The 142247-nt window shown below is 42.5% G+C and overlaps 10 protein-coding genes and 1 non-coding gene across 15 annotated transcripts; 7 read left to right on the plus strand and 4 right to left on the minus strand.

The window, feature by feature from the left end:
* Positions 1 to 1449: 1449 nt before the first annotated feature.
* pgap2 (post-GPI attachment to proteins 2) lies at positions 1450 to 14010 on the minus strand. Of its 2 annotated transcripts, none has more exons than XM_038709211.1 (6): positions 13691 to 14010; positions 12812 to 12980; positions 12060 to 12309; positions 10732 to 10838; positions 2032 to 2140; positions 1450 to 1923 (listed from the first exon to the last, which is right to left on the minus strand). In XM_038709211.1, exons 2-6 carry the CDS (start codon positions 12977 to 12979, stop codon positions 1793 to 1795), a joined length of 765 nt encoding a protein of 254 aa, XP_038565139.1. In that variant the 5' UTR covers position 12980; positions 13691 to 14010; the 3' UTR covers positions 1450 to 1792. The 2 variants fall into 2 exon arrangements, with proteins under 2 accessions (XP_038565139.1, XP_038565140.1); XM_038709212.1 differs by lacking the exon at positions 13691 to 14010 and adding an exon at positions 13147 to 13294.
* Positions 14011 to 18234: 4224 nt separating this feature from the next.
* LOC119895191 lies at positions 18235 to 23106 on the plus strand. 4 transcript variants are annotated; one of them, XM_038708121.1, is made up of 6 exons: positions 18901 to 19039; positions 19590 to 19679; positions 19759 to 20203; positions 21989 to 22194; positions 22317 to 22431; positions 22725 to 23106. In XM_038708121.1, the coding sequence occupies exons 3-6, from the start codon at positions 19865 to 19867 to the stop codon at positions 22878 to 22880; spliced, it is 816 nt and encodes a 271-aa protein (XP_038564049.1). In that variant the 5' UTR covers positions 18901 to 19039; positions 19590 to 19679; positions 19759 to 19864; the 3' UTR covers positions 22881 to 23106. The 4 variants fall into 4 exon arrangements, with proteins under 4 accessions (XP_038564045.1, XP_038564049.1, XP_038564048.1 ...); XM_038708117.1 differs by having other exon boundaries at positions 18235 to 19039; positions 19595 to 20203; XM_038708120.1 differs by having other exon boundaries at positions 19590 to 20203.
* A 3544-nt stretch (positions 23107 to 26650) lies between these two features.
* LOC119895193 lies at positions 26651 to 33189 on the plus strand. Its single transcript, XM_038708124.1, has 5 exons — positions 26651 to 26725; positions 27989 to 28564; positions 31242 to 31447; positions 32558 to 32672; positions 32944 to 33189. Exons 2-5 carry the CDS (start codon positions 28097 to 28099, stop codon positions 33103 to 33105), a joined length of 951 nt encoding a protein of 316 aa, XP_038564052.1. The 5' UTR covers positions 26651 to 26725; positions 27989 to 28096; the 3' UTR covers positions 33106 to 33189.
* Positions 33190 to 50059: 16870 nt separating this feature from the next.
* LOC119895192 lies at positions 50060 to 55248 on the plus strand. The gene is made up of 4 exons (XM_038708123.1): positions 50060 to 50636; positions 51347 to 51552; positions 51660 to 51774; positions 54509 to 55248. Exons 1-4 carry the CDS (start codon positions 50169 to 50171, stop codon positions 54704 to 54706), a joined length of 987 nt encoding a protein of 328 aa, XP_038564051.1. The 5' UTR covers positions 50060 to 50168; the 3' UTR covers positions 54707 to 55248.
* An 8172-nt stretch (positions 55249 to 63420) lies between these two features.
* LOC119895194 lies at positions 63421 to 78387 on the plus strand. The gene is made up of 4 exons (XM_038708125.1): positions 63421 to 64353; positions 68818 to 69023; positions 69117 to 69231; positions 77630 to 78387. Exons 1-4 carry the CDS (start codon positions 63886 to 63888, stop codon positions 77798 to 77800), a joined length of 960 nt encoding a protein of 319 aa, XP_038564053.1. The 5' UTR covers positions 63421 to 63885; the 3' UTR covers positions 77801 to 78387.
* Positions 78388 to 80729: 2342 nt separating this feature from the next.
* Positions 80730 to 90604, plus strand: timd4 (T cell immunoglobulin and mucin domain containing 4). Its single transcript, XM_038709619.1, has 8 exons — positions 80730 to 80862; positions 82453 to 82631; positions 83418 to 83580; positions 86859 to 86939; positions 87083 to 87162; positions 88135 to 88246; positions 88410 to 88443; positions 90153 to 90604. The coding sequence occupies exons 1-8, from the start codon at positions 80793 to 80795 to the stop codon at positions 90235 to 90237; spliced, it is 804 nt and encodes a 267-aa protein (XP_038565547.1). The 5' UTR covers positions 80730 to 80792; the 3' UTR covers positions 90238 to 90604.
* Positions 90605 to 118879: 28275 nt separating this feature from the next.
* On the minus strand, positions 118880 to 118951 carry trnad-guc. The gene has a single exon. It is a non-coding gene; the product is annotated as a tRNA-Asp (tRNA).
* Positions 118952 to 121338: 2387 nt separating this feature from the next.
* LOC119896208 (histone H2A-like) lies at positions 121339 to 121787 on the plus strand. The gene has a single exon (XM_038709715.1). It carries the CDS (start codon positions 121355 to 121357, stop codon positions 121736 to 121738), a length of 384 nt encoding a protein of 127 aa, XP_038565643.1. The 5' UTR covers positions 121339 to 121354; the 3' UTR covers positions 121739 to 121787.
* A 2343-nt stretch (positions 121788 to 124130) lies between these two features.
* On the minus strand, positions 124131 to 131081 carry LOC119895524. Its single transcript, XM_038708696.1, has 3 exons — positions 130745 to 131081; positions 128465 to 128838; positions 124131 to 124887 (listed from the first exon to the last, which is right to left on the minus strand). The coding sequence occupies exons 1-3, from the start codon at positions 131051 to 131053 to the stop codon at positions 124296 to 124298; spliced, it is 1275 nt and encodes a 424-aa protein (XP_038564624.1). The 5' UTR covers positions 131054 to 131081; the 3' UTR covers positions 124131 to 124295.
* Positions 128222 to 128848, minus strand: LOC119894953 (histone H2B 1/2-like). Its single transcript, XM_038707674.1, has one exon. The coding sequence runs from the start codon at positions 128830 to 128832 to the stop codon at positions 128461 to 128463; it is 372 nt and encodes a 123-aa protein (XP_038563602.1). The 5' UTR covers positions 128833 to 128848; the 3' UTR covers positions 128222 to 128460.
* Positions 131082 to 136650: 5569 nt separating the features above from the next.
* On the plus strand, positions 136651 to 137814 carry LOC119894943 (histone H1-like). The gene has a single exon (XM_038707665.1). The coding sequence runs from the start codon at positions 137116 to 137118 to the stop codon at positions 137719 to 137721; it is 606 nt and encodes a 201-aa protein (XP_038563593.1). The 5' UTR covers positions 136651 to 137115; the 3' UTR covers positions 137722 to 137814.
* Positions 137815 to 142247: the final 4433 nt, after the last annotated feature.

Consider the following 142247-nt stretch of genomic DNA (forward strand, 5'->3'; position numbering starts at 1 on the left):
CAGCCAGCGACCTCACTGCTCAGAGGGAGGCCCCTTCCTGCAGATCGGTTATAAAGGGGCGGAGCTCCGGGCCCCTTTCCTCCGGTGCACAAGCGTTGGTGAAAGTGTGTTTTTTACCCACCAAACAGCTTCAGCTTCACCAAAAGGAACGTCAGAGTCGACTGAGTTAGATTCAGAGTCTGCCTCCTTTTCTTCCTGCAGTCAGGACGGATTAATATTTATTATATTAATTAATATTAATATTATTATTTACAGGCAGCTGGGGGCGTTTGGAGGGCCGGACATGGCGCTCCCTCACAGGGGCCACATTTCAAGTTGATTGTGATTTATAAAGGGAACTTGCTTACAGGTGTGGGTACGCACGGTTTTATAAGTCTGAATATTTTTTGCCGTACGCCATTTTTGGCTTTTGGGCTCTTTTAGTGAGGTTTCTACGCACAGTTTTATAAATGAGACCCCAGATACCTGTGGCTTTACAAAGACGGCTGCCGAGTGGCAGGACTTGCCTAAAGAAGGACTTCAGGGAGGACGATGGCAGAAACAAAGAAAAGTCCTGTATGATCCATTATTCCTGCAGAATCTTATCTCCATGTTCTCTCAGCAGTAACGGGAGTTTCAGACGGAAGTTTTATTAATGAATGAAACAGAAACATACGTTGGGTTCTGCTGTTCAGAGCGGGGTTCAGTTTGTCAGACGTCAGCCAGCTGCTTTATTCTCTACAGTGGAACTAGATATATTTAACACGGTAAGATCAGAGCTGCTGTCAGTTCGTGAGGAAATATCGGCCTCTTGGCTGCCGATATCAGTCGATCATCTCAAAATGCCAGATAGGGGCCGATTAATCGGTTTATGACTAATGCTGCGACTCGACGAGCAGCAGCTGAATGATGTTGTCCCAAAACAATGTCAGCGCTCACGGAAGCACACGCTGTGAATGGGAAACCATAAACTAAAAGGCAACAAAAAGTATATTTGCATGTATTTAAATTAAAATAACACATGTATTAAAACCTGTTCTGCATGTAAATTGATGTAGAAATATGTTATTAGGTAACGTTAGCTGGTTACAGTAAAGAATCTCATAAAGTCATCTGCATAAAAGTTATTGCTAAAAATGCTAAAACATTAGGAAGCGTCACCTGCAACTCCTGAGGGTCACCAGCTGATACTTATGTCAGTTGTTTGCATTTAAACTGCCATCCTTTTAATTTAACACCTACTACTTTAACAATGGACTTCCTGGTTAAATAAAAGGTTAAATAAAGTATATAAGGCTCTACATGCTGTGGTCTGTGCAGTAAAATAAACAGTAAATTAACTAAACGAGTAATAAAGCCGAGCTGGGGATCAGACCTCAGTACATTTTGTCCTCATTTCTTATTTTCTGATCCATAATTCATTATTTGGGGACATTTCCACAGCTGTTACAGTCAGACAACACCAAACAATGACGTTTTTAAAAAGGTACTTTCTTTATTTTATGTTGACAAATATGTTCTCAGTGAGTTTGGGTAGAAACTGTTGTGCCGTCGCTGCTGAAGCGGCGTTTAAAAACCATTAGTGAATCGGTCCCAAGACGGTGAAGCTGCTTCCTGAGCAGGTAGAAGAACACAGGTGTTGTTGGAATGACAGGAAGTTAAATCTCACCTGCTGACAAAAGGCATCAGTGTCGCATAATGTTCATGAGGCCGCACGGCGTGTTCACACATCACACAAAGTTCAGACCGGCTTCCTGGTGCGTCATTGGTGGATTCCTTTAAAACAAAAAGTCCAAACGGGCGAGGCCGCTGCTCAGTATCGCTTGTCCTCCGGCGGCGTGGCCACGATCACCTCTTTGCTCCCGAAGTCCCAGAAGGCCGTCATGTGGAAGGCCATGTTGGAGAGGACCACCAGGTACTCGAAGAGGGCGAACAGCGTGTAGACTGGAGGGGACAGAGAGAGACAGGAAGTGAGGACAGAGAGACAGGAAGTGAATACCTGTGGAGGATCACCCTGCAACCCATCACAGCGGGGCTCTGACGCTCGCTCACCTCCGGTTTCACAGAACTTGTTGTGGCGCCTGAAGAAGTACGCGGCGGCCAGACAACAGCTGACGTTAAACAGGAAGAGACGCACCTTCCATCGATATGATGTCATTTCCTGTGAAAGAGAGAATTTTGATTTATAGATAGAAGCTCAGACGCACGAGTCACCGAGCTGCAACTAAATGATTCTCTTAAATAACTTGAGTCAGTCACAATTTCACAGACACCCAAAGACATTCAGCTTTAAATAATCAATAAATCTATCGGAACACCTTAAACGCTGCCAAACTGTTTTGGTGACGTAAACGTTGCTCGAGTTGTTCATCCACCTAAACTCGCTGAGAACATATTAGTCAACAAAAAAACAAAGAAAATTCCTCTTAACGGCGTCGTCGTTTGGGGTTTTCTGACTAACAGCTGTGGAAAATTCCAAAATAATGAAGTAAGGTAAAAAAAAATAAGAAATGAGAAACTAACAGCTCTCAGAGACAAAATGTACTGAGATCTGATCCCCAGCTCGGCTTTATTACTCTTTTAGTTCATTTATTGTTTATGTTACAGCACAGACCACAGCATGTAGAGCTTTATATTGTTTTAACCTTTTATTTACCCAGGAAGTCTGAAATGAGACTGAAATCTCTGGCCGGGACGGCACACCAGTTAGAACTTGGACAGAAATAAAAACACAGCCGGGTGAAAACAAAGGACTAAATCCGGCTCACATGAAGCTAGAAGTCATTACACACCTTTCATCACTTAGCGTGACTTTGTGATTAATCACAAATAAAGTTCAGCTGTTCTAGGAGGATTTTCCTGATATTTTCTTAGTCGCATCTCCGAGCAAAAGCCACGGTCCGCAGAGAGCTTTCAAAGCATCAGAGAGATCTCATTGTTGAAAGACATAAGTCAGGAGACGGGTACAGAAGAGTTTCCAAAGCATTAGATATACCATGGAACACATGGAAGAGGCCTACAGCAACATTAAAGGAACTGCAGGGATTTATGGCAGGTACTGGCTGTGTGGTACATGTGACAACTATCTCCTTATTCTTCATATGAATGGGGTAGGGTGGCAAGACGGAAGCCTTTTCTTACAAAGAAAAACATCCAAGCACGGCTGAAGTTTGCAAAAGTCCCCCAAAAGCATGTGGGAAAATGTGTTATGGTCTGATGAAACCAAGGTAGAACTTTTTGGCCATAATTCCAAAAGGTATGTTTGGTGCAAAAACAACACTGCACATCACCCAAGGAACTCAAACCCACAGTGAAGCATGGTGGTGGCAGCATCACGCTTTGGGGCAGTTTTGCTTCAGCTGGAACCGGGGCCTTAGTCGGGGTGGAGGGAATTATGAACGGTTCCAAATACCAGGCAGTTTTAGCACAAAACCTTCAGGCTTCAGTTAGAAAGCTGAAGATGAAGTTCACCTTTCAGCACAACAACTGCCCGAAGCACACATCCAAATCCACAAAAGCACGGTTTCACCAGAAGAAGATTAATGTTTTGGAACAGCCCAGCCAGAGCCCAGACCTGAATCCAACTGAACATCTGTGGGGTGATCTGAAGAGGCCTGTGCACAGGCGACATCCTCGCAATCTGACAGATTTGGAGCGCTTTTGCAAAGAAGAGTGGGCAAATATTGCCATGTCAAGATGTGCCATGCTGAAAGACTCCTACCCAAAAAGACTGACTGCTGTAATAATATCAAAAGGTGCTTCAGCAAAGTATTAGTCTAAGGGTGTGCACACTTATGCAACCAGGTTATTGTTGGGTTTTTATTTTTCCCCCTCAAAGATTTCAGTTTGTTTTTCTATCGAATTGTTCACATTAAAAGGTGGAAAAAGTTCTACTTTGTTTTATTATTTTCCACCACAAGAAGCTGGCAGTTTAACAGGGGTGTGTCGACTTTTTCTATCCACTGTACTTAGATTTACAGAACTACAAACATGGAGGAGCTCTAAAACTGATTTTTTTTCCCCTGCATTATCTGCTGCTAATAAACAAAAAGATGAAGGAAGTAAAAACAGCAGTTTGTCATAAATCTGTTGTTTTCTATATAGAACGTAGAGAAGCATTAATAATCGTTTCATGATCGCAGCTCTGATTCAAGCGGTTGTCTGTCTGTACATCCATGCTAACCGCTAACCGCTGATGGCTGAAAACCGAGCACTCAGGACGCAGGACAACATCGTCCCAGCTCACAGAGCAGGAGTGACCGTCTCCATGAACACCTCGCCATCCTCCCTCCTTTCACAGACTTATTCTGAGAGTAAACCCGCGACACGGCGAGTCAGTGAAGAAGCTTCTCCGGGACGCGTGACAAACCTGAGAAGATTAAAAATATTAAAAGCAGGAGGCGGCGCCCTGCGAGTCAGTTTATGCAGCTTTCCTGGAAGCTCAGCGGGTCACATGACGCAAGCGACCACGGGTACTGGAGCTCTGGTGAAACTGGTGCGTGACACGTTTACAGAAACAGGGAAGCACCTAAATAACATTCAGACAGAAGTTAAATTTGGAACCTATTCGTGTATTTCCTGCTCGACGGGGAGGCCGAGCTGAAGTTCAGCGTCTGAAACCCCCCCCCCCCCAACAGACACCAACACGCAGACGCCAGGTTCCTGCTGGACACCACCTGGACTCAGTCTGTGGCTGCATGTGGGACCCCAAAAACCTCCTCAAAGACCTCTTCCTTTAGCACTCCTTCCCCCGTTCAAGTATCACAAAACACTCTTTAAACGCTACAAGCACCTTTGGGATTATTAAGGACCCTTGGAATGTCCTCAAGCACTCCTTGAACCCCTTCAAGGTCCCCTGGAATCTCCTAAACCCTCTTGGAGTCTCCCTGTTTCACTGACTGGCTGAATAAAGCTGGGTTTCAAAGACCTGCTCTGTGCCCAGGAGGTGGGTTTGTGGCTCTGCAGCGCCCCCCGCAGGAGGACACTGAACACTGACAGCTGGCACATCAGGTCATTTCAGCTCAGGTGTTTCTGGCTGCTCGCTGCGTCACCTCTGAATAAAACAAGAGAGTCTTTACAAACCAAACGATAAATGGACTCATGGAGGAAATAATCAGCAGATGGATCCAGAATGAAAAGAATCATCAGCTGCAGTCTGAAACTGAAAATTTCAGAACGAGCTGCAGCAGCAACATCCGTATAATGTATAATGTCTCCACCAAGGTACAACTTAAATATATAAGTATAACTAAAGCCCATCAGCTCGACTCGCCTTTGATTGGGTTTCCACTGTAGAAATGTTGCACCTGCACCTGCTTCCAGGTACTTTTTTTCCATATCACCTCACCTCCGTCAAGCGAGCTGAGGGATACTAAAATGTAACGTGAAAACACAACAGACTGCTGATTGATCAGAGAGAATCGTCACTATTCACTGCACCAGACAGAGGCCAGCAACAGGAAGTTTTATATTTTACAGTTTTCATCACTAAATCCACTTCTGAGAAGTTTTGAGGTGAGAAATCAGCTGTGTAGATTTCCAATATTGACAGTTTTACATAAAGTGATGGCGGAACAAGAATGTGCTTGAATATTTTCAGAGTTGAGGAGCTCTGCAGGTGGCGGCGGGGGAAGCCTGCTGTGATCCACGGGAGGAGCGTGTGAGGCCGGCCAGCCGCCCGCTCACAGAGCCCTCTGCTCCCGCCGTCACACAGACCGCTGCAGCAACAACGGCAGAGGAAAACACAGCTGGAAGGTTTTCATACCGCTTGTCTGTCTTTACATTCTGAGGAAGGTTCAAACGCTTTAACTTAAAAAAGAGAAAGCTGTGTGCGGCGTCGCATTGAACATTAAGTTGCGGCAGCTATGTATGGCGTCTATGGCGTCGCTATGACGACCAGCTACATTGAGGGGTCCTATCTGCAATGGAAAACGGAGGACGGTCAAACCGAGTGGAGGCGAGCGGGTACTGGTAAAACGGCATAAATCAAGTTTTCCAGGCAGAGAAAACTGAGAGCTCAGTAGGATGATGGTCCTCCAGTTTCATCTTTCTCCAGTCGTTGATGTGAAAGTGTTATAAATGTGATTTCAGGAGCCGTTAGGTTGCTGCAGGACAGCTGCTGCCTCCCTGTGCCTGCAGCCGGACAGCAAAGAGAAACATATTGTGGATTTTGGAAATGGTCTCTTTTATATTGATTTTGACTCTTGGGACTTTCTGGAAACCAGAAATGTTTGGATCACACGAGTCAAACAATCCTACGCTGGAATCTAATCCTACAAATGAGTGAAGCCTGATTTTATTCGTGTTTCACCTTTAATACTGCTGAAAAACTAAAGTGTCTGAACTCGATCCATAAAGGCTCAGTCTACGTCACAAGAGACGGTTTAAACTACATGATGTTGCTTGTTGTTACGCGTCTTCTCTTCTTTATCTTTTTTTAGTTTTCATTAAAAGGTCGAGCCTAATATTTTGTACAAATACTGTTTCTTTGGTTTTGAAAATGATATTAAAAAGGCAAGAGAAGCTTCCACATATGGTACTTAAATACAGTACTAAAGTGAGTTCACCCCTCACATGTCTGTAAATATCTGATTCTGATCTTTTCATGTGACACTGAAGAAATGACACTCTGCTCCAGTGTAAAGTAGTGAGCGTGCAGCTTGTATAACAGTGTAAAGTAGCGAGCGTGCAGCTTGTATAACAGTGTAAAGTAGTGAGCGTGCAGCTTGTAGAACAGTGTAAAGTAGTGAGCGTGCAGCTTGTAGAACAGTGTAAAGTAGCGAGCGTGCAGCTTGTAGAACAGTGTAAAGTAGTGAGCGTGCAGCTTGTAGAACAGTGTAAAGTAGTGAGCGTGCAGCTTGTATAACAGTGTAAAGTAGCGAGAGTGCAGCTTGTAGAACAGTGTAAAGTAGTGAGCGTGTAGTGAGCGTGCAGCTTGTAGAACAGTGTAAAGTAGCGAGAGTGCAGCTTTTAGAACAGTGTAAAGTAGTGAGCGTGCAGCTTGTAGAACAGTGTAAAGTAGTGAGCGTGCAGCTTGTAGAACAGTGTAAAGTAGCGAGCGTGCAGCTTGTAGAACAGTGTAAAGTAGCGAGAGTGCAGCTTGTAGAACAGTGTAAAGTAGTGAGCGTGTAGTGAGCGTGCAGCTTGTAGAACAGTGTAAAGTAGTGAGCGTGTAGTGAGCGTGCAGCTTGTAGAACAGTGTAAAGTAGTGAGCGTGTAGTGAGCGTGCAGCTTGTAGAACAGTGTAAAGTAGCGAGAGTGCAGCTTGTAGAACAGTGTAAAGTAGTGAGCGTGTAGTGAGCGTGCAGCTTGTAGAACAGTGTAAAGTAGCGAGCGTGCAGCTTGTAGAACAGTGTAAAGTAGCGAGCGTGCAGCTTGTAGAACAGTGTAAAGTAGCGAGCGTGCAGCTTGTAGAACAGTGTAAAGTAGCGAGCGTGCAGCTTGTAGAACAGTGTAAAGTAGTGAGCGTGCAGCTTGTAGAACAGTGTAAAGTAGTGAGCGTGCAGCTTGTATAACAGTGTAAAGTAGCGAGCGTGCAGCTTGTAGAACAGTGTAAAGTAGTGAGCGTGTAGTGAGCGTGCAGCTTGTAGAACAGTGTAAAGTAGTGAGCGTGCAGCTTGTATAACAGTGTAAAGTAGCGAGAGTGCAGCTTGTAGAACAGTGTAAAGTAGTGAGCGTGTAGTGAGCGTGCAGCTTGTAGAACAGTGTAAAGTAGTGAGCGTGCAGCTTGTAGAACAGTGTAAAGTAGCGAGCGTGCAGCTTGTAGAACAGTGTAAAGTAGTGAGCGTGTAGTGAGCGTGCAGAACAGTGTAAAGTAGCGAGAGTGCAGCTTGTAGAACAGTGTAAAGTAGTGAGCGTGTAGTGAGCGTGCAGCTTGTAGAACAGTGTAAAGTAGCGAGCGTGCAGCTTGTAGAACAGTGTAAAGTAGCGAGCGTGCAGCTTGTAGAACAGTGTAAAGTAGCGAGCGTGCAGCTTGTAGAACAGTGTAAAGTAGCGAGCGTGCAGCTTGTAGAACAGTGTAAAGTAGCGAGCGTGCAGCTTGTATAACAGTGTAAAGTAGTGAGCGTGCAGCTTGTATAACAGCGTAAAGTAGTGAGCGTGCAGCTTGTATAACAGCGTAAAGTAGTGAGCGTGCAGCTTGTATAACAGTGTAAAGTAGTGAGCGTGCAGCTTGTATAACAGTGTAAAGTAGTGAGCGTGCAGCTTGTATAACAGTGTAAAGTAGTGAGCGTGCAGCTTGTAGAACAGTGTAAAGTAGTGAGCGTGCAGCTTGTAGAACAGTGTAAAGTAGTGAGCGTGCAGCTTGTAGAACAGTGTAAAGTAGTGAGCGTGCAGCTTGTATAACAGTGTAAAGTAGCGAGAGTGCAGCTTGTAGAACAGTGTAAAGTAGTGAGCGTGTAGTGAGCGTGCAGCTTGTAGAACAGTGTAAAGTAGTGAGCGTGCAGCTTGTAGAACAGTGTAAAGTAGTGAGCGTGCAGCTTGTATAACAGTGTAAAGTAGCGAGTGTGCAGCTTGTAGAACAGTGTAAAGTAGTGAGCGTGTAGTGAGCGTGCAGCTTGTAGAACAGTGTAAAGTAGTGAGCGTGCAGCTTGTAGAACAGTGTAAAGTAGCGAGCGTGCAGCTTGTAGAACTGTGTAAAGTAGCGAGTGTGCAGCTTGTAGAACAGTGTAAAGTAGCGAGCGTGTAGTGAGCGTGCAGCTTGTAGAACAGTGTAAAGTAGCGAGAGTGCAGCTTGTAGAACAGTGTAAAGTAGTGAGCGTGTAGTGAGCGTGCAGCTTGTAGAACAGTGTAAAGTAGCGAGCGTGCAGCTTGTAGAACAGTGTAAAGTAGCGAGCGTGCAGCTTGTAGAACAGTGTAAAGTAGTGAGCGTGCAGCTTGTAGAACAGTGTAAAGTAGTGAGCGTGCAGCTTGTATAACAGTGTAAAGTAGTGAGCGTGCAGCTTGTAGAACAGTGTAAAGTAGCGAGAGTGCAGCTTGTAGAACAGTGTAAAGTAGTGAGCGTGTAGTGAGCGTGCAGCTTGTAGAACAGTGTAAAGTAGTGAGCGTGCAGCTTGTAGAACAGTGTAAAGTAGCGAGCGTGCAGCTTGTAGAACAGTGTAAAGTAGTGAGCGTGTAGTGAGCGTGCAGCTTGTAGAACAGTGTAAAGTAGTGAGCGCACAGCTTGTATAACAGTGTAAAGTAGTGAGCGTGTAGTGAGCGTGCAGCTTGTAGAACAGCGTAAAGTAGCGAGCGTGCAGCTTGTATAACAGCGTAAAGTAGCGAGCGTGCAGCTTGTAGAACAGTGTAAAGTAGTGACCGTACAGCTTGTATAACAGTGTAAAGTAGTGAGCGTGTAGTGAGCGTGCAGCTTGTAGAACAGTGTAAAGTAGTGAGCGTACAGCTTGTAGAACAGTGTAAAGTAGTGAGCGTACAGCTTGTAGAACAGTGTAAAGTAGTGAGCGTACAGCTTGTATAACAGTGTAAAGTAGTGAGCGTGCAGCTTGTGTCACAGTGTAAAGTAGTGAGCGTGCAGCTTGTGTCACAGTGTAAAGTAGTGAGCGTGTAGTGAGCGTACAGCTTGTGTCACAGTGTAAAGTAGTGAGCGTGCAGCTTGTGTCACAGTGTAAAGTAGTGAGCGTACAGCTTGTGTCACAGTGTCAAGTAGTGAGCGTGTAGTGAGCGTACAGATGTATAACAATGTAAAGTAGTGAGCGTGCAGCTTGTGTCACAGTGTAAAGTAGCGAGCGTGCAGCTTGTGTCACAGTGTAAAGTAGCGAGCGTGCAGCTTGTGTCACAGTGTAAAGTAGCGAGCGTGCAGCTTGTGTCACAGTGTCAAGTAGCGAGCGTGCAGCTTGTGTCACAGTGTCAAGTAGCGAGCGTGCAGCTTGTGTCACAGTGTCAAGTAGCGAGCGTGTAGCGAGCGTGCAGCTTGTATAACAGCGTAAAGTAGCGAGCGTGCAGCTTGTATAACAGCGTAAAGTAGCGAGCGTGTAGCGAGCGTGCAGCTTGTATAACAGCGTAAAGTAGCGAGCGTGCAGCTTGTATAACAGCGTAAAGTAGCGAGCGTGCAGCTTGTAGAACAGCGTAAAGTAGCGAGCGTGCAGCTTGTAGAACAGCGTAAAGTAGCGAGCGTGCAGCTTGTAGAACAGCGTAAAGTAGTGAGCGTGCAGCTTGTAGAACAGCGTAAAGTAGTGAGCGTGCAGCTTGTAGAACAGCGTAAAGTAGTGAGCGTGCAGCTTGTAGAACAGTGTAAAGTAGTGAGCGTGCAGCTTGTAGAACAGTGTAAAGTAGTGAGCGTGCAGCTTGTAGAACAGTGTAAAGTAGTGAGCGTGCAGCTTGTAGAACAGTGTAACAGTGTAATGACTTAACTTCAAGTAGCAGTGGAAGGAAATTAACCACATTTCTACAGTAAACACCTTGGAGCAGCCTGTTAATACACCTCAGAAGCTTTATTTGGACTCATTATATATATTTTTGATATAATATTTATGAAGGAAGACAGAGCGGCTGGTTATCAGTTGATCCTACAGTGAAATAATGAACAAACCCCTTCATTTAATTGTTAATTTTAGATCTGAAAATGTCTGTTTTTGTGACATTTTAACTACTTTTGTACCATTTCAGGTTTTTCACTGGACTACTGAGATTTAAATACAAACAACAAACATGGAGGCTGTTATAAAAGTTCTGACCACTAGTGTAAATGATGATGATTAGTTGGTTAATTATAGGAATAACAGATTCCACTACAGACAGACAGACAGGTGTGTTTACCTCTGGGCTCCCGTAGTTTCTCTTGATCACGTACCAAAGTCTGCATGTAATGAGCATGTGCAGCAGCGAGCTTCCTATGAACACGATGAAACCGTTTTTATGAACACCTGCAGACACAAACAAGACGGTTGTCGCCTCTCAGTTCAGATCAACACTTCAGCAGCAGTAACAGTGAATACATTAGCAGCAGGCTCGTGGAGCTCTGATGAGTGCGTGACAGCGAGCGCTTCAACAACACGTGCAGCTGCTTTACAACATGGAATATAACTGAACCCTTTTAAACTACAGCAACATGTAGGGAACCCTCTTCCTCTCTGGGACTCAGATGTCCAGACTGACGCCTCTCTCATGTCTGTACAGTAAATATGAAGCTACAGCAGCAGCTGGTTGGCTTAGCTTAGCATAAAGTGTTTGGTTAAACTGTAAAAATCAAGCAGCAAACGAGACAGAACGAGGTCTGAAAAGTTAAGAGCCTTAAACCTGCGTCTTCTCCAGCAGCCAGCAGGGGGCGACTCCAGCGCCTGCAGAAAGAAGTGTGATTGTATAGAAGTCTCTGAGAAAATGTTTCTGCTTCTCAGCTGATTTATTCCCTCAGTAAACAGTAGTAGTAGTTTCAAGTCTTCTTCAACACAGCGTGATGTTCATTTAGTAAATTATGGTCCCATTTAGAGGAACAGAGACCAGGAAGCAGGGAAGGTTTTAAGTAAAAGAAAAAAAGAAGAAATAATAATTTTCTGATTATGGAGTAACAGCTGATTGTGACCCCTGACAATGAGGCAGCGACGGACGAGACGCCACACGGACCCGACTCTAAACGGGGATTTTCTCTGTCAAAACGTTTTAATTTTACTCGTGATCCATTTAAGAGCAACAAAATCCACCAGTGAGGGAGACGACAGAGCGAGGGGGTTAATAAACGCCTGCTGAACCCGTTCAGCGCCGGCCAGTTTGACACGGACAGACGGAGCTCGTTATGCTGACAGTAACTGAAGGTAACAGCTGAGCCTGATTAGCTTTGTGGTCCAAGGCTTTATGTAAAGATTCATTAGTTCAGGAGCATGTAAAGTTATTTATGATAATCTGGTGATTAATTACTTTATCCCAAACGTGTATTCTTTAATCTAACATGGAGTCAATCTAAAAATATTTATTTACCGTCCTCTTCACCAACAGATCATCATCAGCACTGAAACTCCACATCAGCGTTTCTCTAGTAAAAATGACAACACGTCGTTTTAAGCGGAGTTACGTGTCGGTGGTACTCACTGTAGCGGAGTTACGTGTCGGTGGTACTCACTGTAGCGGAGTTACGTGTCGGTGGTACTCACTGTAGGTTTCAGTGGACGCCACGTATGTGAGCAGCAGCAGGCCGGTGTTTTCGGAGAGGCTGCAGAGGAGCGCCAGCCCGCTCAGCAGCAGCTCCGGCAGCCGCTGGGGGAAGCGGGCGCGGTAGAAGCTGAAGTAGGCGACGGCCACCATGTAGCGCGGCGCCGAATGCAGGCCGATGCAGCAGCGCCAGATGTAGCGCTCCGGCACGCGGCTGATGGCGGCGCTGATGGATGGGAGGTAGTTTGATACCTGGATGGACAGAAAGAATAAAACTCACAAAGATGTCCTCAGAGAGATGACGAGTCCGATTAGTTGTCAACTATTTAATTAATCACCAGCTTTTTAAAGAAATAAAAATCTAAATTCTGAATATTTTCCTTACTCTTCTACAACAAAAAACAGAATATATTTGGGTTTTGGACGAAACAAGACGAAGACGTCATCTTGAGCTTTGGATCCACATTTTTACATTTTCAGGATCTAACCTGATCGCCTGATCGAGAGAATAATCGTTCGTTTCAGCCGTCGTGATAACTGAATGTTTATTGTTGTAGAGTCTCACAGTGACTCATGCTGCTCCTCCAACAAACCTGTAAAATCCTCCAAATGTGTTATAAGTCTATAAAAACACACTGAATCTAGTGTATAATTCCTCTCATATTAAAGCTTCTAAATTAACATTCTGCTTCCAAACAAACATTTGTCCAACATTAAACATTATTTTGTTAGAGCAGCGTGATACCGTACGTACACGACAGTGTGTGAACGTTGCGTCTTCAAAGTGGTACATGATTGAAAGGAAGAGGCAGGCGATGAGGCCGGTCAGAGGCAGCAGGACCGTCCCCACGGCGAAGCTGGTGAAGGGGAGCCGGATGAGGGGCCGGTCCCGGTCCAGGCTGCCATATGGCCCCTGGAGCATCCTGGACAAACATGACAGAAGACAAAACAGATCACACATTTGACCTCTACAACAGCTGAGTGTCCAAAGCTTGATGAGTAAAGCTAATGATTATATAATAAGTATAGTAATATATATATATATATATTAGCCAAATGAAGAAGATAATCTGTGATCAATAAACATACCGAGTGACATTATACAGCTGGAAAATTATCCTGTCAGCGCTCCCTGGTGGACAACCTCTGTCATGAGACTTTAAAGGACCTGGTTGGTATTTCTGCACTTCAAAGGTTTAGCTATTTATTGATCCACACGTTGACACAGATATATCTGCAACAAGCTAATATATTGCCTAAAACGACACGGAAATCCATTAAAGTCCTTCTTCTCAATGGGACAGCAGGCTGTAAAGTCCTAATCCATCCGTTTACACGACGTGTTCAGTGATCAATATAATCTGCTACTTTACATCTACAGATTATAAATCTATGCCGAACTGTAGGGCAGCTCACCAGACTCAATAATCATCTAAAAACCAGCATTAGTTTCTGCTGCAACGCGAGTAAACTTTAAAATTTTAAAAAATATGAATGGAGTTCGGCGCGCTGTTCTCTCCCGGATGTACAGAACGCGTTGCTAAACGAACAGCGAGTGTTTAACCTTTCCAGGCAAAGCAGTCAGCAGCTATTTTTTTTTAACCAAGGGGCTGTTATAACCTGAAACACTCACCTTTACAGCTCCACGGAGCGGCTCGACCAGGTGCTCATTTCACCACCTTTAGCCCAAAGAGCTAATCCTGTTAGCTACTCAGGGATCATAACAAAGCTAATTAGCCAACGTTAGCTTCGAACTCCAGTCGGCTCTAAGGTTAAATAAGGTTAGACTTAGATGTGTTTAAAGTATCTTAGCCACATGTGTAACTTCTCCACAGCTGCCGCAGACACCTCAGCGTCACTGACAGGCTTTATAATCGTGATTTTTCTGTTAGTTTTATGATTTTTTGTCGGACTGGGCGGCGAACTTTGACCGGAATCAAGCTAGCTACAACTTCCGCTACAACCTTCAGAATAAAGGTCTTCTTCTTCTTCTTTTCGTTAACCATGACTTTTAAAGGTGCATACCGCCACCTACTGTACCGGAGTATGTAGCACGAATTATGTTGGATGGAGCAACTTTACATCATATTAATAATTAAAACACATCCCTATACATATATTCTTTAGATATTGCACAACAGCTTTCTGTGTGTCCTTTACCCCCCCCCCCTCCTCTTGTTGTTCTTAATAAACCTTCAAGGTTCCATTTACTTATCTTTTGATTCAACCTTTTCCTCTCATCCCTATATTTCCTACAAAGTGACAGTATATATTTTACATTTTCCGTGGATTTACATTCCAAACATTCATCTCACTGACTTTTAACTAATAAAATCTGTGTTTTATTTAACTCTTTTCCTTCTAGTCACACATACTTCTGCACACCAATAATATTTCCTTGCACTATTTATTCATGTCCCACCTGTGCCGTCATTTCTTCATCATTTCTATTGTAACATCGTTTGTCTGGGTTAAAGACGAGACAACAGGTTTTTATGTCAACTTTACTTAAAATCACAATGAAACTTTACTAAATGTAAACATGATAGAACTTTTGATGTTTTTTCTTTTATATGCAAAATTAGCTATTTCCTCATTAAATATGCGCTGATTTGCATATCACACAAATGTATTTTCCAGCACATTGATAAGAGTCAGATGGATTATTGTATTTTTTTGTGATAATATACCAACCGATCAGACAATTACTGAACGGTTTATCAATTTAATGGATACCACTCATATGTGTGACGGACCATTTTCCCCCCACATATTTATAGATGAAACACCACATAAAATGAGAATGATTACAGATCTGTAAATGTCTCACTATAAGACCTCAGAGACAGTATGTAAAGTTATGATGATCTAACGGTGTTGACGGGCAAGGAAAACGACTTGGCGTACAGGAAACAAGTCATCTGTTAGTTTCAGTGGTGGAAGAAGTATTCAATTTTCATACTCTGGTAAAAGTGCAGATACCACATGAAAAAATTTAGAGTCACCAATCAACCAATCAGCATGTCTTTGGATGGTGGGAGGAAGCACCCAAGCAGACACGGGGAGAACATGCAAACTCCACACAGAAAGGCCGGGACAACCGTGCCGCCCCAAGTAAAACACATATTTTTAAATTAAAATTATTGGTAATTTAGCATCCTGATTGGTTTTAAATAATTTAGCATCCTTATTACATTCTTACAAACATCATGTTCAACACTTGTTAACATATTTCACATGTTTTAATGAAGCTGATTTCATCATAAGCAAAGCCTCATTTGCTATCTGCATGTAAGCATCCTATCATTCTCAGTACTTTCTTTAAATGTAATTTTTACTACTTTCAACACAACTTAGTATTTCAATACATTTTCGAAACAGCATCTTCTTATATATTTGGTAACACAGAAAACAATATGGGGAAGTGCTGCTGCTGTCTATAATGTTTTCACCTCAGACGCAATATCGAGCAATTCGTCTTGCACTTTGCGCTTCTCGTTTCCCAACTACTCAGCTCTTTACAACAGATCTATTGTCTTGGTTTTTCTGGCTGACCCAGAAATAGACCAGATAGATAAATGCCTTTATTCATCCCCACAGGGAAATTCAAATGTCCATCAGCATACAATGTGTGCTGTCTACCAACAGGCATTCTCACCACAGTACACTCATAAAAACAGTTCATGATAAAAAATAAATAAATAAAAGTCCTACAAGCTCCTATCATTAATAGTATATAAATGGTGCACTTCAAACAGATCCATTATGCAGTCGGCACAAATGACCTCCTGAACCTCTCAGTCCTGCAGCTCATAGAGAGGAATCGGTCACTGCGGCTGCTTTGCTGATAAACCACAGTGTCGTGCAGTGGGTGGCAAAGGTACAGCATCTCATTACATACTTGGAAGGATTTTAGCTTCCTAAGAAAAAACGAGTCTGCTCTGACCTTTCCTATAAGCTGCATTTACATGTATTGACCAGTCCAGTTTATGGTCCAGGTGGACTCCCAGATATTTGTGCGTCTGGCACACCTCAGTGACCTCCCCCTCAATTACCACAGGCAGATGATTTAACTTACGCCTCCCAAAGTCCACTATCATCTCCTTGGTTTTGGAAGTGTTGAGGATGAGACCATTGCACCTGCTCCAGACCACAAACTCCGAGATGACCCTCCTGGATTCCTCCTCGTCTCCTCCCCTCACACAAGCCGCCACCACAGCGTCATTAGAATATTTTTGTATATGGCATGACGATGTCCTGTAAGAAAGCACAGCAAGACATCATCAAAAACACCAGCAAAAGTTAAAATATAGAAGCAGAATTAGTGAAGATGTGTTACAAAACATACATAATCATAGTCCATCACAGTAGGGATGTCCTGTCTTCAGCACACAGCACAAAAGACACCAGCTTATTCCACAAAGTCGTGTTTTTGGTGAAAGTAGCATGATCAGCAGAGGGCAGGTCATCATGTTTGATCATTTTAGTATCCTTAATTAGTAGTAATCATTAATCACTCTTAATTCATCATTTTTAATCAATAATTTTATTATCTTTAATCAATATTAATAAGTAATCATTCTTAGTTCATCATTTATAATCATTAGTAGTTAGTTTATTAATTATCCTTACTTACTTCTTAATCTTTGAACATTATCGAGATGATTCTTATTTTCTACTTAGAAGTGCTGTGCTGTGATCATGAATGCAGTAACAAAGTTGAGATCCCTGAGTGGGAGCATTGGCTGCAGACACTGAGACTATGCACGCCTTGTTCAACTGTTATCTACTGTAGATTTATTACAGCAGGGGAGGCTGCAGGCGTTCAAAATCTACTGTGACAAGTGCATGCTTTGGTCTGCTGTTATCTACTGTTGTTATGATAACATGATGAACTGCCGAGGTGTCAGTCTGCTGATATTAAGACTACATCCTTAATTACTGATTAAAGGGGTTGATTGTCAACTTCCAACATCTAATGCATAGTGTGAACTTCGAGTGAACTTGCCCACGGGCTTTTGGTGATTGCTGACGAAGCATTTGCTGACTCTGCTCTGCAGAGTGGGTGAGATTCAAAGGTAGAAAGTCGATGGGTAGATGAAGACAAGAAAAAGTAGTAAAAAGTCAGTATAACAACAAGATTACTGTAAGAAACCAAGCATCAATGCCCAGAAGGGGTCTGCAGACCATAGGAGGGACTTCATCCCCCGACCTGCTGGGATGTACGGGTTTTTTTGCACCGACTCTTGACCGTCTCCAGAGAAGTTTTTGAATGCAGAGTTATTGAGTATAATAGAAAGTTAATGGAGTATTTTTTTGACAAAGTTTATAAAGCTGGTGAAGGTGGGGACCAGGCTTAACTGGCCCAGCCTGGTCGCACATCTGACCCAACAGACAACTCTGCATTTCTCATGGTAGTCAGGTGCAGTGTTTGTCTATCTGAAGAAATTTCTCTTTCTTCACATCATCAGTACATTTAAACATTAAGGTTTCAAATCATGTGAATATTACATTTTCCAAAGAACTAACTTCGTATGGTGCCAGAGACTGAACAAACATCCCTAAATGAGCTGAGCCCCCCGGAGTCAGGCCTTCACTTGTTCTTATTTTGATTAATGAATATCCCAGTTAGAGCTGTTTAAACATCACGATTAAGCAACATTAGTATAATGTAATTAAACAATGTGATTAAGCAACTGCACAGCAACCTGTTTATAAGATGACTTTCGCAATGTTTTCAACAATTATGCTTCATCATAATGATAAGATGATTTTTCTTGTGTCAGAGTGAAACACATTTAAACATATTTCCCTTCCAATTCTATCAGCCTGCAGTACATCTTTGCATGCCAACGTTTTGACACATACTCATCTTTGCAGTATATTAAAACATCAGGATACTGAATTAAAGTTAATTTGTTTTTTAACCATTTCTTATTCGTGGATAAACAACAAGACATATTCAGTCAATTCCATTCAATTCAAACTAGCTTTATTGGCATAAATGTAAAACAACAATATTGCCAAAGCTGCAAATACATTACAAAAGAACAATTCATTATATACAGTTCATTAATCACTATAAAAAAATAAAAAAATAAATTTAAAATAAAGTAAATAAAGCAGTAAAAGAATGTGTTTATTAAAATAAAATAAAAAAAATCAATAAAACAGTAAACATGTGTGAGTGTGTGTATATTAATAGACAAAAAATCTGTATCAAATGTGAAATAAAAACAATAGTAGGGGTATGACGGGACACACAAGATGAGACAAGGTGAGATTTTTTATACTTTTTCAAAGAAAAGACAATATTCAGGTGACAGGTGACAATTCAAACTCTGCCAGAGTCAAAGTCAGTGCAGCTCTCAGATCTGTTTCTCCTGTAGATCAATTTTTTTATCTCTTTAAAGTCTTTGTTTGGGGAAGTAACCTCTTTAAATATGACTGTGGCTTCTTTTCACCTCACTAATAAATTATTTAATTCAGTTTTAAACTCCTGGACTTTAATAGCTCCTGTGTTTCAGCATCTCTCCCACAGATCTGTGTTCTCTGACATGTCCAGGAGAAAAGTCAAAATATCAACAGACTGACATCATTTACTGAGAAGCGTGACCTTTACTCTCCTGTGTGTTATCTTATTGATCCACTGGTAGCAACGTCTGCCCCTTCAGACCGTTTGACCGACGCAGTTTGGTTTCTGCAGGCTGCATGTTAAACTGAAACTAACTGAAACACTTGTGATCAGGCAAAAATCTCACCACAAATCTACACATTAACTTTAGCAGCTCAAAGTGCAGCTCACAGTCCCAAACAGAGGAAAGCTGCGCCTCAGTTTGAGATGTTCATGTTGCAAAACTCAACCAGCTACGTTACCACTCGTCACAGCTGTCTGGACTCACAGCATGAGCAGTGCGGTTCAGTTCTTTACTATCCAGGCGCACGCCGATGTTGCATCAGCTGGGGAGAGTTGATTAGCTCCGTGAGTCTATCTTATCAATTATACATTTGTATTTCACTGCGTGAGAAAATGAATGTGTGGCTTGACTGCATGTGAAAAATGTCAATTGCGTGAGTCTCGCGAAACAGCTTTTTACCTGATGAGAAATCCTGTATCTGTCCTTATCTTCTTTTACTGACCACAACAGCATCTATGCACCGTTATCTGATCAGCTGCTGTAAATTAACTTGGTAATGAGGAATATAAACTGCTGCTTTACCGCTAACAGGTCTAACACTGTGCTTGAACACGTGAGACAAGCTGTAAAGTCAAAGTACAGCTGAGGCTAATGGCTGAACAGTTACCTGGTTTGTGCTTGTTTTGCGTAATCCAGCTTAGAAAACAAAGTTCATAATTCAGCTGATATAAAACACGCCCTTGGTGCCAGGGACAGCACCAGTTTATGACTCCTACACAAAGCAAACAAGAAACAAAAAGTAAATACGTGTTGTAATTTATATTGTATCTTTAGGATTCCTTCCTCACATGATGACTCACACAATGTATTCATGACAATCTCATATCTCTTTAGAACAGGAGCTGGGTGTGGTTTATATACATCAGTCTGCTGGAGTTGGAGATCAGATCAGAGATCACACGTCTCCAGAGCAGAGCAGACTAAGTAAAGACATTGGAAAATTTGTCTTTGTCTTTTTATTTGACATAATTCCTCATCTGACCATGTACACCCGATACAACAGGAGAGGATATCCTGAACGTGTTGTTGAAAGTCAGCACCTGAAGCTGGACGATTTGAGACAAGAAGCTTGGAGAATAAGGTTAAAAAACAATTACCTGTACATAGACATGCCAGCTTCCCCCCGACCAGAGTTTCAAGTGTCTCATCTGAAACACGACACAAACCAAACTGGACTAAGAGGCATCAAGACTGATGAAGGCTTCAGGAACCCAGGCAGAGGCTCTCTGCTGTGGTGGAGTCTGGCTGTGGGACCTGATGAGATAGCGTCAGCTGAGAGGAGGCTCCTGGAGACGACCTTCCCGGACCGGACGGAGGAGCAGGTCCAGATGCAGCAGAGCTTCCTGGAGAAGTTTACCACCTCCCCGGCCTTCGAGCAGACCTCCAGGCTGGGCTCGTACCGCTTCACCTTCCCCCTGGAGGAGGTGCTGGAGGCCTACAGCGAGCAGGTACTGAGGGTCGGGTTATCTTGACTTTTCCACAAACTTTGAATGAAGGGAGCCCTTAAAGCACAGGAGGAAATGATCCCGGACTTATTAAAACCTGTCAGTATTAATCCAGACTGTGGTTTGGTGACACCCTGTGGTAAAAGTGTTTCATCAGGCCTACAGAGAGCAGGTACTGAGGGTCGGGTTATTCTCTATCACAGCTGGTCTGTGATAAATATAATAAAATAATGTGAAGTAAAAATGAAAAATAAATCAGTGGTGAGTGGGGGGAGATGTGATGTTGTTTAAACGTGGAGATGACATTTCTTTTTTTTTGCATTTAAGATTTTATTAATTTTCTTCAGTCAGTCTACAATGACTTATAAATGTCTGTTATCAATATTATCCTTTATATACACACCCGAAAAGGGTGGGAAAACTAACAAAGGAACAAACAAAGGAAACCGTCGACTGTACTTTTATTAACACATCATGTTTCAGCCATGATCATATCAAGCCTTTGACTTTCCCACAGTGAACTTGTGTCACAGTGCTGCTGTGACCACACAATATGAGAAAAAAGGTCGAAAAAGCCTGCAAGGAACTGACAAGCCTACATGCAGCCTCCACACACAAAGAACAACAGGCTCTGACCGCTAGTTCAAACCTAGGTTTGACTTTTCCAGCTGAACCCAAACATGGGTTGCCTTTGGCTAAACTGGGTCCAGGAAATCCTGGGAGCACGGCCAACACATGTACAATCTGTGTACATGTGTTGGCCGTGCTGAAAGCCACGAGACATCTGACCTGGGTCCCACAGGTAGCCCAGCCCCATTTGTGCTCAACGCCATTTTGGGGTTTCAAACCGATCCGCCATAGTCTTTTTTCAGTCACTTTTTCACGTGTAGAGCAACTGGGAATGAGTTCTCATGTATCCTTCTGGGTGAGCTACCTCATGAGCTCACCGCCAGATTTAATAGAAAATCTGGCTGTTTTTGTTTATAACTGTTACATGTCCAAACTCCTTCAGTTTCCTAATTAAAAACAGTCTCTGACTGCTTTTTTATGGAATCAGTATTTTCAGTAAAACTCAATTTGTGCCCCGTATGTCTAACTAAATACTTAAAACAGTTTACAATTTCCACTGATTGACCACAGAGAGGTTTTGTTGTGCCACCCCAGGATTTCCAGTGGCCCCATCATTTCCACCCCTATGAAATATATCTGGGGCTCCACTGGACGGAGTATACTGGCAGCTTTGCTCCGTCTATCTTCACTGTGTCTGTAGTGACGGGGAAACAAAGCTTCTGAAGCACTGAATCAGTGTGAAGCAACTGTGTTTGATTCAGTCAAAATGCCGCCACCCACTGGGCAGCTCCTGGTGTTGCATTTATCTAGAACAGTCAGTGTTCTCATTGTTTTCTTTATTGTTATTTTGTTTGTTTGTTGTTTATTATATTTTTATTATAACTGCTCACTTTTAATCACAGTCTACAGCTCTGTTTTTAAATACTATGGTGAGCAGTTGAAACCAGCAGGACGCCTCTCTGATACGTAACAAGGCCGAGTGGTGAGATGGCACGCAAGGCATTGAAACATCTCCCTGTAATCTTTCTGCTTTGAAAGGTCGGGTTGTGTCGACTGTCTCCTGAACCTGCAGCTGCACAGCGTGTTAAAGAGACGGCAGTTTACGTTAAAAATGCCTCATCAAGAATTTATCAGCCCACAGAGAGAAAACTGCCGTCTTTGTCCTCAGGACGTTTACAGGACTGAGTTTTCCATTAAAACCTCTTTTATTGTCTCCAGTTTTGCAGCGGCGCTCAGCCCGTCATGCGGGTGTACGAGACCGTCCTGTACAAACAGGAAGTGATGTACGTTGTGCTGGTCCACAGCCCAGCCAATCAGGAGCAGTTCTCTAAATATCCTTTGCTGACTGACGACCCAAACTCTGTCTGCACCTACAGAGACGGCTGCTTCATCTGGAGGCCTGAGGCCATGAGTGGGACACACAGGTAAGAACCAGAAACTCTGTGACACCTGAAGCAACCAGTGATGCTTGATCGTCCCGCCATTATTACAGATACCTGATCTAACTGTAGACCCTTGTCTGTTTCTGCTGTTCTGTTTTGGTCAGGTATAAGTTGGTCCTGAGACGTGATGAAATGCAGATGGACGCGGTGCCGGTGACGTCTTGCCCTCAGTTTTATGTTTGGGATCATGTTGCAGTCGCCTTGCATGTGGATGAACAGGTACGTTCGCGACTCGTTCTTCTTTTCACCCCTTTTAAGTCTCAGTACAGAACTGAAAATGACACTGGATCGTTCTGTCCATGTTCTACATATAAATGGTAGGGAAGTCCCAAATGGTCTGCAGGTTCTGGTTCAGACTCAGTCACATTTCAGAGCTCAGGTTGCTTTCGTCTCTAAGTGTTGTTGTGAGATGGAAACTTATTAGCTGCACGTTTTTGAGTCAGTATTATGATACATGACAACTCTGCAGTGGGCTGCATTGCCAGCTTGTTACTGTTCTTTTACTTTTTCAGGTGCTGAACTTTGACGCTGACCGACTGAGAGAGAACCTCATGTGGTGCGATGAAGGAATCGCTGCAATCAGTCACGGTTTTAATAATTTCCCAGAAGCTGAAAAGTTTGTTAGAGAATTATGGTCCGACAATCCCTCACCACTGCAGAAAGCTTGACAGCTAAATTAAGGGAGTCTGTTGTTGTTATGTTGTTCAATAATTGGGGTAAATTTCATGTACATTGATGATACTGATATTTTCTTCTAAAAGATCATATTTTAGTGAAGGGAAAGCATATTATAGAATCAGGGCCTTGGCCTAAATCATTGAAGTTAGCATTATAATTAGGAAACTGAAGGAATTTGGACACTATTATTAAATTTATTTATTGTTTTGTTTTATATGTCTTTGTTTCTGTCAGCAATGTTGTTCTCGCCACCTGTTTCTTATACCTGGTAACCTTTTAATTTGTGAGCTATTGTTAAAAGTTATTCATCTCGACATCAGGAGCCCTGTTTCAAAATTTGATCTTCTCAGAACATGGGCTGCTTTTCATAAACCTAATTTAATCACCATTTCCGAATCGTGGCTTCAAAACGAAATCACTAATGATGAGGTGGGAATTGATCACTATGTTTTATACAGAGCTGATAGGACATCAAGAGCAGGAGGTGTGGCCACTTATGGTGATACAAAACTCAACTAACTAATGTTGTGCCAACTAATTTTGAATGTCTCATCAATATCATCTTTAATTAAAACAAACAGCTTATTATTGGGAATATTTATAGACCGCCCTCTGCTCCCACTGATGCCATAAACGCTATTTTGGCTTTTGATAGACATAATGAACTGATCATATTTGGAGACTTTAACAGTAACTGGTTGGATCGGTCTTTGTCAGGTGATAGAAGTCTTTCAGGTAGTGTAAGCCTCACTCAGACAATTAAAGAAGCTCCTATTTTAAATACATCAAAATAAGGCAATGTGCAAATATTAATGTTGATTATTATATACATGATCTTTTAGCAATTAGATGGGACAGGCTTCAATTAATTCCACCTGTTGATGAGACCTGGAAATGATTTTATACCAAAGTTAGAACTGTAATTGATAAACATGCTCCTGTGAGAATGATTAAAGTCAAAGGTAGACACTTACCATGGATAAACTCTAATCTACTTCAACTATTCAAACAAAGGGATAAAGCTTGGGTTAAATAACGCTCCTCAGAAGACGCCTCTGATAGGACAATCTATAGACAGATAAGGAATAAATGCAAAATCAAAACGAGGAATGCTAAATCTTCTTCTAGAATAATTTAAATTACATTCTCATTAAAAAAAAACATACATTTTACAAGATCCTTTGCTTATAACTCACGCTTTTAATCATCATTTCTCGTGTGTGTAGATAAAAATGTATCATCTCCAATGATTTGGCTGGGTCCTTTAATTACTCATACCCATTGGTGCGTTTTCATAAAAACAAATCTCGCCTACTGAGGTCTATTATGCATTATGTGACCTAAAAGTGAATTGCAGTGCAGGGTCAGATGATCTGGAAGTTTATCAAGCTTACGTCTCAAATACTGATGTTTCCACTCGCAGATCTCTTTAATCTGTCTTTATCCACCTGTACTGTGCCACAGATTTGTCAATCTGACGGAATTACTCCTCTTTTCAAAGGTGGGGACCAACCAGATGTGAATAATTATCACCCGATTTCTATCATTTGTGAGGTTGCAAATATTTCAAATAATTATTATTTTAATATAAATTACCTGATCACAATATTTTATCCCCACATCAATCTGGCTTCAGACCCAATTTTTTCTTTTACTATAACTGCTCTTTTAAAAATTGCTAATGATGTGTTCTCTGGTTTTGATCACGGTCATTTCACTGGTGCTGCTTTTATTGATCTCTCAAAGGCCTTTGACATGGTTAACCCTCAGAAGTCTAAACCATTTTTACCAATTTCAGGTCCGCCTGGTCTCCTTGTGTAATAGTGCTTGTATAATAACAACAATGAATAACAAAGTTATCAGAATTTGTATACTACAGTGACATCACATGAATGTATTAATAGTTATATGACCATAAAGACAAAAAATAAATAAAAACGGAAATTAAATCTCACAGACTTACATTTTACCTGAAGGAGGATAACAACAGATTACAAAAGTGAGTGAACATCAGCCCTCTCATTGTTACAGAAGAAGAGGGAAGCAAGCATGATTTGCTGGCAAAAAAGATATTGCATGTTGATATTGCAGCTGTACTAGAGGAGCACGACCTAAAATATGTTGCTAATCCCTTTGCAACAGAGACTTACCATAGACCATCCCAAGTATACATTTAAGCTAATACAAAAACTTTTCATGGACACTAGCAATGTTCAGCCAAAGTTCATGGACTCTGAATCAAGATGCTTCAAGGAAAGCACAGAAAGGGCTGGAACCGAATATTTGAATATTCAATTGTTGGGTTCACATTCGATTTTCAACTTTGAGATCCGAACATTGAGGTTTTCTCCTCACGCCTCACCTCCTCTCACAGCAGCGAACGTGACGCTCCAGTTCACATCCAAAGGAAAACCAAAAGAAGCCCTCAACTGTGTGAGAGCACTGAGCGATGAGAATGGCATAATTTTACAATTGCTGTATTTCATTACAGATCAAAACAGTCAAATAGCCTGCATTTTACAGTTAATCTGCATAATGAACACATTTAAATTATTATTACAGAAGAACATTTAGTTGCTATAAAAGTGAACTTTGCATAAAAACATGTTGTTTTAGTTCCGCTACCGGAACTAGTTCTCATCCCATCTGCTGTCCCTGGACCCCCGGACTCTGTTCTGGACCTGCTCGGCTCTCAGTCTGGACTCTCAGCTAACGTTCTGCTCTCCACCAACCCGGTTCTGCAGCATCTAGTCTTCCACTCTACCTCGGCTCAGTATCCGATCCCTTCAGCGCTACAATAAATATTCCTCTTTTATTAAACTCCTCCCTCTCTCGGTCCTGCTACTAGCTTAGCCTTACTTAAGCTAATAACAAAGTTTTGGTAATAATAACTTGCTGTTTCAGTTGGCCTACGCTATGAGAATAAAGCAACCGAGCGTCTCTCTCTTTTACTCTCTCTCTCACACAATATTTGCCTATTGGCTGTTAATTACTGTCGAGGCTTCGGTGCTCAAAAAATGACATTGGGGCAACTCTAGTGGCAACTTCACCAAATAAATGGGAGCAATCACTTGAATTATTGAAATGTTTGTACACTAAAACTACATCACACTCATGAACCAAACACACCGTCATGTCCACATGCACATCACATGGTTAGAACACGCCAAAGTGTGTAGTATAACTCACATAAGAAATACATACTTTACAAAAATGTTCGCTAGTTAAAGGTTTGTGAAAATAACTACTGCAGTAACTCTCATACTCTGTTGTTGTTGTTTGATAAAAGCACAATTAAAAAGCTGTGGCGTCATCTAGTGGATAAAACCTGAAATAGAGGTTCTGTCAGAAATGACCTAGACCTCGTGATTTTTGTATTTGCCTATTATAAGGCTATATTTATTAACAGAGTAGAGATGTAACTTCTTCTACATCTGCTAATGTTTGGAAAATGATGACCAGCCTATAGCCCCTGACAGGACGCGATATAACAGCATTACAGGTATCAGGGACAACTTTAAGTTCCAGCCTCCCCTCTTTATTTGTGTAACTCGCATAATGTGGATTTTTGGGTCTATTCTATTCATGAAAAATGGAGCTTTCATTCTTTACTTTGTCAACACAGTCTTCTTTCTAAAGCACAAATAGATCAACAGCTAGGGTACGCATTTTATTTACGTGATTGTAACCTGGGGAGAGTTTTAAAACACCAATTTCACCAATTAGAAATAAGATAGGAGTCATGTGATCATTTCAGTACCTCCTCCCCAAACAGATGTGGTGGTTTTCAAGGCTGGAAACAGTTCATTCAGAATATCTAGAGAAAGAACTTGAGGTAAGAAAGTACCAGAATATTTTTTGTTTAGTATCTATACTATTGAAGATAAAATTGTGTGACTTCCTCTATAAGGACTTTATTGATTTTAATATGTTCTTGATTTAAATATCTTTACAGAGTGCCCTATGCAGTCTCTGGGCTCTTTGTAACAAAGGAACACCATGTATTTGACATCAGCTCACGAGCTCTGTGATATTCTTGTAGACGTCTGAATTGGGGCCAGCTGTAGTGAACTTTGTTTAAAAGTTTGAGAACTCAAGCTAAAATATTCAGCGAGTTATTGTTGCCGAAGCAAAAAGTGTTACAACCAAACCCGGTATCATGCTGCTGTAAATGTTGTTTTAGATGCTTAATGATTGTTTAGCTGAAGTGAAGGGGATGCTGTGCCTTAACCCCGTCTGTCTGTCTACACTTCGTGGGTTAAAGAGTAATATTACGAACTGTGACATCAGGCAGGGAGAGTGAGAAATTACCTCATGTTATAACAATGTGCTGGTCTCAGTGTAGCGGTTAAAACTTCCCGTAGAGACTGAAATTTTATTTTGCTGTCATGCATTTGCACTACATACCAATGTAAAAAAATACACAATTAAACAACATCGCTGCCACTTAAATAACCAAATAAAAGCAATATAAGAAATACATGATGCAGTGATTCCGTGTTGAATCACCGCAGTTATGTAATAAGAAATAAGAATACGACAGCAGGACAAACAGTTTCTGCTCTGTGAGTTTCACTTTTAGCTAAACAGAAACTCTGGGGTCACAGGAGGAAAGCAGAAACCAGAGTAAATGTTCAGAGAACCTGCAGCCTCACTGCTGGACGCCTCGCCTCTACCCCGACAGGATGCGGTTTTTAATTTGAATGAGCTTTAAATGCTTTGCAGTGAATGTGTTCAAATTTACTTTCACTTCTGATTCCTGAGGGAAGCTCGTCACAGACACAGAGACACCTGATGCTTACTAATCAGTTTTTAAAATCCGTCCCACTGTTGGTTTGAGAGGTGACGGCAGCAGCGCACACAACTGATGATCTTAAAGTGAGGAGGCAACAGGAAGTGTTGTGGGAGGATGCAGACCCAACCTGTGATCTGATTCTGTTGTCAACATGGCTGAGGCGTGTGTGATAAAACTAAATACAACCATCTGTTGAGGGAAAGAACAGATAAGGGGAAAAAAAAGGCCTGTTCGTACCCGTCTCCTTCCTCACATGCTGACTCACACAGATCATTCATACTATTTCTTCTCTCTTTAAAACAGGAACTAGGTGTGGTTTATAAAGACCAGATCAGAGATCACTCCTCTCCAGAGCAGACTGAGCAGATACATTAGTTCATCTTTTTAATCGACATCATTCCTCACTTGACCATGTACACCCGATGCAACAGGAGAGGACATCTTGAATGTGTTGTTGACAGTCAGCACTTGAAGCTGGATGATTTGAAAGAGGAAGCTCTGAAAATAAGGCTGACAAACCAGTACCTTTACAAAAAAACCATCCCGGCTTCCCCTCAACCAGAGTTTCATGTGTCTCATCTGAAACACGACACAAACCAAACTGGACTAAGAGGCATCAAGACTGATGAAGGCTTCAGGAACCCAGGCAGAGGCTCTCTGCTGTGGTGGAGTCTGGCTGTGGGACCTGATGAGATAGCGTCAGCTGAGAGGAGGCTCCTGGAGACGACCTTCCCGGACCGGACGGAGGAGCAGGTCCAGATGCAGCAGAGCTTCCTGGAGAAGTTTACCACCTCCCCGGCCTTCGAGCAGACCTCCAGGCTGGGCTCGTACCGCTTCACCTTCCCCCTGGAGGAGGTGCTGGAGGCCTACAGAGAGCAGGTACTGAGGGTCGGGTTATCTTGACTTTTCCACAAACTTTTAATGCAGTGAGCCCTGAATGCTCCAGACAAACCTTTTTTTAATAGAAGCACTGCACCCCCTAACTGAACATTTTCTCCTGCTTGCTATTTCCTTAGAAATTTTTGGTCAAGTTGATAATTAACGGAAGATCAAAACAGCCAGTCAGATGGTGCCCTCGACCAATCCAGTCAGAAACAGTGGTTCTTGCCTTTACCGCCACGGCCTCTTCTGACTCTAACTCGTTGACCTCTGCAATTTGTTGCTGTAAAGGGCCTGGATCTGGTACTGGAGGAGGCAATGGTTTGTTTCACCATGGTTGACGTTTACAGACAATTATTTTGATTACAGGCAAGTGCAGATGACGTTTAATACGCAGGTGACTAAACACTTACGGTCCCTCCCCCTCTCACACACATTGGCCAACTCTGGCAGACTCGCTCCCTCCTTGATTTTTAACATGAAATTATAAAAACAAATGTTGCATTAGCAGGTCGCAAATGTGCAAATAGTTCAAAAAAATACTTGCATGCAAGTATTGAAAGGAAACCGTTTCAGTACAAGTTTAAGTCATTCAGTGAGTTCTGGTGTTTTTATGTTCCTCCAGTTTTGTCAATGAAATTATGATTAAACCTGTCAGTATTTATCCAGACTGTGGTTTGGTGACACCTTGTGGTAAAAGTGTTTCATCACCAAGCAGACATAACTTCAGGGAGTCTGGTAAGGGCTGTTTATTCACGTATCCCCAGCACAGACTTCCAAAAGGGAAGAGCGTTCCCATACGTGGTTAAGAACGCCTTCTTACATTTCCAACACTTCCTGTCGGCCCCCTAAATAACTTTAGAGCAGTGTAAAAGTATCTGTGTATAATTTTGTAATAAGTAAATTAACATCTCTTGTGGCCCAGCCAGTACTGGTTATTATATCATCAGAATCAGAATCATTAAACGCTTTATTACCAAATAGTATTTTACACGTACGAGGAATTTGCTGTGGTGATAAGGTGCTAGACATAAACATACAGGTGAAACAAACAGATGTAAACATATATAAATACTGAATAAACAGATGCAAGTTATAGGAAGTTCATCCTCTGCTGGGCCTTCTTGGTGAGGGAGGTGATGTTCAGCTCCCACTTGAGGTCCTGGCAGATGATGGTGCCCAGGAAGCTGAAGGAGTCCACAGTGGCGACGGGGGAGTCGCACAGGATGATGGGGGAGGGTGGGGCTGGGCTCTTTCTGAAGTCCACGACCATCTCCACTGTCTTCTGAGCGTTGAGCTCCAGACTGTTCTGGCTGCACCAGGTCACCAGATGGTTGATCTCCCACCTGTAGGCGGACTCGTCCCGACCTGAGATGAGCCCAATGAGGGTGGTGTCGTCCGCAAACTTCAGTAGCTTGACAGACTGGTGACTGGAGGTGCAGGTTTTGGTGTACAGGGAGAAGAGCAGAGGGGAAAGAACGCAGCCTTGAGGGGAACCGGTGCTGATGGTCCTGGAGTCAGAGACATGTTTTCCCAGCTTCACGTGCTGCTTCCTGTCTGTCAGGAAGTCTGTGATCCACCTGCAGGTGGAGTCAGGCACGTCCAGCTGGCAGAGCTTGTTCTGCAGCAGGGCCGGGATGATGGTGTAGAAAGCAGAGCTGAAATCCACAAACAGGATCCTGGCGTAGGTTCCTGGGGAGTCCAGGTGCTGGAGGATGTAATGAAGGGCCATGTTTACTGCATCATCTACAGACCTGTTGGCTCTGTAGGCGAACTGCAGGGGGTCCAGGAGTGGGTCCGTGATTAGTCCAGTGGTCCTTGGTTTCTTGGGGACAGGGATGATGGTGGAGGCTTTGAAGCAGGCTGGCACATGGCATGTCTCCAGTGAGGTGTTAAAAATGTCTGAACACCGGAAACAGCTGATCAGCACAGTGCTTCAGGGTGGATGGGGAGACAGAGTCCGGCCCAGCTGCTTTGCGGGGTTTCTGCCTCCTGAATAGCCTGTACCTCCCTCTCTGAGATGGAGAGAGGGCGGAGGGGGCGGAGGGGAGCCCCTGTCTGGAGGAGCTTCAGACAGATCACAAACTACAAACCCAAAGCCCTGGTGCAGAGAACTGGTGTTTTAATCTCTCTGAGTACAGTCGTTTAGCTTCTTGCACCACGGCCCTGTTTCCACTCCTAAACGCCTCCTTCTTTTCCAGCCATAGCTGTCTGAGTTTAGCTGTGAACCAGGGTTTGTTCCTGTCGAACAATGAGGCGCTGTGCGTTATGTTCGCTACTCAAAGAGCTTCTGTATCATATCGTCATGTTAAATTTGAACACACTCCCTACACTGTTCTTTTAATGAAGGCGTTTTCAGAATTCTGGGTCGGACGCAGCTGATTACCTGATCGTTGATCTGAGGGAGTGTACTGTGTACACTGAATACTGAGCTTTGCTCTGTCTGTCTGGACTGAGTCTGTAGTGTTGGGGAAGGAGGCTTCTGAAGCGCTGAATCAATTTAAAGCAACTGTGTTTGATCCAATCAAAATGGCACCACCTACTGGGCAGCTCCTGGTGTTGCATTTATCTGAACAGTCTGATTTTTTATTGCTTTTACTGTTATTTTGTTCAATACAGCTTGTTTTATACGAACTGATCACTTTTAATTCATTGAAACCTCTATTACTGTCTCCAGTTTTGCTGCGGCGCTCAGCCCGTCATGCGGGTGTACGAGACCGTCCTGTACAAACAGGAAGTGATGTACGTTGTGCTGATCCACAGCCCAGCCAATCAGAAGCAGTTCTCTAAATATCCTTTGCTGACTGACGACCCAAACTCTGTCTGCACCTACAGAGACGGCTGCTTCATCTGGAGGCCTGAGGCCATGAGTGAGACACACAGGTAAGAACCAGAAACTCTGTGACACCTGAACTAACTGCAGATGCCGTTATTACAGACAGTGAACTAACTGCAGATGCCGTTATTACAGACAGTGAACTAACTGCAGATGCCGTTATTACAGACAGTGAACTAACTGCAGATGCCGTTATTAAAGACAGTGAACTAACTGCAGATGCCGTTATTACAGACAGTGAACTAACTGCAGATGCCGTTATTACAGACAGTGAACTAACTGCAGATGCCGTTATTACAGACAGTGAACTAACTGCAGATGCCGTTATTAAAGACAGTGAACTAACTGCAGATGCCGTTATTAAAGACAGTGAACTAACTGCAGATGCCGTTATTACAGACAGTGAACTAACTGCAGATGCCGTTATTACAGACAGTGAACTAACTGCAGATGCCGTTATTACAGACAGTGAACTAACCGCAGATGCCGTTATTACAGACAGTGAACTAACCGCAGATGCCGTTATTACAGACAGTGAACTAACCGCAGATGCCGTTATTACAGACAGTGAACTAACCGCAGATGCCGTTATTACAGACAGTGAACTAACTGCAGATGCCGTTATTAAAGACAGTGAACTAACTGCAGATGCCGTTATTACAGACAGTGAACTAACTGCAGATGCCGTTATTACAGACAGTGAACTAACTGCAGATGCCGTTATTAAAGACAGTGAACTAACTGCAGATGCCGTTATTACAGACAGTGAACTAACTGCAGATGCCGTTATTACAGACAGTGAACTAACTGCAGATGCTTGACTAGGATTGTAGACCTGTCCTCCTCGAACAGCAACCACCTCCCCACTTCCGGGTGGTTGAGTGAGTCTATGTGTTCATGCTTAGTGACCACTCGTCAATAATCACAATCTTTTATGCAGAACAAGTCCAACATTTGAAAGTTTACTATAGCATGTCAAACTTTTTTAATGTCCTGCCCATCCAGTGACATTGATGAGCACATCAACAGACTTAGGAACAGCTTCTAACACAGAGCCATTTGAGAACTGAACACAGCCAACACTGATGCCACCATCGTTACAGACAGTGACCTAACCGCAGACACTTGTCTGTTTCTGCTGTTCTGTTTTGTGTCAGGTATAAGTTGGTCCGGAGACGTGATGAAATGCAGATGGAAGCGGTGCGGATGAAGCGTACCCCTGAGTTTTATGTTTGGGATCATGTCGCCGTTGCACTGCATGTGGATAAACAGGTACCTCCACTGTTCTCACTCTTTCCTGACACGCTGGATTTTTCTTTCCATATTCTAGAGATAAAGTGTAGAGTGCCAATGGGATCTGCAGGTTCTGGTTCTGACACATAGTCCTGAATTCTACTGTAGCCTATTGTACTTTGATCAAACAATATCAGTAATCTGAGTCTGAATCGTGGCTGCTAACAGTCCAGCCCTGCACCCTCACAGCTTCTCGCAGACCCTGCAGCTGTTCTGCTTGTCATCTTCTTCTGTTCTCTGACTTTTTCAGGTGCTGAACTTTGATCCTGACCGACTGAGAGAGAACCTCACGTGGTGTGATAAAGCAGCAGTTCCAATCTCTCGTCCTCACACTTTTGATTACCTGATACAAGCTGAGGACTTTGTTGAAGGACTGTGGCCCGACTGTCCCTCTGCACTGCAGAAAACTTGACACTTGACTTGTTTTGTTGTTCTTTAATTAGGGTGTACAGTGGGTACGGAAAGTATTCAGACCCCTTTAAATTTTTCACTCTTTGTTTCATTGCAGCCATTTTCCAAAAATCAAAAAAGTTCATTTTATTTCTCAGTAATGTACACTCAGCACCCCATCTTGACAGAAAAAAACAGAAATGTAGAAATTTTTGCAAATTTATTAAAAAAGAAAAACTGAAATATCACATGGTCATAAGTATTCAGACCCTTTGCCGTGACACTCATATTTAACTCAGGTGCTGTCTATTTCTTCTGATCATCCTTGAGATGGTTCTACACCTTCATTTGAGTCCAGCTGTGTTTGATTATACTGATTGGACTTGATTAGGAAAGCCACACACCTGTCTATATAAGACCTTACAGCTCACAGTGCATGTCAGAGCAAATGAGAATCATGAGGTCAAAGGAACTGCCTGAAGAGCTCAGAGACAGAATTGTGGCAAGGCACAGATCTGGCCAAGGTTACAAAAAAATTTCTGCTGCACTTAAGGTTCCTAAGAGCACAGTGGCCTCCATAATCCTCAAATGGAAGACGTTTGGGACGACCAGAACCCTTCCTAGAGCTGGCCGTCCGGCCAAACTGAGCTATCGGGGGAGAAGAGCCTTGGTGAGAGAGGTAAAGAAGAACCCAAAGGTCACTGTGGCTGAGCTCCAGAGATGCAGTCGGGAGATGGGAGAAAGTTGTAGTAAGTCAACCATCACTGCAGCAATCCACCAGTCGGGGCTTTATGGCAGAGTGGCCCGACGGAAGCCTCTCCTCAGTGCAAGACACATGAAAGCCCGCATGGAGTTTGCTAAAAAACACCTGAAGGACTCCAAGATGGTGATAAATAAGATCCTCTGGTCTGATGAGACCAAGATAGAACTTTTTGGCCTTAATTCTAAGCTGTATGTGTGGAGAAAACCAGGCACTGCTCATCACCTGTCCAATACAGTCTCAACAGTGAAGCATGGTGGTGGCAGCATCATGCTGTGGGGGTGTTTTTCAGCTGCAGGGACAGGACGACTGGTTGCAATCGAGGGAAAGATCAATGCGGCCAAGTACAGGGATATCCTGGACGAAAACCTTTTCCAGAGTGCTCTGGACCTCAGACTGGGCCGAAGGTTTACCTTCCAACAAGACAATGACCCTAAGCGCACCGCTAAAATAACGAAGGAGTGGCTTCACAACAACTCCGTGGCTGTTCTTGAATGGCCCAGCCAGAGCCCTGACTTAAACCCAATTGAGCATCTCTGGAGAGACCTGAAAATGGCTGTCCACCAACGTTTACCATCCAACCTGACAGAACTGGAGAGGATCTGCAAGGAGGAATGGCAGAGGATACCCAAATCCAGATGTGAAAAACTTGTTGCATCTTTCCCAAAACGACTCATGGCTGTATTAGATCAAAAGGGTGCTTCTACTAAATACTGAGCAAAGGGTCTGAATACTTATGACCATGTGATTTTTCAGTTTTTCTTTTTTAATAAATTTGCAAAAATTTCTACATTTCTGTTTTTTTCTGTCAAGATGGGGTGCTGCGTGTACATTACTGAGAAATAAAATGAACTTTTTTGATTTTTGGAAAATGGCTGCAATGAAACAAAGAGTGAAAAATTTAAAGGGGTCTGAATACTTTCCGTACCCACTGTATTTCATGTTCATTGATGAAGGAAGTTTTTCTTTGCCTCTGTAGCCTAGTGCTGCTCACGGTCGGAATTGTTGGGCCTCTGTAAATAATATCACAGAGTACAGAGTTGAAAAGTGCTAGGAGGTAACTGTTGTTGTGACTTGGCGCTATATAAATAAAATGCAATGTAATGATATTTTTCTATTTTCTTTAAAAAGATAACATTTTTGTAAAAGCATATAATAAAACCAGGGCTCAAAACAATGACTGAAAAACATTAAAGTTAGTATTTGTTTATTTTAAAATTCTAAATTTGTTTTAAACCTGTTTGTCGCTAGCCAAAATTAGCATCCCAGCTAATATCACAGTTAATGTGAATTACAGATGCACCTAGCTAACCAAGCTAGCTAGCTCCACCCTCTCGTCCAAAACATGGTCACGTCTGGTTTTAAAAAACCAAGATGACGGCGGCCAAAATGTGTGAAAAAAACTTGCGGCTTCAAAATGGTAGTCCACAAACCAACGTGTGACGTTACCGTAACTACATCCATTTCTTTTATACGTGCTGTGGCTAAAATAAGAAAATTGTTAACTAAGGGCCCTTTCACACCTACAGCTGGGCGATATGGCCTAAAATATTATCACGATAAAAAAATGTCATACTAGGGATGGGGATCGAGACCCGGTTCCAAAAGGACTCGGTTCAAAAAACCCGAAAATCCATAAGGTTCTAGCTTATCGATACTGCTATCGAGACTTACGGGTCCTATAATGTAACGTACTGTCTCGAGCGTCAAATGTGATTTAATTTGAAACACAATGCAGAAGAAAATCATCAGGCTGCAGTCTCTGCCTGCTCTCTGTCGGCTCACACACACAGCGGCAGCAGAGCGAGAGGCGTCGCGTCACGGTGGAATAACGTTACGGTGAGGGTTAAGTTAGCTCCAAACTACTGTAACGTTAGTTGATGACAGCTGCTACTGTTAGTACGTGCAGTAAAACCTTCACAAGTGAAAAGACAATACTTTATCAATACACCTGTCTGTAAGGTGACGTTAAACAAATGGTTCATAGCTGACCAGGTCCGGTCTGTAGTCTTAAAAACTGAGCTGCTGGCTGAGACTAACCAGCCGCTCCTCCTCCTACCTGGTAACGTTACCTGCATCCGGCGAGAGACGAGGAGGGACTGATACAGACTGATGTTCTTTGTAAACGTCACATTGAGTTACTTTGCTGTTGTAAACATTAATGTTGCTGCTCTAGAAACAACATTTAGCTGGATTTAAAATATTAAATTAAAAACAACCTGGCAGTTAATATGCACACTCCATCCATCGTCAACCGCTTATCCTGCGTACAGGGTCGCGGGGGGCTGGAGCCGATCCCAGCTGAAAGGCGGGGTACACCCTGGACTGGTCGCCAGTCCATCGCAGGGCCATAGACAGACAACCACTCACATTCACACCTAAGTACAATTTAGGGTCACCGGTCAACCTAGTCCGCATGTCTTTGGATAGTGGGAGGAAGCCGGAGCACCCGGAGAGAACACACGTAGACACGGGGAGAACATGCAAACTCCACACAGAAAGACCGGGGCAAAAGGGGTTTGAACCCACAACCTTCTTGCTGTGAGGCGACAGAGTTAAACACTGCACCACTGCGCCGCCCATGTACACTTCAATATATGCATATATCTCAATCTATAACGTTCTTGCACGTTGAATATTTTCCTCATACCGTGCAGGCCTACCTCAGGCCCGTTGGGTCTGGTCTTAAATAATAACCATCACTAAATAATAGTAAAGTATCGATAAAGAATCGGATCGTTAAGCAGTCTCAATAAGGGTATCAATATCAATAAAAATTTACGATCCCCATCCCTATGTCATACCATTCGATAATTATCAGGATAAATGTCAAATAATTATTTCTTTCAAGTTTAAAGACAGATTTTTGCTCCTGAGTGAAAGTTGAAGAAACCTGATGGTAAATATCATCACAGAGTATGGTCTAGACCTGCTCTTTTATGAAAAGCGCTGTGAGATAACTGTTGTTGTGATTTGGCGCTATATAAATAAAATTGAATTGAATGGTTAATTGTGGTTAAACCTTTCTTCACGGTCAGCACTGTTTGGCATCAACACTTGATGCCAAACAAACAAATCTGAGGCAGAACATTCAAAACAATTATGATAAAGATATTTTTTTTCAAAACATGTGATTAGTAAATATTTATTTCAGACCCTTTGCCTCAACAAAATAAGCATAAGTTTGTGATTCAAATGAATTAAATATTTATTGACAATATATTTAACATTTGCCCTGTGACCCGACCCCGGATAAGCAGATGAAGATAGATAAATGAATATTTAACATTTGTTATAGCCTATTGTTATTGAATAAAATTATATTGATAATTATTATTATTAATTGTTTTATTGCCCAGCCGTAGCACAAACCTGAAAGTCCGCATCAAGGTACGAACCAAAGTTCATGTTTTGACACATTCGGTTAGATTTGTTTTTTTTCACGTTGCAATTGACCCTTCGCTAAGCCACGCCCCGAATACACAGCTGACCAATCACAGTGCAGTATAGAACTTGCTCTAACTGAGGTTCGACACTTTCATGGCTGCGCTCCAGTGACTCTAATGCAAAAAGAGTCGTTTTCTAGCTTTTTCTAGTGTTTTTTTGTAATAGTTACAGCAGCTACCCAGAGAGGTTGAAAGGAAAAGTACAATTTATTCTCTTTCCAAAACCTAAAATAAATCCAGAAACATGTCAGCTGTGGATTGCTGCTAATGTAATGTTAGTTAGCTAACGCTAGCTAACGTCCTACTGATTGTAAGGTAATAAAGCCCTGCTGTTCTTCTTTGCAATGATTGTAATAGTGAACAGATGCCTACCAGCTGTACAGGAACACTGTTGTTCCTTAATATCGTTGTCTTTTGTCTCAATCGTCTGGGATGCGTTGGTTCACTGGTACTGTGTGATCGGTAGGCTTTAGCTTCTATCATTATCTTTTTCACGTCAGTCTGGGTCAGTCTGGGTCAGTCTGAGTCAGTCTGGGTCAGTTTGGGTCAGTCTGAGTCAGTCTGAGTCAGTCTGGGTCAGTTTGAGTCAGTCTGGGTCAGTCTGGGTCAGTTTGGGTCAGTCTGAGTCAGTTTGAGTCAGTCTGGGTCAGTCTGAGTCAGTCTGTGGGAGTGAGGCCCCACGAGGCCTCTGGCCTGGTCTGGGGGGTTTTCCTCCCACACACTGAGAACTCTGAGGTCTCTGAGGCAAGCCAATGGTGTGAACACAAGATGCCTGAAGGAGGACCTGGCAGACAACACTGAGCGCAGGCTGGATGACAACAGAATTATGTTCGCTCTAAAACCGTCACATTTGGCCATCTGATGAAGACCAGCGCTAACAAACTTCTCACCACACAGAAGTCTCTCTCTGCTGAGGCCGCAACAAGTCCCAACTCCTCAAGGAGTTCCACCAATTCAACTGTCATGGCATCACAGGAGACAATCTGCACAAAGTACTCACCAGAGTCTCCACACTCCCAGAGTCAGACGAGATTCGATTCACAAGATCAACACGAGACGCGTGTTTTTTATATTTAGATTTTAACACTATTTTTAAGAAATCTAGTGCTGAATTATATGAAAATTTAGCATTAAACACTTTATTTCCTTCATTCTGATTATTTTTTCTGCACCAGTTTATGGTGATATTTAGTCTTCCCTCCCTTCCCTAGTGTCTTTGTGGAAGTAACCTCTTTGAATGTGACTTTGGCTCATTTTGACCTTAATGAGAACTAAATTAATTTTAATTCAGTTAGAAATTCCTGGAACTTAATAGCTCCTGTATTTCAGCAGCTTTTCTGCTCATGGTCAAAACTTTCTGCACATTCAGAATCTCTCACACATTTCTCACACATTTCTCCCACAGATTTGTGTTCTCTGACAGGTCCAGAAAAGAGTCCTAATATTAAGAGACAAATGTCATCATTTGATGAGAAGTCTACCTGCTCTACACTCTGCGGTGCATTACGTTATTAAGTAATGTTATCCCCTTCAGTCCATTTGAACAACGCAGTTTGAGACTGCATGTTGCATGTGAAACCGAAAGTAACTGAAACACTTGTGATCAGGCAGAAATCTCACTACATATTCACACACGTTAACTTCCATTGAAGCTCACAGTCCCAAACAGAGCAGGCTGCGCTTCAGTTATTAGATGTTTATGTTGCAAAACTCGATCAGCTACGTTACCATTCGTCACAGCTGTGCAGTGCAGTTGATTACTATCAGGGCATACACCGGTGTGGCATCAGCTAGGCGGAGTTTATTAGCTCTGCAATTTGTATTTCACTGCGGGAGAAAATTAATGTGTGGCTTGACATACAGCATGCGAAAACAGATGAAAGATTTCTGGGCTGGGTTAAGTGAGAACCGATCTGGCCTTGTTTTTCTCCCATCAGGCGCTATCAGGAGGGCCCCGCTAAAGTAGAGGGGTTAAAAGGGGTGGGGTTCCCCCCGGTCCCTCCCCTGGAGCGCAACCTCACAATCTTCTTCGGCGTGAAGCCAGGGCAGCGTGCCGTCCGGCAACTGTCTGCCCTGGCTTCACGCTCAAAGCACAGCCGGTGGCTCGTCTTAACGACAGAGCCAACCAGCTTTTAGAGCTCCGCTTTCAACAACTTGGCTCTGCTAGCTTCCTCTTTGATTAAGCTATCAGCCAGCTAACCACAATGACAGAGGAGGAGAGAGAGGAGATTAGCAAGGCTTCGTTCCGGAGCGTCCAGTACCAGTACAACTGGCTACCATTCGGTTATTCACTGGCCCCACGCACGTTCTCCAAGTGCGTCTGAGAGTACTGTTCTATCTAGTCGACCTGCTGCTGTTGGCCTACTCCAAGGAGAAGTCAGTCCTACAGACAGCCAAGTGCGTAGTGCACCTGTTACACCTGGGCTTAATGGTGAACTGGGAGAAGAGCTCTCCTCTTCCCTCCCAGAACTGGAACTGGGGATGTGTTCCTATTATCGGGGTAGCACACTGCTCAGCCTCCCTGGGAAAATTTATTCCAAGGTGCTGGAAAGGAGGATTTGACCGATTGTCGAACCATAGATTCAGGAGGAGCAATACGGATTCTGTCCTGGCCCTGGAACAGTGGACCACCTCTTTACCCTTGCGGGGTTGTTGGGGGTTCATGGGAGTTTGACGATCCAGTTCACACGTGCTTTGTGGACTTGGAGAAGGCTTGCGACCGTTTTCCCCGTAGAATCCTGTATGACATTGCTGAACAAAAACAGCCTCCAAACACCCCTCAACTGCTACTGCCCCTTGATCCTGCTAAAGTACTGCAGCTTTCATTTCCTGAGTTTCAGCTGCTCCTGGTGTCCCTGGCTTTACCGGCTTCCATTCCCATGGTTTTGATGCCGGCTTCTGGGACTGCACCCCAGCCTTTCAGCTCAGGCTCTGGTCTGCAGTCTTGTCGCTGGCCTCCGGTTTCCTGCCTCTCGTCTTCGCTGCTGGCCGCCTGAAGGGTTTCAACTTAGCCAGAGTCATTGCCATCGTGACCTGCCTCCTGCCCAGCCTTCAGAGAGGAGTTGCCTTCATCGCTGGTCACTTGCATGGCCTCTGGAGAGGTACCACCTTTGCCCCCGCCATGATGACAAAGGATCTGCGGGCCGGTAGATTCGGAGGGTTGGCACCCTGTACCGTCTGCATGATGGTAACAGTTTGTACTCGCTAAATAGGGGATGTGATCTCTAATAATCACCTGCCCTTTCTTAACCAATCGGGACTCACAGGTCATCGTCATGGAATTTTGCTGTTGTCCAGCAATCTTACGGGACATGATGACTATCTTATGCAGTTTAGTTATAGTATTCACTAACAATGTAAAATACCAGGGAATGGAACAAAAAGTTAATAAACTCTCCACAAAGGAGCGATGTAAGAGGATCAGTATATCTCAGTAACACCAACCTGTCTCAGTTTATGCATAAAATATAGACCTTGCAGACCTTTCTTATGGATAACATCAGTGTTAGAATTACATAACAGTTTAGCATCTATTACTGTTCCTATGGTAATCATCTACCATTTCAATATCCACATGTTCCCTGAATTGAGCCATTTCCACTTGGTGAAATGTGCCAAGCCTACTCTTTCACACTTCTTATAGGCAATGAGTCCGATCTGCACAAAACTTTGCCAGTAGAATCGACCCTCATCATCGAAAGTAATTAAATAAATTTTGATAATCCAAAAAATGCATAAGTTATAAAGGAACACCTTCCTCTAGTTAACGGTCGAACTAGAAATTGATATCATATATTTTCATGGTTCATGTGCAATTATCACGAAACTTGGGCTAGTATGTTCCCATCCGCCTTTGAGACTTTATGCAAAATGTGGCGCCAAAAAGAAAGTAAATTGCCTGTTGGTCTCCTTACCCACAGGATGACGCACACAGTTCCACAGTACTCATGACTGTGACGTATATCTTTAAAACAGGAACCAGCTGTGGTTTATATAGCAGCACTCTGCCGGTGTTGGAGATCAGATCAGAGCTCACACCTCTCCAGAGCAGAGCAGACTGAGCAGAGACACTGAACACTTATAGTTTGTCTTTTTAATTGACATCATTCCTCATCTTACTATGTACACCCAATTCAACAGGAGAAGACATCCTGAACGTGTTGTTGAAAGTCAGCACTTGAAACTAAATGATTTGATAGTGGAAGCTTCAAAAATAAGGTTGGCAAACCAGTACCTTTACAAAAAAACCATCCCGGCTTCCCCCAGACCAGAGTTTCATGTGTCTCATCTGAAACACGACACAAACAGAGATGGACTAAGAGGCATCAGGAGGGATAAAGGCTTCAGGAACCCGTTCATAGGCAGGATGGCTGACTTGCCTGTGCTGTGGTGGAGTCTGGCTGTGAGACCTGATGAGATAGCGTCAGCTGAGAGGAGGCTCCTGGAGACGACCTTCCCGGACCGGACGGACTTTACTTTTTACTTTTTTGTAATTTAAGATTTTATTAATTTTCAATCTACAATCATTTGACTCATAAATGTCTCGTGTTATCAATATTATCCATGTCAGCTTTTCTAGACTCGAAAACGGAGACTTGTCACGGCTTGCTTTGACGTAATTAGTCAAATGATGTTTCATGTTTAACCCTTTCAGTGAGTTCACGTGTTTTTGTGTTATCTTCAGAGGTGTGTAACAGTAGCTTAGTCAATTTACTTTAACATCTCTAGTGGCCCAGTTGGATATTTTATCATGTGTTAAGTCCCTTTGCCGAAACAAGCAGAAATTCTCTCACGTAGCAGATTTATGAGGTTCCTGTAGAACAATGAGGCGCTGTGCGTTATGTTCAGCTTCTGTATCAGAAACAGAATCAGAAGGAGCTTTATTGCCAAGTAACACATACAAGGAATTTGTTTTGGCCATAAGGTGCTACACGTAGGCAAACATACAGTTGACATAAATGAATGTAGAATTAAAAATATGGAATAGAACAACGCAAGTTATATAAAAATAATATTGAAAACAATAGAGAAAAATAATACAACAATTTGCAGAACATGTGCATTATTCTGGGTTTATGAGCAGACATGTTGCAACTGTCACAGGTCTGTGTGGTGAGGCAGGTAGGTGGACCCAAACGCAGGACACTGAGCTGAGTAGGTACAAAAGGTTTATTAAACAAAGGCGAGCACACTTACAGGCGGAGTGGCTGATAAACAAGTCCAAAAACAAGGGCTCCAAACAAGAAACCACAATCCAGGTGACAAGACGAGAACAATGAGCAGAGGTGGCTACACAGGACAACACGCACCAAAACACTGTAATGACCGGACGAGGACTAAACAGAAACACCAGGTATATATACACACAGGGACTAACGAGCAGGGCGGGAACAACACAGGTGAGGGACATGAGGCTAACGAGGCAGAGAGAGAGAGACAGCAGGGAAAACAGAGCAGAGGGATTACTGGGGTAACAGACACAACACAAGTTACTGAACATCAGGATAATGAAAATAACAAACTAATCCAGACACCATCAGACTAAACTAACATCAACAAGGAACACAGACTGAAGCAGAGATAAAACAAAACTCAGAGCAGACATGGGCAAAACACAGAAGTACACAGACCAGGAGTGAACACTAAAGACATGAACTAAAAGGACCAAGAACTAAAGACACAAACTAGGAACTGAGATACGAGACAAGACAGATATGAAATAACTTAAAGATGCGGGGGAATGAAATAATAAAGGCTACACAGAGACTAAAGCAGAATGAACCAAATCAGATTGATAATGAAACTGGTAGAGAACATAAATGACACCTAACCAACAGACGGAACCCAGACACAGAGAAGGCATGGCCAAAATAATATAACCCAGACCAGCTCAGGATCGTGACAGCAACGAAATATATAAATTGACAATATAAAAATATACAACAACAACAAAGATTGCCAATTAACAACAAACGTGCCAGCATGATATGAAATGAAGTGATATTTACATGTGCAGCGATGACTGCATTATTTGGAAGGGGGAGTGTCAGTGGGGGTCCCGGGCCTTGTTAATGAGGCTGCAGACAGGAAGAAACTGTTTTTGTGGTTCCCAGCGGCACGGTGGTGCAGTGGTTAGCACTGTCACCTGCGGCAGCAGGAAGTAAATCCAAAGTTTATCAGCCCACAGAGAGAAAACTGCCGTCTTTCTTCGTAGGACGTTTACAGGACTGAGTTTTCCATTAAAACCTCTTTTACTATCTCCAGTTTTGCTGCGGCGCTCAGCCCGTCATGCGGGTGTTCAAGACCGTCCTGTACCAACAGGAAGTGATGTACGTTGTGCTGGTCCACAGCCCAGCCAATCAGGAGCAGTTCTCTAAATATCCTTTGCTGACTGACGACCCAAACTCTGTCTGCACCTACAGAGATGGCTGCTTCATCTGGAGGCCTGAGGCCATGAGTGAGACACACACGTAAGAACCAGAAACTCTGACACCTGTTCTGCTCGTCATCTTCTTCTGTTCTTTTACTTTTTCAGGTGCTGAACTTTGACGCTGAGTGGCTGAGAGAGAACCTCATGTGGTGTGATAAAGGAAAGGTTCAAATCACTCCTTGTAACACTTTTGATAACTTCTCAAAAGCTGAAGAGTTTGTTCAAGAATTGTGGCCTGACTGTCCCTCTCCACTGCAGAAAGCTTGACTTAATAAAATTAAAGTCGTTCTATAACTGGGGTATATTTCATGTCCATTGATGATAATGATATTTTTTCTTTTATTTAACTATTTTCTTCAGAAATATCAAATTTGAATGATTAAAGGGAAAGCATATTATAGAATCAGGGTCTTTCAATAATGACTGAAAATCAATAAAGTTAGCATTATCTGTTTATTTATTTTAAAATTCTGAAACAGTAGACAAATAATAAAAATAAAAAAAATATCTCAGTTTATTAATGTCCACAAAAGTTCTGTCAACTATATAAACACCCCCCTTCATCTAAATTGTGTGCCCCAAAACCATCTGACCAGCACATCAGTGGCGGACATTTTATATCTGTTCATTTAGAAGAATATTTTATCTGGAAATTCTCAACAGGTATATCAAATGATCGTCCACTCTGTTGGCTATACTGCCGAGCCTCACCTTTCTGAAACCCTGCTCTAAAGAAATTTTGATACCAAATAATTAAACATTGACAGCACCACAAAAAGAATGAAATTAGAAATTAACTTTGGTTTGGACTCTGTTTGAATGTCTGCACAAATGTCATGAACTGTGACGTTGGCTCTGTTACAAAGAAAAGTAACATCTGTGTAACCACAGACTTCCTGCTGAAATGGCCTCTACATCCCTGTGACTTACTGAAGAAGTCTTCAGTGGAGGCTACACTTCCTTTTTAAATGTTGTGTAATGGTTCAAACAGTTTCCTGTGTAAAGGTCACCGGGTTGTCAGACATCCTTTCTCTTGTACCAGTTTTGAAAATAATAAAAGTCTTACTGAAAGTTAGCTCGTTAGACATTCTTTGGTCCTGATCACTTGTTTTAAGTTTGATGTAGAAGAATTGAGCTTTGACCAATGTCTGGATTGTATTTTTATGTTTTACCATATTTAGAAGACAGGAAAGAGTTCTCCCTGACCTCCTCCTGTATAACACAAGAAGGCTCTCGCTCTCTTGGGTAGCGTCTCTTTTTTGTTGTTCTGATCTCCGTAGATTAGACTCTTTTTATTTTTAATCTTTATTTCTTAATAGACATTTTTGTAGAGAGGGAAGTTTTTTGTCATGCTCAGCAGTCATTAGCATCGTGCACTGAGGATTTTGATAACTCGTGTTCAGCTTTTAATAAAAACAGATTCTACATTCTACAATCAAAAAGGCATTTCCTGTAAGACTCTTCTCTGAACGCCGACTGCAACAGCCTCTCATCTAAAGGTTTGATCCTCCGGGAGGGTAGGTGGACAACGTGGGAATCATCTGATACTAAATGATCAAATTGGTGATCAGTTCTTCTACCTGACACATCTTTTGCTGATTTGACTGAATTATGTTTAACTGCTGGAAAACATTATATATCATATATATATATAATAATATATGGTCCAGGCAGTAGTGTAGTGTGATCAATCATTGGTCTCAGCTCTCAGTAAGCCGATGCAGGTGGAATGTGTCCGACTTGATGGCGCCGTTTTTATAGCCCTCCCCTGCGGTCACCTGCAGCTCACGTTAGACTATCAAGTTGGCGAAAGTCAGCTGCCGTCATCTTGAGAACACTTATCGTTTGCCTGAAGTTTTCCTCTTCGCCCATGGTCTGCTCCACTGGTCTCACATTAAATCATATTCCAGCATTAACCTCCACATCTCAGACCATCTTGCAATCATAATGGACTTTAATATCCCCATTCCCACCCCCAAAAGTGCAGCGCAAAATCTCATTCAGAAACCTCAAGCTCATCAATCCCTCGGCTCTCTCAGCTTCACTCACCGGTGCGATTTTTAATTCCTCCCTCACATCTGGATCAGTCCCTACAACACTCAAAGTTGCAACTGTCACCCCCATCCTCAAGAAACCTGGTCTCAACCCCGACATCATGTCCAAATCCTGGGACGTGTTGTGGCTGCTCAAATTCAAACCTACCTCACCTCTAACAACCAGTTCGAACCATTTCAATCTGGATTCCGCTCACAACACAGCACTGAAAATAACCAATGACCTCCTCCTCTCCGCGGACTCCGGTTGCCTCACCATCCTAATCATGCTCGACCTCACTGCAGCCTTCGACACCATCAACGCTCTGCTGGCTCCTCACCAACAGACAACAGTTCATCAACATCAACAACTGCACCTCCTCCACTGCTCCTTTGTCACCAGGTGTCCCCCAAGGTTCGGTGCTTGGTCCTCTCTTGTTCTACATCCTGCCACTCTGTAATATCATACGTAGATATGGTCTCCACTTCCACTGCTACGCCGATGACGTCCAGCTCTACATCTCCACCAAATCCATCACCACAGTTACCTCTGCAACTCTGACCAGCTGCCTCACCAACATACAAACCTGGGTGCAAACCAACTTCTTACAGCTGAATTACAATAAATCTGACATGATCACCAAATCAGTCTCAAAAAACAACAACTTTTGATCACCACATCAACCAAGTCACCAGGACTGCCTTCTTTCACCTCAAACATCGCCCGTCTCCGCCCATCACTCACCTTCTCTGCTGCTGAAACCCTGATCCACGCCTTCATTACATCCAGAACTGACTCCTGCAACAGCATCCTCTATGGTTCACCTGCCAAAGCCCTAAATAAACTTCAATATATCCAAAACTCCTCACCCACACAATCTTCACTGGTTCCCCAACGCATTCAGTACAAAATCCTTCTCCTCACGCATAAAGCCCTCCATAACAAGGCCCCTCCCTCCCTCACAGACCTGCCCCACCACCACAATCCCTCTCTAACCTCCTCTCGCCACAGATCAGGACCAAGCACCGTACCTGGGGCCACAGAGCTTCACCATCGCAGCCTCCTCCCTCTGGAACTCCTTACCCATACACATCCCAGATTGCAGCGACATGGACTCTTTCAAATCACTTATCAAAACCCAATTTTTAGACTAGCTTTTAACATCAAATAATGTTATAATGCACATGCTGCTGTTTCTTATGGTCACGATCCTGTCTGTGTGTCTTGTTGGGGAGTCTGGGTTTTGGTTCCATGTCTTTGTTCCTAGTCCTGTGCCTTAGTTCATGTCTTAGGATTTAATTCTAGTTCTTTGTCTGCATTATTTTAGTTTAGTCTGCTCTGTATTCTGTGTTCTCGTTTAGGTTCTGTCTGTTATGATCGCCGTGTTATAGTTGGTCGGTGTTTGTCTGTTTACATGGGTTTCTGTTATTGTCTGAAGTTAGATTCTTGTCTGGTATTTTGTAACGTGTTCTGCCTGCCTGTCTCTCTGTTTTCCCCCTGCTGTCTCTCTGCCTGCCTGTCTCGTTAGTCCTTTGTGTCAAATGTTTGCTGTTTCTGTTCAGTCTCTGTCCGGTCATTGCAGTCTATTTTACCTATTTTTGGGGCTCCTGTCCAGGGGCCCTTGGAATTGTCTTAACTTTCCTACCCCATACGGTGCCCCTGAATCTGATACCCCTATGGCAGAGGTCACTAATAGGCGGACCGCGGTCTGGATCCGGACCCAGCCGCCGTCCTCTCCGGACCGCCGACCTACAGCCCATTTATTATTGAGACTTACTACCTCGTGACGGAGCGTTTCTATTTTAACCCGCGCAGCTTTTCTAGCATTTACTGTACTGGTTTAGAGGACCAGGAAACTCACAGACCAATTGCATGTGCTCCAATCGTCTCATGTGACGCTGCTCAGCCAATCAAATCTGTGCATACCGATGCTTGCGAGTCGAGTCCGCGAGATTCACCAGAGACGTTTTGGAAACACACCCGAATTGAGGAGACGAAAGATAAAAGAGATTCCACATGACTTTTAATCAAGAATGTACAAATATTTACATGTACATTCCTCCCACGGGCAGTTCAAAACCAGAATATCTCATAGATCTGCAATATGCTAGCTGGAGCTCACGTTTCTCACTGAACAACAGAAAGTAGGAAAGTGGTAGCTCTGTAAGAGGAAATGAAAGAGAAGAGGAGGCATTACAGCTGTTCATTTGTTATGATGTGTTGAGTGTTTATTATAAAATTGGTTAAGACTACACTTCATCACTTCAAGCTACACTTTTTATTACATTTTTTCTAAAAATTAGGCACTTTAGTTTACTTAAATTTAGAATTTATTATTTGAATAGTTATTATTTATTATCCCTCCAGTTTGATGTGAAAACTGACTATATATATATATATATATATATATATTTGATTTGACAGTCCGTTGTTGACTAAAAACATGTGTTGATACAACTATAGTTTATAGTACTGAATGATAACGCAAGTTCGTCGTTTTGATGTTCCGGACCTTTGCTTCAGGAAATTTTCTCTAACTTTGAAATTGAATACCCCTGTCCTATGGCTTTAAGTATGGCCCTGCTTAACTCCTCTATTTCCACCAACGTATCTTGCTTTCCAGATAAATCTGTGGTTAGTTCTGGTACCAGTTTAGGAAGACTTTTAAATTTTGTTTCCGCGTGTACTTTACTGAAAAATCACTCATTCCAACCTGCACTATCTGATCCCACATTCTCTATCTGGCACAACAAAGGTCTCAAAACTTTCACAGATCTCTACAGGAACGGGACTTTTCGTAGCTTTGCAGATGTGTCGAGTGAATTTCAGCTTCCATCTTCAAGTTAGACACTGCGCAAAATCATTGTTTCCTACATTTCCCTCCTCACCCTCAAGTCAACTATGGGATGATTTTCTCTGTCCTGCAGCTCACCTACCATTAAAACCAAGGCTGCTTGGGAGGGCGAATTGAGGTTGACTCTGCAGGAAGCCTGGTGGGACGTTGCTCTTAACAAAATCCACACAAGCTCATCTTGTGCTCGTCTCTCTTTGATACACTAAGGTATTGTACAGGATTCATTTCTCCAAAGCACGTCTGTCACGGATCTATCCCACTGTCACTGATAGCTGTGATAAATGTCACGGCTCTCCCTGCAACCTAACCTACATGTTCTTCGCCTGCCCATGACTGTTTTCCTTCTGGCAAAACTATTTTGATCGCGTCTATTACCGTTAAACCCTCTCCCCATATTGCCATATTTGGTTATCTGGAGGATTATAACCGGTACAACTCAAACCAATTAGATATCTTGGCATTTGCTTCCTTATTAGCAAGACGCCGCCGTCTTTTCTATTGGAAATACACAAAGCCTCCCTCCAGCACTCCAGACAATTTTATTCTATTTTATTTTTCTTCTTCCTTTTTTCTGTTATTATTTATATTATTATTATTAGTCTTTTAATTAATTAATAATTTTTTTGTATTGAGTTTGTACAAATGTATGATTATGTGTTCTAATCTAATCTATACAAAAAACAAGAATGGCACCCATTTTGTTGACTCATTGAGACATATACGTAAAAACATTTCGCTTCTCTTTTTATAACTGGGGTTCTCATTGTATTGAAGTGTTTTTTCCTCCAATGTGCCAGTCTTTCAATAAAAATAATGAGGAAAAAAGAAAGAAAAAAAAAAAAGAAGTTGAACCTTTATCCTCTTGGGGTGCTGCTGTACCCGTATGGCAGAATTAAAGCAAATTTGCCAACAACAAAACAAACAAGAAAACTAAAAGTAGGAGGCCCGAGTAAGGAGGGCTTGGTAAGACTAGATTTATGAACACAGAGGGGCCCTTTGTGAGGAGGCTGCAGCTCTGAAGCTCACACAGCACATGAACATCAGTGCGCATGAGTTACAGTTTTTCTGGATTTCTTAAACACAATTCTTGAAAACTCTAAACACAAACCCATAACTTCTCACCATACGTCCTATTTTCAGGTCAAAATGAAGCTCTCTTCTTAAATCTCACTGAAAAACCAAACGTGGCCCTCAGAAACACACTCTGCAAACAAACTGGTTATAAGTTATGTTGCTGAAGTTCTTCTCTCAGAAACATGTTCACATGATGAACACAACAAACAAACAACATCTTATTATTCCTGCGTGTCCTGAACACAACACACAAACAATCATTCGGCCCCAGAGTCCTCTCTCCTCCTCCTGACTCACACAGTTCCACAGTACTCATGACTATGACGTATATCTTTAAAACAGGAACCAGCTGTGGTTTATATAGCAGCACTCTGCCGGTGTTGGAGATCAGATCAGAGCTCACACCTCTCCAGAGCAGAGCAGACTGAGCAGAGACACTGAACACTTATAGTTTGTCTTTTTAATCGACATCATTCCTCATCTGACCATGGAAAAGAGAACCAACAGGAGAGTACACGATGAACATGTTGTTAAAAGTCAGCACTTGAAGCTGATTGATTTGATAGAGAAAGCTCGGAGAAAAGGGTTGTCAAGCAAATACCTTTACAAAGAAAACATCCCGGCTTCCCCTCAACCAGAGTTTCATGTGTCTCATCTGAAACACGACACAAACCAAACTGGACTAAGAGGCATCAAGACTGATGAAGGCTTCAGGAACCCAGGCAGAGGCTCTCTGCTGTGGTGGAGTCTGGCTGTGGGACCTGATGAGATAGCGTCAGCTGAGAGGAGGCTCCTGGAGACGACCTTCCCGGACCGGACGGAGGAGCAGGTCCAGATGCAGCAGAGCTTCCTGGAGAAGTTTACCACCTCCCCGGCCTTCGAGCAGACCTCCAGACTGGGCTCGTACCGCTTCACCTTCCCCCTGGAGGAGGTGCTGAAGGCCTACAGACAGCAGGTACTGAGGGTCGGGTTATTTTCTGTCACAGCTGGTCTGTGATAAATAAAATTAAATAATGTAAAATAAAAATGAATGAGAATGAAAGATGAGACCTGATGTTCAAATATGGATATAACAGAAGACTTTTTTGTAGTTTAAGATTTTATTAATTTTCAGTCTACAATCATTTGACTCATAAATGTCTCATATTATCAATATTATACACTGAAACTTGCACACTAAAAAAGGGAGTGAAAACAAAAAAAGGAAACAGATCAGCACCTCAAATATTTCACAAATGTACCCACATTAACCCTTGAGACAGTTTCAGCTGCATCATATCAAAATCTTTGATTTCCCGTTTCAGTAGTTTAACCTGTTTAGTTTCACTATGATGTGTGCATAACACTGAATGAAGTGTTTCAATCAGTCAGAATGGCTCCACCTGCTGGGAAGCTACTGGTGTTGCATTTGTCTAGAACAGAAGAGTGTTGTACTGGAATGGTCACAAGAGTTTTGGCGTGAGCCCGCGAACACATCACGCTGCCTTCCTTCTATGTCGACTGTCTCCTGAACCTGCAGCTGCACAGCGTGTTAAAGTGACAGCAGATTATGTTAAAAAAGCCTCATCAAGAATTTATCAGCCCACAGAGAGAAAACTGCCGTCTTTGTCCTCAGGACGTTTACAGGACTGAGTTTTCCATTAAAACCTCTTTCACTGTCTCCAGTTTTGCAGCGGCGCTCAGCCCGTCATGCGGGTGTACGAGACCGTCCTGTACAAACAGGAAGTGATGTACGTTGTGCTGATCCACAGCCCAGCCAATCAGGAGCGGTTCTCTAAATATCCTTTGCTGACTGACGACCCAAACTCTGTCTGCACCTACAAAGACGGCTGCTTCATCTGGAGGCCTCAGGCCATGAGTGAGACACACAGGTAAGAACCAGAAACTCTGTGACACCTGAACTAACCACAGACACTCAACTCTCCCACATTTATTACAGACACTGAACTAACCGCAGATGCTGGTCTGTTTTGGTCAGGTATAAGTTTGTCTTGAGACAGGATGCGATGCAGATGGAAGCAGCAGAGGCAGAGCATCCTCAACAGTTTTATGTCTGGGATCATTTTGCCGTCGCCCTGCATGTGGATAAACAGGTACCCTCACTACTCATTGTTCTTCTCACCCTTTATTGACAGGCTGGATTGTTCTGGTGAAGGGTAGGGAAGTCCTAAAGCCGCCGAAATACTTGCTTAGACAGGCGTCTGCGATGCAAACGGCATTGTTCACATACTTGCCTGCGTACTTTGCGTGCACCTGGAGGATTAAACATGAGTCCACTAGGGGGCAGACCAGGACCTGATCATCCTCCTCAACAACCTTCAAATTTGCACATCGTAAACAAACCAAACATAGCGACACTGGAGTAGCTTGGGATTTTAAGACATCAGTACAATCTTGGTAATTATAAAAATAATAATAGTAAAATAATAAAATTAAATAAAATAAACTAGCTTTGGGAGTTTTACTGGAAACATCCCGCCATAAATCTCCTTTGTTCAGTCTGCTGCTGTCCTTCTTCTTTTGCTTTTAATGGCTGTTGGCAAACTGCATACCGCCACCACCTGTGCTACTGACCTGCCGGTCAGATCGACACACTGCCCCCACATTCATGTGCTGAACTGCATCTCGCAGACGTGTGGTGTTAATTTTTGACGTGGAACTCTGCTTCAGAGAAACTGCGCTTCAAAAGGAACTACACTTCACAGGAACTACACTTCACAGGAACTGCGCTTCAGAGAAACTGCGCTTCAAAAGGAACTACACTTCAGAGGAACTACACTTCAAAGGAACTGCGCTTCAAAAGGAACTACACTTCAGAGGAAATACACTTCAGAGGAACTGCGGTTCAAAAGGAATTACACTTCAGAGGAACTGCGGTTCAAAAGGAACTACACTTCAGAGGAACTGCGCTTCAAAAGGAACTACACTTCAGAGGAACTGCGCTTCAGAGGAACTACACTTCAAAGGAACTACACTTCAGAGGAACTGCGCTTCAAAGGAACTGCGCTTCAAAGGAACTACACTTCAGAGGAACTACGCTTCAGAGGAACTACGCTTCAAAGGAACTACGCTTCAAAAGGAACTACACTTCAAAAGGAACTACACTTCAAAAAGGAACTACGCTTCAAAAAGGAACTACGCTTCAAAAGGAACTACGCTTCAAAAGGAACTACACTTCAAAAGGAACTACACTTCAAAAGGAACTACACTTCAAAGGAACTACACTTCAAAGGAACTACGCTTCAGTGGAACTACACTTCAAAAGGAACTACACTTCAGAGGAACTACACTTCAAAGGAACTACACTTCAAAGGAACTACACTTCAAAGGAACTACGCTTCAGTGGAACTACGCTTCAAAGGAACTACGCTTCAGTGGAACTACGCTTCAAAGGAACTACGCTTCAGTGGAACTACAGTGGAACTACGCTTCAAAGGAACTACACTACAGTGGAACTACACTTCAAAGGAACTACGCTTCAAAAGGAACTACACTTCAAAGGAACTACGCTACAGTGGAACTACAGTGGAACTACGCTTCAAAGGAACTACGCTTCAAAGGAACTACGCTTCAAAGGAACTACGCTTCAAAGGAACTACGCTTCAAAGGAACTACGCTTCAAAGGAACTACACTTCAAAGGAACTACGCTACAGTGGAACTACGCTTCAAAGGAACTACGCTTCAAAGGAACTACACTTCAAAGGAACTACGCTACAGTGGAACTACAGTGGAACTACACTTCAAAGGAACTACGCTACAGTGGAACTACAGTGGAACTACGCTTCAGTGGAACTACGCTTCAAAGGAAATACGCTTCAGTGGAACTACAGTGGAACTACGCTTCAGTGGAACTACGCTACAGTGGAACTACAGTGGAACTACGCTTCAGTGGAACTACGCTTCAAAGGAACTACAGTGGAACTACGCTTCAGTGGAACTACAGTGGAACTACGCTTCAAGGGAACGCAGGATATGCGTGGCAGCCATCTTGCGTACACCAACGCGTAGTTAAAAGAATGTATGTCCAGGCCTTAAAAGGGGCCTGCAGCTTCTGGTTCTGACTCAGTCACATTTCAGTGCACAGGTTGCTTTTGTCTCTAAAGCTGAAGATACACGGAGCAACTTTAAGAGCAATGGTGCTGGGCAACGCTGCTGTCAGTGGTAATTAATAAAGATTACTACCGTAATCCACCCGCTCCGCACCACCGCTATCCGTTGAAAACATAGACTTACCTCCAGCAACATTGCTCAAAAAGTTCCCCCATGTATCATCAGCTTAAGTGTCGCTGTGAGGTGGAAACTACAACAGATCCATCCTGACACACGTGTTTGGTTTTATGTGTACATGATGTCTGTCAATTTATTTTTGGTAAATTAAATAAAATTGTACTCACACAAATGCACACAAAAAAGAGAAATAAGTTGAAATAATGGAGTACATGTTACTGCAGTACAGAAGTAGATACTCATTCATCTTAGCATATCAATTCTGCTGTATTTACTGTTCCCTAACAATAACAGTAATGTGAGTTGCACCTAGCATGGGTGCTAACTAGGGGTGTGATGACACTCTTAAATCCACGAGACAATGTCAATCAGCTGGGCAGAGTTGATTGGCTCCGTGGGTTTATCTTGTGTGAAAAATTTAATTTGCATGAGTCTCATTAGACAGCTTTTTACCTGACGAGAAATATCGTCACACTTTAATCTTGCAAGATCTCATCACACCCCTGCTGCTAACAGTCCAGTCCTGCACCCTCACAGCTTCTCACAGACCCTGCAGCTGTTCTGCTCGTCATCTTCTTATGTTCTTTTACTTTTTCCAGGTGCTGAACTTTGGCGCTGACCGGCTGAGAGAGAACCTCATGTGGTGTGATAAAGGAAATGTTCAAATCGCTGATAAAGGAAAGCCAATCTATCAAGAAAACATCACTTTTAATGATTTCCCAGAAGCTGAAGAGTTTGTTAAAACATTGTGGCCCGACAATCCCTCTCCGCTGAAGAAACCTTTACAGCTAAATTAAGGGCGGCTGTAGTAGTTTTATTGTTAGAAGATCATCCACCAATGTGAGCAAGACACTTAACCCGTTGCTGCTCCAGAGGTGTGCGAACTCTGACATACATATCCATTGTAAGTCCATTTGGATAAAAGCGTCAGCTTAATAAAAAAATGTAATGTAATGTCGTCCTATAATTAGGGTATATTTCATGATTATTGTTAATTAAAGTTTTTCTTTTTTCTTCAAAAAAAGATAATATTTTAGGGAAAATCATATTATAGAATCAGAGCATTGGCCTCAAAAAGTTGAAATGATCTGTTTATTTATTTAGGTTAAAAAACTCTGTTCCAGATTTTAAAAAAATATCTTAGTTTATTAATGTCCTCCTGTATAACAGAGGGACACAAGAAGGATCTCGCTCAATTTTTATATTTTTTAATAGCTATTTTTGAGGAGAAGTTTTTTTGTCATGCTCAGCTGTCATTAGGGTCGTGCACTGAGGATTTTGATAACTGGTGTTCAGCTTTAAATAAAAACAGATTGTACATTCTACAATCGAAAAGACAGTTCCTGTAAGACTCTTCTCTGAACACAAAGGTTTGAACCTCTGGGAGGAGGGGTGGACAATTTGGGAATCATATGATACTACATGATCAAATTGGTGATCTGAAGTCTATACTATATGATCTGTTGCTGATATAACTAAATTCTGTTTACTTGCTGGAAAATATTAATGAATGGTATTTGATCTGCTATCTTTTCTAATTCAGTCAGGACAACTTTCTTCAAAGAACTGATATTTGCGCCATTGTAGTTATGTTTGGGGAGGTATGGCTCTGTTCTGGGTTCTCCCTGCCCTTCCACGTGAGAGCACCTCCCTGCCCATCCATGTGCCTACATGGAAAGCCCAGACAGAGACTAGCAGTAAAGAACCCGTACAGAACAGAGCAGGCATATGCCGAATTACATGATTAATCAGATACTAGATGGGCACTGAAATGTGGTATTAAACAGGCTGAAGACCGTGTTGTTTATTATCAGGCTGCTGCCTCTGCTGCTCTGTGTCGCCTCTTGCACACGAACACACACATGCAAGTGAAGTTAGCTCCAAACTACTCGAGATGATGACAGCTACCCTCGTTACTGTGGTACGTGCAATAAAACCTCACCAGTAAAAGACAATGCATCAGTTTAACAAGCATTACATGTAGAAGGTGTTATTTAATCTGCTCTGTCCACGTCTCTTCATCCTAAAGCTAGTTTGGCAGTTAGCTAAATGTACAACGAGCTAAATTAAAAGCTGTCTGTAATTTAACTGTTTAGCTTAGATTGCCATGTAGCTTCAAATTGGCACATAGTTACCTGTGGTGATCACAGCAGAGAGAGATGGAAGGAATTTGCCAACGAATGCTAAGAGAGGAATCAGCTGAGCTGTCAGCTGAAGTAGCTGGTTTAAGATGGCTGCTATCAGCTGATGTGCTGGGATTGTGAGCTGAGCTTGACTTCGTTGCCTGCCTGAACCAACACTATGCTTGATATATCTGATTTGATTCATTACTAACACTAGGCTACTGAAGAATATTGGGATTGTTGTAAATGACTGTTGGATAAACATTTAATCACAGCATTTCACATTCAGTTATATTTAAGGTTTTGATATAAGTATTTATTTGAATTCCATAAGGATTTGGATCATATTGAATCTGTTGTTTGCTTTTACCTTAATTGTGTGCAGAGAGCAGAGAAAACCACTTTATATAGCCTTCAGTGACCTCACAAAAGCTTTCGACCCTGTGAGCAGGGGTAGCCTCTTCCAGATGGTTGCCCGGATAGGGAGCCCACCAAAACGTCTCCACATTCTCCAATCGTTCCACATCGACATGCCAGGTACCATCCAGTTTGATGGTTCCACCTCTGACCACTTCAAAATCTGTTGTGGTGTTAAGCAGGGGTGTGTGTTGGCACCCACCTTGTTTGGGATATTCGTTTCCCTTCTTCTGCGGCATGCTTTCGGAACATCAACTGAGGGGGTCTATCTGCACACTACAACTGCCGGCAAACTATTCGACCTCGCTCGATTGAAAGCTAAAACAAAGGTCAGACCACTCATCATCCAGGAAGCAGTGGTAGCACACTCCCAAGAGCAACTAAAAACCCTCATGGATCAGTTCATGATCGGTATGTCAGGACTTCAGCCTGACCATCAGTCTGAACAAAAGCAAGACAACTACTCACTGGAAGCTGGAAGAACTTTCACTTTCCACCATTACCGGCAACCTGTTACTCAACGCTGAACTAAGCAGCCGCATCGGAAAAGCAGCCTTTACTTTTGGGAAGCTCACAGCAAGGGTATGGGAAAATGGTTAACTCACAGCCCACATGAAGGTACAGGTGTATAGAGCTTGCGTCATCAGCACACTCCTGTATGGCAGTGAAACTTGGACCCCATATTGACATCAAGAGCGGAGGCTAAACAACTTCCCCTGCACTGCTTAAGGCGCATAATAGGCATCGCCTGGAAGGACAGGATCACATACACTGCAGTCCTGGAGAGAGTTCAGCTTCCCAGTATGTACTCTCTCCTGAGACAGCGGCATCTCTGCTGGCTGGGTCATGTTCGGCGGATGGACCAATCCCTGAGGACATTCTCTATGCGCAGTTGTCATCTGGCGAGAGAACAATTGGCCGCCCACAGCTACGCTTCAAGGATGTCTGCAAGTACGATCTTAAGTCCTTCAACATTAACCCTACCAACTGGAAAGATGCAGCCCAGGACCATCTTGAATGGCAGCATTCATTGCACAGTGTGCTGCTGACATACAAAACCACCTTGCTCATGATCGAGAAGCAAAGACAACTACAGGACACCATCAACAGCATCGAGACCGGCCTACACATGTCAAAGTCAAAGTCAAATTTATTTATAAAGCACATTTAAAACAACTTCTGCTGACCAAAGTGCTGTACACACGGAATAAATTAATCAGAATAAAATAACAAGATAATAAAATACAATAGAAATATAGAACATTAAAAAAGTGGAACGGCCAATGTAACCTGCTTATTCTGTGTTGAAAGCTAAAGAGAACAGGTGTGTTTTCAGCCTGCTTTTAAATTGATCTACAGATTGTGCAGATCTAACATGAAGGGGTAGGCTTTTCCACAGCCGTGGTCCTGCCACTGAAAAGGCTCTGTCCCCTGGTGGTGAGCCTGCTTTTAGGGACACTCAAAAGGAGCTGGTCTGCTGACCTTAGTGCTCTGGCAGGAGCATGTCAGAAAGCTAAGGTGGCGCAGTATCAGTCAAACATTTAAAAACTATTAATAAAATCTTAAAATGCACTCTAAAAGACACAGGGAGCCAGTGTAATGAGGCCAGCACGGGGGTGATGTGCTCCTTTTTTCTTTTTCCTGTCAGAAGCCGGGCAGCCGCATTTTGTAGCCCCTGGAGGCGGCGAAGAGAGCGCCGTTCCAAGTCCGCAGTACAGCGAATTACAGTAGTCCAGCCGCGATGTGACAAAGGCATGGACTGCTCTCTCCAGGTCTTTCTTAGGGAGAGAGGGCTTGATTTTACTCAGTAGTCTTAAATGATAAAAGCTGCTTTTCAGCACTGCACTGACCTGCTTGTCAAACTTAAAACCACAGTCAAGAAGCACTCCTAGATTTTTTGTGCTTGGGCGAGAAAATGAAGCTAATGGGCCAATGGCACTGTCCCAGCCCTTCAGACAGTCTGTTTGCCCAATTTCAGTTTTGCTTTTATTCAGGCTTAAAGAGTCCATCCAGGACACAACCTCCTTAAGACAATCCTGTAGAGTTTTGATTGCAGAAAAGTAATTTGTGCTCAGTGGGAGGTAGACTTGTATATCATCTGCAAAACAATGAAATGCCACATTGTGCTTCTTAAAAATGGACCCGAGCGGAAGCATATACAGTGCGAATAAAACAGGGCTTAAAATTGCACCCTGAGGCAGGCCGAAATTTAGTGGCATTATTGAAGAGTGTCGAATGCCGCTGTTAAAAAGCAACAGAACAGCAGATTTGCCTGAATCAGCAGCTAAAAACAAATCATTTAAAACTTTTAAGAGGGCTGTTTCTGTGCTATGCCGGGATTTAAAACCAGATTGGAATATTTCAGTGATTCCATTCTCATCAAGATGAGACTGTAGTTGGTCATATACAACTTTCTCCACAACCTTAGACAGGAACGGGAGTTTAGAAATAGGTCTAAAATTTGATAACACTGTGGGATCAAGGTTAGTTTTTTTCAAAAGGGGCTGGGCCAGGAAGCAGCCAGACAACAGTGAAGAATTATTAAAATCCAAAATGAGAGGTCCAAATGTCAGAAATACCTCTTTAAGGAAGCGTGGCGGGATAGTGTCAAGTGGACAGTTTGAGGACCTCAGCTGCTGTACAACTTTAGTTAAAAAAGATAGAGACACTGTCTCAAAGTGATCAAACACAACAGCACATGTAGAGAGTATCTGAGGCTCAGAGACACAGAGTGAGAGAGGACCTGACAGCACACACCTTCTCATTAAAGAACAAAAGAAATTTGTCACATGATTCAGTTGATGATTCAATGTCAGCGCAATTACAAGGGTTTAAGAGAGAGTTTAACATTTTAAAAAGAAACTGCGGCTTCTGGCTGTTACTGGAAACAAGATTGGATAAAAACTGAGTTTTTGCCGCTTTAACAGCTTTCTGGTGTTCTAGACTATTTCTCAATATTTCGTAGGACACTTGCAGACGGTCCTTTTTCCATTTCCTCTCAGCGTGTCTACACGCACGTCTGAGTGCGCGCGTGGTGTCATTCAGCCACGGGTCAGATGCTGCTTTAGGCTTTTTACTTCTCAGTCGAGCTATTATATCCAGCAGATCCGAACACGTCGAGTTAAAAACACTAATCCATTGATCAACATTTAGATCGTCAAGGTGACTGATGTGAAGCAGTGAGTCATTAAAAGCATGTGAAAAGCGTGAGGCAGTCTGGCTGTTCAGCGTGCGCACCCGGCGCGCTGGGGCGCACGGTTTGTGCAAAGAGCCAGGCAATGTAACAGAGAACAGCACTGCAAAGTGATCCGAAATGCCAGTGTTGCAGATTTCCTGTTTGTTACCATTTAATCCAAATGACAGCACGATATCCCAATGTATGTCCCTTCTCGTGTGAGGCCCCAGCCAGATTAAGAAAGTCCTTAGCCAACTGGTTGGATTCACAGCACACATGGACAATCATATCCCCGGATATTAAAAAGTGATCATAGTTAAGAGTTAGTTCTGCAACAAAGTCTATAAAATCCTGAATGAAAAGTCTTATTAAATTTTGGAGGGCGATAAACTAATAAAGCGCACAGGACTGGAGCGTCGGCATTTAGAACAAATGTCTGTAGTTCAAAGCTCGAAAATGAGTTTGTTTGTACTTATCGACATTTAAAACTAGATTTGAAAACAGATGCTAGCCCTCCACCTCTGCCGGTGCTACGTGGGGAGTTTAGAAACCTACAATCCGGGGGTACGGAGTGCACTCACCGACGTGAAGCCAGGTTTCACACAGAAGAAATAAATCCAGCTGGCGTGATGTGAAGAAGTCGTTGAGGATGAACGTCTTGTTAGTTAGCGATCTAGCATTGAGGAGGCCAAAGCGGAGAGTCTGCTCCTCGTGGCCCGGTGCAGAGCAGCGCTTCAGCTCCAGGAGGCATCCTGGATCCACTCCGCGGCTGCGCTCGCGGCGCCTTGTACACATAATATCTGCGGTAGAGTCTGCTTCTCACGGATTGGTCTCCACCCTGGCACTGACCCCTCAGGCCCAAGAACTCTATAGTCTTTTGAGACTGCCATGCCAAAGATGAGGATGATGATGAATTGCTTACTAGAGGTGTTAATATGTGGTTGATTTATTGCTATTGTTTGGATTTGGTTAAATTGAACATATATAGGAGACCTGAAACTGCCTAATTAAACCGTACGGGGCTCTTGCACCATGTGTTCTCCCTCAGGCAGCCTCTCTCAGGCCAACACCAGATTCCCCTGCAAACTGCAGCACACGCACACTAAGACATTTGGGCCTGAAAGAAGTAATACTAACATATAAAACTAAGCTGCTTATCGCCACTTCACTTATGTTTCGTAAGCAGGCTCTAACATCTGCATTTATATTGTAGAATCCAGGAACCACGACAGTTGATGTGATGCTTCTGGGGAACGCTGTTCACTGATGATAATGGATCAGTCGCCATAGATCAGTATATTTTGTCATAGTTGAGGCCGATACACCCCCCTTTATTAGGTATACGATTAAATGAAAACAGGTCTGCAAAAAAATCTAAATTTCTGAGGATTATAATGTTTAGGTATTTGTTGACAGTGTAATTACTAAAATCATAGTGATTAAATTTTGTGTGAGCCCTTCACCAGCTGCTGGGCAATGTTGTATTCACACTGTACAAAAGCTACACCCTCTCATTCCAGTCACATGTCAAACTCATTACCAAATCTGCCTTCTACCACCTCAAGAACATCTCCAGACTTTGACCATCACTCTCAGACTCACCTCCTGCTTGCGCTACTGCAATGGCGCCCTGTACACCCCTACGCCCACGGACAAGAGCTCGCTCTCTGTCCCCCACACCAGACTGCAGACTGCAGCCCCAACCCTCTGGAACTCCATCCCTACAGAGATCTGCATTGCTTCCTCTTTGGACACTCGTGTGGCCTCACCGTCCCCCTGGAGGAGGTGCTGGAGGCCCCCAGACCTGATGTTGAAATATGGAGATAACAGAAGACTTTATTAGTAATTTAAGATTTTTCTACTTTCATTTGACTCATAAATGTCTCATGTTATCAATATTATACATGAAAACTTTTCCAGACACGCACACTCGAAAAGGGAGCGAAAACAAAAACAAAGCAAACAGAAATCTAAAAGATTTTACAAATGCACCCACATTAACCCATGAGACAGTTTCAGCTGCATCATATCAAGCCTTTGATTTCCCAAAAACCTTTAATTCAGTTTGCCCGACGTGAGGAAATGATCTCAGATTCGTCATGGCTTCCTTTGACCTAAGTATTTAAATGAAGCTGTTTCCTAAGTATTTAAATGAAGCTGTTTCAAGTTTAACCCGTTCGGCGATTTCACATGTTTTTGTGTTTTCCCAGTTTCGCATAAAGAGTCTTGCTGCCATAATGAAACCTATCAGACTTAATCCAGACTGTAGAACCGTTGTGCCATTTGCCTTCTTACGTTTGCAACACGTTCTGTCTTGTGTCAGGCCCATCCTAAATAACTTCATAGGCATGTAATCAGTGTATTGTGTTGTAATTAGTCAATTTACAACATCTCTTGTGGCCCAGCTGGATATTTTATCATGTCCTAAGTCCGAGAGAAAACTGCCGTCTTTGTCCTCAGGACGTTTAGAGGACTGAGTTTTCCATTAAAACCTCTTTTACTGTCTCCAGTTTTGCTGCTGTACAAACAGGAAGTGATGTACGTTGTGCTGGTCCACAGCCCAGCCAATCAGGGCCTGAGGCCATGAGTGAGACACACAGGTAAGAACCAGAAACTCTGTGACGCCTGAACTAACCACAGACACCCGTCTGTTCCTGCTTTTCTATTTTTGGCAGCTATGAGTTGGTCGTGAGACGTGATGATGCAGGTGGGCGCGGCGCGATGATGTTTTGTTCTTATGTTTGGGATAACGTTGCTGTCGCCCCCGGAATGTGGATAAACAGGTACCATCACCTATCTACAGAAGTAGATTCATCTCAGAATATAGTCCTGAATTCTACTGTAGTAAACTTTTATCTAACAATAATTAGGACCAAAATGTTCCAGTTAACTTTCATGAAGTGAAAAACTGTGAATTATTCTGTTGATAAACGTCATACTGCAGCCTAGACTGTAAACACAAGTGAAATTCACAGGCTGGTACACACTGCTGCAGACACCTCAGACGCAAAACATGACAAATGTCAACCTATAATTAAGGTTAAAGCATTTTGGCCCAAACTACAGAAAACATCACCAGACTGCTCTACATATAATAATAAGGCTCCTCACACCCAGATGTTTAGTTATTTTTGTTTCACAGTTTGCAGTACTGGTAGGCAGAAAGGAGCTGTGGGCCCGGTTGGTTCGGAGGGTTGGCGCCCTGTACCGTCTGCCTGAATGTGACAGCTCGTACTCGCTAAATAGGGAATGTGATCTCTAATAATCACCTGCCCTTTCTTAACCAATTGGGGCTCACACTATTATTCACTGACAATGTAAAATACCAGGGAATGGAACAAAAAGTTAATAAACTCGCCACACCAAACTGTCTCAGTTTACACATAAAATATAGACCTTGCAGACCTTTCTTATGGATAACATCAGTGTTAGAATTCCATAACAGTTTAGCATCTATTACTGTTCCTGTAGTATTTGTAATCGGCTACCATTTCAATATCCACACTTTCCCTGAACTGAGCTGCATCTCATGAAATAGGTCACACCCATTTATAAGATAAGATAGAACGTTATTAATCCCCCGTAGGGGAAATTTCCACCTGTTTTCCGCAATTTTTTTTAGCGTGAAACCTACTTTTTTCAAACTCTTTTTAGACGATGAGTCTGATCTGCACAAAACGTTTCGAGTAGAATCTATGGACCCTCATGATTAAAAGTTATTAAAACAATGTGATAATCTAAAAAATGCACAAGTTATAAAGGAACACCTTCCTGTAGTTAACGGGCATCTCCGCATTGCTCTGTCCAATTAACACAAAACTTAGGCTAGTAAGTTCCCATGCCCCTCCGAGGCTTTATGCAAAATCTGGCACCAATTGGCCACTAGGTGGCCTTACAAATGAAGTGATCTCATATCTCCACATCACAGAATGTGTTTTAATCTGAACCAGCGTCAAATGCTTTGCAGTCAATGTGTTCAAATTTACTTTCACTTCCCGTTTCCTGAGAAGAGAAAGGAACAGATAAAGATTTAAAAGAAAAGGATGGAAAGGAAAGAAAAGGGCCTGTTCATTCCCGTCTCCTTACTCACACGTTGACTCACACAGTTTACTCATGACTGTGACGTTACTGGATGTGGTTTATATAGCAGCACTCTGCCGGTGTTGGAGATCAGATCAGAGCTCACACCTCTCCAGAGCAGAGCAGAGACGCTGAACACTTATAGTTTGTCTTTTTAATCGACATCATTCCTCACTTGACCATGTACACCCGATACAACAGGAGAGGATATCCTGAAAATGTTGTTGACAGTCAGCACTTGAAGCTGGATGATTTGAAAGAGGAAGCTCTGGAAATAAGGCTGACAAACCAGTACCTTTACAAAGAAAACATCCCGGCTTCCCCTCGACCAGAGTTTCATGTGTCTCATCTGAAACACGACACAAACAGAGATGGACTAAGAGGCATCAAGACTGATGAAGGCTTCAGGAACCCGGTCAGAGGCTCTCTGCTGTGGTGGAGTCTGGCTGTGGGACCTGATGAGATAGCGTCAGCTGAGAGGAGGCTCCTGGAGACGACCTTCCCGGACCGGACGGAGGAGCAGGTCCAGAAGCAGCAGAGCTTCCTGGAGAAGTTTACCACCTCCCCGGCCTTCGAGCAGACCTCCAGGCTGGGCTCGTACCGCCTCACCTTCCCCCTGGAGGAGGTGCTGAAGGCCTACAGCGAGCAGGTACTGAGGGTCGGGTTATTTTCTGTCACAGCTGGTCTAGGATAAATATAATAGTGTAAAAATAAAAATCAAAGGTCAGAAGAGGAGACGTGATGTTGTTCAAATATGGAGATAACTGAGCACCATTGTAACTTTTGCAGACATGCACATCTGATAAGGGACCAACACAAGCCTTTGACTTTCCCACAAACTTTGAATGAAGTGAGCCCTTAAAGCACAGGAGGAAATGATCCCGGACTTATTAAAACCTGTCAGTATTATTCCAGACTGTGGTTTGGTGACACCTTGTGGTAAAAGTGTTTCATCACCAAGCAGACATAACTTCAGGGAGTCTGGTAAGGGCTGTTTATTCACGTATCCCCAGCACAGACTTCCAAAAGGGAAGAACCGCGGAGCCTTCCCACACAGCATTAAGTACACCTTCTTATGTTTCCAACATGTTCTGTCTTGTATCAGGTCCATCCTTAATAACTTCAGAGAGCTGTAACAGTGTCTGTGTATTGTATTGTAATGAGTAAATTTACTTCTAACATCTCTTGTGGCCCAGCTGGATATTATAATGTCCTAAGTCCCTTTGCAGATTTATAATGTTCCTGTTGAACAATGAGTTGCGGTGCGTTATGCGCAGTAAATCAGAGAGCGTCTGTATCATATTATCAGGTTCTTCTAAACTCCTGTTAAGTTTGAACACACTCCCTAAACTGCTCCTTTAATGGAGGAGTTTCCTGAATTCGGGGTCGGACGCAACCTGAAGCTATTCAATCGGAGTACACAGCAGCTGCTCTGTCTCTTCACTGTGTCTGATGAGGAACAAAGCTTCTGAAGCACTGAATCAGTGTGAAGCAACTGTTTGATCCAGTCAAAATTGTGCCACCTGCTGGGCAGCTCCTGGTGTTGAATTTCTCTAGAACAGTCAGAATAGTTTTCTTATTCAATCAATCAACATTTATTTCTATAGCACTTTACAACAACTGTTAGGTATCCAAAGTGCTTCACATCATAGAATATAATAAAACAGCATATCATACAATAGATACATATAACAAAAAAAGAAAAGAAAAGTTAAAAAGAAACAAGAAAAAGGAAATTGTCACACCACTACTGCGTATTAAAAGCCATTCTAAACAGGAGGGTTTTAAGTTTAGACCTAAAAATAGTAATTGTGCGAATATCAGGGGGTAGCTTGTTCCAGAGTCTCGGAGCAGCAACTGCAAACGCCTGATCACCCCATCACTTATACTTCGACCTTGGGACCTCTAAAACCAATTGGTTTGAAGACCGTAACGACCGGCTGTGCTCACGCAGGGTTAAAATCTCAGTTAAGTACTCCGGGGCCAGGCCATTTAGGGCCTTAAAAACAAACAGCAAAATCTTTAAATTTATTCTTTACTGCACTGGGAGCCAATGTAAAGTGTAGAGGACGGGAGTGATGTGAGCACGCCTAGATGTATTTGTTAAAAACCGAGCAACAAAATTTTGCACAAGTTGAAGTCGTGAGATGAAGCTTTGATTTAAACCAACATAAAGAGCGTTACAATAATCCAACCTCGAACTAATAAAGACATGAATCACTTTTTCTAGGTCATGCCTGTTAAGAAAAGGCTTAACTTTAGATAGAAGACGAAGCTGGAAAAAAATCATTTTGACAACATTACTGATATGCATGTCAAATTTCATGTTGCAATCAAAAGTAACCCCCAAATTTCTGACAGCAGGCTTAAGGTATGGAGCCAGAGCCCCCAAATTCACAGCTGAACCATTTGGGTTATCGAAGATGATGCACTCTGTGACAACCACAACTTAATATCATTAATACAACTAAGTAGGGAGTCTAGTGCGACACTAACATTCGGTTTTAAAGTCAAATAAATCTGCAAATCATTGCCATAACAGTGAAAGGACAGGTTGTGCTTTCCTATAATACTCCCTAACGGCAACATATATAAAGAAAACAAGATTGGGCCAAGAATTGAACCCTGGGGTACCCCACAAGAAAGAGGAGCAGCTGACGAAGAGCATTCACCAATCATAACAGAGAAGCTCCTATTTGCTAAATAGGAGCTAAACCTTTGAAGAGCCAAACCACGAATGCTTACATCACGCTCAAGGTGAGAGAGGAGAACTGCATGGTCCACCGTATTAAACGCCGCCGTGAGGTCCAAAAGCACTAAAACAGAAAGATTCCCGGCATCCACGGACAAGGCAATGTCATTGAGTACTCTGAGCAGCGCAGACTCAGTACTGTGACGTGATCTAAAACCAGATTGAAATTTTTCAAGCACAGAATCTTTCTGCATAAAGGCTTGTAGCTGTATAAAAACAACTTTTTCCAAGACTTTTGACAGAAAAGGCAGATGAGTAAATGGTCTAAAATTAGATAACACTGAAGGATCAAGATTTGGTTTCTTAAATAGGGGCCTGACCACAGCATGTTTAAAAGCAGCTGGGACACAACCTAGACTAAGACAAGAATTAATTAACGTGAGTAGACTCTACCCAATGGCGCTATTAAAAACTTCCTTCACTATCCTGAAGGTACTAGCAGTTGCCATGAACCTAGAGTTTTATTTAATACCATTAATACCATCTTCGACACCTTTACAGCCTTCTGGTATGCGGCTAGGCTGTCCCTTAATAGACACAGTGATGTAAATAATCTGTCCTTCTTCCACCTTCGTTCGGCTTGTCTACAATGTTGTAAGAGGGCCCTTGTGGCGTCATTTAACCAGGGATCCACCTTAGGTTTAATAGCTTTAGTCCGAAAAGGGGCAATAGAGTCTAAAATTTCAGTGCTTGTGGAATGAAACACAGAGAGAACATTATCTGGGGAAAAAGGAGAGACCAGACCATTCATAGCATAAAACTGTGAGCCCATAAACGCAGAAGCAAACTCTACACCTAAAAAGGGTATGATGCAGCGGCGCCTAGAGGCTGAGGAGACACTGATCTCAAATCTAATAGGGAAGTGATCTGAGATACCGGATTCTGTTATTTCCTCAAGTAAAACTGAGGTGTGAGATATAGAGATCCAAAGTGTGGCCGAGATGATGCCCTTCCACACATTGATTTAGGCCAAAAGAGTTTAAAAGAGTATTAAAATCATGAGCGAGTGGGTTTGAAGGACAACACATATGGATATTGAAGTCCCCACAAACCAAAAGCTTGTCATATTTAGGAACAACATCAGCTAAAAACTCGTGTATAAAATCTTTGTTTAGCTTTGGTGGGCGGTGAATAACTGCACACAGTACAGGTGAATCTAGATTAGCCACAAACAGCTGAAGTTCAAAACTATAATAAACAAGTGCAGGTAGTAGCCTGCAACTGTGCTCGTCTTTGATGAGCGTGGCCAGCCCACCGCCTCTACCTGACAGTTGTGGGGAGTTGTAGAAAGAACAGCCGGGGGGGGAGGAGCTCCGAAAAGGCGCTGTCATCACCTGGTTTCAGCCATGTTTGCGTCAACAACTAAAGGTCCAGAGCATTTGTCATAAAAAGGTCATTCAATATAAACGTCTTATTTGTAAATGATCTAGTTGATCAGCGCCATCTGAATAGAGCGTCTTTCAGTCCATTGGGAAGCACGACCAAGCGGGCGGAGATTCCCAAGCACGCAGCCTCGCTTGAGGCGCTCCCTGTTCCAGTAGCGGGGAAATGGACTCTCGAAGCCCGGTACAGTCGACCGGAGCCACCGATAACTGCATGCCACAGAACGCAGACCACAGCCGACGAACCCAGCCGAAAACCCACCACAAGGATGACCCCGATCACAGGCAGAGGATGATGTCAGGTTCACTCTGAGCCTGACACGTATTCCGCCTCTCCTACCGCGTCTCCTGCGGCTATTTCTCTGGAGTGGCAGGCAAGGTTGACGCCATAGATAGGCAGGTATGGACGTAAGGAAAGGAGGTGGCGTACCTGTCAACTGACCGACCGAGTCGTAGATCGGCACTTTCTCCACAGAATTACGTATACTTAACAAAGTCAGGCGGTCATACACCAGTAGCGGCGACACATTTCGAGTGACAAACAGTAGAAACAGGCAAGTCAACAATAATCCCAGCAAAGATAAACACACAGCGGCGCCATCTTGATCCTTGCTTTCTTTATTGTTGTTTTGTTCAATACAGTTTGTTTTATTAGAACTGAGTCTACATCTCTGTTTTGTAAGACTTTAGTAAACTAAGATGTTTAAACCAGCAGGACGGCTCTCTGATACGTAACGAGGCGTCGTTGTGGGATGGTCACGTGAGTTCTGGCGTGAGCCTGCGAAAACATCACCCTGCCTTCCTTCTATGTCGACTGTCTCCTGAACCTGCAGCTGCACAGCGTGTTAAAGTGACAGCAGATTATGTTAAAAATGCCTCATCAAGAATTTATCAGCCCACAGAGAGAAAACTGCCGTCTTTGTTCTCAGCACGTTTACAGGACTGAGTTTTCCATTAAAACCTCTTTTACTGTCTCCAGTTTTGCAGCGGCGCTCAGCCCGTCATGCGGGTGTACGAGACCGTCCTGTACAAAAAGGAAGTGATGTACGTTGTGCTGGTCCACAGCCCAGCCAATCAGGAGCGGTTCTCTAAATATCCTTTGCTGACTGACGACCCAAACTCTGTCTGCACCTACAGAGACGGCTGCTTCATCTGGAGGCCTGAGGCCATGAGTGAGACACACACGTAAGAACCAGAAACTCTGTGACGCATGAACTCTCCCACATTTATTTAGTTCAGACACTGAACTAACCGCAGATGCTGGTCTGTTTTGGTCAGGTATAAGTTTGTCTTGAGACAGGATGCGATGCAGATGGAAGCAGCAGAGGCAGAGCATCCTCAACAGTTTTATGTCTGGGATAATGTTGCCGTCGCCCTGCATGTGGATAAACAGGTACCCTCACTACTCATTGTTCTTCTCACCCTTTACTGACAGGCTGGATTGTTCTGTCCATATTCTAGAGGTGAAGGGTAGGGAAGTCCTAAAAGGGGTTCTGGTTTCTGACTCAGTCAGATTTCAGAGCTCAGGTTGCTTTCGTCTTTAAGTGTTGCTGTGAGGTGGAAACTACAAATGATCCACCCTGACACACACGTGTGTTTGGTTTTATGTGTACATGATGTCTGTCGATAGATATTTAGTAAATTAAAATAAAATGGTACTCACACAAACACACACAAAAAAGAGAAATAAGTTGAAATTATGGAGTAAACGTTACTGCAGTACAGAAGTAGATACTCATTCATCTTAAAATATAGTCCTTAATTCTACTGTACTTACTATAACCGAACAATAACAGTAAGCTGAGTTAGCACCTAGCATGGATGCTAACAGTCCAGTCCTGCACGCCCCCCCTGGCCCCGCGGAGGGCCCGCCATGATTTATTGTCCAAGGTACCCCGCCGTTGCTCGGGGGCCCGTGGAGTATAAATGATCAGAGTTGTAAATGAAAGGGGCTCGCGGTTACGATCTGAAATGAATGTATGTCTATGGGAGTGTTATTTGATTTCCAAGTAATAGCGCCACCTAGAGGGTGATTGACGCGAAATTTCACACAGCCCCTTGGGAGGGCGTGGCAGACAAGGTCCCCGAGTTTGGTGTAGATCGGACATTTCAAACATAATATGTGACATGACATCCTGTGTTTAGCGTTTACGCAAAAATGTGTTAGGTTATAATACAGCCGTTTTTTGGTGAATCACAATTCCCTCTTCAAACTTTCTTCAGCTTTGTCCAGAGATGGTCCGTGCCAAGTTTCGTGGCGATTGGACTTGCGGCTTCGGAGGAGTTAATTAAAATAGGTTTTCCAGTTTTCGCGATTTAGCGAACTGAAAAGGTCATCGCACAGAGGCGTGTCCTATACCATCGGAATCGGCAGCATCCCCCAAAGACGTAGACATAAGGTTTATTAATGTGCGATGTAGTGAGCTGTAGTTATGAGGCAAAATGTCCTTTGGTTGAAATGAATGGGATTCTCTAACCGTATTTGAGCTTCCATTATAGCGCCACCTTTTGGCCGAATTGCACCAAAATTTCACGTGTGACCAGGGCCCCATGGGGAACAATTGCCCCAAATTTGGTATCAATCGGAGTTGTGGTTGTGGAGATCTAAAATGCATGTAAGTCAACGTGATTTTTTGAATAGCGCCAACTAGGGGCTAACTGTAGCAAATTTTGCACAGCCCCACAGGGGGGCATGCCACATAGGGTCCTCAAGTTGTGTGTTGATCGGCCTTTCCAAGCCTGAGATATGTTAGACTTCCTGTTTTTTGTTAGCTTGCAATTGGGACATTTTTTGCTGGATCAAAATTTCATCTACAAACTTTCATCAGCTTGGTCCAGAGATTATCTGTGCCAAGTTTGGTGTTGATCGGATTTGCGGCTTTGGAAGAGTTAATTAAAATAGGTTTTTCAGTTTTCGTGATGTAGCGAAAAAAAAGTTTATACCACGGGATTCAGCTCGATCCTCCGAACGCTTGGATAGAAGGTTTTTGATATCCGCCTTCGCAGGCGGGAGTTCCAAGCCCAAACACGTTGACGTTGCCTGTAGCGCCCCCTAGCGGTAGAAGTGTGCGAATTTTTGCGCCTGAGTTACTTGCTGGGGGCTTGTACCTACCCTAGGAGTTTCGCATCCCTAGCAGTTACTGTCTAGGCTGCAGTAGTGGAATTAGCGGCGGAAGAATAAAAAAAATAAAAACGAGAATGATTACAATATGGTTCCCAGCTCCGCTGGTACTTGAACCCCTAACAAGCAAAAACAAAAGAGACTATCAATAATACCTCAAGTTCACAAAAAACAAACAACAGAAGAAAACCACACCCACTCAGACTCCCCGTAACACAGCATTTGCCAGGCCAAGCTCCAAAGACCTAAGGTAGGGCCCCCAAACTCCAAGAAACTGATCCGACCTGGAGTGGAGAATACCCGTGAGATACTCCAAATGAAATATAACTCTATGCCAGCCCTGAATAGAGGGGCTGGCATCAGAGATACACTGCAAGAATATATATATTTTTGGCAGCGAATGCCAACACATTATACAGACACTTGTTAGATGCCGTAGTTAATATTCCTATTTGGAAGGCCTAATACCAAGGACACAATGGGTAAATTTCCAATCGGGTATCCAGAATCCTCCCGATTTCCCTCAGCACCTCCGACCAGTATCTCTGCAGTTTGACACATGGCCATGTAGCATGCCTAATTTAGTTATGCATTTTAATACATTTATGAGAATTAATACCCAATTATGAATTTTAATATTCATAAAATCTAAAATTATTCCTCGTTCCAGGACACCACCGGAGTTGTTATAATCCTAGATACTCCGGACCTCTAGGTAGCTTTTAATAATTATACAATTATTACTAGTGGTCAGTTAGTTAATAATTGCTCCGTTATCTTAAATCAATCAGTCTGTCTCATATGTAAAGGGTCAATTCTCTTGGCAGGGACGTAGAAATAGGCAACACACACAGCTCTTGATTATATTACAGTGAATTTATTCTCTAACTAAGGTGATATAAAAGGGTAAATAAACAATGGTGGCACAATGAGCCAGGAGGTTCGATTGTGGGAAGCATTTGACTCATACGGCAGAGGAGAACTAATGAAAGTAAGCTAACGTTTTGAGTTTAGGAGTTAAAAGGAAATCTCTGACCACAGAATGTTGTTTGGTCTTACTGCTTGTCGACAGCCTGCTTTTGGCCTGTTGCTGGTCCCACTCTAGCTGCCCGATCCTGGCTTTTTGCTAGGGATTCTCCGGGGTTCTCCGTGTCTGATTGAAAACGCCGTCCTCCGTCTGGCAATTCGGCTGTTTTCAGGTTTCCTTCGTTGTAGCTGGCGAGACCACGTGGCTTGGTCTGACCTCGGTGAAGTTGGCTTGACGAAAAAGCTTTAAAATGGAACTTGGTCATTCCTGAATTAGTCCAGTGTAACTTAACAGACTGATAACTTTAACACAACAAAAGAAAGAAAGAAAATAAAACAAACTGAGGGGCAGATCAATGTCGCGGCACTTCAGGTGTGTAGCTTCAGGCGAACAAAAGGCCTGTCTCGCTGGCCGAGTCTGGGCGGTGCCTGGCGAGGCACGCCGGACGCGTGCCGAATCGTCCAGAGAGCCGAGAGAGAGGAGCAGAGAAGAGAAGAGAGCACGAAGGACGTCGCGTGTCGCTCTTTTGTTGCCTGGGGCGTGGTTCCCCAGGGGGCGTCTCAGGTTTCCCCAGGGACTGCCTTTCAAAACTTAATGTCTAAAAGAAAAGAAATCTATTTGCACATATTATAATCAAATATTTTCCACAATCGAACCTCAATGGTCGAACGGTTGTACTGTTCTAGGCATTTGGTAACAGGAAACAATTGTCACATTATTGGTCAGGATATTTATACATTTAACGGCATTTCCGACGAGGGCATGTAATACTTATTTCGTCCACTTGGGGGGAGCTCAGGTTACATGAGGAAAGCTTAGATTAATCCAAGATCATCTCTCTTTAGGAACTGGGAAATATTGTTGATTCATCCTTAAATTCAAGCTGGCGGTTAAGAGTATAGTAAAACATTTCTTTATCATCATTTATAAAGGAATTTTGTAGGAAAGTATTATGAACAAGCATTGATTACATTAGATGAAAGAGTGTCTTGCTGAAAATAAAAACACTGCAAAAGTAACTTATTTAGATTCTTTTCAGCACTAATATCAACCATAGATAGCAACAACATGTTAACATAACTACTCAAATAGAGGCAAACGTAATCAAGTAACTAAAAGATTTAATTAAACTTAATTAAATGCCTTGTCTTTGGAGACTCCAGTCTTTGGTTATTTAAAGTTCGGCTTCCTGGGTTATGTCACAACTTGGGGGAGACAGGGGTATCCCTTTGATGGGGTAATGAAACACAGAGCTCAGTTATCAGGCTCTTGAACCCAGTGTGGAGTCTCCCTCAGGCCATCAAATAATGATGTAATATTATAGGTTAAGATAAGGCTTTATACACCCTGAGATGCTAAAAGGGTTCGGACAACAAAGTCTGTCTTGGCTGACACACATCTTCAATGTTCCGTTGAGATCAGGGACACTACCTCTGGAGTGGCAGACCGGGGTGGTGGTTCCCATTTTAAGAAAGGGAAACCAGAGGATGTACTGCAGGAGTATGGGATACCAGGGCTGAACCTGCATAGTTATAGCTTAATCCTGCACCTGCTGAGCTGCAGCCCCCCTCTAACATTGCTGAACAAAAACCGCCTCCACACACTCCTGAACCGCTACAGCCTCTTGTGCCTGCTAAAGTACAGCAGCCTTGAGTTCCTGAGTTTCAGCTGCTTCTAGTTTCCCTGGCTTCACTGGCTTCCAGTCCAATAGTTCTGTTGCCGGTCTCTGGTGCTGCACCCCAGCCTTTGAGCTCGGGCTCTGGTCTCCAGTCTTGTCGCTGGCCTCCTGCAGGCCTCCAGAGGGGTCACACCTTTGCCGCCGGCTGCCTAAGGGGTTTCACCTTCGCTGTCGGCCACCAGAGGTTTGTTGCCCTTTCCGTCGGCCTCAAGACAGTTTTCACCTTTATATATTTATTTTTCATTGTAGTGTTTTTAGCCCTGGTTTTGGTCTCCTGGATCCCTCCTCTGGTCCGGAGGGGACTGGGGGCCATGTATGCAAAGCAGCGTGGCCCCCAGTGCCTTTTTATTATTCCGTTGATAAAAGTCATACTGCAGCCTAGACCGTAACATAAGTGAAATTCACAGGGCTGGTACACACTGCTGCAGACACCTCAGACGCAAAACATGACAAATGTCAACCTATAAAAACAAGCTAAATGCATTTTGGCCCGTTAATACCACATAGCACGTTACACGTTGAAAAACCTTATACCGATAGATTTATTTACATTAATTCACTTAGCTGATGCTTTTATCCAAAGCGACTTTCAATTGCTTTATATGTCAGAGGTCGCACGCCTCTGGAGCAACGAGGGGTTAAGTGTCTTGCTCAGGGACACAATGGTGGACGTCTCACAGTGGGGGATTGAAAATGGGTCACTCACACCAAAGGCAGGTATCTTATCTACTGCGCCATCACCACCCCTTTTTATTAGTCCTTTCGGAAATTCAAAGTGTGCCATACAGCAATCGTCAGACCAACAAACCAACAGATAACAACAGAAAACATCACCACAGTGCTTTTGATAATCCAAAAAATGCTTAAGTTAGAAAGGAACACCTTCCTTTAGTTAACGGTCACACAAGAAACTGATATATCACCGCATAGGTCATCTCCAATTAACATGAATCTTAGGCTAGTAAGTTCCCATCCCCCTGCCAGGTTTTATGCAAAATGTGACACCAATCGACCACTAATTTGCCTTAGAAATTGAGTGCTCTCATATCTCCACATCACAGGATGTGTTTTAACTTGAACCAGTGTCAAATGCTTTGCAGTCCATGGGCCAGATTCACTAAAGGTCTGCGTGAGTAAAAACGCGTGCAAACGTGATATCACCAGCAAATGAACACGTAAGCTGATCTGCTAATGGCGTGCACGCAGAGTGAGGTCACAAACACATTTATTTACTACACGCAGTGTGAGCTAACGAGCCTAAACGCAATTTCACATAAGTGCAACAGCGTCTGTATTTAATACGTTTGACTGGAAGGTGCAAACCGCCAAGTGTTACAGAGACGGCTGCTGTTATCGTTGGAGAAGGAGACACAGCCGTGATGACAGAAGACGTAGAGAAATAAACAACATTAGATAATAATATTCTATATCCAACATATAGAAATAAAATTATTTTATTTATACAATGAATTTCATGAATTGAATTGTAGTTTCCTTCAGCTTTGACAACACTGTTAACATTTACATTGCCAATAAAGCTAAATTTTGTTTCGACCTGATTTCTTTTCTCCGTGAGATGGAAGAATTTTGAAAGTTGCGTAGCGCTGCGGAGAGTCCCCAGCTGCAGTAGTGCTTGCGTGATGTGTAAAATCCATCCAGCCAGAGGGAACAATCCCAAACTGTTCACAGCAGTGCCCTGCCCTGTGTGTGTACTCCTTGTGATCGGCAAGGACATGTGATCGGTTAATACACATCTTGTTTTGATTTGATTAGCTAAAAAATCAAACATAATCAAACCTGCGCAGTCTACTCTTCTCATATTCAAACCCTAAATATTTCAGTAAGCTATAAATATTTTACTGATCTGTTGGCAATTAAAATGATCTTTTTAATTGCCTGCAGTTAAACAATAGCCCATAGTAAAGCAGGGGGTGCTGCAGCACAGCACTTCCTGCGCCATTGGTGGCAGGTGACAATTCAAAATATATAATGATAATAGAATATAATGTAGTGAGGCTCTCAGACATTCTTATTGCTTTTAAATATTTTTCTCCTGTAGATCACAGTAACCTATTTAAATGTGTTTGTGGCCCCTTTTCATCTCAGTGAGAAATTAATCCGTTTTAATTCAGTTATTGACTGGACTTTATTAGCTCATCTGTTTATAACTCAGTGTTTCCACAGAATGACAGTGTAACTGTGGCGCAGATACAGCATGCTAGTCTCGAAAACAAGCTGTATTCTAACATTAACTTAGCGCTCCTTATTAGCTTGGCTCCTTACATGTGTGGTGTCCAAACAATAATGCTGCCATGATGTGTTGAGAAGAAATCTGCTTGACACTGTTCTTGATCATAAAAGTTTATTAAATCAAGGAGTTCAGCATCAATTAGAAGCTCTGCAGCAGCTTGGAGAGAGACCCAGCCCGACGGCCACTCTGTCTCTCTGTACATCAAAAACAGCTTATATATCATATGTGTAGGTATCTGTTAGATACCATAGAAGGGTTTGAGTCTGCAAAATAAAGCTCCAACCCATAGAAGGGTACAGTGCTATTCTGAGGTAACAAAACAAGGGGTCAGAGGTCAAATTCTATAGAAGGGTTCAGTCCCTACATAACCACCAATCACTGCTCTCCCCTTAGGAGGTCACTGACCCTCTGTCCTGCTGCTACAGTGCTATTTTAAACTGTTATGAGTCAAATGCACAAATATTGGACACCACACATGCTTGCTAATAACTTTTAATAGCTGGGTCTCCGACATTGACGGCGTTGTGTTGGACAGATTTGTGCAGCTGTGTTAACGAGGGAGAGAGAGCGAGGGACGGATTAGAGACGAGCAAAGAGGATGTGCTGCGTGAATACGCGCTGCCTGCAGCTCAAATACGATTTTAAATAGGCTTAATAAGAAAAATCGAACATCAATCTGTGGCGGTCAGCGTGGATATTGTGGCAGGACGCCACAAATAAATGAACGTACGGGAAACACTGTAACTTCTCATGTTCAAACCTTTCTGCACATTCAGAACGTCTTTAGCCTATTTAAAGAGAATTCAGAATATTTTACAACATGCCCTGTACTGCATTATGATACTGATTCGCAGGAAGTATCCCCTCGCCAGTCTCGTCCAGTCAGTGGACTAAACTGGCAGGTTTTAATGTTGCAGACCACAGTTTTTTGCAAGTAGTTTAAAGTTTAAACTCGTATTGTTGTGAATCTTTGGTGTAAACTTGACTTAGAATTTCCAACCAACAAACGCCCCACAAACCCAGCTCAGCGCCCCCCCCTCCAAAATATTGCTTCCAGCGCCCCCCATCGTCCTCGGAACGCCCCCGTTGAGAAACACTACTTTAGATAAATAAAAACAGTTCCACCATAACCTCCTGCAGAAAAATTCACCAGAATGCAGAAAAAGTTCCAATTCCAAATGTTTCATCTAAGGAGGCGATTCTACCAGCTCTAAATTCATTATCAAGGACTCGATCATCTTGTTGATAGTGCTGCAGGCTCGCTGCGAATGACACTCGACTCTGTAGCCCCTCTAAAAAAGAAAATACTAAAACAAAGACAGTTAGCTCCATGGTATAATACTGAAACTCGCAAATTAAAGCAAATATCGCAGAAACTTGAGAGGAATTGGCGTTCCACCAAAGTGGAAAATTCTCGTGTAATTTGGCAAGATAGTCTTAAAACTTATAGGAAGGCCCTCCGTAATGCCAGAGCAGCCTACTACTCGTCATTAATAGAGGAAAATAGGAACATGACTCACGCTCTGGTGGATTTAAGATGTGAGACTATCTGGCACTGACATCATTAGGTTGTCATTGGTCCTTGTTATAAAGTGAATTGACCTTGTTTATTTCACTGAATGTGACGTACTTTATTTTATTGTATTGCTCAGCGGGCTCTCCACTGTTAAACTGAAATAAACTGAAATCTTCTTCTGTTTTTTTACCTTTTCAGGTGCTGAACTTTGATGCTGATGGACTGAGAGAGAACCTCACGTTCTGTAGTTTAGGAAGAGCTCCGATCAATCGCGACCCTTTTGATGACTTCACACAAGCTGAAGAGTTTGTTAAAGGATTGTGGCCTGACTGTTCCTCACCACTGCAGAAAGCTTCAAAGCTAAATTAAGGGACTCTGTAGTTGTTTTGTCGTTCTATATTTGGGGGATGTTTCTTGTCCAATGATGATTTTCTAACTATTTTCTTCAAAAATATCAGGGTATTTTATTTTAAAATTCTATATTTTTAAAATTAATTTAAAAAGTTCACATTTAAATTTAATATATTTCTCAGTTTATTAATGTCGCTGTCACCTGTGTAAGAAAACACGTGACCAGCATCTCAGCGGCGACCATTTTGAATCCATTCTGGCGTCCTCTTATTTAAAAGAAAATTTAAGTTGAGTATAGTAACGGACTGTCCACTCTGTTGGGTGCATTGTTGTGGTTTCCAATTCTTTTATTATTTTAATTCAAATATATGTATACAGTGTTTGTTCCTGAGGTCATGGTTAGTGATGAAATGTTGAGTGAACTGAAAGCTCTTGTTTGAACCCTTCACCTGCTGCTCAGTGTTTTATTCACACTACGAAAGCTTGTTCTTCTACAGTGTCTTTGTGTTAAGGAAATGTAAAACGTAGTGTTCTGTATTCCTTTAATGAATCATTCTGCACCTATGAACCGAAGGTTTCGGGTTGAATAAACACTGTGCTGATGGCTAACGATGATGTTCCACCAGATTATTTTAAACATTTACTTTAATTCTCTTTATATTCTACATGTCAGAGAACACAGATTCTGAATGTGCAGAAAAGCTGCTGAAACACAGGAGCTGTTAAAGTCCAGGAGTTTATCACTGAATTAAAATGAATTCACTTCTCATCGAGGTGAAAAGGAGCCGCAGTCAAATTTAAAGAGGTTACTGCCCCGAACAAAGACGCAAAGAGGAGGGAAGACTGAATCAAGACTCAGCAGATATTAAAGAAGTTGATCTACAGGAGAAACTGATCTGAGAGCAGCACACAAGGGCCCCACTTTGTGTTGAAAAGTAGCGGGGACATTTAAGGGCTCAGATTAGGGGTGTGACGAAAAACACTTAGTCCATGATGTGATAATTCATAAGACATAAAGATACTACAGTGCTATTTAGAAGAAATATTCATTGATGAAATCGGCTATTTGAATGGCTATTATTTCCATATATATTCAACATTGAAGATTGTCTTGTGTTAAAAGCTTGCCTTGTCTCATCTCGTCACACCCCTTCTAAAGACTAAACGTGTAATCAGCAGGTTGATCCAGAATGAAAAGAACAATCAGCTGCAGTCTGAAACTAAAGAGTTCAGAATGAGCTGCAGCAGCAACATCCTGCTTTACTTTAATGAGGAGGAGGAATCTGAGGAGGGGACTTTTATTGCAGTAAAGGATCTGAGTACTTCCTCCAGCGCTGCAGCTGAACAGGCGAACACCAGCAACTGATTTCTGACTCTGCAGAAAATCACGTTACTTTGGTTTGTTATTGATCGTTTGTCCTGAAACCATTTGCAAGGCGTCATTATGCATCATGGGTACTTTTAAATGTGATACTTTAAGCAGCTTTTGCTGAGTCCAGCTGAGGCTGATGGGACTGTCAGCAGTTCTGCAGGTGTTTGGTCAGAAAGCAAAGTGTTGGACACATGAACTCGCCATCATTTCTCCTGATCACACAGTTGATATCTCTTGATTTCAGACGCCAGCTTCAGTCTCTTAATATTCGTCCTCTGGATCAATACTGTCTCAAGTTCTGATGCGTGAATAATGTGAGGGTGGAGAACACATGGTGTTTCCACAAATTCATCCACATCGCCTCCTCCACCAGCAGGTCGATAGTCGATTAATTGTTTGTGCAGTTCTGATTCCTGCTCCTTAAATGTGAATACTTTCAGGGTTCTTTCCTCCTTTATGAATATCTTATTAGCAAACATCTCGCTCACGAAGACACGTTTTAAGCTTTCCTCTTGATATTTGTCTAAATCTTTTGAAATTTATTTTAAGCTTCTTCTTCCTGACCACCAGGACTCGCTGTGGCGCCCGTGTGGGAATGTTTGGTAAAATTTCTCCCTGTAATCTGAACTTGTTTTGGTAAAAAGTAAAAGAGGCCTCTCAGTTTGTCAGTTTGGGGAGAAACAGACAAAGTGAATGAAATATTTGATGAGAATAATGAGTCCTTTGAGTGTTGGCGACGTCTCCGCACAGCCAGCGTCAGAGCGTGTGTGTTACAGAAGTCCTTTTGTCCTCATTATGTCCTTCCATCAGTGCGTTCATCCTCATCTGTTCACACTTTTAAAATGGTTTAATTAGTCATTTTCTTCACTCTCACCAGGAGAAAGAAACGTGGTTTTGTTGGAGCCACATAAATAAAAAACCCTATAACTCAGTTACTTTGCTGATGGTTAATGAGCTTGTCAAAAAACAACAAATAAATGAAATAAAATGAAGTGAGATGAGCGCTTATCAGAGAATTAGTGTGTGTAGAGAAATAAAATTTGTTTCAGTTTGATCAAATTACAACTCTTTTGTATTTTACTACATGTATCATAAAAACTGCCCGGCCCTGCTCACTCTTCTGTGGATTTTTTTTTATTGAATAAAACATTCAGAAGCATGTTTTGTTCTATTTGTTGAAATGAATCCAGTGAAACAAACATCCGGTACCCGGGGCTGCAGGACTGTGACTCTGCACTCTGCACAGGAACATGTGAAGGGCCAGATTGTCTCTTGCTGGTCTCATATCTGTTTGTCACCGCCGGCTGTGAACCACATAAACCTGAAGTTAAATGACTTAATAAGTTGATTTTGTGCTCTGAACAAAGCTTTGAGTTTTATAAATGTGTTTGAATTCAAAATCCTAAAATGCAAAATAACTCCAGCTGCCAAAATGTGGTGCAGTGAAACGCACAATAACCCCCCCTGAGATGGCGAGGAGTTAGAATCAGCAGGAAAAAGGGAAACGTACGTAGTTTCTACTGCTGCAGAATCAATGAGGACTTCATGGAGACGCCCCCCCCAGCTCCGTCACAGAGCCACACTGTTGGTTGTCCTCTAACTGGACAATGAACACACACACACACGCAGCCTCACAGGATGGACGCCGTCTCGCCTCGCTGCCGTCCAACGCCTCAGATCTTCATCGTCGTCCTCTTCATCCTGTCAGGTGAGACACACCCTGCTGACATCACGACACAAACTGCTGACATCACAGCGCTCCGAGCTCTCTGGATGTTTCCACTCTGACACGAAGGACTCTGGTGATCCAGGGTTACTTGTAAACAATGTGTGTAAAGCTGGATCTGTTGACAGGAAGTAGAATCGTGCGTGTGTTCAGGTCTGACCAGCATTCCCAGTAACCTGCAGGGGTGTTGATACGCTGATGCTGCCGGCTGGCCAATCAGAGCTCCCGCCGCTGTCTCACAAAGTAAAAGTACTCAACATGCAGAAGAATATAATGTTGTATCAGAGTGTAAACACCATCTTGTATTGGGGAGATTCATCTGTAAACATCTGTCATATTTTATAAATTCATCATCATGAAAATTAATCTTAATTTGTAAAGTAACTGATGCAGGAGTCTGAAACTCAAAGCGTCCAGGGGCCACTTTTCATCTCACAGGAGGGCCGCAACAGCATTAAAGTACTCTAAGAAAGTCCAATATTCTCAAAATGTACTTTTTTTATTACCATTACCATTTTGAATAATTTCATGTGTTTTTGTGAAATTTTTTTTTACTGAAATTCTGCCTTCTAATCTATCTGGAACTCAAAAGTACTTCACATTGTTCCACTGACGTGCACATTCAGCCCCAAATTAACCCAAACTTTCCAAACTGAGCATCATAAACATCTGTTTTAACATTTCCCCCTTTGCTTATCTTAAATAACTTACTGCACTGAACTAACACATGCAATCCCTGAATACTCTGCAGGCTCGTATGCCGACTTCATTTTATTTTTACTTTATTATCTTCTCGCACAACTGAGACACGTTCGCCCAGTTAGTCCAATCAGGTCTGCTTTTCCCTGTAGCTCCCTGAACGTGGTTTTTATTTCACTGTTACGCCGCAAGTCAGTAAGTTCCCTCTACGACAGACTTGACATGTTTATATTTTACACACTTGCTGCAGGCGGCGCACAGTCGCCTCACAGCAAGAAGGTTGCGGGTTCAAACCCCGGTTGCCCCGGCCTTCCTGTGTGGAGTTTGCATGTTCTCCCCGTGTCTGCGTGGGTTCTCTCCGGTTGCTCCGGCTTCCTCCCACCGTCCAAAGACATGAAGTCTATGTTAATTGGTGTCCCTACTTCTGTCTGACATAGATGGGGCTGCGTCAGTTGTGATGTCTACCAGTCGGCGCCACGGTACACCAGAACATTCAAACGGGTCACACGGCTGCTGAAACATATCTTTGGATGTGGTGCGGACGACACAAACTCAGCAACTCTTTTCCACCGCGTTTACCGATGCAGCGCTGTACTGTTTAACGAGACTTTTTTTCTGGGCATAAAATGTCCTCCAGAAGCTGGCCTTCAGTCACTCACCACATAACTTAATATGTATATAACGGGCCGGGAGTTTGAGACCCCTGAACTAACAGACCGATGTAGCGGAGTACAAGTAGAAAGTAGTACTCAAGTAAAGTACAACAGCTGCAGTCTATCTACTACAAACACATTTTAAAGCAGTGGAGGTGATTCAGATGGTGAACCGGGTTTTTACACCTGGAGTGAATATTTCTCTGTCTCTTTGCTGCAGGTGGACACTTCTCATCTGTCTCCTCCTTTAAAGTCCCAGAGGGGGGCGTGGCCTCTCTGTCCTGTCACTACTCTGTGAAGCGGTTCGGTCTGAGTCGGGTCTGCTGGGGCCGCGGCTGCGGGACCTTCTGGTGCAACAACGTCCTGGTGCAGACGGACGAGAACGGCGTCGTCTCCAAGGTCACGTGATTAAATGTCAACTTCAGAACAGACTGCGGATCAGTCCGTAGGAGGAGTTCTCCTGGTCCGTCTGCGTTCTGGGGTTTAACTAATCCAGACTCAAACAAGCCTTTTGAGGGTTGATCCAGAGCAGCAGTGTGCTCTTATTTTTAAATAAAGGGTTGAAACCGTGGTCAGCTCACATATGATTGGCCAATTGACTGAGCCGTGTGTTGGCAGTCCTCCCAGAAGCCTTTAAACCTGCATCCTCTCTATCAGCCAGCAGGGGGCGACTCCAGCGACTGCAGAAAGAAGTGTGATTGTATAGAAGTCTCTGAGAAAATGTTTCTACTTGTCAGCTGATTTATTCCCTCAGTAAACACTTTCCTGATGAGTTTCTGGTCTCAGTCTCTAGTTTCAAGTCTTCTTCAACACAGCATGATGTTCATTTAGTAAATTATGGTCCCATTTAGAGGAACAGAGACCAGGAAGCAGGGGAGGCTTTAGGGCGGGGCTACAAGGTGAATTTCTTTCTGAAATCAAAAATCCATTTCCCAAAATATTAGAATAAAGAATGTATAATAAATATGAAAATCAAACTTTATTAAAATCTCTTTACCAGCAGCTTTAACTGAAATGCAATTTTCAGCATTGGGAGTTCTGCAGATATTATTTTAATTTAATGTTTTAGTGCACACACGTGTGAAGAAGGAGACCCCAGACTTTTTCAGAGAGGGCTGTTAATGTGTGCTGTCGCTGTTCAATAAAATTAGGGTCAATACACTCAAAGTGACTGCGATCTATCAGGTGTCGGACCGGTACCGGCTGACGGGGGACATCCTGGACGGTCAGATGGACCTGGACATCCTGAACGTGAGGCGGACAGACAGCGGGCCGTACTGCTGCAGGGTGGACATCGACGGGATCTTCAACGACAAGAAGGTGATCATGAACCTGAGAGTGGTCAAAGGTGAGCGGCGCTTCATATTTTAAAGGCCAGTAAGAAAAACCTGTTTTAATGTTTATATGTTTCAGGATTTGGCTCAGTCAGACTGACAGACGTAGGACGCTCCAAGCGAGTCCAAACTAAACAGTCCAACAAGGGCAGAGGCGTCCAACAAATAAAAGTGAAACGTAAATCCCAAAGAGCATAAACAGGCAGGCAAGAGAGCGGATACAACACACGATGTGAACACAATGAACTGACGAGGACTGAACGCAGCAGGAGATGTTCACAGGCAGGAAGGGAGGGAGTGAACGGGTGAAACACATCGGGATAATCAGACTGCAGCAAAGCGAGCTCAAAAACGCGACAAACGAAATAAAATTCCAAAACGGCGCAGATGGATTCCAAAGCTTTCTCTGGCTTCTGTGATTTGAGCTACATCGACTTCATCTGACTGACCCAGCTGACTTCCTGTTGGCTGCCTGCATACATGACTGGCTTCAAATATTAAACGATACGGCTAACTTTGTTGTTTGTTAGTAGCGGATGGTTAGACTCTCTGCAGGCCAAAGTGACCAAAATACAATTTTTTTATGTGACTCAGATCTGATATTTTTACAACAGTGTGAACAGGTCAAGACACAACGAATCTGATTTTTTCCAGATCCGATCTGTATCCGGATTTGGACCATGGAAGTGGCCCAAATCCGATACAGATCGGATCTTTTTAAATTCGACCTGAGTTGGATTTGATGCGACTTTGACGTCACTCTAGATAATAATAATAATAATAATAATAATCCTTATTTGTAGAGCACTTTTCAAAAACAAGTTACAAAGTGCTTTAACAAGTGTAAAGAATAATACAAAAAAGATAAGAGCATGAAAATTTAATATAAAATTAGTAAAATACAATAAAATAAAAGGGATAAAATAAAGTCAAATAAGATCGGGAAAGGCTCTCCTATAAAAGTATGTTTTAAGAAGGGACTTAAAAGAGTTCACCGACTCAGCCGACCTGATTTCCTCGGGCAGGCTGTTCCAGAGCCTCGGGGCCCTGACAGCAAACGCTCTGTCCCCTTTAGTTTTCAGTCGAGACTCTGGAACAGACAACAGACCTCTGCCCGAGGATCTCAAGGTACGTGCTGGTGCGTATGGGACTAAAAGGTCAGAAATATAACAAGGCGAGAGGCCATGAAGAGCTTTAAAAGTGATCAATAGAATTTTAAAGTCAATTCTAAAACATACTGGGAGCCAGTGTAATGAAGCTAAAATAGGAGTAATGTGGTCATATTTCTTTGTTCTGGTTAAAAGCCTGGCAGCTGAGTTCTGGACAGTCTGGAGTCGATCAATAGATTTTTGGGTTAAACAGGTGAAAAGGCTGTTGCAATAATCCAGGCGTGATGAGATGAAGGCGTGTAAAATGGTCTCGGTGTCCTTAAAAGTTAACATAGATCGAATTTTAGCTATATTTCTAAGTTGACAAAAACATGATTGAACAAGCTTTGTGGTGTGCTGCTCGAAATTTAAATTACTATCAAACCAAACACCAAGGTTCTTTGCCACAGGCTTAATGTGATTTACTAGGGAACCAGCAGATGGCAGTATTTGATTGCCATCTGCTGAGACCCGATGACCAGGATTTCTGTTTTGTCTGAGTTCAGCTGGAGGAAATTATTTGACATCCATTTTTTAACTTCACAAAGGCAGTTGTTAAGTGAACTCAGCATTCCAGGGTCTGTGGATCTGACGGGCAAGTATATTTGTGTGTCATCAGCATAAATATGAAAAGAAATGCCATGTTTATGGATAATATGTCCAAGGGGAAGCAGATACAAGGAAAACAAAATGGGTCCTAAGACCGACCCCTGAGGCACACCATATTTAACTGGACAGAATGAAGAGACATAGTTGTTTACAGACACGCAAAACTTCCTATTTGACAGGTAGGATGAAAACCATTCTAGGGCAGTACCAGAGATCCCCACCCAGTGCCTCAGTCTGTCTAACATGATGTTGTGATCAATGGTGTCAAAAGCAGCGCTAAGGTCCAGGAGTACCAGGACTGAGCACATACCTTCATCAGCAGACATTAAAAGATCATTGGTGACTTTAAGCAGGGCAGTCTCAGTGCTGTGGTACTTCCTAAAACCAGACTGAAACTTTTCAAATAATTTGTTATTTTCCAGCACAGTGAGCAGCTGTTTGGACACAATTCTTTCTAGAATCTTTGCAATAAAAGGCAGTTTTGAAATTGGTCTAAAATTATGTGGGAGGGAGGGATCTAAACCAGGTTTCTTTAAAAGTGGGTTCACGCAAGCCGTTTTAAAATAATCAGGGACACAACCAGTAGATAGGGAGCTGTTGAAAACAGAGATCAAATGGGGCCCAACAGAATCTATTACTTTCAGTAAAAATTTTGTAGGTATTATATCAAGTGGGCCGGAGGACACTCTCATTTGTGATACTCTAGAGCAGCTGTTCTGCTGCAGACGGAGTCACGGTGAACGAAAAAGCTCCACAAAAACATGTGGCTCTCTTCCTCCTCTACCTCGCTATCATCTGCCCACAGATTCTCTTTCTTACACCTGAAATCCACGGGACTCTCTCCTGAGTTACGTGCACGCTGTTTGTCCGAGTAGTGAGTTGTGGGGCAGTTGCGTTGTCCAGCGCCAGAAACCGTAAAGAAAAGAACAGAAAGTTGTGAACGCTTGGGAGAAGTGTGACCCGTGAGAGGACAATAAAAAACGGGAGAATTAGCAAGTAGGAGCTAACCTCTGTGGCGTGTTTACTTCTGTACGACGGTGTGCTGCTGCGTGTGATGTCGTGTTATTCTTAGGTTATATTTAAACTATGATGTGAACTGTCAAACAAAAAAATCAGATCTGGGCAAGAAAATCAGAATTGAGCGTTAAGGCGTGGGGTCACCGCTGACAGCCAGTGTAGCAGCTGTACAGAAGTAAAAGCCCTGACTGGAACTCCTGTCTCTCTGTCTTTTCCTCCCCTGGACTCAAAGCTCCAGGATACGAGCAAAAGTTTTGCTCAAGCTGAAAGATTTTCAAGCCTTAATTCTTGCTTCCAAGAGCGAATTTGAATCTAATCACGTGTTTCTATTGACCTGGTTGGTCTTTATTTATTCTTTTATCCTATATGTCACAGTTTAAACCACTCGTTCATCGTATGCTGTCAATATTACGCTCAACAAAGTAAGACATGCGGCATCGTTTTGATTTCACTGTTGGAGCATTCAAACCAGCTTTAATCTCAGAGCTCATCTGTGGTTTCATCTCTTTCCCTCTCAGGTCTGGTCACCAGTTCCCCTCCGCCCACGACAACCCCGACTGCAACGACCAGTCGAGTCACAGAGCCGCCGACCGCCACAGGTGAGACGATGTTCAGCCTCAGATCCACCTGCTGGTTGTTCTGAGGTGGTCGTGTTTTTAGCCCTGAGCTCACCTTCAGCAGGACAGCAGGGATTCTGGGACGCCTGATAAACTGATGCTGTGCTCCGTCTGTCTCCGTGTAGTAAACTGGAAAAGCCTGCTGTCGTCTCAGCTGGAGCTTCTGAGGAGGAACTCCACCCTGCTGCGCTCCGACCCCGTCATTGTGAGTAACCACGACCCCCCAACCATGATACCATGATTACTGACAGAATCGTGACTGGGTTTGAAGCTACTGCCAGCAGCCGGTTAGCTTAGCATAATGACTGGAATCAGTGGGGTAACAGCCGGCCTGGCTCTGTCCACCCAGACTTGTTTTTAAAGGGCCCATGTCCACCAAAGCGTTTTTTTCTGACGCCAGCATCTTTTTTTCAATTCATTGCAATGGGAGCGCTGCATTTTGGTAAAAACGCCAGCAGCGTGACGAGGCGCTGGGGGTCTTTTCCGCGCTGAGCGTTTTTGTTTTCGGTCACCAAGAGTAGAAAAATGTTTAACTTTGGGAAAAACGCTGCGCTCGTCACGGTCACTTTTTACCCGGCTGTCCAATCACAGTAGAGGAGGGGCGGGACAAATGTTATGACCTGGCACGAAAGGCCACAACAAAAGGGAGACACACCATGGAAAACTGTTAACATGTGTTTATTTAACGAAAATAAGCCAAATTAAGAGTTATTTCGAATTAACATAATTAAAGTATGAAGTCTGTGGTTTCAGTAGTGTCTGTGCAGGATGATGGTTGCATGAGAGAGAGAGAGAAGGACGCTACTCTGTGTTGACATTTTTACATCCAGTAAAGGCGGTAGAACTACTTGCAACATCACTTCCACAGATTTTATGTGTCATAGCAAACAAAGCAGTTGGGAAAAAATACTGCGCCTCAAAAACACCCGCTAGCGCTCCCTGCTGGGCAGAACCTGCCTGAGAATCTGCCTCAGTCTCTCAGTGACACAGTGACAGCTGTCCTTACATCCATGCTAACGTGAGCTGCTAACAGCTAATTCAGCTCCTGTTAAAAAGGGACAACTGGACTAAATGGAAACAGATTTAGTCTGTAAAGAGAACAGCAGAACCTCTGATGGGCAGTTACAGGACCTCGCTCAACTTTAAATTCTAACCTTCCTCTCTCTCTCTGTGTCAGGTGGAGGACTCTCTCCCCTCGCTCTCCCTTCAGATCAACGTTCCCGTCCTCTCTCTCTCCCTCAGTGTGTTGCTGATTTTGGCAGCGGTTTTTCTCTTCCTGGCCTTCAAACGTACGTTCTCTCTTCTTATCCTTCGTACAGCGTCTCCACTCCAGAGCTTGGTCACAAAATATGGAAACAAAATAATCCAGAATACTTGTTGTTATTAAACTGAATATGAGTGTTTATCCTAAACACACCAAGTCTGTATGTTTGACATTGTTTTCTGCTGCAGGTGGAATACACAGAAGAGCCTTAAAGGCCGGCTGGTGAGTTTAACGCAGACCGCTGTGTGACACAGAGAGACTAAAGCCTGATTTGTCCTTCAGCGTTGAGTCCAAGCCTAAAGCCTAAGCTACGCACGTAGCCATGCTAGCGCGTTAGTGTCTGTCGCTCTGCAGTTACACCGCCAAAACGCGAGCTGGCGTGGGGGAAACTATGTTCCACCGCTAACTTGAATGGTGGTAAAAAAATCTAAAAATAATCTTGCGGCTCTCTTAGACTTCCCAAATGTTATTTGACCGAAAGGGTTGTGGTACCCTAAGAAAAAAGTGGAAAAGTCAGAGGAAATATAATGCTACCAAGCCGACCAATCCCAGTTCTTGTGGTTGCAACATGTATTTGCATATTTTATGAGGTGCACGTCAGGCTACGCTTTAGATTCAAAGCGCAAGTATAAATCGTTAAAAACAGACACAGTTCAATCATAACAATCATGCAGTGATTTAAATTCAAGTAATAACCGAACCTTTTCAGGGGAAATTTGTGTGTGGAGGTCATGCAGACAGTAAAACACGAATAATAGTAATAGTTTATGATAATAGGAGAGAAAATAACTCGAAATGATGACAAATCTTTCTTATTATTAAAAATTCATTCTATATAACTATTGTAATCACCGTCAAACAAAAGCAATCAAAGTTAATAAAAGACATTACTTAATAATCAATAGGTAATAGAGATTATTGTTAATATCAATTTGTAGTGACAAAATGTTGACGCCAAAGGTACCCTTCAATGTCTGTGAGACACTCTGGGGCGTCTCGTACAGACCGGAAGTGTTCGCAAGCTATGTTAAAGGTGTTGACAGCCCCCTGAAGCCCCCTACCCTTACCACAACCATCAGAAATTTTAGTACCTAAACCTAAGTCACTGACTTTATGCATGTCGACCGGCTAACCCAACTGCTGATGTGCTAGCAGGTAGGGTTAGCCTCCTTTGTGTTACTGGGACATAGCAAACGGTGGCGTTTCATACGGACACTGAAGGGTACCTTTAGCGTAAAATAATTTTGTCACGCTGTCGGAAAGCGTCAGTTATGACACAGTGACATGAGAACGTGTTGGACTTTTCTATCTGCTGGATGACGCGATAGTTAAAATGTCTTTTTATCAGTCTGTGGAACATCACGCTCTTATGATTCTTTACTTGTCCAGCTCTTAAAGCTTCTGCCTGCTGTCATTCATCCCCAGTTCGTCTATTAAGGCTAGTTTATACTTCTGCGTGGAGTCTGCGCCACACAGTCGTGAGCATTTATACTACATAGCTGGCGGTGGGGTTTCTATGTTCCACTGTGTTGAATTTCTTCTTCGCTGGTGTAGACTTCTACAAACAATGGCGACTGAAAGTGAGCAGATCATGTTGAAATTGGAGCTGATCGATGTTAAAACAGTAGTTACGTTTACAGAAAGACTAAAACTAATTGAATTTGAAAATGGCGGCGAAGAAGGACGAGCCAGAAACGCGCGTGGTCTGCGTCGCAGCTGGTAGTGAAATGTGATTATCTTCTGTCTCTGCTCTGAGTCTGTTTTTTAGTGATTAGCGTTGTTACAAATGTCAGTGGGATCATGAGGTGTGAGGTTTTTGTTTCTCCTGGAACAGAAGCTGGAAGTTCTGCTTTCACTCCGGCTCTCTACAAAGTTACTGAAAAGCTGCACAGTATTTCTTTCAGCCAATCAGTGTCTCCTTTCTCCTCCAGCTTCTCCTCTGAAGAACCTCCTCACATCATCTATGAGATCCGGATGAGAAGACCAGTCGAGGAGAACATCTACACTCTGGACTAGATCCTCGTTCACACCGGGACCACAAAGAACCGGTTCTTCTATAAAACACAGAAAGTTTGATTCAGTGTGCAGAATACTCCCAGACAACTGAGCAAAAAACAGAAAAGCTAGTAAAAACATCTGGAGTCCTGCAAGCTGCAAAGCTCAGCATCAGGACCGACCCGATACCTGCAGTCATCTCTAAATCCGTTCTGGACCCGACCCGGTTTGAGACTGTACAGAAGCACAACTAAATAAATGTTAGAAAATAAATACACTGAACAAAATTATAAATGCAACACTATTCAGTGAAACTGCACATTTTGGAGTGGCCTTTTATTGTGTCCAGCCTAAGGCCTTTTATTGTGTCCAGCCAAAGCCCTTTTATTGTGGCCAGCCTAAGGCTTTTTATTGTGACCAGCCAAAGGCCTTTTATTGTGGCCAGCCAAAGCCTTTTTATTGTGGCCAGCCTAAGGCCTTTTATTGTGGCCAGCCTAAGGTTTTTATTGTGGCCAGCCAAAGGCCTTTTATTGTGGCCAGCCAAAGGCCTTTTATTGTGGCCAGCCAAAGCCCTTTTATTGTGGCCAGACTAAGGCTTTTTATTGTGACCAGCCAAAGGCCTTTTATTGTGGCCAGCCCAAGGCCTTTTATTGTGGCCAGCCTAAGGCACACCTGTGCAGTCCCCATGCTGTCTGATCAGCATCTTGATATGCCTGTGAGGTGGATGGATTATCTCGTTAAAGGAGAAGTGCTCACTAACACAGATTTGTGAACAATATTTGAGAGAAATAGGCCTTTTGTGCACATAGCGAAAGTCTTAGATCTTTGAGTTTATCTCATGATGAATGGGGGCTAAATCAAAAGTGTTGCTTTTATTATTTTGTTTAGTGTATATAATGTGTGCAGACAGAAGTGCCTCTCCAGACCCACAGCTGGATACAGAGATTTAACAGTTTCACTGACATAAACTGTCTGTAAAACAGCAGCAGACCTCTTTTCTTTTCACATTTAAGGAATATTTCTTTTCTTTTAAATAAATGAGAGGAGAATGTATTATTTGACCTGTTTGCAGAATCACAGTCACTCTTCACCTTCACAATACAGAAAAAGATCATTTTGAGACCCCCGAGCTGCTTTTGTGAGCTGGACGCCGCTGTAGTTTGTGTTTTCTATGTGTGTCCTGCAACCTGCTCGAGAAGTAGCTGAATAAAAACCAATCAGAAGTCTGTGTGTGAAACAAGCCAAATGTCACAGCTTCAATAAGAATAAAACTTCCTATCAGAGGTTTGTGTTTGTGAGCTGGAAATTGCACTGCGTTTTCCTGACAGGTGTTATTTGTGTGTGTTATTTTGTCCGCCCCATTTATATCAATGAGGGTGTACATAATAACAGAAAAACCTCAGTATAATGCAATACTTCCTTCAATATTAATAATTTCTTTCTTTCTCTTTCTAATATTTTCTACTTTTTATGCACAAAAATACCTAAGCAAACTAGCTGTACGTCTGTGTATGTGGAAACCTTCCTACATTAAACCAGATTCTGATTCAGAGGAGGAAAGTAACCATTTCAGAATAATATTACTGGATTATAAGCATTGATTCATCACTTCAGTGTTGCAGCTGGTGAAGGTGGATCTACTTTAAATTACAGCAGACGTCTATATGTGCTGTGTAATAATATTTTATTAGTTAATTACATTGTTTTATTAATCTGAATCTGTAAAGTAACTAAATCTGTCAAATAAATGTACTGCAGTAAAATATACAATATTTCCTTCTGAGACATGTTAAAGTATAAAAAGGAAAAACTTTTATTTGTAAAGTACAAATACCTTTCTCCATCTGAAAAACACGACCGAGAGCTGTGTAAACCTGAGCTTCATGTCAAACTGGACATTAGAATACATTTCACCTGAGTCCACACACAGTCTCTACAACTAGTCTAAACTGGTTCTGTAACTTCTGCACTTCTGCAAACCGGCCAATCACATAGACCTTCTTCTTCAGGTCCTACACAAACAAGGCCGACCCTACAAACTGTCCTTCCCTGACGTGGGCGAGGACAGAGGTGGTGTGAGTCATGTGTTCGCTGCGAGCGGCTCGCTGTATTTGAACAATGTTTATAAGATCATCGCAGCCTGGAGTGTGTGTTCACCTGCATGTGTGGAGACGCCTGAGGGGAGGGCGCCGCTCAAACACACACCTGGAAGAGCTGTGAGGTCTGTGTGAGGTCACACAGGAGGCTGATCCAGAGGACTCGCCCTGAACCGCTATGCTAACGTGGAGTCTTTACTAGGCTAGTCTCCGGGCAGTTTTTACGTACTAACAGGATCAGAGACGTTTTCTTTTCTTTTCAAACAACTGACTGATTCGCGCAGAGCTGGATGCCAGAGCTTGTGCACCGCGAACACGTCACAGTTCAGAGCATAAAGCTGAACACTGACGTAAACAGGAACGTTACCTATACTGCCGTATAACAACAGAGTCACACCAAACAGAGTAAATTATGAAGTCTCACACACACAAAGTACTAAGTTACGGCATTAATTAAATCCTACGAAAGGACAGGAAAGGACCTTGGTAAACGAAATTTAAGACTATTAAGGCCTTATTTTTGACACAAATGTGGAAGCTGGAGAGGTCAACAAAGGTTCTGCTGGGGCCCGGAGGGCTTCTGAAAGTGAAAGTTCACAGCTCCTCTCAGTAAGAACATTAAGAAGAACATTATTTACTAACATCCCGAATAAAGAGCACTAAATTGCGTGTGCATTCTTAAATATTGCATGTGTACCTGTTACGGGTGATTCACTAAGAATTATTAACACAACGGAGGTGGAAGCATTTAAATGAGGGTTTTGTTTGTTTTAATGGTTTCCACCATGGAGAGTCGGGAGGGGAAAGCAGCCACAGCGTAAAAACTTTGGTTTGTTTCATTTAGTGGAAATGGTCTGAACCTGCCCATCCTGCCTGAGACTGCACTAAGTACCTGGGACAGCACACCTGAAAAACTGCTTTGGGAAACCCCAGCAGAAACAGATGAAGGATGCTGGAATGATTCAGATGAGAGTAAATGTCAGCAGATCGTTCTTCATCTGACCAGAGGGAACGATCAGCGACCGTCCGCAGCGTGCCCGGTCGCTCCGCGATCTCCTGTCCCTGTCCGAAATTTGCTTTATTGGCATGAATGTTAATAACAGTATCGCCAAAGCTAAAGAAAAATACAAATAACTATTCAATTCATTTAGTTCATCGAATAAATAAAATAATTTTATTTCTATACGTTGGATAAAGAATATTATTATCTAATGTTGTTAATTTCTCTACGTTTTCTTTCATCACGGCTCCTTCTCCAACGATAACAGCAGCCATCTCTGCAACATTTTGCACCTTCCAGTCAAACCTATTAAATCCAGAGGCTGTTGCACTCACATGAAAATGCTTTTAGGCTTGTTAGATCACACTGCGTGTAGTGAATAAATGTGTTTGCATGTTAACCTCCCATTACTTCGCCCCAGATTCATCAACACAAAAGTAGGAAATGAACAACAGGTGCTATCTGCTGCACACCGTTAGTAGATCAGCTTATGTGTTCATTTGCCGGTGATATCACGTTTGCACACGTTTTTACTCACGCAGACCTTTAGGGAATCTGGCCCAAAGAGTACTAAGGTGGAAATGCATGTTGTGGAGGGGCTGTGCACACCACTGCTAGGCAGGTTTGCTGCAGTTGGTTCCCAGACATCAGCCTGGACTCCAAAGACAGTTGTCTAAGCTTTTCTGTGACGGGTGAGTGAAGCCAGGCGCTCGGCTTTTTCCCCTCCCGACGCCCGGGTGCATCTCCCTCCCACTCCTGCCAAAGGTTGAAGAGGAGCCGGACCGTTGGGAGCAGCAGGGAGTCATCTCACAGGTGGAAGAGCCCACTGAAAGGTGTGCGCCTACGGTGAGCCTAAACGCACGGGCACGAGCAAAGTGACAATATACTCTGATCTTACTTTGCTGACCAGTAAGTGAAGAGACAGAAGCATTAGTGGGACATAAGGGTTCAGATTAGGGGTGTGACGATACACTTAGCTCACATGCACGATTCACAATATTGGGTTCACGAGAACAAGACAAGAAGATATTTTAACACTATTTAAGTAAATATTCAATGCTGAAATACATAAATCGGGGTCTGGGGGTCCCCTTAGAAATTTTGAGCACTAAGCACTTAATTTCCTGAATTCTGGAGACATTTCTGCACCAATTTATGGTAGAATTGTCTTAAATAAAGTGAATCAGATTTTTTTTAGCTTAAACTTTTTTGAACAATGCACATTTGTTTCTTTTATCTTTAAATCACATGTTTTCTTATTGTGCAAATAAAACTTTCTCAAAGTATTTTCATTTGTTATTTTAACATTTCTTGTTGCAGGCCATTTTCAGAACATATTTAACAAATGCTACACGTCCCCAGCGTCCACAGTGTAAATGACACCTATGAAATGAACAGCATATTTGTGCACTAAGAACTCTTAAGGGGTGAAATCAAAAATTCAAACAAATTGTGCAGTATGAGTTGTTTCAGTTAGTTACACCTTGGCTAGATAAAGTAATATAATGTGATTATTCATCCTGTTCTGTTTTTCTAAAGCATTTAAAGGCTGCTTGAAATATAGTGTTATATAGTTTTGGCTTGAAAGGAGCGGGGATAAAGAGTCAACTTGTTCATATCTCTGGCTTTCTGAATTTCAGGCACTTGCACATTCTGAGTCGTCGAGCTAACGTTAGCGGCCCGTCAGAGACGTTTTCTTTTCTTTTCAAACAACTGACTGATTCGCGCAGAGCTGGATGCCAGAGCTTGTGCACCGCGAACAGAGCATAAAGCTGAACACTGACGTAAACAGGAACGTTACCTATACTGCCGTATAACAACAGAGTCAAACCAAACAGAGTAAATTATGAAGTCTCACACACACAAAGTACTAAGTTACAGCATTAATTAAATCCTACGAAAGGACAGGAAAGGACCTTGGTAAACGAAATTTAAGACTATTAAGGCCTTATTTTTGGAATATGAATTATTAAGGCCTTATTTTTGGAATATGAAATTTAAAACTATAAAGGCCTTATTTTTGAAATATGAAATTTAAAATTATTAAGGCCTTATTTTTGAAATATGAAATTTAAGACTTTTTTAATACTTTTAAAACCCCGCCGGTACCCTGTGTTTGACAGTTCACATTACTGTTTAAATGAGGCCCATATCAGACTCCAGTGTGAACTGTCCGTGGCCTGAAAGCGACCCGCAAGCGCAGAAGAATAACACGACGTCACACGCAGCAGCACGCTGAGCAGGCTACAGAAGTAAACAAGGAGCTCCTGTTAGCTCACGGGAGACTCCCGTTTTTCATTGTCCTCTCAAATTTGTTTTCCCAAATTATGACAAGTGTTCCCTGCTTTCTGTTCTTTTCATTACGGTTTATGGCGCTGGACAACACAACTGCCCCACAACTCACCAACGTTACAGTCTCTCCCCACTGTGTCCACTCAGACAAACAGCATGCACATAACTCAGGAGAGAGCTCGCGGTCCGGTGGATTTCAGGTGGAAGAAAGGGAATTTGTAAGCAGATGATAGCGAGGTAGAGCAGATGGATGATGCGCTCATTTGGGGGGCCACACAGACGGAGGCTGCCATCAGACTGCAGGAGGTGAAAGTGACGTGAATTTTCCAAGAGCAGGATGAAGTTACTGAGGCAGGTCAGCGCAGCCCCTGATGAAGTGGGCGCTGTAAAAGCCGTGCCCAGTAACGTCAGCGAGGGGAGACGCTTTCTGAGGATGACCAGTCACCTCGGGAAGTTCCTGCCTCACCTGGCTGAGAGAAGGCGACCTCTCAACAACCAAAATACTGAAATGCTTGTCTCCGCCGACTCGTCCTCATACGGGACGGGCGCCGTTCTTCTGCAGAGTGTTCCTCACTGGGAAGAGTTTCCACATTGAGACCGACACCGACCCCCGATTCCTCAGCGAGGCTCAAAGAGCTTAGATGAACTTCCACTAAGCACACAGGGTCGATGCATGTGTGTAATGACGCACAATAACACATGAGGCTGGCAAAGACATCTGTGGAAATGTTATCTTCCAGTCAGCAACACCGAGAGGGACCGCAGGAAGAAAACAAACCTGTGCGTTGACTCTGTCACACCGAGTCTTCCAGAGAAATATCACATCAGAGACACCGAGACAACGACTCCATACTCCAGCAGCTGAAAAAGTTCTACGACGAAGGACGGCCAGACGAGTTCTCCATTGAAAGGTGATCCGGCCCTATCTGCCGTTCTCAGGTGAGCTCACAGTCCAAAAAGGTCTGCTACTCTACGGCAGCAGGATCCCAGCATCACTCTGGGGAGACATGCTGTCGAAGCTGCACAAGGGCCTTCTGGGAATAACAAAGTGCAGAATGAGAGCGAGCTAAACATTCAGTGTGGCGGCCACGCAGCCTCAGCAGAGAGCTGACCCACATGAAAGAGTCCCGCCAAGGCCAGGTCTACTGTAGGAGCAGGTTTGATCCATTACCTAAGTTCCTGTCATTTAATCCCAGCTCAATCTGGGATGTGCAGACAGGAAGAACTTGAGAAGAACAGAACAACAGGTCCAGACAAAAACAGTGAGAGATTTAAGACCAATTGGACGCTTTTATGCAAAACAAATTACATTTGAGGAACAACATACAAAAATCAATACAGCATCAATAAAACATCGTAAAGTAGAAGAGAAGTAAGCAGCAAGCAGTTTATTGTTCACAACTTTTGCTGTTTTGAGATACTGTTAAATTCTTTACAGAAGCATAAGTTCAGTTTTTCATAGCTAAGCAGAATGGTGAAGCTAACAGAAGCCAATGACAGAACTATTCTACGCTGCAGTATTTACATTTACTCATGTGGCAGACGCTTTTCTCCAAAGCGAATTACATTTGAGGAACAACATACAAGCATCAACCGAGCATCAAATACAGATCTACAAGTGACAATACATACTAGTAAGATCAGCAATAAATACTAGTAAGAGCTCATAGCACATGTCGCACCAATGGGGGAAATACCTGGAGGAAGAAGTAAGAGTTAACAAAAAAAGTGCTATTAATGCAGGATAATTGTAAGGGGATAGAAGAAGAGCACAGGAAGTGATGTTAGAGGTGTTATCAGAGGAAGTGTTCTCTGCAGAGTTTTCAGGAGCTTCTTGAAGTCAGAGAGGGACGCCGCTGCTCTGATGGCGTGCGGTAGCTCGTTCCACCATCGTGGCGTCACAGATGAGAACAGGGACTGAGGTCACTTTGTGTGATGGGACGGCAGAGCCAGGCGGCGTTCGTTGGAGGAGCGTAACGGCCCAGAAGGAACGTAGGCTTGGATTATGGAGTTTAGGTAGATGGTGCAGATCCAGTAGGAGCTCTGTATGCAGCATTAGTGACTTGAATTTGATTCTGGAGGCCACGGGGAGCCAGACGGGCTGCTGAGCTCTGAACCAGTATAAGAGGTAAACAGAAGAAAAGGGCTTGTTCTTGTTTATTCCTGCACAGGGAAGACGCTTTGTTCAGAAACGGGGAAGTAGCATTAGGTTAAATACAGAGGTAGGAACCTTGCTGCTGTGGCTCTTGTGTAGAGCCTCCTGTTAAGGTTTTGTGTTCCTATAAACCACTTAACATTAAAGTGGCGGGCCTCTTTCTTAAATCGTCTCTGACACCAATCTACCGCTCAGAAGCTCACCATGAGAACATTACCAAGTTTTAAAAAGCCCGTCCACAGTGTCCGTTTCAGGGATTTTCTGCAGATAATAAATGTAAACATTGTTCCTCATCAGCCCCCCCCGCCTCAAGTCATGTAGTTTAGTCAAACAGCCTCGTTCATGTTTGTCATGTCATGTTGAATTAACCCGTGTAACACGTTACACACTGAAGGCTAACGGGCAGTCGAGGCAGCTCTGACTGCGTCTCTGGAGTCCTGAAAACCGTTCGAACTACAGACCGACGATGGTCCCTCTGAAGCTGAGCCGGCTGACCTGTGAGTACAAGGCTGGCATTTCACCCTTACTTTTTATTGTGTCAGGCTGATTTTTATAGTGAAACCTATTTTAAACTGTGCGCTGTTACTGTCCAGCCATCACAATCCAGACAAGAGAAGACGTGAGGTGAAGTTTCCGTAACAGGCTTAACGAGCAGCGGTGCAGCGAGCGCCCTGCAGACAGTCATTAAGCTAAGCGTTAAATAAAAACCACAAGCATTTAAAAGATATCCAGGCTTCTCATAAAGAATTGGTGTAACTGGTTGATCTTTTAGCCATGCACTTCCAGTCTTATTATCTTATTTTATTTTGATAGTTGTTGCATTCAGATTTTTCAGTTTAAACTCTCCATCAGTGTTTTGTAGTGGAGGGAAAGCGTGGGGATTACATATAACCTGCGTCCTACAGAGAGAACGTCGCTCTTTCTGAACCTCATGTCTGCGCCGAAGTCACAAATCATATCTAACAGAATGTGATGTTCAGACGTGCGGAAGAGGATTAGGGCCACGTGTGAAATTCTTTTTTGAATTCTGACTTTAAATCTTTTGAGAATTCTGAGATTAAAGTCAGAACTCAAAAAAAAATTTCACATGTGGCCCTAATCCTCTTCCACACAGACAGAAACTACAGCACAGGAAAAATTAACTGCATTGTAACTTCTTTAAACTTTATTCAACATTTCATGTTTGCAGCTTCTCAAATTCTGATGCTTTTCGTTGTGTATATATATGAATTTGTGAGGGACATTTTCACTATTTACTAATACTGTTAAATTGATATTCTATACTTAAATGATAATCAATGGATAGAGGTGTAATGATTCTCCAAATCCAGAGTACGGCTTACGAGGAGACACATACAGAGAGAGAGGCGGGGCCAGAAGGTGTGTTTGCAGTGAGAGACCTGGGGCGAGGTCAATCTCAAAATGATTTGCACCAGTTTGCAACCTTTTCCGATTGAACGACATGTTTATCAGCTTATCAGCTGCGATAAGTTTGTAAACACAACAGTTAAGTTAAGAAGGCAAGGAAGTGCAGTGCGCTTGCGTACACAACAGAGTGTTCGAGGCACCACAGTTTCCGTTGGAAAAAATACCTTTTGCTACGCTTTGTCGGCGCTGAACTCGCCCCAGAGGTATTGGTGAGTGTGCAGCCGAAAGAGAAAGGAAGCAGATTCAGTTACTGAGTAAACACAAAAATAAAGTGGAGAATGAAGTAGAATTAAAATAATGAAATAACCTACAAGAAATACAAATAGGTTTTACACTGCTGCCCTGCCCACGCACGGCAGCGGCCACCAGTTACACTGTCTTAATAGCTCTACAGTTTGGGGAGCAAACAAAATCGCGTGGACGTTTGTGTCGTGGTTTCGGCCTCGGTTTCAGAACCGTTACAGCCCTATCAATGAATCAAGAAAACAGTTAGTTGCAGCCCTAATAATGCTAAAGACCAATCAAGTGAAAACTACTGTGAGACAGCACACACATATTGACGCTTGGTCAAGGCGGCGCTTTTTAAACGCCCTGGCTCCCCCTTTAAGCGTAATTTTTAGACGTTTAGTCAAGTTAGCAACGCTTAGCAACAATACCTATGCAATGTTCTGTTAGGCTTTCAAAATAAAATGCTAGCCATTTTGAAACGGCACGTTATTAAAGTCGTGAAACGTTGCAGTTTGGTTAGTTTTAGGCAACAAAACTACTTGGTTAAGGTTCAGAAAAGATCATGGTTTGGGTTAAAATATCTACGTACGTCAGTTAACACGTAAGTTAACTTATGACACTTGTGTAACTTACGCAATTTACGTAACTTAGATAAAAATATTTAATGTTGACTTTTTGTTTCACACGGGACACGAACCCCGGTCTCCTGGTTCAAAGTCCGGGTTCTGGAAGTACTGCAAAGGAAGTACTGCAAGCAACGCTGGTTTTAAAGGATTTTCATGGGAACCTGTCTGTCTGTGTCTTTCAGTCCTGGCTCTGCTTGTCCTGCTGTCTGTAGCAGGTGAGTATGGATACTAGTGGCGTTCTAATTAAAATGTTTATTGCGGTGAGCAGCTGTTTTTGGATTTGTTTTTATTTGATATTTATTTTTAAGGTGATTTTAAAGATTCACAGGTTTAGCGCTGAGCGCCACAGACAAATTTATATAAAGCGATCCACTCCTGGTTTACCTGCATGTAAGAGTAGTCTAAAAATGGAACTATACATTTGTGGAGTTTGTTTATCAGTGCAACAAATCAGTCCTGCAGACTGAAGCTCCTCAGAGGACAGAGGAACATTCATGGCTAGTGCGCTAAACCCTGTGGGTAGTTCAGGGGGCCTGGGAAAGTGGAGCATGGTCAGCCTTGAGGAACTTTATTGGGAGCATTTTTAAACTCTGGATTTTCTAAAAGTGTTTTGTATGTGTGTAGACCTTAAAGAAAGCTCTTATTCATGCACTCAAGGTCAAGCCAGCTCTTCTTCTTCTTCATCATCATCATCAGCAGAGGAAAGCAAAAGGTAAGTCAGTCTGTCTGTCTATAAATTTCCCACCATCATCGCGGTGTGGTGTTAAATGCTGTGCATTTAAATACAGTCGAGGGTTCTCATTTCTAAACGGTGCGTACGTACAGAACAGGGCTGGAAACGTGCAGACGCCACTTCCCAAGCAAAGGTTGTGATCTAGAACAAACAAACTTGAGGGGAGAATATGCGTCCTGTAAGTAAACTCTGAACCATGCGTACGCACATAAAGAGGAGAAATGAGAAACGCCGACTCACATGGCAAAATGATGAAACGGTTTGAAATGAATAGACTATTGTGTAAAATAAATCCAAATATTCCCTCTGTGTATTTACAGGCTTAAAGCCTTTCTGAATAAAAAACACCCGTTTGATTGATTTTCCTAGTGCACAAAAAAACTCAATTTAAGATCATTTGCAGCCACAAAAAGATCCAGATTCAGGATCATAAACACAAACAGATTCTGTTTCTGCAAAAGAGCCTCAAATAAGTTGCACAGTTTAGTCAGGAATCAGATTAATTCATACTTTATTTATTCTCCTAAATCAGGTGAACAGGAGACAAATTACATTTAAATTGATGCCGTTTTCAGTGAGTCAGTAGAGCAAATACGAGTGCATATTTTCATATTGCCCATTGCAATCAGATGTTCGGTGCCTTTCGAGACTAGCGCTATTCGCCAGCGTGTGGATGTGATGCGCCGCTTGGCGTTACGGACAATATACAGTGAGGAAAATAAGTATTTGAACACTCTACTATTTTGCAAGTTCTCCCACTTAGAAATCATGGAGGGGTCTGAAATTGTCATCGTAGGTGCATGTCCACTGTGAGAGACATAATCTAAAAAAAAAAAACTATTTATTTGTATGATACAGCTGCAAATAAGTATTTGAACACCTGTCTATCAGCTAGAATTCTGACTGTCAAAGACCTGTTAGTCTGCCTTCAAAATGTCCACCTCCACTCCATTTATTATCCTAAATTAGATGCACCTGTTTGAGGTCGTTAGCTGCATAAAGACACCTGTCCACCCCATACAATCAGTAAGAATCCAACTACTAACATGGCCAAGACCAAAGAGCTGTCCAAAGACACTAGAGACAAAATTGTACACCTCCACAAGGCTGGAAAGGGCTACGGGGAAATTGCCAAGCAGCTTGGTGAAAAAAGGTCCACCCCAGTAAAAACAAGTACTCAAGTAACAGTGGTCATCAAAATAACTACTTGAGAAAGTATTTCCTAAAAGAATTACTTGAGTAGAGAGTGACTTAAAAAGATGATCTAAAAATTTGAGCTTTCAGCGTTAACAGGTTAATTGCGCTGAGATTAAGGACAGATCATAAAGCGTTTTGTTAATCGCGTTAATCATGTTTATCAAATATTCTTATTTTACTCTGTTTGTTATGCACTTTATAATAATGTGTGTAAATTTTGTACAGTCACTTTTGCTGTAGAATTCTTGAAAGCAAGCTTAAGGAAGACAATATTTCTGAAGACATTGATTGCTTTACCTCAGTCTTGTTGCACATTTTTTGATTTGAAATAATGAAAGTTCATAAACTAACTTTGAATTGATTTGATTTACAATCAAGATAAACTGGTAAGAATTGGTATCATTGTTAATACAGACTTAAAAAAGTTAAGAGATAATAATAATAATTAAAGCTGCAAGCAGCGTTGGGCGGGCCCTCGCACTAGTAGCGCGTCCGCGCGTGAGCCGGCCGAGTTGCATATTCTGGAGCTCTGCCGGTGCGGCTGTGAATTTCCTACGCGGTTATGACGCCGCATGAATGTGCTATATGTCACTTCCTGTGTCCCCTATGTGGAGCTACATAGCACTTGCCGCTATGAATATAAATCGGTATTGACGTGTAGATGTCTGCGGGGTGGGAGAGTTATCAAGCACGTAAAGTTTGTTTCAGATGTGAGCATGTACACTGAACAATAATGTACCCAAACAATAAAATAAATTCCTTTTATATTTCCCTGCCTTGTTGTTTATGTGTACATACAGAGGAAGAATGTGAGAACAGCACACATTTCATCGTTACTGTGTGTTAGAGCATGGGAGAACAGTGGATACTTTTAATACAGCCCACACCCCTAATACTGTGTAACTATAACAAGTAGAGAACAGAAGAAAAAGATGTTCTTTCTTTACAACTGTCTGCATAGCTTATTCATATTGTGTAATGAATTAAAATAAATAGGCCTACTAGGCTCCTCTCTACTTTGACATTTAAGATTAGCTTGTTTGATCCACCTTCATACACATGTGACATTACTGTACAACTTGAGAAAGGTGAGTTGTTTTCTGCTCTAGCCTGCCTAAAAGAAAAGCGTTTTGGGGATTAAATGGACTTTATTAGCTGCTGCAGTGCAGGATGAACTCAGAATAGACCCATTTCTCACCTTATTATTCTAAATCATGCAACGAAGAAGAAGAAATGCATAAGAAATCCTGGGACAAAATCTGTCCACAAATACTGTACAGCATGTAGTCTGATGATCAAGACTTGTGTTATAGCTGACTTGGGCAGTGAAATGTTTTTTTAATTCATGTGGTCATAGTTGTCCACAACTCAAATCAGAATATAAGAAGAAATGTTTTATACCACCTCAAGAAGGCTTCCTATCAGAAAGGTAGGAAGGTATTTCAAATGTACAACTGCAGTACTTAAATCTAAGTAAAGTAATTTCCCTGACATTTTTGTGTTACTTTACTTTTAATAGACCCATGTAAGAGGTTTTATACTTCCTGTGAGTATAATCCAATCAATCTTATTTTCATACTGTATATCCGTTGTGTAATTTGATAAATTGTGTTGTATGTCGTGCTCGCATCTCAGAGAAGACTCTGACTGCAACATGCGTCTTTGTAAAGAGAGAAACGGACAGAAAAAGTCTCTAACTCTGCCTGTCAGCTCGCTCTGCTCCGTTAAAACTGAATTTACCATACAGAATTGAATACGAGTGCACTCCAGATTTAGCTGCAGCCAGCTGACCGTGTGCTTCTCCCTATACCGCAGTTCTGTGTCCATGCATGCAGCAAACTGAAAGCACTGTCTGTCGGTGCTTCTACGTGAAAAGAGAAGGAAGACATTGCTGGTAGTATTGTCTTCAGAGTTGTTAAACACCTCAGCGCACTGAAGGAAGCCATCTGACTGTGTGAGGGGCAAGATCGTTGATGTCTGCAGGCAGAGTAGGAGCTCTCCTGTCTGACTGGTCCACCAATAGCAGAGAAGATGACCCCTTGAGACACAGCCCCTCCTCATTTGCATAATGAGGCAGAAATGCATACAAAAATTTAAAAAAGACAGGCAGAAATAAATACCATGGGTGAAAATAAATAAGGTAAATAAATACAAAGGAAGAATAAAACAGACAAAAATATTAAAACACACACATAAATAAATACATTAAAAAATTAGTAATAAATAAAGTTGAATAAACAAATAAGGTAATTATAACAAAGGTGAATAAGTAAAGGCACTAATTAAAATATATACATTTATGTCTCCTTGTATAATTTAATTACTACCTACATTTATTTATTTACTTAATTTTTTTGTGTATTTAATTGGATGCTTATTTATTTATTGAGCATTTATTTATTTCTGTATTTATTTCTGACTGTGTCAGGATCGGTCCTCCATAGCGGGGTGGGAGAGTTATCAAGCACGTAAAGTTTGGTTCAGATGTGAGCATGTACACTGAAGTTACAACAACTTCCTGTGTCATGGCGAAGACTTGATCTCTGACGCCACGCCACGGACACACCCATTGACGAAAACTCGCAAATAGCACAACTTTTCATCTTCAATGCCTTTAGAAGGCACAGCACAAATTTGAAGTCGGTCGGACTAAATCCCTAGGAGGAGTTCGTTAAAGTACGAAGTGTGTAAATCATCCAAAATTTGACGTAAAATTCAAAATGGCCGACTTCCTGTTGATTTTAGGGCATCGCTCCAAGAGGCTTTTTTGTGCGTCTGGACAAGATACACGTACCACAGAAAATTCGTGCACGTAGGTAAAACGTGCGGCGGGGGCTGCTTCATTAAAAGTCACTTCCTGTTGCCAGCAGGTGGCGCTATGACTGTCTGTGAATGTCAGCATGTACATGTGTTCAGGGCGGGACTCTCATCCTACATGTACAGTTTGGTCCAGATGTGAGCATGTACACTGAAGTTACGACAACTTCCGTGTCATGGCGAAGAGCTGATCTTTGACGCCACGCCACGGACACGCCCATTGACGAAAACTTGCAAATAGCACAACTTTTCATCTTCAATGCCTTTAGAAGGCACAGCACAAATTTGAGGTCGGTCGGACTAAATCCCTAGGAGGAGTTCGTTAAAGTACGAAGTGTGTAAATCATCCAAAATTTGACGTAAAATTCAAAATGGCCGACTTCCTGTTGATTTTAGGCTATGGCTCCAAGAGGCTTTTTTGTGCGTCTGGACAAGATACACGTACCACAGAAAATTCGTGCACATAGGTGAAACGTGCGGCGGGGGCTGCTTCGTTAAAGGTCACTTTCTGTTGCCAGCAGGTGGCGCTATGACTGTGGGTGAATGTCGGCATGTACATGTGTTCAGGGCGGGACTCTCATCCTACATGTACAGTTTGGTCCAGATGTGAGCATGTACACTGAAGTTACAACAACTTCCTGTTTCATTGCGAATCATCGACGCCACGGACACGCCCATTGACGAAAACTCGCAAATAGCACAACTTTTCATCGTCAATGCCTTTAGAAGGCACAGCAGAAATTTGACGTCGATCCGACTAAATCCCTAGGAGGAGTTCGTTAAAGTACGAAGTATGTAAATCATCCAAAAATGGCCATAAAATTCAAAATGGCCGACTTCCTGTTGACTTTAGGCTATGGGTTCTTGAGGCTTTTTTGTGCGTCTTGATACGATACATGTCCCCAGAAAATTTCGTACATGTAGGTTGAACGTGAACGAGGGGCTAATCATTTCCAATTTTCTAGGTGGCGCTAGCGAGTCATTTTGCCACGCCCATGTGCGAAACTTGTAGAATACGAAATTTTTCACCGGTTCTGATATGTTTGCAAATTTTGGTGAGTTTTCGAGTATGTTTAGGCCATGTCATTTGGGCCTACTTTGCAGAAAAAAAAAAAAAAAAAAAAAAAAAAAAAAAATTAAAGCTGCAAGCAGCGTTGGGCGGGCCCTCGCACTTGTAAGCGCGTCTGTGCGTGAGCCGGCCGAGTTGCACATTCTGGAGCTCTGCCGGTGCGGCTGTGAATTTGCTACGCGGTTATGACGCCGCATGAATGTGCTATATGTCACTTCCTGTGTCCCCTACGTGGAGCTACATAGCACTTGCCGCTATGAATATAAATCGGTATTGACGTGTAGATGTCTGCGGGGTGGGAGAGTTATCAAGCACGTAAAGTTTGTTTCAGATGTGAACATGTACACTGAACAATAATGTACCCAAACAATAAAATAAATTCCTTTTATATTTCCCTGCCTTGTTGTTTATGTGTACATACAGAGGAAGAATGTGAGAACAGCACACATTTCATCGTTACTGTGTGTTAGAGCATGGGAGAACAGTGGATACTTTTAATACAGCCCACACCCCTAATACTGTGTAACTATAACAAGTAGAGAACAGAAGAAAAAGATGTTCTTTCTTTACAACTGTCTGCATAGCTTATTCATATTGTGTAATGAATGAAAATAAATAGGCCTACTAGGCTCCTCTCTACTTTGACATTTAAGATTAGCTTGTTTGATCCACCTTCATACACATGTGACATTACTGTACAACTTGAGAAAGGTGAGTTGTTTTCTGCTCCAGCCTGCCTAAAAGAAAAGCGTTTTGGGGATTAAATGGACTTTATTAGCTGCTGCAGTGCAGGATGAACTCAGAATAGACCCATTTCTCACCTTATTATTCTAAATCATGCAACGAAGAAGAAGAAATGCATAATAAATCCTGGGACAAAATCTGTCCACAAATACTGTACAGCATGTAGTCTAATGAACAAGACTTGTGTTATATCTGACTTGGGCAGTGAAATGTTTAATTTTTTTAATTCATGTGGTCATAGTTGTCCACAACTCAAATCAGAATATAAGAAGAAATGTTTTATACCACCTCAAGAAGGCTTCCTATCAGAAAGGTAGGAAGGTATTTCAAATGTACAACTGCAGTACTTAAATCTAAGTAAAGTAATTTCCCTGACATTACTGTGTTACGCATGTAACAGGTTTTATACTTCCTGTGAGTATAATCCAATCAGTCTTATTTTCATACTGTATATCCTTTGTGTAATTTGATAAATTGTGTTGTATGTGGTGCTCGCATCGGGTACTACTGAGACTTCATTGCCCTCTTCAGAGAAGACTCTGACTGCAACTTGCGTCTTTGTAAAGAGAGAAACAGACAGAAAAAGTCTCTAACTCTGCCTGTCAGCTCGCTCTGCTCCGTTAAAACTGAATTTACCATACAGAATTGAATACGAGTGCACTCCAGATTTAGCTGCAGCCAGCTGACCGTGTGCTTCTCCCTATACCGCAGTTCTGTGTCCATGCATGCAGCAAACTGAAAGCACTGTCTGTCGGAGCGTCTACATGAAAAGAGAAGGAAGACATTGCTGGTAGTATTGTCTTCAGAGTTGTTAAACACCTCAGCGCACTGAAGGAAGTCATCTGACTGTGTGGGGGCAAGATCGTTGATGTCTGCAGGCAGAGTAGGAGCTCTCCTGTCTGACTGGTCCACCAATAGCAGAGAAGATGACCCCTTGAGACACAGCCCCTCCTCATTTGCATAATGAGGCAGAAATGCATACAAAAATTTAAAAAAGACAGGCAGAAATAAATACCATGGGTGAAAATAAATAAGGTAAATAAATACAAAGGAAGAATAAAACAGACAAAAATATTAAAACACACACATAAATAAATACATTAAAAAAATTAGTAATAAATAAAGTTGAATAAACAAATAAGGTAATTATAACAAAGGTGAATAAGTAAAGGCACTAATTAAAATATAAACATTTATTTCTCCTTGTATAATTTAATTACTACCTACATTTATTTATTTACTTTATTTTTTTGTGTATTTAATTGGATGCTTATTTATTTATTGAGCATTTATTTATTTCTGTATTTATTTCTGGCTGTGTCAGGATCGGTCCTCCATAGCGGGGTGGGAGAGTTATCAAGCACGTAAAGTTTGGTTAAGATGTGAGCATGTACACTGAAGTTACAACAACTTCCTGTGTCATGGCGAAGACTTGATCTCTGACGCCACGCCACGGACACACCCATTGACGAAAACTCGCAAATAGCACAACTTTTCATCTTCAATGCCTTTAGAAGGCACAGCACAAATTTGAAGTCGGTCGGACTAAATCCCTAGGAGGAGTTCGTTAAAGTACGAAGTGTGTAAATCATCCAAAATTTGACGTAAAATTCAAAATGGCCGACTTCCTGTTGGGTTTAGGCTATGGCTCCAAGAGACTTTTTTGTGCGTCTGGACAAGATACACGTACCACAGAAAATTCGTGCACGTAGGTGAAACGTGCGGCGGGGGCTGCTTCGTTAAAAGTCACTTCCTGTTGCCAGCAGGTGGCGCTATGACTGTGGGTGAATGTCAGCATGTACATGTGTTCAGGGCGGGACTCTCATCCTAGATGTACAGTTTGGTCCAGATGTGAGCATGTACACTGAAGCTACGACAACTTCCGTGTCATGGCGAAGAGTTGATCTTTGACGCCACGCCACGGACACGCCCATTGACGAAAACTTGCAAATAGCACAACTTTTCATCTTCAATGCCTTTAGAAGGCACAGCAGAAATTTGAGGTCGGTCGGACTAAATCCCTAGGAGGAGTTCGTTAAAGTACGAAGTGTGTAAATCATCCAAAATTTGACGTAAAATTCAAAATGGCCGACTTCCTGTTGGGTTTAGGCTATGGCTCCAAGAGACTTTTTTGTGCGTCTGGACAAGATACACGTACCACAGAAAATTCGTGCACGTAGGTGAAACGTGCGGCGGGGGCTGCTTCGTTAAAGGTCACTTTCTATTGCCAGCAGGTGGCGCTATGACTGTGGGTGAATGTCGGCATGTACATGTGTTCAGGGCGGGACTCTCATCCTAGATGTACAGTTTGGTCCAGATGTGAGCATGTACACTGAAGTTACAACAACTTCCTGTTTCATGGCGAATCATCGACGCCACGGACACGCCCATTGACGAAAACTCGCAAATAGCACAACTTTTCATCGTCAATGCCTTTAGAAGGCACAGCAGAAATTTGACGTCGATCCGACTAAATCCCTAGGAGGAGTTCGTTAAAGTACGAAGTGTGTAAATCATCCAAAAATGGCCATAAAATTCAAAATGGCCGACTTCCTGTTGACTTTAGGCTATGGGTTCTTGAGGCTTTTTTGTGCGTCTTGACATGATACATGTCCCCAGAAAATTTCGTAGATGTAGGTTGAACGTGAACGAGGGGCTAATTTTTTCCAATTTTCTAGGTGGCGCTAGCGAGTCATTTTGCAACGCCCATGTGCGAAACTTGTAGAATACGAAATTTTCACCGGTTCTGACATGTTTGCAAATTTTGGTGAGTTTTCGAGTATGTTTAGGCCATGTCATTTGGGCCTACTTTGCAGAAAAAAGAAAAAAGAAAAAAAAAAAAAAAAAAAAATAATCCGAGCAAATTCAATAGGGACCTCGCACGGTCGTGCTCGGGCCCTAAATATAATCCGAGCAATTTCAATAGGGACCTCGCACGGTCGTGCTCGGGCCCTAATAATAGAATTTTAATAATGAATAAGTAGTAGTGTGATGAATGCATCCAAATGTAGTGGAGTAAAAGTGCTGATTTTTCTCTTAAAAAAACTCAGCACTTAGAGTAAAATTATGATGCATTGAAACTACTCTGAGTACAGGTACAATTTACTCAAAAAAGTTACTTGTAATGGAGTAAATCTATTTTGTTTAATTTTGTTACACAAACACCAACAGAAAGCTCGTGGTACAGTGAAAGGTAGACACATTGTTGTAAATATTTAATACAACAATATATTATATATATATATATAATATTATTATTGTAATATTGTAATATTTAATATATATATATATAAAAGATGTGAGGGTGTACTCACTTTTGTGAGATACTGTAAACCGTGCAAAATAAAGGATAAAATGGATGCAGCTTTGTGTGCCCACACTTTTGTAAATTAGATTATTTTGTGGACATGTGTAAGTTACATCTTCTGTGTGCACGTATAACTTTGGTATGGATTCCACGCACATCTTAATAAATGAGGCCCCAGATTGCAGTAGAGAAAAAGGACTACGTAGACCTGCAACTAAAAATGAAATACTAAATGCTAATACTAAATACTGTTTGTTGCAAATATAAACACTCCAAACCTCCAACTTCCCTATTTTTCAGTCACAGTAGTGGAGAAAACAAACCAACACCTCTGAGCAACAGGCAACTAACACTTCTTGTCTGCAACAACCCGACAATTCCCAGAAGCAACAAATCAAAGTTCACCACAAGCAACAAACAACAGTGCCCTATCCGTAACAAACTGCAGAGCCCCATCAGCAACAAAACAAAGTGCCAGACCAGCAATAAACCACAGTGCCACACCAGCAAAAAAACAAAGTGTGTTACTTGCACTAAACCCAAGTGTACCACCATCAACAAACTAAAGTGTCTTACCAGCAACAATTCATATCTCACCATCAGCAACAATGCAAAGGTTCGCATCAGCAACAATCCAACAGTTTCCCTCAGCAAAAATCCAGCAATTTCCATCAGTAGCAATCCAATTGTTCCCATCAGAAACAAACCAAAGTCTTCCACCAGCAACAAACCAAAGTGTTCCACCAGCAAAAAAACAAAGTGCCCTACCAGCAAAAAACCCCACTGTCCCATCAGCAATAAAAGACAGTGTCCTAGCAAGAAACCAACGTGCCCCACCAGCAACAAATCAAGGTATCCTACCAGCAATGAACCATATATTTCCATCAGCACCATCCCAACAGTTCACATCAACAGCAAGCAAACAGTTCCCAACAGCAACAACCCAACACTTCCCATCAGCAACAATTCAACAGTTCTTATCAGCAACAATCCATCGGTTCCCATCACGAACAACCCAACCGTTCCCATTAGAAACAAACCAACAGTTCCCATCAGCAACAATCCAACAGTTCCCATCAGCAACAAACCAACAGTTCCCATCAGTAATAAACCAAAGTGTCCCACCAGAAACAAATCACAGTGTTCCACCAGCAACAAACCAAAGTCTCCCACCAGAAAAAAATCACAGTGTTCCACCAGCAAGAAACCAAAGTGTTCCAGCAGCAAAAAAACAAAGTGCCCTACCAGCAACAAACAACACTGTCCCATTAGCAACAAAAAAGATTGTCCCAGCAAGAAACCAACGTTCCCCCCAAGCAACAAACGAAGGTGTCCTACCAGCAATAAACCAAAGTGTCTCACCAGCAACAAACCAAATATTTCCATCAGCACCAACCCAACAGTTCCCATCAGCAACAACCCAACAGTTCCCATCAGCAACAATCCAACAGCTCCCATCAGCAACAATCCAACAGTTCCCATCAGCACCAACCCAACAGTTCCCATTAGTAACAATCCAACAGCTCCCATCAGCAACAATCCAACAGCTCCCATCAGCAACAACCCAACAGCTCCCATCAGCAACAACCCAACAGCTCCTATGAGCAACAATCCAACAGCTCCCCTCACTAACAACCAAACAGTTCCCATCAGCAACAACCGAAAGTGTCCTATCAGCAAGAAACCAAAGTGTCCCACCAGCAGCAAACGACAGTGTCCTGTCAGCAATAAAAGACAGTGTCTTAATAACAACAAATCAAAGTGTCATACTAGCAATAAACCAAAATGTCTCACCAGCAAAAGACTATATATTCCCATCAGCACCATCCCAACAGTTCACATCAACAGCAAGCCAACAGCTCTCCTCACCAACAATCCAACAGTTCCCATCAACAACAACCCAACAGTTCCCATTAGTAACAATCCAACAGCTCCCATCAGCAACAATCCAACAGTTCCCACCAGCAACAAACCAAAGTCTCCCACCAGAAACAAATCACAGTGTTCCACCAGCAAGAAACCAAAGTGTTCCAGCAGCAAAAAAACAAAGTGCCCTACCAGCAACAAACAACACTGGCCCACCAGGAACAAACAACACTGTCCCATTAGCAACAAAAAACATTGTCCAAGCAAGAAACCAACGTGCCCCACCAGCAACAAACCAAGGTGTCTTACCAGCAACAAACTAAAGTGTCTCACCAGCAACAAACCAACAGTTCCCATTAGTAACATTCCAACAGCTCCCATCAGCAAATATCCAACAGTTCCCATCAGCAACAACCCAACAGTTCCCATTAGTAACAATCCAACAGCTCCCCTCACCAACAACCCAACAGTTCCCATCAGCAACAATCCAAAGTGTCCCACCAGCAACAAACAACAATGCCCCACCAGCAACAAACGACAGTGTCCTGTCAGCAGTAAAAGACAGTGTCCTAATAACAACAAATCAAAGTGTCATACTAGCAATAAACCAAAATGTGTCACCAGCAACAAATCATATATTCCCATCAGCACCAACCCAACAGTTCCCATCAGCAACAATCCAACAGTTCCCATCAGCAACAATCCAACAGCTCCCCTCACCAACAACCCAACAGTTCCCATCAGCGACACACCAAAGTCTCCCACCAGAAACAAATCACAGTGTTCCAGCAGCAAAGAAACAAAGTGCCCTACCAGCAACAAACAACACTGTCCCATCACCAACAAAAGACAGTGTCTCAGCAAGAAACCAACGTGCCCCACCAGCAACAAACCAATGTGTCCTACCAGCAATAAACCAAAGTGTCTCACCAGCAACAAACCATACATTCCCATCAGCATCAACCCAACACTTCCCATCAGCAACAAGCTAACAGATCCCATTAGCAACAACGCAACAGTTCCCATCAGCAACAATCCAACAGCTCCAATCAGCAATAACCCAACAGCTCCAATCAGCAACAATCCAACAGTTCCCATTAGCAACAACCGAAAGTGTCCCACCAGCAAGAAACCAAAGTGTCCCACCAGCAACAAACCACAGAGCCCTACCAGCAACAAAAGACAGTGTCCTGTCAGCAGTAAAAGACAGTGTCCTAATAACAACAAATCAAAGTGTCATACTAGCAATAAACCAAAATGTGTCACCAGCAACAAATCATATATTCCCATCAGCACCAACCCAACAGTTCCCATCAGCAACAATCCAACAGTTCCCATAAGCAACAACCCAACACCTCCAATCAGCAACAATCCAACAGCTCCAATCAGCAATAACCCAACAGCTCCAATCAGCAACAATCCAACAGTTCCCATTAGCAACACCCGAAAGTGTCCCACCAGCAAGAAACCAAAGTGTCCCACCAGCAACAAACCACAGAGCCCTACCAGCAACAAAAGACAGTGTCCTGTCAGCAGTAAAAGACAGTGTCCTAATAACAACAAATCAAAGTGTCATACTAGCAATAAACCAAAATGTGTCACCAGCAACAAATCATATATTCCCATCAGCACCAACCCAACAGTTCCCATCAGCAACAATCCAACAGTTCCCATAAGCAACAACCCAACACCTCCAATCAGCAACAATCCAACAGTTCCCATCAGCAACAACCCAACAGTTCCCATTAGTAACAATCCAACAGCTCCCATCAGCAACAATCCAACAGTTCCCATTAGCAACAACCGAAAGTGTCCCACCAGCAAGAAACCAAAGTGTCCCACCAGCAAGAAACCAAAGTGTCCCACCAGCAACAAGCTAAGGTGTCATAACAGCAATAAACCAAAATGTCTCACAAGCAACAAACCATATATTCCCATCAGCACCAACCCAACACTAATCAACAGCAAGCTAACAGTTCCAATCAGCAACATCTCAAAAGTTCCCATCAGCAACAACCCAGCAGTTCCCATCATCAACAATCCAACAGCTCAAATCAGCAACAAACCACAGAGCCCTAGCAGTAATGAACGACAATGCCCCAGAAGTAAGAAACGACACTGTCCCATGAGCAAAAGACAGTGTCCTAAAAGTAACAAACCAAAGTGTCCGACCAGTAGCAAACCAAAGTGTTCCACTAACCAAAAACCAAAGTACCAACAACATTGCCCCACCAGTAACAAACGACAGTGTCCCAATAGCAAAAAACCAAAGTGTGCCACCAGCACCACACCATACATTCACATCAGCAACAACCCAACAGTTCCCATAAGCAACAGCCCGACATCTCCAATCAGCAACAAACTAAAGTGTCCCACCAGTAACAAACCACAGTGCCCCACCAGCAAACAAAAGTGTTCCAATAGCAAGAAACCAAAGGGCCCCGCTAGCAACAAACCACAGTGCCCCACCAGCAACAAACGACAGTGTGTAATCAACAACAAAAGACAGTGTTCCAATAGCAAGAAACTAAAGTGCCCTGCAAGCAAGAAACCAAGGTGTCCTACCAGCACCAAACCAAGGTGTCCCACCAGCAACAATCCAACAGTTCCCATCAGCAACAGTCCAACAGTTCCCATCAGCAACAGTCCAACAGTTCCCATCAGCAACAGTCCAACAGCTCCCATCAGCAACAGTCCAACAGTTCCCATCAGCAACAGTCCAGCAGCTCCCATCAGCAACAGTCCAGCAGCTCCCATCAGCAACAGTCCAGCAGCTCCCATCAGCAACAGTCCAACAGTTCCCATCAGCAACAGTCCAACAGTTCCCATCAGCAACAGTCCAGCAGCTCCCATCAGCAACAGTCCAACAGCTCCCATCAGCAACAGTCCAACAGTTCCCATCAGCAACAGTCCAACAGTTCCCATCAGCAACAGTCCAACAGCTCCCATCAGCAACAGTCCAACAGTTCCCATCAGCAACACTCCAGCAGCTCCCATCAGCAACAGTCCAGCAGCTCCCATCAGCAACAGTCCAACAGCTCCCATCAACAACAGTCCAACAGTTCCCATCAGCAACAGTCCAACAGTTCCCATCAGCAACAGTCCAACAGTTTCCATAAGCAACAAACTAAAGCGATTCACCAGCAACAAACTAAACATTCCTAACAGCAGTACACCAAATATTCACACCACCAAGAAACCAAATGTTCCCATCAGCACAAATCTAGGATTTCCCTTCTCCATCAAACCACTTCCTCCTCAGAACACACTAGGATATCCGTCTACATTCAAGGGTGTAATCTGCGATGGAGAAAATGGGGAGTTGAGATGCTGTAAGTCTCACACACATCCATCATGTCTTCTTTCTTTCTAAATCTCTGTCTTCATTTGTTTTATTTCCACTCTTTTGTGTTTCTCTATAGTACATGGCGAGACGCTCAAGATAGAGTCAGCTGTCTATGGCCGTCAGCAAGAATACGTTTGTTTGAGCTGCAAGCTAAATGGAATAAAACAAAGCACCAACTGCAGGATCGATGTCACTTCAACCGTATATAATCTGTAAGATATCACAAACAGAATTTGCTCTTTTTACAGGAGAAACATTTGATAAGCAATCAAGGCCACTCATTTTAAGAAGGTACACGTCCAAGTACCAGGCAGGACCACGGTTTGAATCAATCAGCCTCAACATCATTTCATGTTGGAAGAGTTTTCACGTCTCTTTGACCCTGTGGGCTTTGTTGTCAGAAGTAGCGGTCTTCAATCCCTCAGTTCTGAGGAACCGCGACCAATGAGGGTACCTGAATCAAACTGAGTACAAATTATCCGCAGTTAAATTGGGTTGTGTAGGGTCTCAGTTCTTTATGTATATATATCAAATACCCGAAAGGATCCAATTGGAAAGAAATTTCATCTTGTGTCACAGTTTGCCACAGAATGTTTTGTTTCTGAGGGAATTTGTTTCTACGTCTTTACATTAGACATACACTACATCATGTGTGTTGGGGTTCTCCCCCTGTTAGTGTCCTCTTTTTGGGATCAGGTCTAATTACACTATGGTCTATTCAAACCGGGTCAGACTGCGCTCAGGTCCCCATCCAATGAGGTCGGTAGGTTCATGTTTTCCATGGGTCAGTATTCAATTTAAATTTTATACATTTATGAAGCGCCAATACAAAACAAAAGTTATCTCTAAATAGTTTCCTTTAAGTAGCTTCTTTATAGAATCTTAGCAAAGCACCTCCAGAATGCTGAAAATGCTGATTAAAATGGAAAATGCAGCAGATTAACAGTGTCTATCATCTCCTTCAGGTGTAAAGATAAAACAATCTGTCACATCCATGCAATCAGTGCAGTGATGGGAGCAGACCCCTGTCCAGACACCTACAAATACCTGCATTTTACAGCCCGATGTGTTTAACAGGTGAGACATCCACCATCTTCATCACATACACATCTGCATGTTTCTCTAAAACAATGGCTGAGGTATCCGTCCATTGGCATGGTGCCTCTGATTTTAAGATGAGCAGATACTCTGGGTTTTTATTAGTCTTGTACATTGCGTTAACCTGCACTACACTTTCTTTCTGCATGGCCAGAAGCTGCAAAGTTTCAGTTCCCCGTGCAGATCAATCAGGAACTCACACTGAATGGAAACATGAAACCCTCTGTCGTTTCTTTCTACTGGCAAACCTCACTTTCTGTCAGTTTAACCACAACATGTAAAAATACTGCAAACCATACTCTACAGCGTTTTTGAGCTGCCAGAAATCAGGAGACTAAACAGACTTGCTGGGTAAACCTACCCAGGACCTTAAGTAAGATACGTAAGTCATGTGACGTTTAATACGTGATAAACTTTATGAAACGGTGGTTGTTTGGTTAGGTTTAGTCAATAAAACATGAACTGATTTATCCACACACTCCCAACTGGTCACAAACAGCCTCTTGGTTAAGACCCCTTGGCGTCATGTTTTTAGTACGCTGGGAGCCCTTTATTGTTGTTTTTCACCGTTTAGGTCTCCGCGGTAACAGTAAATAGGCAAAGTCTGGTTACACTTTCACAATAAAATGTACTTGTTAATGTTGTGAAACGTCGCATTTGGCAGCAAAACTACTTGGTTAGGTTTAGGAAAAGATAATTGGTTTGGGTTAAAATAACGACTTTACTTATGTGACTTAACTTATGTAAGTTGGGGAATGTTAGTTTCTTAACTTACACAACTTATGTAACCGATGTAACTTAGATAACTTAGACTTTTTGTTTCACACGGTAAACAAACACCGGTCTCCTGGGTGAAAGTTTCTGGCCCTCCGTCCACCCTGACCTCCTCCTTACTTGGTCTTTTCTGTTAAACATCCTACACCTACAGTTACCTTTCAAAAGTGACGCTACAGGGCTTCCCTCACTATGTTGAACTATGACCCTAAGGGGCTTCCCAGTGCGTTACAAACTGACGCCAACGGGTCTTGACCATGCGTCCATTTGTGGCGACTCGGGAGTGAGAACGGGTTGGATTTACAGATGGGCACATTTTGCCCATCATGGCTTCACAGGTTCTGATGAGGGTGTATTGCGCTATATCCAGCAACTGTAAGAGTTTCTTCATTTGTGACGGGTAGAAGAGAATTTGAGCACCTGCAATGAAGAATTTTGTTACTGTAATAAAGGATTTTTCTCTGAGACTTCAAATTTACGGACACACATGTGACTTCTACAAACTCACAGGTGCTCAGGTGTTTTGTTCCAGTAATACATGTCCACATATTACTCATGTTGTGGGGACATAAATCTGTTTGTGCGGAGTCGTCTTCCTCTTAGGGACAAAATGCAAGGCCCCGCAACACTTTTTAAGGGTAGGTTTCCAGGAAATTAATGTAAGCAAAGTCCCGCCACTCTGCAACCATCTTGGTAAGGCCTCAGGTATCTGGGACCAACAGGATCAGGTCTCTCTCAGAAGAGAGAGCCAGAAACTGTCACAAAACTCAGCTGTGCTCTGACGTAATTGTTTCCCAGCTCGGCTGTTAAAAACAGACCGTTGGCTTTCTAGCAGGAGGGGCGGGACGTGCAAACAACCTCCATCTTTGGTGTTCCAGGCTTTCCCCATAGGATCCTATTCGGGATTCTTTAAGCGGCGTCTCTTTCCTTAAACAGTCTCTGATGTAAGTCAATAAAATATCCTCTGCAGTGATGGAAACACGGCGGTTTATTTGTGTGTTCACAGGGTCCAGTGACGCCGCGTAATGAGGAAGAGAAGACATTTCTAACCTCCACCATCAGACGTCATTCTGAAATGTTTTGTTCGTCACTGTTGGTGTGTTCTTGTTTGATTGGTTATCAGCTCTATCTGTCTATGAGATAAGATGACATCTCTTACAGCAACAAACTCCTTCTGGGTTTAAAAAGGTAATAAATAATAGATGAAAGTTTGACCTCGAGTTTTCTTTCTTTCTTTAAATTATGTTTTGGGGGGAAATACAAGCCTGCAGTGTAATATCATATTTACTGAACACTCATTTAGTTACAGCAAGGAAATTTAACACTGCAGATTACAATCATTACTAATATTTTTATTACAACAATAGCTACATTTTTGTAAGCTGATATAAGCAATTCAAATAAACAAACAAACAAATAAATAATAGGTAAGAAAAGATAAAGCAATTCTTCCCGTTTATTACATGTCACCTGTCCTCTGCAGCCGTGTTGCCTCACTGCAGTGATTTTGCTTTTTGCAAGGTAGTTCATTTATTATTATACAACACAAGGTTGTGTAGTAAGTTTTATTGTTCTGTGTCTTTTTATTTGCTGCACATGTTGCTGTTGGCAGCACTTTGACAAACTCAAAGCCTATACATAGACAAATTGTTGCAGCTCTAATAACTATATGGCTCTAATTAACCATGTTTTACATCCAATAACAGTTTCAGGACATGAGAGGTGGAGTCAGTGAGCTAATCTGACAGTTTCAGCCTGTAGTTTGGATATTTACTTAAATTATTCTTACCTTTTGGAGATATTTGGATGCAGGGAGTCTTCATGGATCTTCCGTGTCTTTATTTCATCAACAGTCTGACACTGAAGAATAAGGAAAATAAATTCAGCCTCCCCGTCGGGGAATCGAACCCCGGTCTCCCGCGTGACAGGCGGGGATACTCACCACTATACTAACGAGGAGTTCAACGACTGATTTATGTGCAGTACCGATTTTAACCATAACACTGCAGCCTGTGGGCGAGTGGCGCTGTTTCGCCGTAATGTTTCAATTACTCTATTTTATTTTTATTTTAGTCACCATTTAATTTGCCCGTGTGTATCTTTTCTTCACCATCATCATATGGTCTCTCAGTCTGTAACTTCACCTGCACACTAGTGTCCCTGTTACCCTGAAAGTCTTATGCTGGGTTTAAATTATTATATTAAGACAGAAAGTGCTGCGGCGGCACTACGCTAAGTATCAAGTTTATAATCAATACAGTGAAACACAGATAGCTTACCTCCACAGACGGTCCACGGTGCTAGCAAAACAAACTTCTTCCTCCCTCGTAGCTTCCAAACCAAACTTTATTAACAATTGTCCGCAGCCAGAACAGTCCAAAGGGGCCGACGGGCCGTTTTCTGCACGTGCAGTGTGAACCAGGCTTTAGTCATTTATTGAAATAGCGTAACGTTAGCTGTCTTTATTGGTCATTTAATATAAAATAGTGGTTAGTTAATTTAAAATGAAAGGCTAAATAACGTGTACCACAAATACATGTTTCCGCCCGGTTCCGAACCGCAGTTCCTCTTTTCACCCTGTGTGTTGTTCGCTCCGCTCTTGAGCTACAGATTGATGCATCTTACTTTTACAAAATCTTTGTTGGGAGTTGCACATGCGCAGATCCCAGGTAAGGATTACTAGCCAATCAGAAGCAGGGAAGGGCGGGTCGTAAGAAACTATTAAGAAGCTATTATGTGCCTAGTATAACATCTTGCCAATGGACTACAGTTGAAAATTAGCCTGCTGGCTAACACTGGCACATTTACAGAAATGTTGATTAATGTGCACTGTCCTTAAATAAATGAAATGAAATGAAATGAAATGAAACAAGGTAGTGTGATCCAAATAAAAGCTGCTTCAGACTGAGACCGTAATCTAGCAGATGGTAGAAGTTACTCACAAGTCCACAACATCATTGTTCCACATCTTACCATAAACCACTACAAAAATCACCGTATTTCAACTCAATTTTACATAAAAACGGGCCAAACAATTTGAACGTTTGCTCAGTAGCTTTCACATCAGGTGTGACAGGTGTAAGTTTGGATTTTGTGTGTTTAATTATTCAGGTTTCAGCTGTTTCAATAAAATATCTTGAAAGCATTATGTGATGTGTGTCTTTACTTGGGTAGTAACAGTTATAGAATATTAAACAATGAAACATCTGTATATTCATATGCTGAGCTGTACACCTAATAGAGGCCTTTCATAAGTAAAACTGTGGAAATACAACAAGCTTGTTTTTTAATTATTTTATGAAGCAATTATGGTATAGAAATAAAGTTGATTATTAGTAAGTTTAATGCAACTTTTAGCAATAGCAGCAGGTAAAAGTAGCATTAATGTCTAACCTTTTAATCATAAGGTACAAAACCTCATGATTGATACGTCTTATCATCCTAAAATATCGATTGTTTCCATGATTTCTTCACAGATCTGCAATAAAATGTCCCTTTAGGTTTTGTTGTTTTCAATTAATCAAACACTCTGCAGCAAAATATTTAGAGCCACAGAAGGATTCAAGTCGCTTCTTCTTTGAAGGGCTTCTGCTTGAGAGATTGTCCTCGAGACCACTACACTACGGAAACCCACATGTAAAGCTGCAGAGAAGAACGAGTTACAGTCTGTAAAAGTTTTAAAATATCACGCTCGGGGATAAAATGTGTATCATCGATAGATGTATTAATTGTAAAAACATATTACACATTTTATAAAACAATTACAGCACCTGATACGTAGCCTTGTTGTTTTGTATTACCCAGTTCATCCGGGACAGTATTTAGATTTTGTTTGGTGATATATCAAGCACTCATTCACTGACTCTGGTAAAATAAATCAAACCCTGGCCTGCCTCCATCTATGAAAACAGAAATATCTGTTGCTATATTTTCACTTCTATTCATTGTTTTCATTTTTGTAATGACACAACATCATAAAACTATTTTATTATTTTGTATTTAACCTTTATTCAACTAGGAAGTCACATTGAAGTGAGACCTACATCCAACCACAGCTCATCAAATATAGATTAAATATAGATTTCTTTAGAACTATAAGAAAAACAACGCTGTGACTTAGAGACTGAAATGTGAATAATAACGGAGCAAACGCTACAATTGTAATTTATTTTGAAATCCCATGCAGCGTGAACCGGAAGTTTTATGGTTAATACCGGGATTTGACGTAAACCCTTTTCTGATTGGGTGATCATCGGTACGCTCGCTCTGGCCAATCAGGGAGCAGCTCTGTACACATATATATGTGGTTTCGGCGGTTTGTAGGGCAGAACGTTCTCGTGCTCGAAAGAATCAACGCGCAAAATGTCTGGAAGAGGAAAGACCGGAGGCAAAGCCAGAGCAAAGGCCAAGACCCGCTCCTCCCGCGCCGGGCTGCAGTTCCCCGTCGGTCGTGTCCACAGACTGCTGCGTAAAGGAAACTACGCCCAGCGCGTCGGTGCCGGAGCCCCCGTGTACCTGGCGGCGGTGCTGGAGTACCTGACCGCTGAGATCCTGGAGCTGGCCGGAAACGCCGCCCGCGACAACAAGAAGACCAGGATCATCCCCCGTCACCTGCAGCTGGCCGTCCGCAACGACGAGGAGCTCAACAAGCTGCTGGGCGGAGTCACCATCGCTCAGGGCGGCGTGCTGCCCAACATCCAGGCGGTCCTGCTGCCCAAGAAGACCGAGAAGCCCGCCAAGAAGTAAACAACAACAACCACAAACACAACGGCTCTTTTAAGAGCCACACATCTCAAACTGAAGACACACTTCCTGCTGTATATTTCACGATGATTAAAGAAACTGTTTATCCATCACACCCAAAAGCACATAACACTACATCTAAAGTTCTGTGACGTGTAGACTTTTTAACTACAGGCAGTTGTTAATAAACAAAGGAGCAGAATAGGAAGAAGCTGGTTTGTGCTTTAACTTCTACAGCTAATGTTAAGACTTTATCCTGATGTGAATCTCAACCAGACTGGTGCTTGATTTAACTTTGATATAAAATACAACTTTTATCTGCATGATCAGCCAAGGAAAGCTCTGAAGAGTCCTTACAGTGAACACCGGCACGACATGCTTGAGGGCGTTGCCCCTTTTAAAGGTGAGACTAATGTTACGCCACTCGATTTATGAAGAAAAACTTTTGACCCTAGAACTGCTGAATCAAAGAATTTCCAGTTTTGATTATGGAAATGTGGAAAATAAGCCAAGTTTGAGAACTTGTGAAAATGCAGTAAAACAAACTGCATCACTAATGTGGTGCCTTTTGCAGGTTCTTGTAAGGAGGATTGTGTTTGGACACATTTCTCAGCTGTGGTGCATGAATGAAATTAGAGAAAGCAAAACATAATCCATTAAAAAAAAAAAAAAAGACGTGCTCATGTGGTTGGAAACTTCAGAAATATTTCAAAAAACACTGAGTTACAAACATCAAGTTCAGCAAACGTATAGCTTCGAGTTAGGTGACCCTTTTTTCTGAGAAAATGAGATTTATAAATGCAACAATCTGAGATCAACCTATGATGATGTTGCAAACACTGTTGGTGCGCTCGGCCAGACTTACAGAACTGGATCTGTTCTGCCACTTTAAAGTAGACGACAAAGGAGAGCCAGTGTTTGGGGAAATAACTCGTGCTGAATCCTTTCTAATGTGTGTAAGACGTCTTACAGTAAAGAACTTTGATGAGCATTTTTATGCCTATGCTATAAAAAAGTAAAGAATTTGAAATGATCAAGCTGTCTGATGCAGTCAGGCCTTTTAGACATAATCAATAATCAATACACATGAACTATACTTAAACCCGAGGTACAAGATTGTTTAGTTCTCAAGAAGGCAGATGGTCCTTATTGTCTTTGAACGTGTAATGAATCCACTAATTTATTCATTTTCAAATTAACAATGTAATTTCAACAGTTAATGTAATTGACAATTTAAAGACGCCTAAAGGTTTTATTGTACATGTATTTAAAATGTGTTTGCACTATTTTCAACTATGTTATGTTGGCAACCTACCGGTTTTAGGTGTAACTGATGTTGGAAACACTTCCCATGTAGTGTAAAGGTACAGTTATGATGTAATCATCTAAGTCATCGCATGCTTTTGCTATTTTTTGAAAGCAGCTTGGGTTTTTTATTACATCCTAAATCAAAAACTCAGGCAAACTTGTTGTTTTATGTATGTATGTTATATATCCTATATGTTTTTAGGAATTGCATGAACGTGTCGAGTTGAGCGGTAACATTTTGTTGTGCTCATATATTCTGTAGCCTGTCGACATTTCACCGTTGATTAAATGGCTTTTTTTCACATATCTTTCTCTCCATTAGTTCCTGGCAACAACATTTACTTGTGTTACACGTTTGTTTGCAGTTTTTGGTCGTCAGCTACACCGCGGTGTGTTAAATGACCCGACACAACTTGTGTTAAAATGGCACATTTGTGTGTTAAAAAAGTTTACACATCTATTGTGTTGACTTTGACACTATGCGTGTTGTCCCTGAACACACTCTGTACATGTGTTTAAATTCTGCACAACACGTGTCATTTTTAAACATCTGAGTCTATAGACACTAAACAAAATGTAGTCTTGGTCGGAAAAATTTACTCTTACCTCAAAATCTTGATAACCACCGTGCCAGATCAGGGAGGAAGCAGGTAAGAACTAAAATGATCACCTAACTATCTTATGTGTAATTGGTGTTGTTACAACCCGGTCTGCCTCAGTGAAGCTTCATCAGGGGCCATTCTGCAGGTCCAACAATTATTTTCTGGTGGTTATTGGTTGCAGTAAGAATGTAGTTTATTAGCTGTCTTCTCTCTTTCAGCAGCGCTCTAATACTCTGAAAATGTTCTATTTTAACAGTTTGTTCAATTTTTATATTTAACTTCTCACAGGCTGTAGCCAATTTCTGTTTTTAAATAAGCCTACTTTTATAAGAAGTCTTGAAAATGACGGCAAATCATTTGTTCAAAACAAGACATTTCCAATATTGTAAGCAGCCTGATGTGAAGGAGATTCATTTTGGCATAAAGTCATAATTGCTGAACTCAGCGATCTGATTTCAGCTTATTTGAACTTGTTGATGAAATATTGAATTTCTGTAAATAAGAAGATACATTTTCTTGCTGTGATCATTAGTGTTTGAACAGTAATATATAGTGGTTTTCATGAACATGATCAGAGGAAGGAGCTCTTGAGCTTTAGTGAGGAGGCTCTTAAAAGAGCCGTTGTGGTGTAAAGAGGTGTGGGGGGGAGTTTAAGCCCTCTCTCCGCGGATGCGTCGGGCCAGCTGGATGTCTTTGGGCATGATGGTGACCCTCTTGGCGTGGATGGCGCACAGGTTGGTGTCCTCGAAGAGGCCGACCAGGTAAGCCTCGCTGGCCTCCTGCAGAGCCATGACGGCGGAGCTCTGGAAGCGCAGGTCGGTCTTGAAGTCCTGAGCGATCTCCCTCACCAGGCGCTGGAAGGGCAGCTTGCGGATCAGCAGCTCGGTGGACTTCTGGTAGCGGCGGATCTCTCGGAGAGCCACGGTACCGGGCCTGTAGCGGTGGGGCTTCTTCACTCCGCCGGTGGCCGGGGCGCTCTTACGGGCAGCCTTGGTGGCCAGCTGCTTCCTGGGAGCTTTTCCTCCGGTGGATTTACGCGCGGTCTGCTTGGTTCTGGCCATTTCAGTCTCTCTAACTTGTCCGTGTTCACAGATAAAGAAGAATCCCGACAGGCTGCGAGCAGCGGCTTTATAAAGGAAGAGCGGGCGCGACGACGGCGCTGATTGGTCCAGGCCGAGAGGAGCTGCTATTGGCCAAAAGAAAAATTCAAACTGACCAATCATCCACAGCAGCTGGCCAAGAAAGAAACAATGATTTTAGATTGAAAACAACATGTTAGAAATATTACATCTTCAAAACTTTTGGAGACTAAAGTTACATTAACAAAGTTTTTCCACATTTCAAGATAAGATGAGATACAGAAGTAAATAAGTAAAAAAAAAAAAAATTGATCTGAAGTTTATAAAACATAATAATTATGGAAATAAAAATAGAAGCACAAGAGCAAAATCACAAGATGAGCATCATAAATAAAGTAACGACCAGTTTTACTTAAACTAAGAGACTGTGTCATGTGAAGTCAAAGCAAATTCCTCGTCCATATAAAATATTATGTTCGGCTCTTTCTGATTCTGACGACACGCTGGTGTGATGAGCAAAGTAAAAGAGCAGGAGTTCCCAAAGCTTTCAGATGGAGACCCAGCAGAGACTATTGGTGTCTGTCCTGGACCCAGACTCACAAAAATACATCAGTGAGTGTCACAACATCTACATTCATAAACTCCTGATAAAGATCACAACAAACCATGAATTCAAAATCTATATGTTAGAGCTTGTGTCGTGTTTCACTTCTCCACAACCTTGAAAAAAGTTACCTCAGGTCGGCAATCATCAAGTTTCATGCTCCTATAGTTTGCATCATTTACTTACTTTTGTTTGGTTATTTACCAACAAGTGGTGTAAATGTATATTTGTGTTTAATAACTGCAAACAGCCACAAAAGCAAATAAAAAACAATTCAGACCGTTTTTTGATCAGGATGCTGCGCTGAGAGACATCAGCACAGCTGGACATTATTGCTCATAATATTAAGCTTTAACCAACATTTCCAAATGATTAAATGTTCAACTGCAGACAAACGTCCAGACTTAATGCACAACAGGAGCAGAGCAGGGGCCACTTCAGCTCTACAACTTATTAAGCTTATAAAACAATGTTTGGGGCAGAATCAAATACGGGGAAAGATCCAAGGAAACAATCTGTTTGAGATGTTGAAGAAGAGTTTTGGCTCCACAAAGGAAAGAATGAAAGTGCCACATAGAGAAAAACAACACTACACAAAAGAAGGAGGGAGGACTAGACTGGAAAGTTGTCCTTGATTTCTCTAATGCAATAATTTAGCACCGGAGCCAAATAATAAGCACGTTTTCAAACTCAAAAGGTCCAGGTCCAACATTATCAGCTGGGTTTACAGGTCATGCTGCAAACTGGGAGTGTTGGAAGAATCCAAATGATCAATATCACAAGTAAAATCCAGAACTGAAGGAAAATTACACAAGTATCTACATTTTACTAAAATTACTAAAGTAATAAAAGCTTACTAATCAGCGAAATTAGTACATTTAGTAGTACTACTAGCTACTTTTGTACTTTAAACCATTAAACAGAAAGTGAAGTCAATTTAATTAATATTAGGTTAAATAGATCATTAGTTTTGTAGAAATCACTTAGAGAAAGTACAATCCAATTTGTTTCTCTTAAGTCCAAACAGTAAAAAGTTTATTCCATTTAGTTGTCATGTATCAACATCACCGTCATTTAAACAAAAGTATAATCAGTAGATATCAATCAAAATATCAAGGAAGCTCAAATTATTTCCTTTCCCCTGAACATACATTTCAAGATGGATCAAACCTCTTTTGTACAAATTGAAATAAATGGTGGTTTTTAATCTCTAATTCCAAATGTAACCTACATTTAAGTGTCTGTAAAGAGTTCCTGTTTGGTGTAAAAAATAACATCTGGTTGGTGTAACAGCTGATAAAAGAGAAAGGTTTGTATTTTCATGCTTTTTCCTTTTGGTTTAGATTTGAGCCAAAAACTGATATGCAACTTTTTTTTCTCTGTACATAATAAACTTGATTCATATTTTGGATAAATGTCTTACTCATAAAATTAAATGGTTTAAAAGACTTTACTTAAAAAAATGAAATAGTTTTTTTTGACTGTGGATTGCTCACGATGTGCTTACTCATACAAAAATACAAAACCCCAATAATAAAATAAAATCAGACACAGACTTCAGTGTAGACAACACAGATACACACTATGAACAAAAACAATATAGACATATTGACAAATAGTGCAGTAATCAGAGTGCAAAGGATGCAGGAATAAATACGTATTTTGTGCAGGAGTAATGACTTGAAGTATGTGGATTTGGTATCCAGTATCTACAATATAACAGTATGAACAGCACTGAAGTAAATAACACACACAGGTTCAAAATCCACCATCAGATTTATTTATATCATCCAAAATAAGAACTCGGTTTCAGCTGCCTTGATATTCTGTAGGACACGACGACTAGCAGGGCTGTGAAGAGACAAGACTTGATATTCGGTCCCTCCAGGATTCTGCGGGCCTTTTTACTGATTGTTCCGCTCGAACATGTCAGACTTTTTGGCCGCTTTTCTATAAAACTGCGATAAAAGTTGTAATGATTTGGGTCGGTTTTTTGCGACGAAATTGTGGGAATAAGTGAAATCTTCAAAGGTAGATGTGATCTTTTAATCATTGACTAACGTCATCATTTAATGAAAATTCATCATTTGTTTGATTTAATATCCCTTCAGACAAAGGAACCGCCCCTTTGGGACTGTACGTTAGGATGACAGACACGAAAACAAAACTAACTGAAAACACTCAGAAATCACCAGAAATCCACACAGATATTAATTTCAGCACCTCTGATAATGATCGTCAGGTTGAAATCATGCGATCCTGTTACTGTAGATAACAATAATGAATGTTTCTGTCTTCTGCCACACAGAGTGATCATGATATCTCACCGTAATCTGCTTCAGCTGGTGTGGAAACCTCTTTCTCTGTTTGTAACACAGATAATATTGTTCTACAGCATAATGAAATCCTGATGAATGAAACGTCATATAGCTTAATAAATAAAAACAAAGATAATATGGTTTACAGCAGGGTCATAGTTGGGGAGAAGAGTGACTGTTTATAAGAGTAACGTGCACACAGGACTTCATCAGATTCAGTTGGTAATTCTCCTTCAGCAGCTCCATGAACAGACAGGAGAGGAAACAGCATCACCTGGTGGTAAAAAAAAACACACAGATGTTGCTGATGAATCATTTTCAGCAGCTGGTTTGCCTCGAGGACAGAATGTTGCACCTTCCTCGTTAGTATAGTGGACAGTATCTCCGCCTGTCACGCGGAAGACCGGGGTTCGATTCCCCGACGGGGAGAAACTTTATTTAACTGGCTGGAAGATCTGATTCTGACAACAATCAGAAAAAGAGCTCTCTCACGTTTTTCAACTTTCTTCAGTTGATTTATCTGTATTGCACAATGTGAAACTTCTGAACTGAAAACAACCTGCAGACCGTTTTAGTAGGAGACACGTTAGGAAAATCAAGCGTTACAGGGAGTATGTAGGCAAAATATAGAGGAAATGAATGTCTTCTGTGTAGAAGACCTCAGGTGCAGGTCAGCTTGTGATGTGATTCACACCTTTTGAGTTGAGAGAGACGTAGTAGTTGTATAATCAAGTGAATCATGAGGAAGGCAGCTCTGAGTTGAAGCAGTGGGGGCCCTGAAAAGGGCCTTTGTGTTGCTGGTGTAACAGCGGCTTTACTTGGAGCTGGTGTACTTGGTCACGGCCTTGGTGCCTTCAGACACGGCGTGCTTGGCCAGCTCACCGGGCAGCAGCAGGCGGACGGCGGTCTGGATCTCCCTGGAGGTGATGGTGGAGCGCTTGTTGTAGTGAGCCAGACGGGAGGACTCGCCGGCGATGCGCTCAAAGATGTCGCTCACGAACGAGTTCATGATCAGCATGGCCTTGGACGAGATGCCGGTGTCGGGGTGGACCTGCTTCAGGACCTTGTACACGTAGATGGCGTAGCTCTCCTTCCTGGTCTTCCTCTTCTTCTTGCCGGTCTTGGAGACGCTCTTAGAGACGGCTTTCTTTGAGCCCTTCTTCGGAGCCTTAACTGGATCAGGCATCTTCAACTTCGTAGTAGTTCACAACGAATAAGTCTGAAACGATGAGGCGGCACATTTATATGCACTTGATGCAAATGAAACTGCGCTGTTTCTCGTACAGGATTGGCTGAGATTTAAACAAGACTGCGCATGCGCCACACAAGAAATAATTAAACATCTCTGTGAGAAGTGAATAAAGATGTGAAGGTCAACAGATAAACACAGTAACACAGATTTAAGTTTATTTATTTTAGCGGTGGAGAAAGTATTCAGATACTTTAATTCACTAAAAGTACTAATATCACACTATGAAATATGTCCTGTGACTGTTATATTATTATATATTCCTGTATTATTGTTATTATTTATCATGTATTCGTGTAAAAGCAGGAGCTCATTTTCAAATATTTTGTATCGGCTGCAAACAGCAATTATTTTCATTATGGGTTAACCTGGTTGTTTGGTTTGTAAAAAATCTGAAAATAGTAAGAAATACCACCCAGAGCCCAAAGCGGCAATTTCACAATGCTTTTCATGTCCAACTAAGAGTCAAAACCTCAAAAATAGTACAAAGAAAGGTAAATCGATAAAGAAAAAAGTAGCAAATACTCACATATGTGAAGTTTAACCATGAAAACTTTGGCCTATTAGCTTAACTTAAATATAGCTGCCAAATTATTTTCTATCAAACAACTAATCATTTCAAACACCAATCATTTCAGCTCTGCTTGTAAAAACTATTGGGTAGTTTAAATTATAACAAAACTTTTAATACCTAAGTAACTATTAATAAAGATCTCAAATAATTGTAGTGATAATATATATTCCTCCCTGATAAGTAGTGGGCAGAAGAAAAAGGTGCCATTCAAGAAAATTCTTAATAAAGTGCTTAATGAGTAAATGTACTGAAGTTACACACTGTGTGCCTGAAAGAGTTTGGTAGGCTGTAATTCTAATATTGATCATATCCACATGGGTCGGGCTGTAATTCAGTACTGATACGTTCCTGTAGGTACAAGGGAACAAGATGTGATATTAGGATATAAGTGGGTTACAATGTGGGACTTTAAAATAAAGATATTCTGTAGGTATTTCTAACTAATGGGTACTATTCTGTAGAAACCTACTGAGCAACAAAGCTAATATTGTGTAATGAGTCCTACATAATGTGACCTTTTAGATAACTCAAATATGTTTATAATTTACCATTGAATTGTTTTGTATTTAAATGCGTGTGATTAACAGTGACAGGAAGACAGATTCTGATAATGCAATCACCTCAAATTGTGACATTTCTCTCCAGGACAGCAGCTGCGTTAATGATACTTTAGTATGGATTGTGAAAAATACTTAAAATCACCCTACTCTAATAAGTGGTTGTAAACTGATATAATTTTAATTGCACACGTCGTCCTAGAACAGCATACTTAATCATCATTAAATGCATACTTCCCATTTGCAGCAGTGCTACAGTAATGATGGTCTGAGCCAAATGTTTGCGTTTACTCTGCTGTCTCATGCACAGATGAAGGTCACCAGACTCTGCAAACAGTTTGATTTTATCACTGACAAACACTTCAGCCCAGTTCTTCTCTAGTGTGTTAGACTTGGCATTTTAGCCTGTATGTAAATGTGATATTGTAGGTGGTTCTTTGTTGTGGGAACTCATTTTGTTAATAAGCTCATTTGTAATTAAGTTTCCTCATCCCTTTGCTAGCAGTTTTGAATTTATTTAAATCATTAGCACTGTGAATCCCCATTTTGTGGAATTTTCTGGATTCACAGTGTAGCAGTTTATAAATAAGAAATCATCTCTTTAGATGAAGTGTGTGGCCCTTAAAAGGGCCTTTGTGTTTCAGCGGGTCTGGACCGGGTCTGGACCGGGTCTGGACCGGGTCTGGACCGGGTCTGGACCGGGTCTGGACCGGGTCTAGCCTCCGAAGCCGTACAGGGTGCGGCCCTGCCTCTTCAGAGCGTACACCACGTCCATGGCGGTGACGGTCTTCCTCTTGGCGTGCTCGGTGTAGGTGACGGCGTCGCGGATGACGTTCTCCAGGAAGACCTTGAGCACCCCGCGGGTCTCCTCGTAGATCAGACCGGAGATCCGCTTCACTCCGCCGCGGCGAGCCAGACGGCGGATGGCGGGTTTGGTGATTCCCTGGATGTTATCACGGAGCACTTTACGGTGACGCTTAGCGCCTCCTTTACCGAGTCCCTTTCCTCCTTTGCCTCTTCCGCTCATCTTTCAGCTTTACTCGTTCAACAAACTGATGAACTTAAAGGGCGACACGCGCTTTTTACATCTTATCTGCGGACGTAGAAGAGGACAGAAGGCGCGAGTTCCGCTGGGCGGTGCCAAACTCAGCTGTCCTGAAGCTCCTCCCTCTCTGGAGAGTCAACAGTTTGGCCCCGCCCATACCGAGCAGCACTTTTTCCGGTTTGGTGTGTAGTTTTTTTTTTTGTTGTTTTTATCAGAATCACCTTTATTATTTATAACAGCGGTGGCTTGTTTTTTATTTTTCATTGCTATGATCAACCAGCACCTGACTTTTGTTGCCGTACATGGACAATTTCTTGTTTTATAGTCAACTCATAGAAATATGACCCCTCTATGGTAGGCATTATTTTGCCAGTGGGTTAAAAAAATATTAGTGTGTTTTTTTGTCATTAAATGGACCAAGTAAACATAATTTAAATAAATTTCAAAAATTAAATAAATATACTTTGGGGTCCGTTGGCTTAAAGCAACACTGTATCATAATGTAAACAATGGAAAAGAGAGTTATTATTTAAACTTTGAATACTATTTATTAAAATACTCAATGAAAATGCAATCATTCTAAACTTGAAAATGTAAAAAAAAACTTTACATAGGGTTTTTTGTTTGAACGTTACCCTCAGGCATCAGTGTGGAACCGCCTATAGTAATGAATGCAAAAGAGAAAACAAAATTTAGCTGAGTCAGAAATCAGCTGTTCATCAGAGTGATGGCTTGTGGGAAGAAACTGCTTCTTGGTTTGGCGTACAGTGCTCTGTAGCGCCAACCAGAGGGGAGGAGCTGGAACAGGTTGTGTCCGGGGTGAGATGGATCTGCAGTGATGTTTCCTGACTCTGGAAATGTATAAGTCCTGAATGGAGGGCAGGTTGGCACCGATTATTTTTTCTGCAGTCCTGACTGTCCGTTGTAGTCTGCTCCTGTCCTTTTTGGTGACAGATCCAAACCAGACAGTGAAGGACGTGCAGAGGACAGACTGGATGATGGCTGTGTAGAACTGGATCAGCAGCTCCTTAGGCAGGTTGAGCTTCCTGAGCTGATGCAGGAATAACATCCTCTGCTGGGCCTTCTTGATGATCGTGTCTGTGTTGGGCTCCCACTTCAGGTCCTGGCGTTGAGGAGTTGCAGGATGTGATGCAGACCCAAGTTGACAGCATCATCCACTGACCTGTTAGCCCTGTAGGCAAACTGCAGGGGGTCCAGCAGGGGGCCTGTAATGTCCTTCAGGTGGGCCAACACCAGTCTTTCAATGACTACAGATGTCAGGGCGACAGGCCTGTAGTAATTCAGTCCAGAGATGGAGGGAGGGTTTTTTTGGGACGGGGATGACTGTGGAGCGTTTGAAGCAGGAGGGAACTTCACACAGCTCCAGTGATTTGTTGAAGATCTGAGTGAAAATGGGGGCCAGCTGGTCCGCACAGATTTTCAGGCAGGATGGAGACACACCGTCAGGTCCAGGAGCCTTCCTGATCTTCTGCCTTTGGAAGAGCTGACTCACATCCTCTTCACAGATCTTGAGGTGAGAGGTCAGAGGGGGAAGGTGACTGTTTGAAGATGGCGTTGGAGTGGGGGAGAGGTGTGACTCTGGGCTTTTCAAACCTACAGTAGAAACCATTCAGCTCGTCTGCCAGTCGTTGAGTACCAGCAGTGTTGGGGGATGGTCTCCTGTAGTTTGTCCGTAGGCTTCTCCACACTGAGGCAGGGTCGTTGGCTGCAAAGCTGTTATTTAGCTTTTCAGCGTAGCACCTCTTTGCAGCTTTCACCTCTTTAGTCATTGTGTTCCTGGCCTGGTTGTACAAGACTCTGTCCCCACTTCTGAAGGCCTCCTCCTTGGTCTGACAAAGCTGCCTGAGTTTCGCTGTGAACCAGGGGTTTTAGTTGTTGTATGTGCGGAAGGTTTTATTCGGCACACACATGTCCTCACAAAAACTGATGTAAGATGTCACAGTGTCAGTTCGTCCAGGTCAGCGGCTGCAGCCTCAAAACACTCCAGTCAGTGCAGTCAAAGCAGACCTGTAACTCCAGCTTTGACTGGTTGGTCCATCTTTTCACAGTCTTTAAAACAGGTTTAGCAGATTTCAGTTTTGCCTGTGTGTCGGGAGAAGATGAACCAGACAGTAATCAGAATCCCGAGGCTGCACGGGGGACAGAGCGATAGGCGTCCTTTAATGTTGTGGTCCAGTGTGTTAGTGTCCCTGGTGGGAAACTTAATATGCTGTCTGTATTTTGGAAGTTCATGACTGAGGTTTGCTTTGTTAAAGTCCCCAAGAACAATGAGTCTGGATGTTTTTTCTCCGTGTTAGTTATCTGGTCAGCCAGGTGTAGTAATGCCTCACTAACACACAGGCCTGAGGTGGAATGTAAACAGCGACCAGAACAAACGAGCAAACTCCTGCGGTGAATAAAACGGTTTACAGTTAATAAATAATGTCTCTAGGTGAGGGCTGCATGATTTCTTCACCACTGTGACATCTGTGCACCAACCTTCGTTTATATAGAAACAGAGTCCGCCTCCCCGTGTTTTTCCCGTGAGCTCCCTTTCGCGATCTGCAGAAGTCCAAGTTGGTTCTGTTGAGGAGCAGCAGTTTGTCCATTTTGTTGGCCAGAGGACAGACATTCGCTTGGTGGACTGAAGGCAGCGCAGTGAGAAATCCCCGCTGTCTCAGTTTAACCAGCGCGCCTGCACGTTTTCCCCTGCGCCGTTTCCGAAGGATCCCAAACAGAGCTGCCGCTCCAGGAAAGTTCCAGGGTCAATAAGGAGCGGTGGAATAGTATGAGCAGTTCAAAGTCCAACGTTTAAGAGCTCTTCTCTGGTAAAAGTTACATCTTGGACGGAAGAAAACAGCGTTAATCAACAAAAACAGAAAAAGCACTACGGAGCGTAATCCCGAGGCGGCGCCATCTTGATTATTAAGATGTGATTTTGTTTAGTGTTTGAGTTACTCTTTAAATATAAATGTATAAATAAATAATCGGCAACACAAAATGCATACTGTGAGTGGAGTTTTAACAATTGAAAATTAAACATGTTGAAAATCATTTTATCTGGTGGATTAAACTATAAAGTAAAGACATTGATTCTATATCTGTACTAACAGTTCTTTCAAGATTCAACTGACTGCTGCTCTGCATAATGGTGACATACTGAATGTTGTCTGAATGTGTTGAGTGTGTGATGGTCAAAAAAAGTGCTTTCATGAGTTGAATTTTAAATGATTCTTGTTGTTTTATAATTGTGTATTTTATTGATTTTTAATGTGTGTATCTTGTTATGTGTTCTCAGCTTTTTTTATCCAGTTCTGCAATTTTTATGTGTCTCTGTTTTCTGTAAAGTGTACTGAGACCACGCAGCTTGTGATTTTACACTTTAAATAAAGCACGCCAAGAGGAAGTCCGTCACTGCCATGGACGCGGTGTACGCTCTGAAGAGGCAGGGCCCTGTACGGCTTCATAGGTCAAACCTCATCCTGACCTGCTGCGACGGAAACACAAAGGCTCTTTTAAGAGCCACTGAATCACCTTTAAGAGCTGATGTCCTGTAGTGGTATTCGACTGAGTCGTTGTTTATGAAAAGGCACCAAAAAGGAGTCCGAACAAGATACAACAATGCACAGATCATGTCAGCAGAGATGCTACCTCTCTAGAAGGTGAGTTTATATTTATCATGTGTAACTCTGCGCTCGAGTCAACTCAGAACCAGTTTTTGATTTTCCATCACATCATCAAAGCGTCCTGTGACTCCGGTGCACCTAAAGTTTCTTTAAAATGTCTCAAAGTTACAGTGCTGTTCTGTGGGAGAGCTGCTGACAGTGTGTGAATATAACCAACATGTGTTGTGCTTAATGATCCCACATGATGAAAGTCTAATGTGCATAAAGCTGAGCCAGCTATAAGTTCCACCGTGGACTGTGGCCATAATATTTCTTTCCCAGGAGCCGCTCAAATGGATCCTCTTAAGTCTGTAGCGGCCAGTGTCGTCTTCTTTGCTGTGGTGTGCTGGGGAGGTGGCATCGGGATCATGGTGCCAAAAAACTGTGTAAGCTGGTTGTGGGGATGGACCTGGACAGTGTGGAGGCAGTGACTGAGAGGAAGATGAGAGAAAGCTGAAAACCATCTTGGACAACCGCTCTGATCCTCTGTATGCTGAGCTGAGGCAGCTCAGGAGCTCCTTCAGCCACAGACTCATCCAGCTCCGCTCCTCAAAGCGCCTATGAGACTCATTTGTGCCATCAGACTCCACAACACCACAGCACCCAACGTATCCACTGACAGATGATGTTTTGCTTGTGTATATAGTGTGTATATATTTTACAGACTTGATTCTGATGTTTACTGGTTCTAACTTTATTGTATTTTGTTCTTTCTTTTTACATTCCCCTGTGCTGCTGGGCCACTTTGAATTTCTCCTACAGGGGACAATAAAGGAACATCTTATCTTTAACATCTTCACAGTTTGTCCCCCAAATTGCGAGCGGTGAAAGCAGCAAACTAAAAAGAATAAATGTGGCACGAGTTATGTCACCTTGTTTTTCCTGCTCTCCTGTCTGCAGGTCTACAGCTCAGGTGGGCAAAGTGGGACCCAACTGTTTTCCTGGTGCTGATCCTGGACCAGCCAGGCATCATAGAGCTGTTTGGTGTTACAGTTAGGATCCTCTCAGCTAACAAAACAAAGGATGTGATCTTCAACCCTGACCAGCAGCAGGACAACATGTTTTGCTTATTGTGACTTCACTCAGATGTTTGACTTTCACAGTGCAGAATAATTTATTTGCAGACATGTTCGTTCATCTGCTGACTGCAGAAAGTTTCTTTAAACTTTTAAGTTTAAGCCTCATTTTAGTTTGGAGCCAATAATTGTCCAGTATGGAACTCACACCTGCGTGATGTGGAAACGTGAAGCTTCCAGTGACAATGGACGTTTCATGAAGTAGGAGACATCTTGTGTCCAACAGATAAACTCTGCTAAATAAGAAAAAAATGCACATGTATTTCTTTTCAATGAGGGAAAATAAGCTGCCGGTGCCTTGAGGTCTTAAAACATGTCTGGAGGGGATCTTTAAACAACTAATTAATGTGAAGTATTGACACATCAGTTTCCAGGTGAACAAGTTAAAGCACCTGGAATGAAAAAATGACTGATCTGAGGTCTTAAAAGTTGAGTCCAGAATATTTGGGATTTATGGGATGACAAGAGAAGTTCTGTAATTTTATAAATCCAGAAATTAGGGAAATATTTTATCCAAAGAGTTTAACATTATAGAACATCACTGTGCTGTAAAATTAGGGACAAAACTGAAACTGAAACACATTTGAGTAAAAGACTCTGTAGACCTTCTCATCTGTATACTTAGCTCACAGTTAATACAACCATAGTTATTTTATTAGGTGACTAACTATAGTTATTTTATTGATTTATCAGTAGGAGCATGAATATAAAAGGTGTTCTAGACACAAGTTGTCCTCAGCAGCAGAAACGTCCACAGTGAGCAGCTCTGACAGGAAGTCAGGCTGAACCTCCATCATCAGTGTGTTTGCTGCTCCCAGAAAAACTCGATTTATTAGAAACTGATCATCAACAGATGCTTGTTTTTACTTTGAGCGCCTGAACAAACATGTGGGTCCGCTGGAAAACTGCTTTTGATGGAGCTCTGATGCATTTTAAAACATTTTAGGAGAGAAATGGGAGTGAAAAGCAGCTGATAAGCGCCGGTCGCGACGGTGAATGTGTGAAGTTTGGAGGCTCCGCAAACCAAACGCAGAGCGCATCAGAGCTGAACATGACTTCAGTATGAAGAGACACCAGTCCGCTACCGGCTCCTTCACCGGCAGCCTGCGGCTCTTCTCCCACATTTAGTTCGGAGCCTTTTATCGGTGCAGAGAAAACACAAGTGGCGGCGTTCAGCCCGCACCGAGCGGCCGCGAGCTGGGCTGAGTCTCCACGGTTCTCACGGTGTGTTTAAGTGCAGCCTGCTGCTCGGAGCCTCCATCATTCAGACTCTCGTGTTATCGTGAGGAGAAACAAGCAGAACATGGCAGAAGTAGCTCCAGCCGCCCCCGCCGTCGCCGCTCCGGCCAAAGCGGCCAAGAAGAAGGTGTCCAAGCCGAAGAAGGCTGGTCCCAGCGTCGGGGAGCTCATCGTTAAGGCCGTGTCCGCGTCCAAGGAGCGGAGCGGCGTGTCCGCGGCCGCCCTGAAGAAGGCTCTGGCTGCCGGAGGCTACGATGTGGAGAAGAACAAGGCCCGCGTCAAGACCGCCATCAAGAGCCTGGTGGTGAAGGGGACTCTGGTCCAGACCAAGGGGACCGGGGCCTCGGGCTCCTTCAAGATCAACAAGAAGGCGGAGACCAAGCCCAAGAAGGCGGTGAAGAAAGCGGCTCCTAAAGCCAAGAAGCCCGCAGCCAAGAAACCCGCAGCGGCCAAAAAGCCCAAAGCAGCGGCAGCCAAGAAGCCGGCAGCCGCCAAGAAGTCTCCCAAGAAGGTCAAGAAGCCCGCGGCGGCCAAGAAGGCGGCCAAGAGCCCCAAGAAAGCTACCAAGAGCCCCAAGAAGGTGGTGAAGAAGGCCCCCGCAGCCAAGAAGACCCCCGTCAAGAAGGCCGCCAAGCCCAAAGTGAAGAAGGCTGCAGCCAAGAAGAAGTGAGCTGCTTCAAGACCAACAACGTCCCAACAAAAGGCTCTTTTAAGAGCCACCACATCTTCCTCAAAGAGCCTGTTCACACTCATTAACAGCGCATCATACACTGATCGTTATATTAGGATTTAACATTAATATAAAGGAATTAATACCTAATTTTCTACAAATGTAAATTTCTTCAGATAAAAGGAAAAGTTCATACATACTGGACGTACCATATATTTCACCCCAACATCTAATTACTCTTTTATTCATCAATAGTTTTTTCCATGGCTTGTAAAGAGGCTGTTTCTACTTGTGTACTACTTTTAACATATTATACTAATACACTCATTTGTACTAGTTCCTCCTCCAGGTTGTGGATCGAGTGTAGTGGAAAGATTTAGCCAGAGCCAGGATGCCATTGTGCCAATATGTGCTGCTTCTAACCTCCTCCTGACAGCAACATGTTCCCCTTGTTCTATTTTACATCTGTTTTACTAAAGTTTACACAAATCAGCTTTAGGATGCAGACAGCAGCTGTTGATCGTTGAGTGCTGCACTGCCTACACTACCGACGTTATCCATCACTCGCTTTATTCTCTTCACCTTTGTTCCTTTCTGGCCTATTTGAATTATGTTGTATTGATACAATGGTCGATGAAAGTTATCACAAAAAGAGTCTTTAGTTTTACAGTCTCAAAATCTATTTATAGTAAATGTAAGTTAAAGGTGGGCTGTGTGGTTTTTAGTGGCTTCTAGCAGGAAGGTTTCAGATTGCAACCAACAGCACACGCTTTACATATTTGTGACTGAAAATAAGTCACAACTACGTCAGCTAGTTATCAACTGGTCGGCGTTTGCAGGCAAGCTAACGTTATCTAGTTTGAACCAACTAAAACACAAAATCACACTGTTTCACATGTTTTGCAGTAATGTTGCGCACATAAACATCACAGCCTGTGTGAGACGAGTCCTTCACAAAGAAAACAGCAGGCCTGAACAGGCTGTTATAGGCAACTGAGAGAGTTGGTGAATGCCTCAATTTTTAGGTCACGTATAGGCAATAAAATGTTATAAATATGTTTAAATTCCTTTTAAAAACTCCACAATTCCCCCTTTAAAGTTGTGAGGCTGACTTAACCGGTTACAGCTCAAAGTGGCGCGGCAGTCTTTAAATTATGTTGAAAAGGTCTTAAAGGTTTTGAATTTCCTGTATATACCCTGATATTGGCTGCTTCCCCTCCATCCCTTTTTATATCTCTCTATAATATAAATAAGATTGAATTGAATTAACAGCACATGATAGAGTAATAATTATATCAATCATAAGTACATTAATTCATAATTCTCTAAAAACATAAACCATCTGAGATTAAAGGCAAAATAAATATACATCTAATTCCTGTATTATTATTTAATTTATTTTTTCCATAAATTGCATTAACAGGCGATTATAAGACACAAGTCTGGACAACAAACAAGCTCTTAAATATCTGAGTGATTCAGATTCAGTCTGAAGTGGATGTGAGCTTCTCAACATGACTAATGTGCCGCAAGTCTTCACCAACATTTAGTCGGACAATAAAGAACATTTCTAATAATTCAGATAATTATTTAATAATAATTCCTCAGTGATTTTATCCTGGATGATGGAGAAAAGTGTGCGAGTTTTAATGAGTGCAGACAGACAGAATATATGTATATATATATATATATATATATATATAGCCTATATAGCATTTTAAAAATGGTAAAAAGTTTAATTAAAATCCTGCTAATAGCCTACAAACTGCACTTTTTCACTGAAGTCAAGCCAGCCCTCGCGCTGTTTTGCGATGCGTGTTTTTTCTAGGCATTACGGTAACATCGTGTCACAGCATATTTCAAAATAAAAGTGAGCTTCTGCTGAACACAATGCAATTGATGTGGCAGAAACGATTGAATAAATAAGACACCACAAGTACCTAAAGAAAATATTAGTCTCACAGAAAGCTTACTACATTCAGCCAAGATTCGAACTCATGTAAAAAGGAAACTTCCTGTTTCCACTGACTCATTTCACTTCACAGTGACAGCAGACCACCTCAGGGTGACCCTCTGTCAATATCAGAGCAATCTGATGTAGGTTTTAATATTACAGCCCTTGAGAGTGTCTAATATTTTTCTGCTGCTACAGCTTCACATCCACAAGAGCATTTAACTAGCAAAACAGCAGTTGGCTTTTATTTCAAACTAGTCACAGGAAATGGGCCTACAATGTAGCACTGACCGCTGTCGTCCATCAAACTGCATCTACAAAACACGACAAAAGTCTTGTTCAACTTTTAATAGAGCAGTTTGAAATATTGCAGTGAGTTGAAGAGCTGCAGGCGACAGGCTGCACACCTCCACCTTCTCGGCCAGGTATCTAACTCCTTTCACTGTTCGCAGACTCTTGTGCAGCATGAAGTCAGATCATGGCTGCTCACAGAATTATGGGAAAAGATCAATTACTACCTGACAATACTTTGTTTAGCTGCCCCGGACTTCTGTGACCTACAGGCTTAACCTGCATTTGCTGTTACAACCGGTAACTACAGCTGTCACGTCAACAATAACGTCTCAGATGTATAATTGCAGCCTATCGGGCCTTAAAGGTATTAAAAGAAGTTGATTAACATAATCAGCAGTTATAGATTTTTCCCTCCTCAGTGAACAGCCTCTTTATCAAAAGTCTGAGAGCACTTTCTGTTCAAGTTGGCCAGTTATCATTATGGATTTACCGTATTTTTTTTTTAGTGTGGGCTTGTAGATAAGTGGCCATATACATGATGAGTCTTCATATTGTGTATTAAATTGTCTAATCATATCAACTATTCCAAATCATCATCTCCTGTAAATGTGACCAGGTTCGTGACAGATCTTCGTTTTGTGTCTGAATGTTGTCGGTCTGCAGGTTGTGATTGTACACACATTAAAACGGAAGCAAATTTAATTGAAACAAGTTTCACAATATTAAACATACAGATAGAAATCTACTGATATATTTAAGTTTATAACATTACGTAAATACACTAGTTTCAATCAGATGCCAGAAAATTGTCTTCAGCCATAAAGTAAACGCAAAGGAGTTCCAAATATCTAAAGTGTGACAGATCTTTTTATGTCTTATTGTTGTCAGAATCAGATCTTCAGGCTCGACTTCCATCCAGTTGTTAAATAAAGTTTCTCCCCGTCGGGGAATCGAACCCCGGTCTTCCGCGTGACAGGCGGAGATACTGTCCACTATACTAACGAGGAAGGTGCAGCATTCTGTCCTTGAGGAAAAGCAGATTCATGGAGCTTGTATGACTGAAACTCATTTTACGGGGTTTCTTACACCAGCTGTGTATTTTTACACCACCATGTGGCGCTGTTTCCTCTCCTGTCTGTTTATGGACCTGCCTGAAGGAGAATTACCAACTTAATCTGATCAAGTCCTGTGTGCATATTGACTTTGCACATCATAGGTCACTCTCTCCCACTACGATCCTGCTGTGAACCATATTATCTTTCTATATTTGGCCTGTAGGATATCATCCCTATACTACTAATGTAGATATTTATACCCATTATAATAACTACTGGGAATCTGTCACAGAACGTAGGCCTACAGTCTTGACTTGACTCTATTTGTCCTTATAATGTTGTCATGATGTACAGAATATAATGCCAGCTGAGACAGATTAGTTATTGTGGATTATATAAATAAATCTGATGGTGGATTTTAAACCAGTGTGTTTGATCATTAATATGATTTGCTAAATCTAATTTTTGAGACTAATGAGGCTACGTTTAAATGACACATGGTGGATATTATAAAATATTGGGTTACTTGAGAAATATTACAGTGTTTCCGCCCGGTCTCGAACCGGTGACCTTTCGCGTGTTAAACCTGAATAAAAAATCATTATACTGTTACGGGCAGGGGCCTCTCAGATATCCTCTCAGATATCACAGCAATGAAACCAGGTTACAACTGGGGAAATAACAAATACAATAGGATTAAGTAGTCTAAACTTACCTGGTGTGTGCATGTGATAAATCTTTCTGATTTTATATTTGTGATACAGGCTACTTATTAGCTACATGGTCCTACAGTGTAATGTAATACAAGGATAACCAGAGGTTTTCACATATTGACTTAAAAGAATGGCCAAGAAAAATACAACTGTCTTGGGAATGATGGGAGATGAAAATCAGAAACAAGTAATCGAAAATCAAAAGTACATTAAAACATTGGCTGAAACCTTGCTGTTGACAGCCACTCAGAATATTTCCCAACGTGGCCATGATGAATCGGAAAACTCAAAAAACAGGGGAAATTTCCCTGAGATTTTAGATCTTGGGAGTAAACACGATGCCTTAATGAAAAAACGGCTGTCACAGGGTCCCAGAAATGATAAATACACAAGCAAAAGCACTCAAAATTAGATTTTGGAGTGTTTAGCAGAAATGGTGAGGGAGGAAATTATAAAAGAGGTTAAAGAAAGTGAGCACTTTTCTATTTTAGCGGATGAGACTAAAGACAT

This window comes from Micropterus salmoides, unplaced genomic scaffold, assembly GCF_014851395.1.
Source record: "Micropterus salmoides isolate LMB-PRFRI ecotype aquatic unplaced genomic scaffold, ASM1485139v1 Ms_hic_scaffold_9, whole genome shotgun sequence".
NCBI classification, from domain to species: Eukaryota; Metazoa; Chordata; class Actinopteri; order Centrarchiformes; family Centrarchidae; genus Micropterus; species Micropterus salmoides.

What these genes read in the sequence shown, in the direction of transcription:
- LOC119896208 (XM_038709715.1), top strand. Translation starts at nt 121,355, where the DNA reads ATGTCTGGAAGAGGAAAGACCGGAGGCAAAGCCAGAGCAAAGGCCAAG.
- LOC119895193 (XM_038708124.1), top strand. Translation starts at nt 28,097, where the DNA reads ATGTACACCCGATGCAACAGGAGAGGACATCTTGAATGTGTTGTTGAC. An exon ending in TGGAGGCCTACAGAGAGCAG is followed by an intron (nt 28,565 to 31,241) that starts GTACTGAGGGTC and finishes TACTGTCTCCAG; the next exon opens with TTTTGCTGCGGCGCTCAGCC. An exon ending in CACTGCATGTGGATAAACAG is followed by an intron (nt 32,673 to 32,943) that starts GTACCTCCACTG and finishes TGACTTTTTCAG; the next exon opens with GTGCTGAACTTTGATCCTGA.
- LOC119895191 (XM_038708117.1), top strand. Translation starts at nt 18,899, where the DNA reads ATGTTCATGTTGCAAAACTCAACCAGCTACGTTACCACTCGTCACAGC. An exon ending in GGGGAGAGTTGATTAGCTCC is followed by an intron (nt 19,040 to 19,594) that starts GTGAGTCTATCT and finishes TCTTTAGAACAG; the next exon opens with GAGCTGGGTGTGGTTTATAT. An exon ending in TGGAGGCCTACAGCGAGCAG is followed by an intron (nt 20,204 to 21,988) that starts GTACTGAGGGTC and finishes TATTGTCTCCAG; the next exon opens with TTTTGCAGCGGCGCTCAGCC.
- pgap2 (XM_038709211.1), bottom strand. Translation starts at nt 12,979, where the DNA reads ATGCTCCAGGGGCCATATGGCAGCCTGGACCGGGACCGGCCCCTCATC. An exon ending in CAACGTTCACACACTGTCGT is followed by an intron (nt 12,310 to 12,811) that starts GTACGTACGGTA and finishes CTGTCCATCCAG; the next exon opens with GTATCAAACTACCTCCCATC. An exon ending in GAAACTACGGGAGCCCAGAG is followed by an intron (nt 2,141 to 10,731) that starts GTAAACACACCT and finishes TCTCTTTCACAG; the next exon opens with GAAATGACATCATATCGATG.
- LOC119895194 (XM_038708125.1), top strand. Translation starts at nt 63,886, where the DNA reads ATGTACACCCGATACAACAGGAGAGGATATCCTGAAAATGTTGTTGAC. An exon ending in TGAAGGCCTACAGCGAGCAG is followed by an intron (nt 64,354 to 68,817) that starts GTACTGAGGGTC and finishes TACTGTCTCCAG; the next exon opens with TTTTGCAGCGGCGCTCAGCC. An exon ending in GCCATGAGTGAGACACACAC is followed by an intron (nt 69,024 to 69,116) that starts GTAAGAACCAGA and finishes TGTTTTGGTCAG; the next exon opens with GTATAAGTTTGTCTTGAGAC.
- LOC119895524 (XM_038708696.1), bottom strand. Translation starts at nt 131,053, where the DNA reads ATGAGCGGAAGAGGCAAAGGAGGAAAGGGACTCGGTAAAGGAGGCGCT. An exon ending in CCCTGTACGGCTTCGGAGGC is followed by an intron (nt 128,839 to 130,744) that starts TAGACCCGGTCC and finishes ACTACTACGAAG; the next exon opens with TTGAAGATGCCTGATCCAGT. An exon ending in ACCAAGTACACCAGCTCCAA is followed by an intron (nt 124,888 to 128,464) that starts GTAAAGCCGCTG and finishes TCATTGTTTCTT; the next exon opens with TCTTGGCCAGCTGCTGTGGA.
- LOC119895192 (XM_038708123.1), top strand. Translation starts at nt 50,169, where the DNA reads ATGGAAAAGAGAACCAACAGGAGAGTACACGATGAACATGTTGTTAAA. An exon ending in TGAAGGCCTACAGACAGCAG is followed by an intron (nt 50,637 to 51,346) that starts GTACTGAGGGTC and finishes CACTGTCTCCAG; the next exon opens with TTTTGCAGCGGCGCTCAGCC. An exon ending in GCCATGAGTGAGACACACAG is followed by an intron (nt 51,553 to 51,659) that starts GTAAGAACCAGA and finishes TGTTTTGGTCAG; the next exon opens with GTATAAGTTTGTCTTGAGAC.
- LOC119894953 (XM_038707674.1), bottom strand. Translation starts at nt 128,832, where the DNA reads ATGCCTGATCCAGTTAAGGCTCCGAAGAAGGGCTCAAAGAAAGCCGTC.
- timd4 (XM_038709619.1), top strand. Translation starts at nt 80,793, where the DNA reads ATGGACGCCGTCTCGCCTCGCTGCCGTCCAACGCCTCAGATCTTCATC. An exon ending in CGTCCTCTTCATCCTGTCAG is followed by an intron (nt 80,863 to 82,452) that starts GTGAGACACACC and finishes TCTTTGCTGCAG; the next exon opens with GTGGACACTTCTCATCTGTC. An exon ending in TCTCTTCCTGGCCTTCAAAC is followed by an intron (nt 88,247 to 88,409) that starts GTACGTTCTCTC and finishes TTTCTGCTGCAG; the next exon opens with GTGGAATACACAGAAGAGCC.
- LOC119894943 (XM_038707665.1), top strand. Translation starts at nt 137,116, where the DNA reads ATGGCAGAAGTAGCTCCAGCCGCCCCCGCCGTCGCCGCTCCGGCCAAA.